Below are 138272 nucleotides of genomic sequence, written 5' to 3'. Positions count from 1 at the left end.
ATTCTTTTGCATACTAATATGGCTATGTCTTTTCCAGACTAATATTCCCATGTCTTTGAATTCTGTTCCCCTGAGATAGAATTCTGGCCAGCTAACCCAGATAAAACCATGCCAAACCATTTGTTAAGACATTGTGTGAGTTCCTCTTTCAGTACTGAGTCCAACATATCCTGGATATATGCCTGCCAGGGACTGAGTCTGCTGTGCTGCTGTAAGGGGCAATAAAGATCTCCAGCCTGCTCCCAGGACTCCTTGTGAGTAGCCAGCAGCCCAGGCCTCCTCCAGTGGGGTGTGACTCAGCAATCTGCAAGGAGGCCTCTACTTCTATAAAGCTGAGCCCACAGGCCTGCCAGGGACTGAGTCTGCTGTGCTGCTGTAAGGGGCAATAAAGATCTCCAGCCTGCTCCCAGGACTCCTTGTGAGTAGCCAGCAGCCCAGGCCTCCTCCAGTGGGGTGTGACTCAGCAATCTGCAAGGAGGCCCCTACTTCTATAAAGCTGAGCCCACAGGCCTGCCAGGGACTGAGTCTGCTGTGCTGCTGTAAGGGGCAATAAAGATCTCCAGCCTGCTCCCAGGACTCCTTGTGAGTAGCCAGCAGCCCAGGCCTCCTCCAGTGGGGTGTGACTCAGCAATCTGCAAGGAGGCCCCTACTTCTATAAAGCTGAGCCCACAGGCCTGCCAGGGACTGAGTCGGCTGTGCTGCTGTAAGGGGCAATAAAGATCTCCAGCCGCTCCCAGGACTCCTTGTGAGTAGCCAGCAGCCCAGGCCTCCTCCAGTGGGGTCTGACTCACCATCTCACCATCTGAGACGCCTGTCATCGCGTCTTCCATCTCCACTGTCATCGCGTCTTCCATCTCCACTCCTGGAAGGACTAGCATTGACCATCCCACCATCTCAACTTGCTGCCATCCGACTGTCCATCTCCATTTCCAGTTAAGACTGGCGATAGAGTTTTCCCCCCTTGGAGCCTGCACTGGTTGAGGACCGGCGACCACCTACTTCAGCCGGCGGGGTTGTCTGCAGCAGCTAGAGGCCAACTGGTCGGGCTGCAATACCTACGACGATTGGTGGTGCTGTACTATTGGGGCTGTGACAGTGTGCTCCATCTGCAGTTAAGAACTTCTTGTGCAGTCCTCCAGGACCCCCTAATGTGCGGTGGCGGCTGCGGGCTTGCTATCCATCCTGGCTTGGTTGTGGTGTAATTGTGAAGCTGCTTTTTTACTGCTTACTGTTTGTTTGAGACCAGTCGCCAGTTGCCAACTGTCATTATAGACACCCTCGGCTTGCCAAGGGTCAGTTGCCCTTCCATCCACCCAACAAACAGGAATATATTCCAACCTCCAGTAGTACAGCCGTACTCCATCCTGGGCAGTGGCTCTAGGGGGGTTATTGTGTGTTTGGTGCTACTGTTCCACCTATGTGCAGAGAAGACTGTCAACAGCTGCAGATTGACTGAAGGCATCAGTAGAGGAACTATACGGCTCCCTCCTGGAGCCCGAGGTCCTGCTGCGAATATCTCTCAAGCTACTGTGATTTGCACCTGGCACTTTTTCCTATGCCCCTACTTAATGTCAATTACACTGCCAATCTGCCAATTTCTTGCCAATAAGAATTGCACTGTGTAGGAATACCTCTGTAGTCTAATCCCTAATTGCACTGTTATGAAAGATGACTTGTTAGCACTCCAGCACTTTAATTAACGGTGAGATCTCTGTTAGTTACTAATGTCAATGGTGCTATTGTGCGGTCACTTTAATTTTGCATTTGCACTTTACATCGTGTATTATATAATCACTCCCAACAATGGTCGAATGGCCGGGGAAAATTGGAGATGGTTTTATAAGACGGAGGAATTGAACTACAACAATGGCGGAAATGATGGTTTAACAACCGCCAGGGCTATTGACATATCATATAATAGCGCACTAGTGAACTACCAGGATATGGAGAATGATAGAGGGGGGAGGGAGGGAGGGAGTTCCGGTGCTTGGGGGGCCCCCATCGAGGTGATGATGGGGAGGGGGAGATACGGGAAAGGGAGAGTTAAAAAACCAATTCGGCCAATTCGTGAGCAAACCTTAAGAAAAATTCCAAAATGTCCTCCCGACATGGTAAACTTGGGTTCCAAGGTAGACGGTCCTCCCGGATTAAAGGTGGTGCTGTTGAACGCCAGGTCTGTCAATGGTAAAACATCAACCATTCAGGATTTAATCCTGGATGAAAAGGCAGACCTGGCGTGCATCACGGAGACCTGGTTGGACGAGGCTGGAGGGGTTAATCTCACCCAGCTTTGCCCACCAGGTTATGCCGTCCAACACCAACCGAGATCCGGGGGGCGGGGAGGCGGAGTTGCAATAGTCTATAAAGATTCCATCTCCTTGGTCAGGGGCCCGGCCTTACAGTCGACCTTGTTTGAATGTGTCCACCTGAGGCTAGGAGACCGGGACAGAATAGGGCTGTTGTTGGTGTACCGACCACCCCGCTGCACCATGGCTGCCCTACCTGAGCTTGCAGAGTTGGTCTCGGGCCTGGCATTGGAGTCCCGGCGGCTTGTAGTGCTGGGGGACTTCAATGTCCATGCAGAGACCACTCTTTCAGGAGCGGCTCAGGACTTCATGGCTTCCATGGCAACTATGGGGCTGTCCCAATTAATATCTGGCCCTACCCACTGTGCTGGACACACACTTGACTTGGTCTTCTGTCAGGGCTGGGAAGAAGGTGGCGGTGTGGAGGAGTTATCAATCTCCCCTTTGCCATGGACTGACCACCACCTGATCAAGTTTAGACTTGCTGCAACTTCTAACCTCCGCAGGGGTGGTGGACCCATTAAGATGGTCCGCCCCAGGAGGCTTATGGATCCAGAAGGACTCCTGATGGCTCTTGGGGATGTTTCCGCTGCCTTGGATGGTGATTCTGTCGATGCCCTGGTCGCTCACTGGAATAGGGAGTTGACTAGGGCAATAGACACGATTGCTCCGGAGCGCCCCCTCTTAAGTCGCCGAGCGAAACCGGCCCCTTGGTTCAACGAGGAGCTGGTGGAGCTAAAGCGAACAAAGAGGTGGCTAGAGAGCGTGTGGAGGAAACAGCCCAGCGAGTCAAACCGAACACGCCTACGCCTCTATCTAAGGGCGTATGGCGCGGCAATACAGGCCGCGCAAAATGCTTTCTACTCGGCCAATATTGCGTCCGCAAGGAACCGTCCGGCAGAGCTGTTCCGAGTAGTCAGAGGGTTGTTGAATCCCACCTTGAGTGGGTCCTCTGACGACTCGACAGCGCGCTGTGAAGCATTTGCTCAGTACTTTGCGGACAAAGTCGCTTTGATCCGCGTGGGCTTTGACACCACATTAACTGCAGTCTCTGAGGATGTAACTCAAGCATCTGCTTGTCCAGTTTTGTTGGATTCGTTTCGATCTGTTCAACTCGACGAGGTCATCAGGGTTCTGGGAGAGGCGAGGCCCACCACATGCATCCTAGACCCCTGCCCTTCCTGGCTGGTAAAAGAAGCCAGAGGGGGTTTGGCAGAGTGGGTAAAGGTGGTGGTTAATGCCTCCCTTCGGGAAGGCAAGATTCCAGCCAGCTTAAAACAAGCTGTCATCAAACCGCTGTTGAAAAAACCATCACTAGACCCCACTCAATTCGTCAACTTTCGGCCAGTCTCCAATCTCCCCTACTTGGGCAAAGTCCTGGAACGTGTGGTGGCCTCGCAACTCCAGGAATTCCTGGTGGACACGGACTATCTAGATCCGTCACAGTCTGGCTTTAGGCCAGGACATGGTACTGAGACAGCCTTGGTCGCCTTAGTTGATGATCTGCGCCGGGAACTGGACAGGGGGAGTGTGTCCCTGTTAGTTCTGCTGGACCTCTCTTCGGCCTTCGATACCGTCGACCACGGTATCCTTCTGGGACGCCTCGCGGGAATGGGTCTCGGGGGTACTGCCTTGCAGTGGCTCCGGTCCTTTCTCGAGGGTCGCTCCCAGAAGGTGTCACTAGGGGACTCCTGCTCGACTCCTCGGCCATTGTACTGTGGAGTCCCGCAGGGCTCAATACTGTCCCCTATGTTGTTTAACATATACATGAAGCCGTTGGGAGAGATCATCCGGAGTTTTGGGGTGCGATGTCATCTGTACGCAGATGATGTCCAACTCTATCACTCATTTCCACCTGCCACTAAGGAGGCTGTTCAGGTCATGAACCGGTGCTTGGCCGCTGTCACGGACTGGATGAGGGACAACAGATTGAAACTAAATCCAGACAAGACAGAGGTACTCCTGGTCAGTCGTAAGACCGAACAGGGTACGGGGTTACAGCCTGTGTTGGACGGGGTCACACTCCCCCTAAAAGCACAGGTACGCAGTCTGGGAGTTCTCCTGGATTCATCGCTGAGCCTGGAACCCCAGGTTTCAGCGGTGGTCAGGGGAGCATTCGCACAATTAAAACTTGTGCGCCAGCTGCGTCCGTACCTTGGGAGGGCTGACTTGGCCACGGTAGTACACGCTTTGGTTACATCCCGCTTAGATTACTGCAACGCTCTCTACGTGGGGTTGCCTCTGAAGACTGCCCGGAAGCTGCAGCAAGTACAACGCGCGGCAGCCAGATTACTAACGGGTGCGGGATACAGGGAGCACACCACTCCGCTGTTACTCGAACTCCACTGGCTGCCGATTAGCTTCCGAGCACAATTCAAAGTGCTGGTGTTAACCTATAAAGCCCTAAACGACTCCGGCCCTGTTTACCTCTCCGAACGTATTCTCCCCTACGAACCATCAAGACCACTAAGATCGTCTGGAGGGGCCCTGCTCTCGGTCCCTCCGCCTGCACAAGCACGGCTGGTGGGGACGAGGGACAGGGCCTTCTCGATGGTGGCCCCTCGACTTTGGAACTCCCTGCCATTAGAGATTAGAACTGCCCCCTCCCTCATGACGTTCAGGAAACTAACAAAGACCTGGTTGTGGAACGCGGCATTTGACAACTGATTTAATTCTTTGCCCACATGAAAGGAGGATGATGAATGTGATTGTGATGGTGTTGGACGATTTGGCTCTTTTAACTAGGATGTTAATATTTTAATGTGTATGGTGCTGATATTTTAATCGTGTAATGAAGTGGCATTGTGTTGTTATTGTATATTTTTTGTATGTTAACACATGTTGTGAACCGGTCCGAATCCCTCTTTGAAGGTGAGAGGGTCGGTATATAAAACCTCGAAATAAATAAATAAATAAATATGTTGAAGCTTCTGGGCTGTTTTCAAGGGCAGCTTCACTGGGTTCTCAATGAAAGGACAACCTCACTTCCAATTGCATATGGGGTATGTTATTGCTGCACATGGAAAACTAACATTAGGGTGAAGAGTTCTGGTCTTTATGTGCATTGATTTGTTTTATTTCTGCATAGACAAGACCTAAAGTCACAAGTGCCACAACCCTGAAACCAGAGTATTTATAACACAACATATGGGGTTGCACCTTACTGATTTTTCCTAGTACGAACAGTTATTCTGCACATTGCTCAAAGCATCTCTTTACAAGAATGCCACACAGAAGACATGCACTGTGCTTCCAAATAGGTTCATAACATTGGATTTATGATGTTCACAATTTGGTCCTAAGCCTTTAGCATAATGGCAGTGATTGTACTTGTCTGATATTTATTCTCAACCTTTCAATACCACCACCACTACTACTACTACTACTTATTATTATTATTATTATTATTATTATTATTATTAGGTGTCATCTGCCTTAGTCAGACCACACCTAGAATCACACTGTGTCCAATCCTGGGCACTGCAACAGAAGGGAGATGTTGACTCTAAGCTGGAATCTAGAGGAGGGTATCTAAAATGATCAAGGGTCTGGAGAACAAGCCCTATGAGGAGCGGCTTAAAGAGCTGGGCATGTTTAGCCAGCAGAAGAGAAGTCTGAGAGGAGACATGATGAGGGCCATGTATAAATATGTGAAGGGAAGTCATAGAGAGGAGAGAGCAAGCTTGTTTTCTGCTGCCCTGGAAACTAGGACACAGAACAATGGCTTCAAATTATACGAAAGAAGATTCCACTTGAACATGAGGAAGAACTTCTTAACTATGAGAGCTGTTCAACAGGGAAACTCTTTCTCTGCCCCAAAGTGTGGTGGAGGCTCCTTCTTTGGAGGCTTTTAAGCAGAGGCTGGATGCCCATCTGTTGGGAGTGTTTTGAATGTGAATTTCCTGCTTTTTGGCAGGGGGTTGGATTGGATGGCCCACGAGTTCTCTTTCAAGTCAATGATTTTATGAGTCTATGATTCTATGATGATAATAATGATAATGATTATTTTTAAAGTATTTTTATTAAGTATACTATATAATAACACAGCCTGTGAATGGTTATTTATACCCCACTTTTTCTCTCCACAAGAAGATTCAAAGCGGCTACTTATGCTAGCATTGGGTGGTCTCAGCAACCAGTCCTTTTTCTCTGGTCTGTGCAGAACTGACCTGGTGGTCACTTGCAAAGCACTTTGGCAATTAGCCCATGAAATCAAGCCAAAGGTTGTGAGTGGTCTTGAGATCACAGGTTGTCCTTCCTTTCTGTAACACCTTCAGCACAATGCGTGGGAAGGTGACTTTCTTAGATTGTAGTTCCCAGATCCACCAGCCAGTATGGCCAAACTCTTTGGGAGATTCTGAGAGCTGTAATGCACAGAAAGTAGCTTTGCCAGGCTCTGAGTGAAGACCAATGCCCCACTTCTTGCTGCAAACTTTTTCAAAGAAAAGGCCTGCGGCTAAACATGAGTGTTTCTGCAGGATTGAATTCTGTCCACTAGGTGGCAATAGTTTAAAGAGAATTTATGTTCACCCCAGCCAGCCATAATGCTATCACCGGCTCTCTCTGCACTCTCTACAGAAGGTGGGGGGCAGGCTGTTGGATTTAACAGATCTATTTGTTTCAGCCTAGAGCCCGATTAAAGTGGAAAGAGCAGACCTTGGGGGAACGTTGGATGAAAGGGCTGCCTTTTCTGCTTCATTTGATGCAGGTGATTTTGAGGAAAGAGAGAGAGAAAGAGAAAGAGAGACAGTTTAATTAGCTGCGAACATACATTGCAATGACAACCTTCAGTTTTATATCCTAAAAGGTGAATGCATCATCAGAGACTCTTTGAAAAAGGCCTAAAAGAGGACATATTGGCTCCAAGTCATTAGGGATTTTGACTAATTAGAACTAGCCTTTTGCAAACATTTCAGCTAAAACTTCAGATTTCTTACTTTGAATATCTTTTGTGCATCCTTGGCTGGCACTGCTTCCACTCAAATGCCACAAGCTTTTCCAGCACTGCCTGGTGGCTCAGTTGGGACTGTAAGAAAGGAGAACAGATGAAGACACGGGACAGAAGCATCACAAATAGTACTTTATCAATATGGATCTATTGCTTTACACCTGCAGAAGCAAGATAATGGTTGTTTCCACTTGAATCTTATGAAACATTCCAAGCAGCTCCCCATCTTTGTCCTTGGTGGCACATAACATATAATGGATTAAAATGTTCACCTTTTGGAAAGTTGTATTTCTAGTCGAGGCTTAAACATGAGATAATGTCTGTTTTCTGTGTGTGGACAGAGATTGTAAGTTAGCAAGTGAACTACAAAATTCCACAAGGAAAACTATGTTTTGAGTCCTCTCTCATCATACCCAAAGCTTGTTTGGTGTGATAGCCCTCATCTTACAGTCATTCAGTAGCTGGGAGAGGGACTGGAGAACAATTACATCAGCTGCCAGAGTCCTTTGGAGGTCTTGAGTGATGATGCAACCATTCTGTGTCTGACTATGGCAGCATTTCTCCACCTGGGGGTTGGGACTCCTGAGGGAGGGGGTCATGAGGGGGTGTCAGAGGTGTCACCAAATACCATCAGAAAACACAGTATTTTCTGTTGGTTATGGGGGTTCTGTGTGAGGAGTTTGGCCCAATTTTATTGTTGGTGGGGTTCAGAATGCTCTTTGATTGTAGGTGAACTATAAATTCCAGCAACTACAACTCCCAAATGTTAAGGTCTATTTTCCCCAAACTCCACCAGTGTTCATATTTGGGCAAATGGAGTATTTGTGCCAAGTTTGGTCCAGATCCATCATTAGAGGAACGGAAGCTGTCATTTCCAGACCAGATGGGATGGCTCGAGAAATATGCTGCCTACCGGGGGCAAAAATACACCATATCACTCAGAGGCTCACCAGGCTCCTCAAGCCCTATCACCGTCCTCACCTCATGTTGATTCATGTAGGAACCAATGATACTGCAAGGCATACGTTTCAAAAGATCACAAATGATTTTCGAGCTCTAGGAGCAATGCTAAAAGAATGTAATGTACAGGTGGTCTTTTCATCCCTCCTCCCTGTTGTAAGACACGGACCCACAAGAGCCAGAAAAATAGTACAGGTCAATGACTGGCTTAGAAAATGGTGTCAGGAGGAACGCTTTGGCTTCCTCGACCATGGCCTGCTATTCCAGGAGGATGGCCTACTGGCAAGGGATGGGGTGCATCTCACACAAGTAGGAAAACACCTTTTTGCTCACAGACTCGCAAACCTCATTAGATGCACTTTAAACTAGGTCCACCGGGGGAGGGGGATAACAGCCTTGCGAACACTACTTTACCCATAATGTCTGGGAATCGCCAGAAGGCTAAACGGAGGGCTGCACAAACACAACAAGGACCAAGTACCAAAAGCACAATAATCCCAATCAAACAGCTCAAGGGAAGATCCCAGGGGCTCACATGTCTTTACACTAATGCATAGAGCATGGGAAATAAACAAGACGAACTCCAACTTCTAGCACAACACCACAAATATGATATCATAGCCATCACTGAAACCTGGTGGGATGACTCCTATCGCTGGAATGTAGATACCGAGGGGTATAACCTCTTTCACAGAAACCGAACAAAGGGGAGAGGAGGCGGAGTAGCCTTATATGTCAAAAACTCTTATGCTGCAGAAGAAATTCAAGACAGCAATCTGGGAAACCAGCTTGAAATCATCTGGATAAGAATCAAGGGAGCTGGGACTCAAAAAGATGTCGTTGTAGGCGTCTACTACAGACCCCCAAGTCAGGAGGAAGATCTTGATGAAGTCTTTTGCCAACAGTTGACCAAACAGGCACAGAAAAGAGATGTAGTAGTCATGGGTGATTTCAACTATCCCGATATTTGCTGGAAAACAAACTCGGCCAAGAGTACAAGGTCCAACAAATTCCTTGCTTGCCTTGCAGACAATTTCATGGTCCAGAAGGTAGAAGAGGCAACAAGGGGATTGGCTTGATCTCATCCTAACAAATGTGGAGGACCTGATCGATGCAGTCGAAGTGGTAGGATCCTTAGGGGCAAGTGACCATGTGCTCCTGCAATTTGAGGTACAAAGGAAGGCCGAAACTAAGACAAGTCAAACCCGCATTTTGGACTTTAGGAGAGCTGATTTCCAAAAAATGAAGGAAACGCTGAGCAGCATTCCGTGGACACAGATACTAAAAGACAAGGGAGCTACGGATGGATGGGAATTTCTCAAGAGTGAAATACTCAAGGCGCAATTGCAAACCGTGCCAACAAAGAGAAAAAATAGGACAAGTACAAAGAAGCCAGAATGGATGTCCAAAGAACTTCTAACTGTGCTAAGACACAAAAGAGACATGCACAAGAAGTGGAAAAAGGGAGAAATCACCAAAGAAGAATTCAAACAAATAGCCAACACCTGTAGGGAAAAGGTCCGCAAAGCTAAAGCAAAAAACGAGCTCAGACTTGCCAGGGACATTAAAAACAATAAAAAGGGCTTCTATTCTTATGTCAGTAGAAAAAGGAAAAACAAGGAGGCGATAGGACCTCTTCGCGGAGAAGATGGGGCAATGCTGACAGGGGATAGGGAAAAGGCAGAACTACTTAATGCCTTCTTTGCCTCGGTCTTCACACAAAAAGAGAGTCTTTAACCTCAGCAAGATGGAGTGGATGAGGGATTGGAGGACATCCAACCCCAAATTGGGAAAGAAGTCGTCCAGGAATACCTGGCCGCTCTTAATGAGTTCAAGTCCCCAGGGCCAGATCAACTACACCCCAGAGTATTGAAGGAACTAGCAGAAGTCATTTCGGAACCATTGGCAACCATCTTTGAGAGTTCTTGGAGAATGGGAGAAGTTCCAGCAGATTGGAGGAGGGCCAATGTGGTCCCAATCTTCAAGAAGGGAAAAAAGGATGACCCAAACCGTCCGGTCAGCCTCACGTCGATACCGGGCAAGATTCTGGAAAAGATTGTTAAGGAAGCGGTCTGCAAACACTTAGAAACAAATGCAGTCATCGCTAATAGTCAACATGGATTTATCAAAAACAAGTCATGCCAGACTAATCTGATCTCTTTCTTCGATAGAGCTACAAGCTGGGTAGATGCGGGGAATGCCGTGGATGTAGCGTACCTGGATTTCAGTAAGGCCTTCGACAAGGTCCCCCATGACCTTCTGGCAAGGAAACTAGTCCAATGTGGGCTAGGCAAAACTACGGTGAGGTGGATCTGTAATTGGTTAAGTGGACGAACACAGAGAGTGCTCACTAATGCTTCCTCTTCATCTTGGAAAGAAGTGACAAGTGGAGTGCCGCAGGGTTCCGTCCTGGGCCCGGTCCTGTTCAACATCTTTATTAACGACTTAGATGAAGGGCTAGAAGGCATGATCATCAAGTTTGCAGACGACACCAAATTGGGAGGGATAGCCAATAGTCCAGAGGACAGGAGCAGAATTCAAAACGATCTTGACAGATTAGAGAGATGGGCCAAAACTAACAAAATGAAGTTCAACAGTGACAAATGCAAGATACTCCACTTTGGCAGAAAAAATGAAATGCAAAGATACATAATGGGGGACGCCTGGCTCGAGAGCAGTACGTGTGAAAAAGATCTTGGAGTCCTCGTGGACAACAAGTTAAACATGAGCCAACAATGTGATGTGGCGGCAAAAAAAGCCAATGGGATTTTGGCCTGCATCAATAGGAGCATAGTGTCTAGATCTAAGGAAGTAATGCTACCCCTCTATTCTGCTTTGGTTAGACCACATCTGGAATATTGTGTCCAATTCTGGGCACCACAATTCAAGAGAGATATAGACAAGCTGGAATGTGTCCAGAGGAGGGCGACTAAAATGATCAAGGGTCTGGAGAACAAGCCCTATGAGGAGCGGCTTAGGGAACTGGGCATGTTTAGCCTGAAGAAGAGAAGGCTGAGAGGAGATATGATAGCCATGTATAAATATGTGAGAGGAAGCCACAGGGAGGAGGGAGCAAGCTTGTTTTCTGCTTCCTTGGAGACTAGGACGCGGAACAATGGCTTCAAACTACAAGAGAGGAGATTCCATCTGAACATTAGGAAGAACTTCCTGACTGTGAGAGCCGTTCAGCAGTGGAACTCTCTGCCCCGGAGTGTGGTGGAGGCTCCTTCTTTGGAAGCTTTTAAGCAGAGGCTGGATGGCCATTTGTCAGGGGTGATTTGAATGCAATATTCCTGCTTCTTGGCAGGGGGTTGGACTGGATGGCCCATGAGGTCTCTTCCAACTCTTTGATTCTATGATTCTATGTTTGAGTCCACAGTGCTCTCTGGATGTAGGTGAACTACAACTCCAAAATTCGCCAGTGCCCGCCAAACCTTTCCAGTATTTTCTGTTGGTCATGGGAGTTCTGTGTGCCAAGTTTGGTTTAATTTCATTGTTGGTGGAGTTCAGAATGCTCTTTGATTGTAGGATGAACTATAAATCCCAGGAACTACAACTCCCAAATGACAAAATCAACCCCTCCCTCCAGCCCCACCAGTATTCAAATTTGGTTGTATCAGGTATTTGTGCCAAATTTCGTCCAGTGAATGGAAATATATCCTGCATATTGGATATTAACATGACAATTCATAACAGTAGCAAAATTGCAGTTATGAAGTAGCAATGAACAGAATGTTATGGTTGGGGGTCACCACAACATGAGGGATAATGGCATTAGGAAGGTTGAGAAACACTGGACTAGTGGAAATGAATATTCCAATATTCCAATTCAAATACTTCGTGGGTAGCTTTACAAAAGAGTACTAGAAATTGAGATGGAATGGTTAGTAACTGTTTTATATCAGCGTAATCACATGTATATTTGGAGGTTATGTGGGTTTGTTGCTGGATAAACCGTCCTGTTGATGGTCTGCAATTTCCAAAATTAACCACTACATTACTGTTTCCCCAATCTGAAAATGAACCATGGGATTTCTCTGTAAATAAAAGAATGAAATCATTAGTGGGAGGCCAACCTGCTTTCCTCTGAGATAAATTTCATTAGCCTTTGAGGGCCGGTGGGGGGCAGGGGGAGAGACAAAGGCTGTACATGAAGACTGATTTAAGTAGATCTTGGCAGTTTCTTGTGTATTCAAACCCAGCTGTGATTATGCGCTCTTAACCAATTCATGTGTGCACACATTTTTGTCCGAACATCTTGTCCAATGGCTTCCTTATGCTATAAGGCAGTGGGAATTAATTGATTTCAAAAGAGGCATTGAGCTTGTCATTCTTCATTGGGGGAAAGATGCTCGGAGTTTTGCCTCTTCCATTAGACTGTTATTTAATTAAAATCTTAACCTCGAAATGTGGTTTCAAATGCCTCATTGTATTTGAATGCACATGCGTAGCAGAGTGTGAATCCGTCTCTACGAACCCACTTGGCAGTCAGCTCTGCCTTCATCATCTTTCATCAGCTAATGAAGAGAGCTCCTGCTTTTGTCACAATATAGCCTAGATCTGGCTTTTAAAGGAATATTTCAGTGACATGGAGAGAATGCAACAGGTTTCGGCTTTTAGCCTCATCAAGCACTTTCAAAAGGAAAGTGGTGGGTGGCTGGAATGAGAGTCACCCGCTAGCAGCCTACTAACACTATATGCAAAGGTTGTCCATAACAAAGGAGAGGGCAGTTTGGCCAAAATTTGTGTGTGTACCTCAGCCTCCAGATTTCAAAACTCCTTTCCCAAGGATATTGGATTAGGCTGCATTTGGAAACTACAACTTCCAAAATCCCAAGGCCACTGCCTGGAGGAATCTATTAAATCAAGTCCAAAACAAAGCTTTTCTGTATTTTGAGATAGCCTAGCTTCTCATAACATGAGCCAAGTTCTGCAGACTGTTCCATTTAGGGTATTGTGTTTGTGTATGCACTTTCATTCTCTCTGAACATGTTAAAACTGCTTTGGTCCATTCTTCAATTGACTGAAGTTGCTTTAATGGTTTTGACTTGTTGGGAAGAGGCAATTTAATAATACAACCACAAAAATATTAAGGGAATTTGTATTGGATATAATGACACCACTGTTTTTTGTGTAGAAGTGCTATTCTGAATAATACCTAGATTTGTGCATCAAAACAAGACAATTTAATTCTTAGATTAGCTTCTTATCAATAAATCAGAGCAGTCCCACTTTTTAAAAATGGCATTGTGGTGATAAAGAAGAGAGTGACAATGCAACTGTCTGTATAGGGAAGGTGTAATTAATTGAAACTTCTACAGGGGACCTCTAAACTGCAAGGCATTGTCCCCAAATTAGGAGCAACCAGAAGCTTAATTCTGCTGTTCATACTTATGGTGTAGGGCAGGCATGTAGCTGGGGGGGGGGGGGTTTGAGGGGCTTCAGCACCACCATCCCCCCCCCCCCCAGGAAATTCTCAGGGTGGTCTGCGAGAAGGCCTTACTGCTATGTGGCACAGTGGCATCCTTGTCTGTGCCTGGGCCCTCAGCGCACTCTCTTTCCTTTTCGGTGCCCCTGGTTTCAGCCTTCGGTGCCAGGAGAGGAAGGGGAGTGTACCGACAGCCTAGGCGCCAAAGAGGATGCCGCTGTATCACAGACCATTCGGAGGCTGCAATAGGCCTTTGCATCCATGCACTCAGCAGGCCTTTGTGCCTGTGCATTGAAGTCTCACCACACTCGTGGCTGGGTGTGCCGTGCGTCGAGCCCGTTGGCTGCCTTCTGGGACTCTCTGGATCCCGGTAAACAACAACTCCCATTTGGAAAAGGGCAATCATTCCCCAATCCCTGCCTCTATGCACAGTTGGGCACATTGGCTCTATGTGCCAAGTTTAGTCCAAGTTTAGTCCAGATCCAGCGTTGGCTTGGTTCAGTGCCCTCTGGATAAGGATGCACTGCAACTCCCAAATCCAAGGTCAATCACCCCCAATACCCGCCTGTCCTGTATGCACAGTTGGCCATGTTTGGTCCAGATTTTATGTTGGCTGCCTTCAATGCTTTCTGGATCCAGGTAAACAACAACTACCATTTGAAAAGGGCAATTAAGAAAGATACTGAGGTACTTTAAGTGTTGGAACTGTGTAACAAAACCTACTATCGGTCAATAAATTTCCTTTTGGCTGTGTTAGCTACTCTACCAATAATGACATGCAGTGTGGAAAGATCATTTTCAACCATGAAGAGAGTGAAAAGTGTATCTAGTAGTTCAATGACAGACCAGAGACTTAGTGGACAAGCAATGATTTTCATCCATCGGGACATCACTATCAAATCAGAAAAAGTAATTGACAAAATGCCCGGGGAGGAGAAAAGAAGACTGAGATAGAACGGTATATAAATAAAGTTTTATATCTTATTATTATTTAGCTTCTCTGCCCATGCACAATTTTACTTTTGTCGTGTACACACTAGGAAATGACCCTATAAAGAAAACAAGAAAAACAAACTGAGTTACTAGGCACTATCTCTTAACATTTTTTCTAAGCTGTAGTAAATAATAATAATAAATATTAACTTTATTTGTGTATCCTGCCACCATCTCCCCAAAGGGACTCGAGGTGGTTTACATGGGGACAAGCCTGATCAAACATAGATCAAAACATAAAAGCATCACACAATAAAAATTATAAAAACAACATCATAAACCACATAAAATAATATCAACAACAGTCGATAGCCTGACATAGTGATCAAATACTAAAAAAAAACCCAGTTTCAAGTCCCCTATAATAAGCCTATGAGGAGAAGGGGGGGTGGGGTCCTTCATTTTATCAATAGGAGGGAAGCAAGTAAAACAGTTTCAAGGAGGAGAAGGTGTCTTGGTTATTGCTCTCAGGTTGAACTCCAGAAACTCCAGAATTCCCTTAGACTGACACTTTCAGGAGACTGTTGTTCCAATGGGTTTGTGTGTGTGTTCTCCAGTCCTACCACTCAGGCATATTCCAGGTGGGTTGTGTTTGGAGACAACTGCTCTTCAAAAAAAGGAGCAGTTATGTTGCATATGCTGTTCAATATCTACATGAAACTGTTGGGAGAGGATCTCCCAAAGGCATGGAGTGGGATGCAATCAGTTTGCTGTTGACACCCAAATATATTTCTGCATATCTTTACCAACAACCTTAGCTAACGATAGTGTGTCTCCACTAAATGAATGCTTGGTGGAGGTAATGAGCTGAATGAAGAAAACAAATTGAAATAGCCCAGACAAGGCAAGCTCCTTACTACATTTTGCTGTGTTGCAATATAGCTCTGGCCATTTGCCTCAGTGCAAGATAGGCTGGGCTCACAAACGGAATGGAAACTCTCTGAGCTACCACTAGCTTGAAAGACTACCTCCTGATCAACAATGGAAGGGGCCACTCAAACCAGGGGTTATAATTCCACTGGGGACAACAGATCCCCAGTTGAATAATAGGGCATGAAAAGTAGTTGTTGATATCTTGCAAGCCACACCATTGCACCACTTTGCAAACCTTTCAATGTCATCTTGGGAAATCTAGCTGTGTTCTAAGCTCAAAGAAGTCACAGCAGATTTAGCTTCAAAGCTTGCCCACCCCTCAACTTCGCCTTCCCCCATTTTTCCTTATTCATAGCTGTAATAGTAAATGCATTACTGATATGGAGGGTCAGAGAAGAACACCCAGCCTGAGAGATAGTTTCATTCAGTGCCATAAGGAAATTTCAAGTGAATTTAGTCTTTGAGTGTCTGATCCCCTGAAAATTTCTGCTCCTGTTCCCCCCATCATCTCACAGTGTGTTTCAACAGTGTGTTGAAATTAGCACAAAAATGGGGGGGGGGGGGGTGCGGGGAGAGAGAAGATTTTGGTAACCCACTCTGGGTTTCACCAGCATTTTGTAAAAAAGACTAATTGCCAAGTACCATATGCACATGGGACCATTAGTAATTCCATAGCTATGCAAATTAAAACAGTGATGTATGATTTATAGCTTTAATAATGTTCTGAAGGCTCTTAAATTTTAATCACTTGCAACATCCTTTTTAATATTCAATTACTTTATTAACTAATTAGGTCACTTGCTGAAAAAGCACATAAGGTTGGTGCTATTTTAATATCAGCTGAGCCTCACAAAATACCTTTGAAATAGCGTGAATGGTTTATTTATTTTAAACAGATCATTAAGATGCTATCATTAATAAACCAATTATAGGGGGAAAAGCTAGGAACTGAATTATGACTGCTGCGGCCAGAAGCTTAGCCACTTGATCGACAGGCAGCCATTCAGGTGCAGGACACTGGGGGCTGCGAGAAAAAAGCGGAAGAGGAGCTCAAGTCATCCTATTAACTGAGGTGGGATTCTGGTAAAAGAAACCTTAAGGCTCCTGATCAGCCTACAAGTGTTCTCGGAAATTGAAGCAAATGGCCATGGCCAGAAGTGCTTTCTATCTTTCATATATCAAGTGTCTTCCTCCTAAAAAACAAGGACTTGGGCAGCTTCATTCATGCTTGAGTGATCTCAAGGGTTGGTTGCTGCAATGTGCTGTACATGAGGCTGCTCTAGAGCAGGGCTTCTTAAACTTGCCCAAGAAATCTTTACATGTTCCCGAGTCTATAAATATCAAACATTTACTGATAATAAACCAGCATTTGCAAGGCTTGCTAAATAGGATGATTTCCTTTTTTTTTTTTTTTTGGTGGTGTACAGCAGACATTTTCTGCAGACTCCACTGTAAACGCTGCATGATGTTGCTAACGGATTTGTGTAAATGGGTGGCATTCAGAAACCTTTTACTATTGCCAATTTTTTCACGACCCCAATATTGAGCTAAGGGGACCTATTTGGGGTCAGAACTCATAGTTTAGGAAGTGATGATCTAGAAGATGGTCTGGAGATAAAAAAATAGTGCCTGATCCATTTAGCATTCATAGCAAGAATACTGGGGTGGGTTGCCATTACCTTCCCCAGGGATTGTATTTAGTCTGACCTCTCTGCCATGACCTTCCTGCCTGGGGTGTCCCTTCACAGATTCGCTCATGGCATCATTATTCCAGCACCGCAACAAGGCAATGATCCTTTGCAGGAGAGGGAGAGAGAAAACGTGGAGGCAGTGACAGACTTTGTATTTCTAGGCATGAAGATTATTGCAGACACAGGTTGCAGCCAGGAAATCAGAAGATGTTTGCTTCTTGGGAGGAGAGCAATGACCAATCTCAATAAAATAATGATGAGTAGAAACTTCACACTGGCAACGAAGATCCGCATAGTTTAAGCAATGGTATTCCTCATAGTAACCTACGGATGCAAGAGCGGGACTATAAAAAAGGCTGAGCAAAGGAAGATAGATGCTTTTGAACTATGGTGTTGGAGGAAAATTCTGAGAGTGCCTTGGACCACAAGAAGATCAAACCAGTCCATATTCCAGAAAATAATGCCCGGCTGCTCACTGGAGAGAAAGATATTCAAGGCAAAGATTAAGTACTTTGGCCACTTAATGAGAAGACAGGAAAGCTCGAAGGAGATAATGATGCTTGGGAAAATAGAAGGAAAAAGGAAGAGGGCAGACCAAGGGCAAGATGGGTGGATGTTATTCTTGAAATGACTGGTTTGACTCTGAAGGAGCTGGGGGTGGTGACGACCAAAAGGGAGCTCTGGTGTGGGCTGGTCCATGAGGTCACAGAGAGTCAGAAGCAACTGAACAAATAAATAACAAACCACACTTTTATGGACCTGACATAAAAGAGGAGTCTACTTACATCAGCTCATGGGCCCCATTTCTAATTTGTGGGCCTACAGCTTACCAAAACACTTTCCCAACAACCATGCTAAGTTTTCTTTCAAATAATTCCCCCTTTCCCAAATATTCTCAGCCTATGGCCTCTTTTGACTGGCTGCAGGTAAGGCCAACCCATTCTGAAATTAAAACCTTGTCTGAATGAGCTTTGTACCTCCAGGACTGTGCTTTCCAAGCTATCAAAAATGGGGGACAAGCAATGTTTTTCCCCAATGTGCCAGGGTATGGCACAAAAGGTGTATCTATTGAGTGCAATTCTTTTTTCCGCCTTCTGTGGAAATTTGCCAAGTCAAGCAGCTAATGGCCCAGGGACTGGCACCAATCCAGAGACCACCATTTTGAGTAGTTCTGCTCTGGGAATCCTACAAGATTACTATTGATTTCTTGTATTAAAGGGCTTGGGAGAGCCTTTCTGATGGAGTACTTTTCTCCATCAGAATTTCCTTCATATGCTGAGGTCCATGGGAGTTGCCTTCCCAGGCTCCATCTGTTTCGGAAGCACTAAGATCTGTTAGGGCGCAGCATGACCCCAAGGAAGATGAGCTGTGATCAATACAAAATATATCATAAACCTGTTGTAAGACATTAATACTATTGTGAGGTTTGAAAGATGTATGTTTACTTGCCTGGAAAATCTGAGGAAAAGCTTTTAAAGCTAGAAGCAACCCGCTATTTGCCGGGTAAAGCTTTTCATATTTCAAGAATATATTGCCAAAAGCACAGCTATTCTGTGATTAAACATATTTATTTATGTATGATAATAGCTTTGTGACATGAGGTGGATTTCAACAAAAATCAGTGGCAGGCAGGAACACACACTGCCTTAGGGCTTATAGAAATATTTATAGTGCATGACATAATTCCTAACATTTTGAATCCAGGGCATGTTGCACATACACATATACATACAGATATATGCATACATTGTTAGCATTAGGCTGGCTTCAAATTGTTTCTATTCTTTTTCAAAAAATCAGCAGTTCATAAATGAAATCCCACTCTTCACCTGAGGTTTGGGGCAGATTAAAATGTCAAAAAGAATTTGTGTTCTTATTAAAAAGATATCTAACTCATCTTTCAGTACATAGCTCTCCTGAGGCGATTTGGGAAGATTTTTTTTAATGAAATTACATTTCAAATATTACATCACTCTCTCTTAATCAATGAAAAACAACTCATAATTAATGAGCAGCAACTGTTTCGAAAACAGCCCATTAAACAAATGTGAGCAGAAATAAAGTTTTCAAACCTGTCTTAAAAGTGAGCATCCAGGGATTGTGCTTCCATCTGAAGATATTATAACCAAGTCTCAAACTTCAAACAAACAAACAAACTAGGGCAATAAAGCATCCACTGAATTAAAGCTGGGGGAACTTATGCCTTTTAGACGTTGTTGAACTCTAGTTCCCATCACTCTAGTCAATGCAATCTATTTCACTGCTGAACTGCTCTTACTGTCAAGAAATATTTCCTAATGTTTAAGAGGAATGTCTTTTTGTTGTTTTCGAATCCATTAATTCATGTCCTGGGGTGTATCTACACTGTAGAATTAATGCAGTTTGACATAACTTTAACTGCCATGGCCCAATGCTATGCAATCCTGGGAATGTTATATGTTTGGTTGGTGAGGCACCAGCATTCTTGGGCAGAGATGGCATATCAGGATAGCTGGTGAGGCAGGATTATTTGCTTTCTTCTTTTCTTTCAGTTGTCCTGTTCATGAATGCTCAGCAAGGAATTTTAGAATCAGCTTTTGTTTACTTTGCCTGTTGTAGGTTGGAATACACACCTATTGCAGAATTGGCTAGCGTAGAATCCCATTCTTGCTCAACTCAAGCTTTATTCCATTATTTATGGTAGACATGCTGTTGCAACTTAACATCACATTTAAAAAAAACCTGAGCAGACCCATCATTATGTTGGGAGGATGACCCAGCCTACCCCCTCCTTCCCCCAGCCCTGGCCGGACACCTCATGGACTGTTCCTCCCTCCCAGCCTGGCCCTCCTGACTGGGTCCACAAGGCAAAAGTTTGCCCATGCCTGATCTAGACTGAAGAGGAGGCCTGATTAGCCTGCCAGCAGCAGTCATTATTTCTAACCAGATGTTATAGAGGAAAATAAGGGTATGTTTAGGCCTCTATCTACAAACAATCTTCTGTGGGATTGCACATGACACAATCATCTTGAATCGAGATGTGTCAAGGATGTGGATTGTTTCGTTGTTTTCTCACTTTCCACTCAGGATTTGTATCTGAAACTGTCAATATTCCTGCACCCACCATGATCTCTTATTGTTGTTATTAACTGCCATCAAGCCAACTTCAATTTATGGGGACTTTATGAATGAGAGGCTTCCATGTCACCTATTATCAAGTCTTGTAGACTTTGTGTTATGAGTTTCTTGATTGAGTCCATCCAATTGTAATGGGGTCTTCCTCTTTTCCTACCTTGCTGAACATCATTATCTTTACTAGGAATTCAAGGCCTATCATATTATATCCAAAGTATGACAGTCTCAGTTTGAGTCCTCTTGGCTTCTAAAGAGAGTTTACTTGCTTTGTTATAGGATCTGTTTATTCCTTTTTTTTTTGGGGGGGGGGGGAATCCACAGAATCGGTAGAACCCTTCAAATGTCAAATGAGTTGATTCATTTCCTGCTATATTTCTTCATTTTCCAGCATTCACAACCATTAGTAGAAATTGGAAATGTAATGGCAAGGACAATCCTGAATTTGGTATTCAACGATATTACCTTTACACTTTATTATCTTATCTAGTTTCCTTATAGCTGCCCTTCCAAGCCCTAGTCTTCTTCTGTTTTCTTGGCTGCAGTCTCCATTTCAATTAATAACTGAGCCAAGATTTTTTCTTTAAAAAAACCCTCTATTAATGTCTTCAACATCTACGTTAACATCAAATAAATCAATGGTGGTCATTATTTTTCTTTTCTTAATATTGAATTGTAAGCCTGCCATTGGACTTTCTTCTTTGACTTCCTTTAGTCATCATTCCACATCCTTGTTAATCATTCCAAGTCTTTGTTAATGTTTCTCCCTCTATGAACCATCAAGGAGTTCAAGATCTTCTGTGGAGGCCCTGCTCTCGGTCCCACCTGCTTTGCAAGTATGGTTGGTGAGGACAAGAGACAGTTCCTCAGCTCTGGAACTCTCTCCCCAGTGAGACTGGATCAGTGCCCTCCCACCTGGCCTTTAGAACGAGAAGAAAGACATGGTTATGGAACCATGCTTTTGATTAGTAAAGTAACGCAGTACAAGAAGCAAATTTATTTATTATTTTATTTATTTGCTGCATTTGTTGACCGCCGTTCTCAGCCCTAGGGAATATGGAATATGTGCAACCAACATTGGAATGCTGATCATGATCATACACACTTTGATCATGTGATTTTAATGTTTTTATTAGTTGTTTTAATTCTTATATTTTATGTTTTAATTGTATTTTTTCTTATGTTATAGTGAATTGTCCTATTGATTTTATGCTTAGTTATATGGTGTTGATTTGTGATTTGGTTTACGTATGTAAAGCACTGAATTTTGTGTAAACCGCTTTGAGTCCTCCCTGAGGTGAGAAAAGTAGTATATAAATACTGTAAATAATAAATAAATAAATTTTGTGAGTAGTATGGTATAATCTGCATATATTAAATTGTCATTCCTTCGTCTTATTTTCATGCCTCCTTCCCCCTGCATCTATATATATAAATCTGTTAGGTTGGTTCAACCGGACAGCAAAACTCACAAACCCCCCAACGAAACTTAACCAAAACCCCCATGCCCATAACACAACCCACAAGGTACAAACATATCTACTCAAAATGAAAAACAACACAACAACACACTCACAAAACGGCAAAACAACAAAACTCATAAAACCCCAACGAAACGTAACCAAAATTCCCATGCCCATAACACAACAAGCAAGGTACAAACATATCTACTCAAAATGAAAAACAACACAACAACACACTCACACAACGGCAAAACAACAAAACTCATAAAACCCCAACGAAACGTAACCAAAATTCCCATGCCCATAACACAACCCACAAGGTACAAACATATCTACTCAAAATGAAAAACAACACAACAACACACTCACAAAACGGCAAAACAACAAAACTCACAAACCCCCCAACGAAATGTAACCAAAATTCCCATGCCCATAACACAACCCACAAGGTACAAACATATCTACTCAAAATGAAAAACAACACAACAACACACTCACAAAACGGCAAAACAACTGAGCATGCGCATTGGTGCCCAGCCGCAAGTTCCCTGGCGCACACACACAGTCTTCCGGCCAACGTTCCCTCTGTGGAAGCCATGCCCACTCCAAGCCCCGCCGCACCGCTTCCCGCACACACACACTCCCTGCCGCACGCACACACACAACCCCACGCTCCATCACTCCCCCCACCGCCGCACACACACACACAACCCCACGCTCCATCACTCCCCCCACCGCCGCACACACACACGCAACCCCATGCTTCATCACTCCCCTGCTGCCGCACACACACATGCAACCCCACTCCCCCCGCCACCGCACACACACACACAACCCCACGCTCCATCACTCCCCCCGCCGCCGCACACACACACGCAACCCCACACTCCTTCACTCCCCCCGCCACCGCACACACACACACAACCCCACTCCCCCCGCCGCCGCACACACACACACGCAACCCATGCTCCATCACTCCCCCCGCCGCCGCACACACACACGCAACCCCATGCTCCATCACTCCCCCCGCCGCCGCACACACACATGCAACCCCACGCTCCATCATTCCCCCCGCCACCGCACACACACACGAAACCCCACGCTCCATCACTCCCCCCGCCGCCGCACACACACACACAACCCCACGCTCCATCACTCCCCTGCCCCAATCTTACCTCCTTTTACTTCACGCCACCTCCAAACCCCATCCCGTCCCTTCCCGCCCTGTCAAAATCTAGGAAAGAAGGGAAGGAAAGAAGGGAAGGAAGGAAAGAAGAAAGAGAAAGGGAGGTAAAGAAAAAGGGGGAAGGAAGGAAAGTTAGAGAAAGAAGGAAGAAGAAAAGGGAAGAAAAGGAAAGATGGAAAGAAAGAAAAGAGAGACAGCAGAAGAGAAAGAAAAAGGGGGAAGGAAGAAAAGAGGTAGAGAAGGAAGAAATGAGAGACAGAGGGAGGGAAAGAAAAAGGGGTAAGGAAGGAAGGAGAGAAGGAAAGGAAAAAGGGAATGAAGGAAGGAAAGAGGGAGTGAAGGAAGGGGGAAGATGTAGAGAAAGAGGGAGGGAAGGAAAGAAGCAAAGAGAGAAGGAAGAAAAGAGACCAGAAGAGAAAGAAAAAGGGGGAAGGAAGGAAGGAGAGAAGGAAAGGAAAAAGGGAATGAAGGAAGGAAAGAGGGAGTGAAGGAAGGGCGAAGATGTAGAGAAAGAGGGAGGGAAGGAAAGAAGGAAAGAAAGAAGGAAGAAAAGAGACCAGAAGAGAAAGAAAAAGGGGGAAGGAAGGAAGGAAGGAGAGAAGAAAAAAGGGAATGAAGGAAGGAAAGAGGGAGTGAAGGAAGGGGGAAGATATAGAGAAAGAGGGGGGGAAGGAAAGTAGGAAAGAGAGAAGGAAGAAAAGAGACTAGAAGAGAAAGAAAAAGGGGGAAGGAAGGAAAGAGATAGAGAAGGAAGAAGAGAAGGAAAGATGGGAGGGAAGGAAGGAGGGAAGGAGTGGAAGAAGGAGAGAAAGAGGGAAGGTTGGCCACAGCAACAGGTGGCGGGTAAAGGTTGTTATTTCTATTATTATGATGATGCTATTATTCCTATGAGACCCTTTTAGGGGGAATGGGAGAGGTGTCAGGTCCCAGAGGCAATGCATTGCATTATTGTTATTGTTATGATGGTGGTGAAATAAAAGGAAATAAGTGAAAGAAGGAAGCAAACAGGGAGGGAAGAAAGGCAAAGGAAGAAAGGGGGAGGGAATGAAGGAAAGAGAGAAGGATGAAACCAAGTAGTGAAAGAAGGAAAGAAAGAAAGAAAGAGGTAGAGAAGGAAGAAAGGAGAGAAAGGGGGAGGAAAAAGGGGAAGGAATAGGTAGGTACCTCTCTTCCATAATAGTCCAGATATCTACCTCAACTTTGATAAGTTTTACTATAAGCCACAGCAACGCGTGGCAGGGCACAGCTAGTTACATATAATATGTTCAGCATACAAATTAAACAAATAGGATGATAAAATGCAGACTTACCTGATTCTCTTGGCAACTGGAAATCATTCTGTTTCCATATTCTGTCCTAACAATAGCATTAGGACAATAAAATGTGATGCTCCCATTTTAAAAGAGTGATCCATAGTTTTTCATACACAAAGGTTTTGCTATAATCCATCAAACAGGCTGTTTTTCTCCTGAAATTCTTTGGTGTGCTCCAGCTCATGATCTCATACTTTAGTTATATTAAGATGGTTTTTTACTTTAGAAAAGTGAATCCCAGTGAGGTTTGTTAATGATGAAAGCTACAACTCCAGTGAAATATTAGATGAATTGCTCTGAAAACACAGTAAATTACTGTTACACCACAGAATTGGATTGCTTAGTACCTGCATTGCCTCCTGCCAATATAACGCTAACATCTTGGGAGGATGAGAGGCTTTGCAACTGCAATGCATGTGCGGACTAAAATCATATATAAACATACTAGATATTCATATTTTCCCCTTAAATTATCTGAGAAAATAGGCTAGCTGGTTGACATGCTATAATACAAATGTAATAGTTTTACAAAGATTTCATGTTAACAGGATAAACTTTCATCTCATTTGTTTTGTCAAATCTCCCCAAGGTATGCCAACTAGGTCCTCATACAAAAGGTTGGTGAATGCAGTCTTCAAATTACAGATGCAGCTTCCCCTAAAGAAACATGTGTGCCCTCCAGCAATTTGTTTTCAAGCACATTCAGAATTCTTTCATATGAGAAACTATACCATGTTATTTGCGATCCGCCTTTAACATAATGGTATCCTATGAATGAGAGATTGCTTGGGCCTTGCAAACTAAGCACTGTGCCTTCTTTGGTTGAATCAACTCATTTGTAATGTGCTCTTCCTCTTTTCCTACTGCCTTCCACTTTATCAAACATTATTGTCTTATGATACATCCAAAGTATGATAGTCTCAGTTTAGTCATTTTAGTTTCTAGGAAGACTTAAGGCACGATGTGCATTTTGATCCATTCATTTATCTTTTTGGTATCTGTTGACCTTTCCTAAACTGCCACATCCCAAATTGGTTGGTTCCCTTCCTTTCAGCTTTTTTCACTGTCCGTCATTCACAGTCAGACTTAGAAATCAGAAACATGGTGTTCTTTGTTGTTTAATCCTAGATTTTACATTTGAGGATATTATCAAGTTCCTTCATAGCTATCTAACAAGTTTTAGCTTTCTACTGATTTTTTTATTCACATTTCCATATCTTTACTATTTCAATTTCTTTACCAACCACTTTAGAATTATGCAAATCATCTGTGGTCATCATCATCATTTTGTTTAATATCAGCCGTAACCTTGATTTTGTAGTTTCCTCCTTAACTTTCAATATATCCTTTTCCTATTGGGGTACTGAAATTGGTGTGCATCTTATGATCAATGGCATCTTAGAATCAAAGAAATACAGTGTGTTGAAGTTTCCTGGAATGCAGAACCATGTTTTAAGCCGCAATCTAATCTCCATTTTACCTGAGAACAGACCTCATTGAACTTAATGCTTCCCTCTGAGCGGACACATATGCAATTGCATTGATGGTTGTGAGAAGGACAAGGGAAGTCACAACTTAAAAGGCAACTCTCTTGCAGCTAAGCACCAGGAAGGAAAGGGGAACAAAACACAGCATATACATTGTGCTGTTACTTGTCGTGTCTCACAACGGAGGGGACACGGAGCTCTGCTTATAGACACAAAGACATGGCTACCAAACAGTTGATTGTTCACCTCGCCAGCTCAATTCAATGTGACAGTGACACTTCACAGCACATTGCATCCAATCTCATTTGAAGCTGACGAAGATTGTTTCTGCTTTATATCTATTGGTTTATTAATGGACTACAGCCTCTTAAGCAGATGCATATTCATTAGGTAGCCAGCTGTTCGGAGGTTCCCAGATGTCGAATGTAGCTTTGTCTTCGAATGTGTGTGTGCATGTGGGCTTTCTTTTTTTCTTTTTTAAAAGCCCCTTATCATGAAACAAAGCAATTGAGAGCCCATTAAAAGAGACCGTTAATTACTAAACTGGTACCTTATGGCACCCAGTCTCTTTTGCCCCTTGCCTATTTATGATATGAGTCATAAAACTCTGGAAACTTCTAAACAAAAGTTATATAGGGGCATTGCTGGATTCTGCCTTGCCATCCGCACCTCCTTTTCAATGCCAGTTAATGGATGTGTTGTGTGTGTGTGGGGGGGGGGGGGGGGGAGGCAGTGATGCTGTAGCAGGTTAAAGGAATTTGGTCACTTCTGCAATAATCAAAACAGCGAGTCATGCAGGCATAAGCTGAACATACACCTTTCTAAGTCACTAACAGGATGCCAACCATAGTCTGATAGAACATTGCACATTTAGGTGTATAGTATATACACGGCAACTAGAGACTCCATGTGGTGTAGTTGTATGAGCATCAGAGAACTGCTGCTAGGCTGTGGAATCCCACTGGGTGACTCCAGGCAAGTTACACTTACTGAGCCTCAGAAAAAGGGAAAGCCAACTCCCACACCGTAACAACTCTTTCAAAGAAAATCCTATGATACGGTTGCTTGAGGGACCCCACAAGTTGGACATGACTTCAAGATATGCAACAACAAATATATAAGTAGAATCCATTAAGGTGGAGAGTTGATAAAACCATTATGGAGCACCTGAGGTCAAAGACTGCATAGATTCTTATAACAATTGTGTGGAAGACTTATTCATAATTACCTGGGGAAATTGGAGCAGGCTAATGGTATTTCTTCCTCACTTTTGCTGTAGAGTGCTCCTGTTGTTTTAAGAAAAAGAAATCCTTGTAGAATTCTCAACATCTAATGAGATTTAGCACTATATGTAGGAGAAATACACTGGATGGGTCATTTCTCTATCCAAAGTAAGAGAGAGATTCATGCTCCCCTCTGAAAACACTTCTGTGATTCATTTATTATATGCTGGGTCACAGAATATTTGGAAAGGTCTGGAAGCCAAGTCCTCTGAGGAACAGCCTAGGGAGCTAGGTATATTTAGCCTAGGGAAGGTTAAGAGGTGACATGATCACCATGTTTAAATATTTGAAAGGATGTCATGCTTGAAGTATGAACTAGGTTGTTTTCTGCTGCCCTGGAGACTAGGACGCGGAACAATGGATTCAAACTACAGGAAAAGAGATTCCACCTAAACATGGAAAAACACTCTGTTGCTTCAGAGTGTGTTGGAATCTCCTTCTTTGAAGGTTTTAAAACAGAGGCTGTATGGTTACATGTCAAGAGTGCTTGGACTGTGTGTTCCTGCAGGGCAGGGTGTTAGATTGAATGACCCTTGGGCTCTCTTCCAACTGTATGATTCTATGTACTTTCTCTACATTCAAGCAGAGATGAGCCTGAGTGATTCCAGTCATGAAAGCCTTCAACAGAGGTGAGCCGCTTAGTGCCTCAGCACGAGACATACCTTCTGTTGAATTGGAAAGGAGTTAACTGAGGAGAGCTATATCAATAAAGTGGTCTCATCCAACACTTGCTTCCTACAGCCCATTAACACTTCCCTTTCTTCTCATGAGCTTACATCAAACTTCATTTGCCTGGGAACTTGGAACCATTCAGATTAAGAGGTAGGCAAACCCCCAAAGGGGACGGGAAAGGGCCTAGTGGTTGAAAACCATGGAAATATCTTGGCATTTCATTGTCTGAAGAGTTATGCAGATTTATGTAAAGTCTTATCAGATGGATGTGGAACCAAGAAAAGAAAGTTCTTTTACTGAAAAAGAGATCCCCCTTTTAATTAAGGAAAATATTCCTTTATATTAATTATTTCCCCCCTGATGTAGTTGCTTTTTGCCTTGCTCCAGTTTAACACTGTTATTGGTTAAGGACAGTTTTAATTAGTTTTTTTTAAATTTTCTGAAGCTGCTATACTCTGATGGGGTTCAAAGACATCATATTCTGTTTTGTATATTCACACTCAGTTTTGTGACCTCTTTAAAATGATTATGTTTGTTAATCATCTCCATATCACCTTTAGTTTCATTTTAATGGCTTTGGGCATATGAATCTGTTTTGCATGGGTTCTTGGCACCACTGTTTGGCAACTCCTTTTGGGAATACATCTCCTGATGAGAATTAGGAGCTCTAGAGTCACAGGAAACTTACAATGGGAAGTAATAAAATAGCACCACACAAACATAAAATTGTTGAATTGGAAGATATCCCAATCGTCAGACAACTTCCTGACAAAATATGAATCCATAGGTAAAAGACCCCTTGTAGATCCAACTGTTTACAAACCTCTGGTAAAGGAGAGTAGACCAGTGATCTGTCACACAGGACTTATCAACAGTACAGCTGCCGATATATCACCTCCAGTTTCATTCTTCTATAGCATTGAGCAGAATGCCTGGGATCCCATGCTCCTGGACATACCATTAGCTTTGTTTTTCAATCTATCTACAGTAGTTCAATTCTGAAATGGTTGTGCCCTTTACCACAGAAATTCAAACTGATTAAGAAGGCGGAACCACCATATCTAGTCATGTTGCTGACTGGTTCTCACAGCTTTGTTGCTATGTGCCTTCAAGGGTTTCCTGACTTAAGGCAATCCTATTACAGGGTTTTCTTGGCAATTGATTTTTCAGAGAAGGGTTGCTTACTTTTGATGCTTAAAGAGTATGATTTACCCAAAATCACTCTGTGGCTTTCCAAGACTCAAACCTCAACATTATGTTGACTCTCCTATGTACATATCTGTTTACAAACAAAATGGAGTCTGAGTTGTTGTAAGTTTTTCAGGCTTTATGGCCATGTTCCAGAAGCATTATTCTGGAGCATGGCCTTACAGTCCAAAAAACTTACAGCAACCCAGTGATTCCGGCCATGAAAGCCTTCAACAATAAAATGGAACCTGCTTCTGGTCTCACATATCTATTAATACATGTAGTGTGGCCCTAATTCCTTATCTCCTTTAGAAACATGAGACTTTGTACTATGTTATCTCAAACTCCTGTTCTCTGCAGGGAAATTCTGTGCTAATTTCATGATTTTATTCTGGCAGACATAGTGTCACTATCTTATTTTTCCCCCTGCACATGCATGCATGTATATACTTTATTTATCTTCTTATTTCTTCTGTGTCAAACCTGCTTTACCAGATAAACTTTCTTTGCATGCAATGAAATGTGTCTTCATTTATTTGAAATTCTACTGATTTTTTTCCACACAAATCATTCTCATGTGCCAGGCTTCATGGCTGCTTAAACTACATTCTGTATCCTCTGGCACGGGGAGAGTAAAGCTAGATGTCTTCTTTTAAATTGGGTTGGCTCGGGTAGCAGCCTCCCATAGACACAAGGGCTACTTCCATCTTCAGGAAACATTCGATCCAGAAGAGAAATTCCTTTGGCAGAACAGAAGCCACAATCTTGACAATTTCTCCTCTTTCCTGCAGTCCCCTAAGACTACTCAAAATCTATTTGAAACAGCAAAAGGATTTTTCAGAACTGCATAAAGTAGGCAGCAAATCAGGAAGGATCAGCTCTTTCTTTCCATTATGGGACCATTCCAAGCAGAACTGGCTAGTACAGCTGATGGAAGCGAAACTGGTTCCAGCTACAGATGTAAACTTTTCCAGAAATGTTGAAGCCCTGGGGGGGGGGGGGGGTCATGTCTCCCTGTTTTTAATGGAAATTTTGGTTTGGTATAATATATGAATATTTGCAGTGTTAAAAGGACAGTGTATTGTCGACGGCTTTGATGGCCAGAATCACTGGGTTGTTGTAAGTTTTTTGGGCTGTATGGCCATGTTCCAGAAGCATTATCTCCTGAAGCTTTGACTCATCTATGGCAGGCATCCTCAGAGTTGTGAGGTCTGTTGGGAACTAGTTTCCATGCTCCAGGAGAGAATACTTTTGGAACATGGCCATGCAGCCCAAAACACTTACAACGACCAATTAAAAGTAAAATTTGTTCAGATAGTAATTACAAATGTAATTTGATTCTTACTTTCAAAATTTCTGGTTACAAATGGAGTTAAAGGCCCTGAACTGTAAAAAAAAAATATCCAAACTCTTCATTTTGCCAATTTATGAGGTAGGGAGAAAAAACAATACTAAAAAGAGGGGAAAAACTATTATCATTAGCAAAATAAATAAAATTTCTCATCCATCATATTGCTAAGCAGATATAAACACTCATTCTCATAAAAAGAACCCAGAAAAGGAAAATAAGATCAGGAACTGGAATGATTTGATCCCTGTACATGATCTGACATGGGAGTCTTCCCGTCAACATAGGTTTTAAGAATAATTTTGGAGGAGTAAATATATGAATATCTTGGAATTTTAAATCATTCAAAAGAAAATATACGACTTCTATTCCTGCTGCTAATTATTTTTAGTTTATCCTTTTCACCAAAGGGCAGAAAGTCAACATATAGGGACAGGACAACAAATTATGACATCATAAATATACATGAAATGTGATCTCCAGCAGCCTACCATGTCACTACCCATCACAGTAACCTTGGGCACAATGCAGCAGTTTAATCTGGCGAATCAGAGGAAGATCTTCAGTCCCTTATGAAAATGGGTGAGACTTCCATCCAGAGGCCCAAAGGAAGACCATTCCACAAATGTGGTCTTGAATGGCTTGCAGATGTGATAAGGCTGTATGTATCAGTGGAAGAAACAATAGTTCTTCACCTATAAATCTTAAACTTCTAGATAATGCACACTGTACTAGCTTCGCTGCCAGGTACTGGGGCAGATTAGAGCACATAATTATTTTATTTTCAATTTTTCAAACAAAAAGCTTCCAAAAAATAGGAAAAACTTTTTCACAATTTTCTGCCTTTCCCCTAAGTTTTTACAGCTAGCTCATTATTTCTACATGTAGAATAGAGCAGGGATCAACACCACCAAGACTTCTTCTAACCAGAAGACTTAGTTATTTATCCAGCACTGGAAGCTTGTTGTGTAATATTTTCTGGAGAAAGTTTACAAAAAAGGAAAACTGCCTGTAAGGAAATATTTCCCCCTACACTCCATCACACATGCACATTTGAAAGCACATTCTCTTCTGACACCAGAATATTGTTAGCACTTGCTGTTGCTTTAAAAATATGATTTCTGACAAGTTTGGGAGAAGGGTTGTTGCGCTATTTAAAAAACCTAGTGGAACATGCTCCATATAATTCTTTCTTCAATGATGCAGACTTACAGTTTCACTAGTGATGCCTTTGATCCATGCTGTTGTCTCACCTTTGAGGGCACTACCTAAAATGCTAAACCCTACTCCTGAAATAGATTCAGCACTTTGGATAGTTTCTGTTCAGTTCACTCTCCAGCCCAATCTGGACTCACTGTTCCTCAATGGAAGCCATCAGCCACTGGTGGAGACATCAGCCCTAGCAAGAGCATGCCTCTCAGTCAGTTGGGTTTACCTACATGTTTACTCACCATTCACCCATTGATTCAAAGGATCTACTCCAAGAAAGACTAAACTGGATTCTAGCTTTTTCATTTGAATTCAGTAACCTTTATATATTGAAGGAAAGTCACCAATTTAAGTTTAAAATGTTAGTCAAAGGGATTATGGCATCAGAAGGAGAAAATCTCTAGTTCCTAGAGATAGGAAACACCTCAAATAGGAGGAGAAACTACATAGGAGCATCAGATCAGATTAATGGCACACTTTGCATATAAAATATATAAGTTAATCTTACATCTATTGACATTTGAAGAAGTAATTCTGAGGCTCTGGATTTAGGGCCCTTCCACAAAGCCATATAATCCAGAGTATCAAGGTAGAAAATCCTGCAATATCTGCTTTGAATTGGGTTACCTGAGTCCACACTGCCATATACTCCAATTCAAAGCAGATAATGTGGGATTTTGTTCAGCTGTGTGGAAGGGGCCTTAGAAAGATCTTCTCAATATTGTACTTATATTCTCTAGGGTACAATTTTTAAAGAAAAAAATGAAATGTAGCCATCTGATTCATTAAAGTGAAACTCATGCACAGACACACTCTTATGTGTTTTACTGACTCTCCCACTGCACCTTGCTACAATGGAAATGGATTTCACTTTTATTAAAACTAGATAAAAGAGAAAAGCAATTTCACAGTGATATTACATGGGCCAAACATGTAGTATATTTAAATCAGAAGTGAGCCAGTCTGGTAGCTTGAAAAATAGTAAGCAAAGTTGAAAGGAGTATTAGGTTCACAAAAGTTGTTAGGATCAAACACATCTGAAATTGTATTGATTCTAAACATCTATGTATTAATCAAAGTCAAGCAAGAACCCAAATGCTGTAGAGTGGCATAACCCTTTTACAGTTCTTTTCAGGATTTAAATAGCCAACAAGGCCCTTTTTGAAGACAGTCCATTTCCCTGTTCTTCCATCATTCCTCCCCCATTCTTTAGTTTGTGAGCATGCTGTCCATGCCTATCTTGTTTGGTCACCCCCCCCCCCATGTCTTTCTCCAACATTTATGAAAATCCTGAGGTCCCTCCCTCTTGTGCTGCCATTTTGCCATGCTCACCTTTAGCTTATAGGATTATTGTTGCATTCATGGCTCAATGTAAATTGCAACACAAACAGCAAGTGTCGCAGAGAATCTAATACCTCAGAGAATGTCCTTTAAGCGTTTGCTCCTGTTATTGTTGATCTCACCTTGAGTGCAGGATGCCTCTTTACATTATGCAAACTCGTCATTGATAAGTCCCTCCTGCCACCCTTCTCTCCACAAGATGTGTCAGGCTCCTCTTTGCTGACGGATAGAGATGAAACAGATGCTGCCATAAATACCCTTGTTTAGTGGTTTCGGATGCCGTTTCTGTTTTGTTGAACACACAGCAGGCCTGGGTTATCAGCAAGCCTGCACCTGTGCCATTTATTCCTTTGCTAAGCTCCTGGTGTTACTGCATTTGTAGATGATTGGCAAGGAGTTCAGTAATTGGGCTTCTTATTTGTCCATACACTTTTTAAAAGTATAAGTTAGCATAATCACAAGTATATGTATTAACCTTAAAGAGCTACATTTAATTATTTCATAGCATCACAGTATGAGTATTACATATTCTAAAAGAAGGCCTTAAGTACAACTGTAAATAGAACTGGAGCTGGTATGAGACTCTCTTGGCCTCAATGTGCTCTCCAAGAACAGGAATCATCTTCTTTCATTTGGGGGGATTAGAGGAGGGGGAACTAAATCCTCTCTGAAACCTGTACTTATCACTGCGGTTTCCAGAAAACCAATCTTTTAGGGTTTATAACCCATACATCTGAGAATTTTCCTTTTTCCAATCTCAGAAATTAAAACACTGGTACCTTGTCTGAAATCTTGGGGGAACTAAGGAAGCAACGTCTGAGCAGTATAGATCTGATGATGTGCATTTGGGGCTATGTCAGATTCTAGCTGAAGGGATGGGAGAACAATTTCTTTTGCTACACATCCTTTCCCCCATCTGTTAGCCATCTAGTTGTAATCTGTACTTTCAGTACAAATTTTAGGGTACCCTTGAACTTAAGTTGAGTAGAACCCGAGTGGATCAAGTCCTCCAGGTCAGTTGTTATGCAAAGCTATTGTGGAGATTTTTTTGCAAGGTTGGTTCAGGGGGAGGGGAGGGGGGTGCCATTGCATTCCTCTGAGGTTCAAAGAGTGCAACTTGCCCAAAATCTTCGAGTTGCCTTCCAGAGCTGTGTGGGAAGCCTGGGTCTTCCAAAGGTCTAGCTCAACATCCCAACACAGGCAGAAAAATGCCCCTTGTGAACTTGTGAGGTCTTGTAATGCAGCCAAGCAATCTCACTTTTCTCTGAGTGTTGGTTGGCTGCTGGATTATTTCTGGCATGTTATTTCCATACTAGGATAGATACCATCACCATTTACTTCAATCAAATAAAGTTTTTTTCTATCTGCTTGTCTGATTGTTAATAAATCATATGGGAATTGATTTTCATTGATTGTATTTTCAGAATAAGTCTGTCTTAAAATGCAGGGTACATAGCTTACACAAAATTCACCTTCTGTTTGAACTTAAGGGGCAACACTGTTATTCCCCCCCCCCTCCCCCCAGACTGCCACCTAATTTAGATTGTATGCTTGGGATAGTCTGATGTTAAATATAGCCTACAAAAATATTTTGTGGTCCCTGGGGAGCAACCCGAATAATTTTTCCTTCATATAAAATAATGCTGTATAGTATTTGAAAGATTTTGATAAGATCAAAAGATGTTTTGGAAATGGTGCTGAACTACTTTCGATTTGTCAATGTGCCTTGCATAAACAGCTACATGTCTTTCTAATGAATTTGGAGAGAATGTTTTAGATGGTCTGACTTAACATACCATCTATGTGGCATATATGATATTGAATTTCGGAGGCTCTCCAACAATATTTCATTCACATACTGTTTGGCAGTCAGTCGGGAGAGCCATGCTTTCTCAAGAGCAAATGAAATTGAGGCTGAATGTCTGAGCATCCAAAGAGACAGGTACTCACCTTTGAGAGCAGCTGAAACTGAATGGCTATTAGCAATGATTGCATCTTCTAACCAATCCTCAGAAGTACAACTAAGCCACACAAAAAGAAGAAACGGAAGTCTCTCCAGGTCCCATATAGATACCTAAATCTGTGAATTCTTAGAATAAAATGGTGTCCCTTATATAAAATGGCAAGATCTAAATTTGCTTTCTGGATTTTTTCCTTGGGGGATGATGGGGTAATCCATGAATAAAGGGGGCTGACTACTCAGTAGCCGAAATAGTATTTCAAAATTTACTGCCTGTGTTGCTGAATGTGTTGCTATCTGTGTCAGCCTTCTTTAGAAAGCAGGAAAATGCAAGTACAATGTGTAGTGGCCGCTAAAATATCAAACATTTTACATCTTCCAAAACTCTTATTGAGTCCAGTTTCAACATTGCTTGGTTCTGGATAACTTTTAAAACAATTATGTTTGAAAAATGCACATTGGTTTTTAATTGTTTATTCCTGGATTTGGGGTCATGGGCACCATAGCACTATTGTGACATTAAAAACCCAGTTTTGACAACCTGTCCTTTATTCCAGGAAAACCAGTTTGCTTCTGCGTCTTGCAATCATACATGGAGGGTTTTTTTTTTGGCTCCTGAACATCTGTCACAAGTTGAAGTTATGAAGCCAATTCCCACAAAAAGTTCAAGGTTTTAAAATTGGAGCTGAAGAGAAGGTGATCCATCCCGCTCAGCCAGTAAAGCTTGTCTTGATTACTTTGATGTAACAACACTTGAAAGCTCCTATTCTTTGAAACTAATTTAAACACATTGAATTGTTGAAAGATTAAAAACCGCAGTCAGCTAATTACACTCACTCTCATCTCTTATTCAGCAAATGAATCACTTTTCATTACCACTTAGCTGAAGTACATGAATTTCTGCCTAATTAGAACTGTTGTAGATGGAGCATTAGCAAGGCTGGAGTGGGTCAAGATATCGTGGCTGCTTCATTTTTAATTCCTAACAGTAAAGTCAGATAGGGAAGGCGGGAGATAAAAAGTCATTAAACAATTTTAAATTATTTATAAAAATTACTTTGCCCAAATTATAATTATTCCCCCCCAACCGCTTTCACAAACGTCAAATGGAATGAAGGGAGAGCAGCCCCAACATTGTTTTTAATGAACAGTTTAATGTTATGTATAACAGAACATTATGAATACAATGGAAATAAAGTTTTATCAATTTAATAATAGTAATAAAAAATATCCAACATAAGAAAAGGGAAGGCAATAAAGTTTCATACCTAGGATATAGTACTTATCCTCAATAGCAGCCCTGGCTTTGTGAATATAAATGGAACCTCTGCATTCCAGACTAAAAATCATGATTTGTGGGTGAATCTAAAGGCTGAATTATATCAGAAGGAGGGAGGGAAAGGCTTTCATTCATTCATTCATTTCCTTTATTTGCATCAATTCATAAAATATGACTGCTACAGGTTTCCTTTAATAATATATATTTATATTTATTTCTTTAACTCCTTTCTATTGGATTCCGCAATTACTAAGGCCATATTTACATATGAGAAATGAAGTCCCCGGATGAATAAAATCTAGACTCCAAAACTTAAGAAAAAGTTTAATGGTGTTTCTTGGTAACACAAAAGAGGCAGGTCTTCTTTCTTTTCTTTTGCAAAGTTGCAAGAAAATAACAATAAATATGTTTGCCTTTTGACTGTTAGGGATGGAAACAGTGGCCCTTAGTGGGCTGGGTGTATGCCAATTGTAATTCAAGCAGGACTGAGGAAAAGCCACCTCAAATCAAACCTCACACGCACACACACGAATATATTATCTAGAGTTCTCTGAAAGGAAACCATACAGCAGCTCCAGATGATGTTACTACTGCTTCTGCATTGGCTCTTATAGGAGAAAGAGACAGGAAATCCCCCACAAACCCTATTCATCTGCAAATTGCTTGAAGAGGTCTACAATAAAAATTTGGATATTATAGGATTGTTGCTGGAAGAGTAGCAAAAGTATATATACATTCCAGGTCCCTCTGAAGAAGCCATAATCACATATGTAAGCCATTTTTGGACAAAAATATATATATTCTTATAAAAAACTGATCAGCATACTTTGACTTCAAATTTGACTCAGTGGTAGGAAAAGGAGTGGATCCAATTATGATAAACATATTCCAGGAGTGTAAAAGAAAAGAAAAATCAAGTATAAAATTAGATTCACACAGATTTAACCAGCCCACAAATGTTGGGCTTTCCAGAAGTTTCAAAGTTAAAATTGGTTCTGCCATTCAGAAAGGCTTTTAATTGTCTTGTTACAAAACAAGGCCTAGTCATTGCAATGTCAAACATCTGACTCACTGGAAGAACCTTTATCCTACCAAACCTTCAACAAAAGGAATTTCCGAGTTTATAAAACGACCTTTGGGTTCTTTCATGTGGATTCCTTAAAAGTAAGCATTAAAAGAAAAAAATAAGAAAGCATTTGATCAGCATTTTCCACCCTTATCCCAGCTTTATTTGTGCAGCTAAAATCCTTCATTCAATCTGACTGGTTTACAATCTTTATTTGCTAAAATTGGCAAAATTTGCAAAGGCATCTTGCTTCGGTTGCACAGTTCCGGGAATCATGGAGGATGCCATAGCTATATTGGGAACACCCATGCCCATCGTGCCTGACAAACCCATTCCAGAAGCTGGCACTGCCATGTTCACATTCATTCCCATCATGCCCTGGTTCATCATAGGGGTGCTTCCCATGGAAGCCATCCCTATTGTCCCAGTCATCACTGTAGGCATCCCCATCCCCACAGAAATGGGCCCTCCCATCAGCGGATTTGCTGGAGGTCGAACGGGCATCATACTGGGAGGCGAGTTGAGGCTCATGGTTGCAAAATTCTGAGACATCACATTCATAGGTTGTTGCATATCTACAAGGGAAGAAATGTGAAATTTATTTTTCTTTCTCTCTTCTCCCCATCTAAAGGACTGAGGATGCACTAGCTAAAATACAGACAGTCCTCAAGTTACAAACAAGATAAGTCATGTAGGTTTGTTCTTAAGCTGAATTTGTAACTCCTGACAAATACATATATTGCATATGGAAAGGTTAATGTCCCTGTGGTGTTTGTTTTGCTGTCTGTGCTCCTGTTCAGAAGATTTCACCTCACTTTCTGTGCCAGGGATAATTCGATTTTGAAAAAAAAAATGGCTTGTTGCGGAAACAAGGATTGGTGAGAAAGCTTCAGTGAAGTCATCTTTTCCCCCGATAACTCTTTCAGGAGTGAATTTCCCCTTCTAGGGGTAGATTTCTTTCACTTCATGTTACTTCACCTCATTCTTAACTATGTGTTGTTTGTAACTCGGGGACTGCCTGTACGGTTTGACTGATGCCCACTCTTTAACATAAGGTTCATACAATTCATAATTCCAACCATTCCCTTTTCACTAGCTCCTCGCTACTCTCTCCTTATCATGTTTCTTTTACATGCTGAGAATTGTAATTATTATGCTTCTTTAGCCCTCTAGATGTTCTGGGCTCCAACTCCCATTATTCCCATACCACATGGATGATAATAAAGGACGGGGGCAGCTATAGAGCAAAACATCTAGAGGACCAGAGGTCATATATCTTCACTCTAGCTATTATCCTCAGGGCTTTACAAAGAGAGTGCATTTCCAAGACAAGTATTCCTAGAAACCACTTCCTTTTCAGTCTGAACTTCCCTTGCTCCTGAATAGAACGTCAGGCAATAAAGAAGAGGCAAAGGAAATTTTCCAATTAAACTTTCCTTTCATTGCCTAGGGAGTTGCACTGAAAGAAGACATTGACCACTCCTTACTTCAGGTCCATAAAACTATGTTATACTACTTGATTATGTCAAACTAAAATGCTGCTCACAGCCATATTTTAGTCAGCTACTTATGACTACATCAAGGAAATCACTTACTGGACCATCACAAAGTGGTGGATCGAATGTAGTGCAGAACCAAATGAAAACCTCCATGGTTTGCTGTTATTTTGAAGCTGAAAGAAGTGTCCCAAGAAGTTGGGTAGCAGCTATTCGTGGTCTTAGACATATGAATTTGATCATTTAATTGGAAAATTAACTGGGGATTTAAGCATGAATCGCTCACAATCTACTGCTAAACTCTGGTATCTCCCTGAAATTTCTTTATCTGCATGACATGCTCTGGTCACAAAAACCAAAATGTATGGAAGCTTAAGTTGTTGTTTTTTTTTATTAAAAGAATACAGCTATGACATAAAAGCAGCAGTGCACTCCACACTACAAACCACACAAAGAAAATATGATAGTATAGGTGATCACTTACTCTGCTGCTGAATCATTGTGTTCAGTGATGGTTGCTGGGGCTTGGAAGGTTGCATACCAGGAGCTAAATTGTCCAAACTGATATTAACACTGGGGTCTGACCAAGTGGATGGCAAGGTTTTGCCTGCATTTTTGGCAACCATCTCTGTGCTCAAGTTATAAAGCTGATTAGATTTCGGCATCATTGGGTTGACACTTTGCAAAGGCTAGGAGAATGAATGAGACAGAAAAAGAGAGATCATGAGAGTTATGCTATTCATTGCTGGCTGTATTCTGCAGTGAATTCATGCAATCTCCATAACAAGAAACAGATGGACTTCGTGCTTACTTAAGAGAAATAAAGAAGCTAGAGAGTTGAGATTCATGCAAATAAAATGATCAATATAATTGTTTGAGTACCATCTATTGGTAGATTGCTTACATTGTGCCAAGGCTAGTTAATTCAAAAGCATCCCATTCCTTCTTTCCACCCACCAACTGTCCTCTTCCCCTGACTCAAAATATATTTTGGAGTTTGTACAATTAGTTGTAGGGCTTAACAAATCAAAAGATCTGGCTTTCAATAGTGAAATATTCCATAAGTGGAAGAAATCCTTTGTGAAAAAGACTGTTAGAAGCACTCCGCAGCTTAGCACTCCGCTGCCAATCAAAGCAAAGATTTGAAGCCTACAATATGTTCTAGAGGTCTTGCATTACTTAAGGTGTTCTCTTTCTTAATTTACTCAAATCTTCAAGAGTGACCACTGAAGCAAAAGAGACAAGAAAGCACCTGAGATCTACAGGAAAAATGTGTTAAGGCAGGAGTTTGTCAAACCTAGTTGGCATTGTCTCTTTCATGGAGAGAATGGTCATTAAGAGATGGCAGAAGAGCATCATACCTGGGACCTTGATGTAGGTAGATTAATGCTGACAGTGTTGGAACCCATCATGGAAAAATTCATGCTCTGGGAAGAGGTCATGGTGGCTTGGGAGGTACCCATCAAATCAAAGAGGTCACCAGCATTTGAAGCAGCTGGAGGCTGGCCAAGGCTCTGTTGAGCAGATCCACCAAAGAGCTCAACAGCTGGCGGAGCAATGCCACTGAAGAGCTCTCCAGATGAGGCAGCCGGGCCTGGAGAGGATCGGTTGAAGGCACTCCAGTCGCCAAACTCTCCATTCCCACTTGGAGCTGTGCCTGGGGAGGGAAAAGGAAGGCAAGAGACTTTATGAAAGGCACAGAACAAATGCCCCAGTCCATGAACTGAAACAAATGAGAGGTGATGTGTGTCCATCCAGATTAACGTCGGCAGGTAGAATCTCCATCTGGACATTACTCTTCCTCATGAATATTCCAACCATTTAGCAGGGCAGCAAAGAAAATGAGAAGCACCATCACCAGACTGCAAACTACCATTTCACCTGGCCCCATTTCAGTGGGGCACAGATGTCCTAACAAGCAGACCTGCAGGTCCAAATAAACTTCCAACAAGAATGTTGTGCATGCAAGAAGTTTAGTAACTGAACAGCGATTTCCAAAAAATCGGAGCCCAAGGCAAAGCATTACTCGTGCTTTCAATGACTGCAAGCAAGCTGGTTTTACAACCATAAAAACAACAATTTGTTCAAACTCATCTGATTACATATAAATTACTTGCTGTACAAAGAGTTATTAAACTAGTATAGCTAAGTGGGCTTTCAACTTCACCTGCCTCTGGGTGTTTATCTCGCCTCTGTTGAGCTTGTTGACAGCCTTGTGTAGTATTTATTTAGCTCTCTGCGGGGGCTTTGATATATATGCATTCACACAGCTCTCAAATCTTTGTACAGCAGGTTCACAGAGAGCTACATATATTGAATTCTTTTTTCTAGTGGACCCAGAAAATCTTTCCATCGCTTTTCTAAGTAAAATATTTTATTTGACTAAAACATGAGACCAAAACTGAAATAAATAAATAGTAAATAAGATTATGACTATGTAGTTTACTCTGTTATTATTTAAGGCCATGTAGCCAGTGGTACAATCAGCTTTTGCTAGCCAGTGATGAACACTGAACTGCTAAGGCATATGTAATGAAAATAATAATGAGTCTATTTTGGAAAGTCTACCATTTTGTAATGGCACATTGGTACGTACGAACACACCCATCATTGTTTACTACCCAGATGAAGATCATATAATTAAAATTCTACAGTTCAATGATGCAGACAGAAAGGAAGAAAAATCAGAATTTTAAATCAATAATTACTGAACACTTGATGAGCTTTTCGTAGCTTAAGTCAGCAATAAAAGACCTGGGAAATATAAGGTCAGAAATATGAGACCCCACTGATTTCAGAATAATCTGGTCTGTACAGCTTGCTAGGAATTAGTCATGTACAAACTAACCTATTACCTGGAATTTAACTTCCCTGATCTTAAAGATGCTGCAATAATTTACACCTCATGTCAATAATACTTAAAGCGACCTGAGCACCTGGGTATAAAAACCTTTATTTTAATTAACTTTACCTCTACCGCTGGATTAAAATTTAAGGAGAAAGAGCACAGAGGGAAAAGAAGATTCACACATATCTGCAACCCACTCTAATGCAAGTAGTGGGCCGAAATTCATTAGCTGAGGGCCATACTGAAATATTTGCTTTGATCTCCCTCACAAAAGGGACGTTATTGGGAGTATTTCAATTAGTACTGCCTATGAAAAATTTAAGCACACTTAAAGTATTCCTGATGGATAAGTAAATGCTGAATATGCTGATTCTTCAGTTATTGGACACTAATATCCAGTAACTGGATGCAAAGGAAGCGGGGAGAGGTGTTTGTTGCCACTCTTTAGGGAACTTTATCAAAGATGATTAATCAACAAAGATTTCTAGGGTGGCTTTATTGGGTCAAGAACGATTAATCATTGCTGGCTGCTTGTATAATAATGATTGGTATAGATTAATCATATTAATACTGATAAAGGAATATTATCAAAGACTGCATTATTTGCATAATAAGATTCAAGTACCCCAAACCTCCACTTTCATTAAATTGTGAAATCAGTGCAGAACAGTTCAACTTAAAAGTATTTAAGAGCACAGGTATTGAATCGGGTCAGACCTTCTTCTCTACAGAATACATGTTATGACAGAGAAAAAAACAACTATACTTTCTGCAAAGCAACACACTTTATTGTAGAAGATTTTTTTCTAGATCAAAGTTTATTTAGATAAGGCAGCAATTATTATAGCACTATGGTAAGAAAAACAACCAAGATGATAATTTAGGGCCAGTCATAACATTTACATAATCTTCTTCACCCCTGCAAGGGGTTCTTAATGTAAATATTTTATGCTTTTACCCCTCTGGGCAATTTCTAATTTTATGGAACTTAAAATAAATGAATACACACAAATTAGCAACCACCCTCCACTATTTCCCTGGACATAAAGCACATGCCTAAAGACATCTATTTTCTTGATTTAATTTTAACGTTTCCCAACACACAATACTTGTAGATATGTGACACCATGGCATGCAATTCTTAATTTGTTGCATAGATGACATATATCTTTTTTTTAAAAAAAAACATTGTTAGAGGCATCATAAAAAAACAGAAGTGAGTCCCTACATTACTGCATATGTGTATGTGCCTTCAAGTGGTTCGTTGACCTATGATGACCTCATGAATTTTATAGTGTTTTCTTAGGCAAGGAATACTCAAGAGGCAATTTTGCAACTTCTTTCCTCTGAAATATAGCCCACAGCATCTAGTATTCATTGGTGGTCTTCCATCCAAGGACTAACCAGGCCTTATCTTTCTTAGTTTTAAAGATCAGGTGGGATCTGGCCCTTTAGGGTATTTAGACAGATGTTACCAATTCCTGTCACTGTTGAAGATACTTCTGGGTGCATTATAAACTACTCTTCCAAAACAGAGTTTATCAGCAATTTCATAGTAGCATTAGATTGGGCTTGCAACCGCTAATCCAGCTTTAAAATATTTCAGGGAAGGTGCTCCAAAGGACAAATACAACTAATGTAGATTTACACACACAACTTACTTTTTGCAATTGGCTTCTCAACTACCCTATTCAACCTTATCATTTACTTGAATCAAAATCTATTTATTTCAACTCAGCTCTGCTTCAATTGATACAAAAAGATTCTTTCTTGAACCAAGCGAACCATAAACACAGAATTAGAAGTACTGGAGTATAAAAATATTCAGCATAGTTCATTCATAGTAGCAACTTGCAAAATTGTTAAAAGACTAGTTAAACTGCACTAGGCTTTTAAGTTCAACAGCTTTGCCTTGGGTATTGCATAATAAGAAAAGAGGGATATAAATCAATCCATCGACTAAATAAATGCCTTCTTTTCTTGCCTCAGGACCATGTTCTAGAAATAATTGTGGTTACACAGAAGAACTTATTTGGGCAACATTCTGGAATTGGTTTTTAAAGAAAGGTCTCCCCTTCCCATTTCAATCAGGAGACACACTCATGCAAATGTGCATGTTTCCTACTGCTATTTCTATACAGTAATTTCCAATGCCATAAGAGAGAGCAAACAGCACATTAAATACCCAATAATCCTGTATCCCCTCAACACAAATACTAACATATTAGGAGGATTTGCAGATATGATCTATAGTGTAATGCAGGGGGTGAATACATACCTGCCAGAAAACACTATCTTGGGGAATAAAATTATTTGCACTGATATGGCATCAACCTAATTAGAGGCAGAGACAAATACTTTTGAGATTTCTCAGTTCAAAATAGCAACTCAAGGCTGAATCTTTCAGAAGATATTAGGACAAAAACAAGAAGTTTGAATTAGCTAGTTGACAGAAACAACTCAAAGTTTATGGTACTGAGAAGTCTGCTTGCACAGGATTGGACATCTATTTTTTACAGCATTGCTACTGCTTCTTTACAGCAGAATAACATGCCTAGTATCACCACAGGTGACTACTGGATAAAGTGTTATATCTATTCTGTAATACAAATTAAAATGCGAAAGAGGAAAATCATTTTTATTCCATTCTCTTACTAAATCACTTTACCTTGTGATGAAGGACATCCCGCAGAGGCAGCAGCAGGAGAGCTGAAATCAGCAAACCCTCCAAACATGTCAGGAGAGCCACCTAAAACCAAAGCAGCTGAAAGTCATGCCCTTGTGGACGGACTTCTTCAAGTACATAATCATTTCAGCAACAGTTTTTGATAACTTTTAAAATGGGCTTTGTAACCATTCAACATTTCATTTCAAATTTAAATCTCTTGTATAAGGAAATCGGCATATATTAAGATATAACCCTTGTCCAAAAAATGCAATGTGTGTACACATCTGTGTGGGTTGAGAAAGAAGGTGCGTACTCCATCCTCCAAAACCCATGGTGATGGGAAAGGCCTTCACATAACTAGGAATGCTGACACAAACAATTCTTACCATGCTTGGCTGAATGTAAATAATTTCATTGCAATTCTGTCGTGCCAACAATAACACCAGCACCAATGAATGCTCTATAATCCCTCCTCTACTTCAGTTCTCGATAGCCTCCATATTAAGATATTATTGGTCTCAAATGATCACTGTGCCTCTTTGTGAAATTGAGGCATGTACAACACGCAACCAATTTGCATTCATGTGCACTGACGGCATCTGGGAATGTGTGGATACAGAAAGGGGGAACACTTATCTGCAACATTTTGCAATGTTACAAAAACCTGGAATCTGTAGAAATCCTGCAGAATGGACTGTAGGAAAGAATTTTTGAACAGATTTTTTTTTTTTGCAATCTTTAGTGCTTTCTAGTGGCCAGGTTTTGTCCCTAGATTTTTGCCTAGTTTTGGCAAACACAACTACATAATGGAGCACTGCAAATGACAATGAGAATTAAGTAAAGACTGATGCAGAAGGGTGACCATCTGCCTAAAGCAAATGTAAGGAAAGAGCAGAGGCATGTTAGATATAGGGAGACACAGCTCAGTGCAGCCAAAAAGAAAGAAAACACTTCAGCATCACCAATCAAAACCACACAACAGGCCTTTGTTTCCCCCTTTTTGTGTGTTTTAAATGAACCCAAAGTGAATTATTCCTCCTTATATAGTTCAGTTGTAACTCACCACTTATACACCAAAGAGAAGCAAGTGGTCTATTTTACTGTTCCCTTAGAATACATCATGACTGTAGAGAATGCCAAGACCAATAAAGGATCACCAAAGTCTTGGCAGAATGATCACAACAGTAATGTTTAAAGTAATTCTAATTCAAGAACTAGATACAACATGCAAATGTTTTAATTGAAGGGAACTCTTTGTTTGCTTATTACGTTGCCTTCCATGAAAAATTAAAGAAGTGTATCTTATATGTTCCACCCTTCTGTGACTTAAAGCATGAATGACTTGCCCAGGATTTCAGATTCAAGATTTTGAGGCATAAAGCCTATTCTGGTATTCTTTTTTAAATTACTGTATGTTTATTTCTTTTCCAGAAGAACATTAACGTCCCAGTTGTAAGCTTCTAATGAATTATTGAGTATAAAATAAAGTATTTTAGCCATTCTTCCCTACAGCATAATTTATACATCAAAATAGAAATCCTCCATAGATTCTATACTGGACATATTTCTAACGTTAAAGAGAGGGGCACTTCAGAGGCAGAACTTTATTCCCATACTACTGGCCTTGTCAAAACAAAATATCTGCACACCTCTTTGCATCACATCTGAGGGTCAAACTGTACATGATGACCATAATGGTGTATGTGTTTGTTAGTGCATGAAAAAGAGAAAGTGTGTGTGTGTGTGTGTGTGTGTGCAGGACTGGCCCACAATGTGATTCTTTGTGAAAAAATTGCCACGGTCCTGTAAGAACCAGTCACATCCTAAGCTGTTGGTTGATAGGATTCGCACCAAGAGAAAAGCCTTAGTTTGTTTTATTATTTTTGGAAAACATGTGCATAGCATACTATTTAGCTTTTGAAGGTTTCTATTTTCTGCATGTATTGGTTTCCACACACAGCAACCTTGAATCTCTCTTTAAGAGATGTGAGCTAGAAGTTTTGGTCAATGTATTAAGCACCACTTTCTTTCCCGAAAGTGTGAAAAGTGAGTTAGTCATTACCGTGTGTCCTTAAAAGATTTCACCTCTGAGCAGTCAGTCTTCCAAGGAGCCGCAGTAGCAACAGCTCAATTATTCTGCTTTTAGTGTTTGCGTACATTATATGGGTTACATCACAGCTGCTTAGCCCGCAGTGCTTCGAAACTAGCCAGGTGGGACTGTAACATCTGTGTTGCACTCAAACACCACCAGGGACAGCTCCCAACATCTGGTGCCATTTCTGAATTGTCTTATCGCTGCAAGACATTCTGCTCCATCTGCTGCTCTCAACTCAGTTAATTAAACTAGAACCATCTCCTTTTTAATAAATGGCTAGCAGTAATAAAAGGAACAATTCTCTTTTCAACTGCATGTGTACTTGTATTTCTTTTTAATGCTATTTCATGTTAGTCGATACTAAGACACAAACAGCTTTCAGATGGGCAGGTGTCTATTTTTGGAGCATAAGTGGATTCTGTTATCAAGGAGGAAATGTTAAGAGTACTGTTACCAGATCCACGACAGGTTTTACAGAAGCTGAAGCATTTTTGTAACACTCATGGAAAACATAGACAGATTGGATATTTACTGGTTTAGATCTTAAATAATGGGGATAAGTTGTGATGGATAACTATGAAAATATAAGCATCAACTCATGTTTGCAAATTGCCTAAGGATGCATCTGGCTAACTAGAAGACAAAAAGAAACGCAGTATCAGTGTTTACACAAGACTGTATTCTTCTACTGACAAGAGGGTTTTTGACTAAAATACCTGGTGAGCTAAAGGTTGCACACTTTTGCTTCAATGCTATTGTTGTGTGCTTTCAATTCATTTTTGACTTAAAGCAACACTATCATGGGTTTGCTGGCAAAATTTGTTCAGCCAGGGTTTGTCTTTGCCCAAAATCATCCAGTTACTTCCATGGCTGATCAGGGATTCAAACCCTGGTCAGCAGAGTCATAGTCCAATGTGCAACCACACTGGGATACCTGCAATTTAAAGGAGATTCTATATACAAAAAAGTTGGTGGGGAAGTGATAAACAATCCAACTTCTCTTACCTACATTCATAATATTGTTCTTATTTGCCTAGTCCTATTAACCTCTTCAATTATTTAAGGTGTTTCTCTCAATCTCCTTCTTGTGGGGAAACCTGCTCCAGATATGATATATCAAACACCTCAACAGACTCTACCATTTTCTCTACAAGAGATTCAAGTCTGTTTTTGACTTTGCTGCTGCCTTGAGCATTACACAAGCTATGGCCCTAAGCTTGTGCTGCAAGTAGCACAATGGTCAGGAAAAGTGACCTCCTTAAGAAGGACAGTGCTAATCTCCACATCATCATCAGCTAGCCTCAGAAACTCCCAAGTGAGAGCTGTCGTTATAAATTAACTCCTTCCATCTGCCTCCTCAGGGCAGAAGAGACATTATTTGTGGTGGCCAGCTGGTACTGTGTCTCATCTCTAGGACATCTCCTAAATGCTGATGTGGAAAGATGGGAAACTTAATTTCTATTACTCCATAGCAGAATAATGTGTACTTGTTAATGGTAAATCTAGAAAAAAATTTCAATAGCAGGAAATTATCTTGCATGAAAGAGATACATGCTATATCCTCCCAGCAACATATCAGGGTCTGTTCTAAGACCGAAGTAAAAGAGTAGTTGAACTCTTTATCCAACCTATGAGGCAGAGCCCTTCCTGGCTTATCTGCAAATGCACAGATAGGGTAAGCCCGTGGGAGGGAGGCAAAGAGGTCAACAGACAGCTGGAGAGTATTCTTAGGGTAAGGTGCCATGTCTAAATCACAGTGAAACTGGAGTCTCAAGGAGAGCATCTCACGAAGATCACAGAACTGAATAATAGAGTTGGAAGCGGTCACTAAGACTATCTAGCCCAGCTCCTACCATGCAGGAATACACAAGTAAAGCAATCCTCAGAGATAGCCATCCAACAATCTGTTTGAAGACAACCCCCCCCCCCCCACCACCAGAAGTAAATTCCGCCACACTCTAAGACAATTATTTCACTTTCAACAGTTTTTACAGTCATTTCATCTTCGTGTTCAGGTGGAATTTCAAATGACAAGAAAACAGATCCTTGAAATTAGTGAGAAAGTTCTTCTAGATAAAGCACATAGTGGTACAGAGATGGGGCAGCAATGTCCAAGAAGAATCTATATTTATATTTGTAGTTGTACCTTTGTAAAAAAGCTGTGTTAATTTCTTATTGTATTTATTTTAATGTAGATCATTCTGGAAAACAGAATAAAAGAATCATAGATTCTATTTTCCAGAATGAGCTACATTCTGGAAATAGAATGTAGATCATAGTTTATTTACATAAGGTAACAAGCATATTTTGTTTTTGAAGATATTTATGAAAGTAGATGATTAAGGAACCAACATTGTCTGTTTCAAAACAGTTCAAGACTCTACTCTTGCATTAAGTATACATTTTAGAAATCAGTACTTAAAGTGGATCCTTTTTATCTTAATTCTTTTTTGGGGGTGGAGCGGGTGAGAGAGCTAGGCATCAATGTGAAGAATGGAAGGCAGTAGAAATGCAGCTTTCTGCTTGGGTCACACCACCCTTCCCCAAGGCTATTATACTAAACTCTTTGCACAAAAATACATATTTTTCTTAATACTGGGAGCTTTCATCCACATTTGCTGCCATTTAAAATACGAATACATGCAAGCATCCAGAATGCCAAATTACACTAAGCAAAAACATTTAATTCTGTTTTTCATTTTCTGGTATATTGGAAACAGAAGAAAAACCCTCATGTTCCAATACAGCTTTCAGGCTGCTACATCAAAGACCGTACGTACACAGATATAAAACATATCTCACACACAAGCATGCCAGGAAAGCTTTCTTCTGTGTTAATTTTTACATTTTTTTAAAAAAAGCAGCAACAGTTATATAGACACCCAGATTATGCCAACATGTTCATGTATGATTCCCTCATGACAAAATAGGGTAAAAGGTCCTAGTAATAGAGTTCTGGTATTGGAGGCAGTGAAAACAAGCAGTACCAGGGAACTGGGGAAGGCATTCATCTTCCGTTGTTTGATCTTCCCATTTTCTTGGAGATCAATAAAACGAGGAAAAGTATACAACAGGAATATTACAAGGTTGTTGAAGAAGGCCAAGTGCTTTATTGGGATACCTTTCTTGATATACTTTCCCCACAAATAAAGTGGGCCAAAAAGTATCTATAGTAGTATCACCTCGCACACTTCTTGGTCTGCTGTGATAACCTGAATCTGAAAAGGCAGTTGGAATCTCAGAGGTTTAGATGGGTTTATGAAATATACTCCATGTTGGGTAAGACTTTTTGATTTGAACAGAAGGTGGAACACATCTGGTCCACCAAAACAAAAGGAATGCAAACTTATCTCCCAGTTTGGTATCAGCATGGGAACTAATCCTACCTTTCTTCTAGTACCTAGCAATAGACAGTTCCCCCTTTTGTTTTACATGTCTGATTTTTAAAATATATCATTGTCTTTAGCAAGAACAGCGCTACTAGCATGTCTAAATTAACTTTTCACTAGCAGAAAAGGGACACTTGTTTGGTTCGTTTTTGAAAGCAATCTACAACCAAGAAACAAAGCTACATAGCATCTCACAACAATAGTGCAGATCAGCAACTGGGCTTTGTGTTAGTAAACTTTCTAATGCAGTGTCATTAAGCAAATAGCATTTCTTGGACCAAAGCATTAAAAAAATCAACACCCGGATATTTATTTTTTTGTAAATCTCTGAAATAGTGCCTGAACTTCATTTTAGGAATAGTTTTAGATTTTGATTTTTTTCCAGTCTTACACATTGGACTGCATTCTGAGAAGAACTTGCACAATATGGCTGCATAAGGCACCCTGAAAAATCCATTGTGTGAATTCAGGTGACGTTGCTAGCCTTGGTTGCCCTTCTTCAATCTTAGATCATATGGATTCCAGGAAGATCCCCTCATGCAAGCATTTATTGTACCTAAGCCATAATTTACATTTGTACAGGAGGTTGCCAGAATCAAGATGGCTCAAAACTACTTTTACTTTTAAATGGAAATGGAGGACGAAACATGAAAAAACACTGCATGCCCGCCTCAATGTTAGGTTAGATCTCTACATAAATTTACCATTCAAGTGAAGGCATTATTTCCATTTTAGTCAGTGTTGAACCGCTTAATCCATTTAGAGATGGTACAGATGAAAAAACCATAGCCATTGGATTTCACTGATATAATCCTGTGATCGCTCCATAAAACAAAAAAGATTTCTGAGTAGAACCATTTTAATATTTCATGTCTAGTGTTATGATCTGTTGTTTCCAAAAGGTACCAAATCCATCTGAACAAACGTTACAGATGGTGTGTGTGCCATCCATTCTTTTGCTATAAACACAATTTCCCAAGCCCTGTACCACAGTTATTTGCTACATTTTCATAGCTTTGATCTGTACTATTCTTATCCAACAATGTGCTGCCGTCTGTAAATCATCTGTCAGTTTATTTTGGATTTGGTACCTTTTGGAAACAAACTCCACATTTATTCTTGCTAGGTTTATTAAAACTATACTCTGGTACAGAAACAGAAGCTCATACTACTCTAGCCACAGCTTTACACAAACCAAGAATGCATTTTAAAGAAACATAATATTTCTGCTTCTAGGCTGAGGTTACCCAGGAGTCACCAGCAATAAAAATCAGTGAGTTCACTTTTGTAGTATACATTTGTGAATGGAAATCACCCAGTTTCACCATTGCCTCTCTATCAGGTTGTGTAACATGAGAAGCCTTGAAATCTAGCTGGATTACACGCTTTTAGAATTAATTATGAATAACATTGCATTCCACCCGCTGCTGTTCCTGACACACTGACTTAGCTGTGAATCTTTCTAAGGTGTTATGGTTATTATTAATCCATATAATATGGCAATTTGCATGCAGTTCCCTGAGTATATGAGTAGCTCTATATTTAAGTGAGTTATATCCCTGTGAAGTCTCGGCCTAGTATTATTTCCCTGTTTGCCTGTTGGACTGTTCCATTTTGCCAAGTTTAGGGGAGAAGCTTAGGTTCCCCCTAGAGGCCGAGCTCAGTTGGTGCAGCCCATTCTAACTCAGAGCCAGAATGGGCTGGCGATAGAACTTCTTATGGCATTCTTTGTTGGTCATAGCTTGAAGTTAGTTAGCCAGATAGTGTCTGGTCTGGCCTAGCAATTTGAACAGGCCATCCTTATCACATATTTGCCAAAGTTTATAGATTATAGATAGATAGTTCATATACATGTAATAGTTAACAGTTATATTTGCCTTAGAGTTTATAGTATTTGTAATAAAGAATAGTTATATTTGCCATAGTTATAGCACACACTTGCCATAGTTTATAGAATACTTACCTCATAGAAATTATAGTTTATTACCTCAGAGTTTATATTTCACTGTTCTAACTCTATCAAATTTGTTACCTCAGATTTACACCTCTGTATACCTTGTTTGATCCATCTTAATTATTTAGTAAACAATTGTTGAATTTAGTCTTGTCTCTAGTGTTTTAATTTGAGGTATTAAAGTAATTTAGGGCATACCGATGGTCACTGGGAAAATAGCCAGACACATTTAATTTCTCATTAGATCTTCCTGGTGTGCCATCATAATTCCTTTATTAGCTTTGTAAGACACATCCCTCAACTTTTTTCAATACGGAAAAATTGTACATTTAGGAACTTCCAGACAGAAAACAAATGCAGTTTACCTCTTGGAAGTGATGTATCAGCACCATCAAACAAAATATCTACCAGGTCATTGGAGGACTTGCTGCCCGGAACCTAAGGACAAGCAAAATTGAACTGTTTTAAGAAATACAGTTATATAGATGTGAAGCAAGTGAGACTCCCATCACAACATTTTTTGAAGGGGGAGAGTTTGTGTCAGGAGAGATTTGGAAAATATGAATAAGGCTTAGTACAAAAAGCAAACAATGAAACATTAACATATCTGGCATTTGAGATATTACATCCAACTTGGACACAGCCCAATGAAAATCAATGTATAACAAGAGCATTAAAACAGAAGAAAAATAATTATTGTATAATTTTAAAATAGGAATCCTAATAAAGCTGTTACTTTTAAAATATCAAAACTGAGCTTAGAATGCTACTTTTCTTTTTGAAAGGGCTAGTTACTAATTTGTTTTGACCTTGTTACTTCAAGTCCAGAAAGGTAATCTGCTGAGTTACATGTTAACATTACTACTTTGCCATGGGGAAATGTGGGAAAATGCTCTCTAGTTTCCCCAAGTATCCAAGTCAGGTGCCACATCATGGACATTCAGAGGAAAACAGAGAAGCCATTATAAAACAATATTTCCTGACTGCAGAACAAGAGACCATTCCTCCCTACTCTTCCTCCCCTGCATTTCTTTTTATTTGATAAAGCTAAAATATAGACGGTCAGATTCCACAATATTGAAACTGAAGTTTTAAACAATGTCTTCTATCAAGAATGAGATATTGTCACAAGGAAAGGACTACATCTGTAGTTTCTTTCCAAAAGATACCACATCTCAAACAATTGCAAAAAAATAAGTTATAGGTGGCATCAACTTGTTGGCTAGGAGAAGAAAATTATGTACAGATCAAAACTATCAAATTACATCAAATCCCTTTAGGAGAGGGCTTGGAAAATTGCATTTTATAGCAAATGAATGCATATCCTCAGCACATTCTTTTTGATTCCTGTAAAATTTGTTCAGATGGATTTGGTAACTTTTGGAAACAAACTCACATTTACTGATACAGGCCATTGCCTCAACTACATAACATTATTGCATATGTCACTTCATGAAGCCATATTATCATGTCTGACTGATGGAATATTAGACTTCTGTACACACAAAGGATGGCAATGGGTGGGAAGTTCCCTTTCCTGAAGCACAATGTCATTTTAATATTCAATGAAGCTTGGCACAAAGCCAAGTGCATCTATGGTAAACTCTATGCACCTGAGGGGCTTCCAGAAAACCCGCTCATTACAACATTATCGATTAAGCCGACAAATGGCTCACTTTAATTTGCTTTTAAGAAGTTCCTTCGAGTACACTCACTGCAGATTGTTATTGTTGGATGGATGGGGAAGATAATTGAAATTTAAACAAAGAGCAAAAATAAAAAAGGATGAGGAGAAAGGTGGAACATCATTAATGAGTGCTGCAACCCTAAACACACTTGCTTGGAAATAAGTATGCAAAGGGATGTTAGCAACTAAGGGAGAGAACGAAGTTTGGAGCATGCGCTTTTATAGATTAAGTCTATTTCCTCAGATGTAAGGAAATAAGTTACAGGGAAGCCAAAAGTAAGGCTTTCAGTAAGGCCTTTGACAAGGTCCCCCATGACCTTCTGGCAAGGAAACTAGTCCAATGTGGGCTAGGCAAAACTACGGTGAGGTGGATCTGTAATTGGTTAAGTGGACGAACACAGAGAGTGCTCACTAATGCTTCCTCTTCATCTTGGAAAGAAGTGACGAGCAGAGTGCCGCAGGGTTCCGTCCTGGGCCCGGTCCTGTTCAACATCTTTATTAATGACTTAAGATGAAGGGCTAGAAGGCATGATCATCAAGTTTGCAGACGACACCAAATTGGGAGGGATAGCCAATACTCCAGAGGACAGGAGCAGAATTCAAAACGATCTTGACAGATTAGAGAGATGGGCCAAAACTAACAAAATGAAGTTCAACAGTGACAAATACAAGATACTCCACTTTGGCAGAAAAAATGAAATGCAAAGATACAGAATTGGGGATGCCTGGCTCGAGAGCAGTACGTGTGAAAAAGATCTTGGAGTCCTCGTGGACAACAAGTTAAACATGAGCCAACAATGTGATGTGGCGGCAAAAAAAGCCAATGGGATTTTGGCCTGCATCAATAGGAGCATAGTGTCTAGATCTAAGGAAGTAATGCTACCCCTCTATTCTGCTTTGGTTAGACCACATCTGGAATATTGTGTCCAATTCTGGGCACCACAATTCAAGAGAGATATTGACAAGCTGGAATGTGTCCAGAGGAGGGCGACTAAAGTGATCAAGGGTCTGGAGAACAAGCCCTATGAGGAGCGGCTTAGGGAACTGGGCATGTTTAGCCTGAAGAAGAGAAGGCTGAGAGGAGATATGATAGCCATGTATAAATATGTGAGAGGAAGCCACAGGGAGGAGGGAGCAAGTTTGTTTTCTGCTTCCTTGGAGACTAGGACGCGGAACAATGGCTTCAAACTACAAGAGAGGAGATTCCATCTGAACATTAGGAAGAACTTCCTGACTGTGAGAGCCGTTCAGCAGTGGAACTCTCTGCCCCGGAGTGTGGTGGAGGCTCCTTCTTTGGAAGCTTTTAAGCAGAGGCTGGATGGCCATTTGTCAGGGGTGATTTGAATGCAATATTCCTGCTTCTTGGCAGGGGGTTGGACTGGATGGCCCATGAGGTCTCTTCCAACTCTTTGATTCTATGATTCTATGAAAAGGACAGATTTTGGAATAACCATGTCTAGGATAATAAACAATGTGTAGGAAAATGTGGAGCTAGTGGAGAACAAGATTTATCTCAGCAAGTTAGTAGGCAAATTCATTTCCACAAGCACTATTATTTAAGCAAATTCGAGGAGGTGATGATGACAACATCCTTTTGTCTGAACATAAGGTAAAGGTCAAGGTTTCCCTTGACATTGTATAGTCATGTCCAACTCTGGGGGGTGGTGCTCATCTCAATTTCTAAACTGAAGAGCCAGCATTGTCCATAGACACCTCCAAGGTCATGTGGCCAGCATGACTTCACGAAGTGCCGTTTCCTTCCTCCAGAAGTGGTACCTATTCATCTACTCACATTTGCATCTTTTCAAACTGTTAGGTTGGCAGAAGCTGGGCCTAGTAGCGGGAGCTCATCCCGCTCCCAGGATTCGAACTGCCAACCTTTCAGTCAGCAAGTTCAGCAGTTCAGCTGCACCACCGGGGGGGGGGGGGGGGCTTGTCTGAACATAGTTAAGAGAAACTAAGCTTCTTGTTCATCAGGCTCCCTCCTCCTCTCATAACCTTTATGAAATATCTTCTCTGATGAAGAACACTCAGAATCTCATATATTTTGGTGCTTACATTAAAGTAGGTTTTGATTTTTTAAAATAAAATTATCAACAGGCCTGTGCTTGTTTTTATTTTAAACAAGACAGTTCCTTCATGCTTGTCTCATGCTACATACATGTCAATGAACTGGGAAGACCCAGAATTAAGCTGGTTGAGAAGGGGGTACAATATCTCTAGACCAGTGGTTCTCAACTTGTGGGTCCCCAGGTTTTTTTTGCCTACAACCTCAAGAAATCCCAGCCAGTTTACCAACTGTTCAGATTTCAGGGAGTTTATGACCAAAACATCTGGGGTCCCACAGGTTGAGAACCACTACTCTAGAATAAGGCATCTTAAGAAATCCCCACAGCAACATCACCTCATGAAATTAGTCTACAGCCTAATAATGCCCGTCTTTTACTTGTTCTATGACACATCCAATTTTAGTCCTGAATACTAATCCTGAAGCCTGAGCATGGGAGTCTTAAACTTTTGAGACTGCTAGACCCTGTATCAATCCACCCAATGTTTGGTACTTTTAATGACCTTGCTCCATGTATACAAACCAAGGAAGCTTTACTGGAATTGCTCCAAGGCTACGAAACAGTCTTTCCAATGAGGAGTCTAATGTTTTATTTTGTATGTAGGTATAGATTGAGAAGGTGAATGAATTCAGCTGTAGCTGTGTATTTTTGCTACTCCTAATAATCATTCTATCTTCCATCATTGGGATCTTGATGAATTGAAGATGAGGATTGGTATTCCCTGACATCTGCAAATTATACATATAATTGTCAGTAATCTTTAAAAATGATCTAGGGATCTCATACCCTTGACTTAGGATAACTACTGTTTGACCCAAATGCAGTTCATCTGTTACTGGTAAAACCACTTTCATGTAGCCATTTAAAACATCACATGTACTACTTTTTGATTAAAACACTTTAAATTTGACTGATGGCAAATTGAAAGGTATCGTTGTATCTTCTATTGCCTCCTACCTTTGCTGTAGACTGTGAAGTATGAGTTGCAGCATTCTGATCTGGGCTTTCTTTGTCCCCTGTGTAATGTGCAGCTGCTCCCAGGTCAATGGTTTTTGATGGATTTGCTGTGCGTTTGTGTCTGGTGGTCGTGGTCTCTGTGGCCTGTGTGATATGGATGTGTTTTGTGGTCACTGTCTCCTCTTCATCTTTGAATTCACCTTTAGGTGATTTAGCTCTTCTAGATTTCTTTTCCTCGTCGCTATCACTAAAAAAGAAAAGAAAAAGACAACAACTACTGTGTTAATATAAATGAGAAAGGAATGAAACTGAACAAGGAATAATCTTCTAAAGGGGGAAGATGGGAAATAATCTACGATTCTTGTTCCAGTGAATAGCCCGCATAAATCAGAATGTAGGTCCTTCTCAGTAATCCAGGAATCTTGTGAGTGGCCATAATAATAGTTGAATCATTATCATCTTATTGGTTTCAATACTCTACTCAACAATATCTTGGAATAATAATGAGAACACATTGAAAGGCAGCTTGAAAGAAAAGTATGTCTTCAAACAGGAATTAACTGTGTAAGATTTCTGCATTGCAGTAATGAAGTAGAGCATGAAACCTGCTGATTTAAGAAAGGCTGTCTTGTCAGCATGGAGGCAACACAAATTGCTATATGCTCTATGGGGTAGCCTTTTCTGACTAACAATTGTTGAAACTTTGGCTATTATTATTATTATTATTATTATTATTATTATTATTCCCCATTACAGCATCTCTGTATATTAACTATTTGCCAGCAAAAGTTGTTTAGTTAATTAAAACCAGTGAACATAAATATCAAACACTTCACTTTTTATTCAAAGAGAGATTATAAACCCTAACAACCCCAATTAAGTGTACTGGAAATAAATCTGCCAAGTGTTGCAGAGCAATATTTATTTTGCTTCAAGAAGGTTTGTACAGAAACCCAACCCCTATAAAATGATATAGCAATACATCCTAGGTTTACTGCTCTCATGACAAGTACTATACTTTGCCAGAGTCCCACATGATTTGATCCCAATTTCAAAACACCACAAAAAAAGGCCCTGTCTCCTATTCCCAATAGCCTAGCCGCAAAGGACAGGAACTCTAGAAGCACTGCTGCTGATCAGTTTTGGGAATATCTATGGGAATATGTTGTATAAAACTATTTGCACTCCTGCTGAAAAGTGCTAAGATCTAAAAGCTTTTTAATCACCACCATCACCAGTGTTCCCACAATCAACGGGGATTTGAGCAGGATGATATTGGCCCATATTGCCAGTCATGTGCTCCTTCTGTCCGACTAACGCTTACACAGAGAATCAAAGGCACATAGGACTCATCCATTTATTGCTACAATTTGATTTGGTGGCACAATACTGTTCATGACCAATGGCACATTAAGGAGCATGTGCATTGGGCTGTTACTGCAGAACCTCAGAAGTGAAAAGGCAATCTGTCTGTTGCACATATCACGATGAAAGTTGGCAGTATCACTTAAAGGAGAGAGTTGGGCAGGGATTTGTACCCAACAATTTACTGCTGATTTTCTGGAGAGCTTTCATATTATGAAGGAAAGGATAACTTGACTGAGTTTTTACTGAGTTACAATGTGGCTAGTGTCCGTCGATTAAACCATTTAAATGTGTGAATGGAGATCAAGGTCCTGAAGGAGATAATTTGGTGCAACTTAAGAGACATCACGATAAGCACAAAATAAGGTTATCAACGGAGAGAATTAAAATCAAAAGGACAATTTCAATACTTCCCTCTACCACACACAAAGATTATGAATAAAATAGCTATCATTTTTATTGGAGATCTGCCAATACTAGAGAAGAGAAGAGAAGAGAAGAGAAGAGAAGAGAAGAGAAGAGAAGAGAAGAGAAAGGAAAGCACTAATGTACTTCAGAATTGGTCTTATAAGTCTTGTGTTATTCCTTCAAGGGTATTTTGTATAGAATTACTTTTTCTCCTTATGAACAGTAAAGTTTTTAATTGCTATTCTGATTGTTCTGCTGGTACTCAATTGTTTCAAAAGATGTATTTTTATTCTGAAGACTGTATCGATATATATCTTTAATTCTGAGACTTGCAAATTCCAAGAGATAGCTGTGTTATAGTCTAGATCAGTATGCAAAGGAACAGTTGGCCTGATAAAGTACACTTAAGACTAGGAAAGCTAATGTTACCAACTTCTTGCTTGCAGTTAGTCTCAACGATGTTACAAGATCTCTTTGCATGCTTGTACATTCCAGTTGCAATACTCATTTTTAAAGAATATGCCTATCTTGTTTTAGTCTGTCAGCACTTATTTGTTTTTAGACAATTTCTGCCCTTGAAAGAATGCACCAATGCTTATGAAACCATTTTGAATACACACAGTTAACATTTCTAAGATTGTGTTGAAACACACATCTGAAGCTGAGTTTTCTTATAGGAGGATGGTGGAAAATCATTTCTCTTCCCATGTTTTTTTTAAAAAAAAACATATATTAATATCTTGGTTTAGAGCAGGCCTGCACATTCTGTGGCCCCTCCAGATGTTTTGGGCTAAAGTTCCAAGAATTCCTGACCATGAGGCAAGCTGGCGAAGGCTTTTGGGAGGTGGAGTCTCAAACACCAGAGGCCACAGGTTGTGCAGGCCTGCTTTAGAAAGTAAAAGGTATGCATCCACGCATCCCTTCAATTTTCATTTTATCTCAAAAATCTTACTTTTTGTTTCAAAAGATAAAAAAATCAATATGAAAATATGAATAGGTTATGTAAAATAGTGCAAATTAGAATGTTATATCTTTCAAATACCATGCAACTTTTGGAGAGATCTAAAATTTACTGAATTCTACATTGTTTCAGATTTAACATGACTTAACCAATTCCACTCCTCAAATCAATAACTCCATGAAAAAAGAGCACCTTTTAGCACCTTAAATGTTTTTCTCCACTTCTTTCAACATTTCACTGGGCAAAGTATTAAATTATATGAGATCTCCTACTGCTTTTAATCTCATCCAGATGATTTTTTGTGGTTTTTCACAGCAATATCAAAATCTATTAAATATATGCTGATGATAAAAGTTCAACCTATTTCTTCAAATAGTTTGGGTTTGGATCTTGCACAGCAGGCAAGACCTCCGAGATGCTTTTCTTTAAACACAGAATTCTTTTAATGATTTTATAAACAAAATGTCTACTGTACTTTAAGAAATGGTTAGCTTAAAGCCCTCTTAACTTTAAGCTAAAGGAGAAAGTAGTAATATGTTCTGGTCTATTCTCAAACTTTGAATATGATGAAAACATATTTTGTCTGATTTCATCCACCCTACTCTTATCAGACTAAAGTAAATGAGGCACCCTTTAAGTATTTTCTATAAGAATTATTAGATTACCACTGCACTTGAGAACACTGTCTGATCTTGGTTTAACACATTCAGCTTCACACAAAAAAGCTGCCTCAGAAATCTTAGTCTTTCTCCTCCAATAGTAGAGTGCTCCAGTCTGGTTGACAGCCAGCAATGAAGCAGATAGTCAGCACTCCTTTGCTGATGTATGTGCACATAAACCATGGAAAGAATAACATGTTAAAAAGAAAGGGGCATACTTGCAAGAAAATCCAAGTTATAGTATATTTTTGTGATGGACAGAAGCTTCTAGATGCCTCTGAAATTAAAGCTGGAATTGCTAAGAAAGCTGAAGGATTCCACAGCAAAATTACTTTGTCCTTCCATACAGTTGCAAAGCTAACAGCTTACACTAAATGGCCTGCAATAAGGAGCTTTTGTTTATATACTAGCTTGGGGACCCGGCGCTGCCTGGGTTATTTGAGAAAGGCATTGTGTGGCAAAGGTGTTCTTATCAGTTAGTGAAGGTACTGCGAATTCCATCGTGCATGGTCCATCCTCCTTCAAACAGCCCCTGAATGTAGAGTGGGTTATGGTGGCTCTGAGTGTCAAGTTTGGGCCTGGTCTGTGATTTGTAGGGGCTGCAATGTTCTGTGGGAAGTGAATCGGGTGAAGGTACTGCAAATACCATCAGTAGTGGCCCCTCCTGCCCTGAACTGCACCAGGTTTTAAAGTGGGCCATTGGGCCTCCGTGTGCCAAGTTTGGTCCTGATCCGTCATTGGTGTGGGACACAGTGCTCTAAGATGAGTTGAAGTACTGCAAGTCCCGTCATCCATGGTCCATCCTCGCTCAAACTGCACCAGGATGTTGAGTGGGTCTTGCTGGGGGGGGGGGGGGAGGTCTGTGTGCCAGGTTTGGTCTTGTTCTGTCATTGTTGGGGACCACAAGGTGTTTTGGACTTCAACTCCAACCATTCCTGACAGCTTCAGGCCCCTTTCCTATTCCCTTTGCTGCCTCGGAATGTTCAGGCTGGCCAATCAGAGACCATATGCAAATTGTTCCTCGGAATGTTGAAGTTGGCTAATCAGTGACCATATGCAGATTGTACCACAGTGGCAGCCAATCGTAATCTTGGAACTTTCTGGCTGGCCAATCAGAGACCATATGCAAATAGCACCATACTGGCAGCCAATCAGAAAGCCGGCACATACACCGCCACACTTCCGCTGTATACAAACTTTGACTTTTATTATATACATAGATAGATAGATTTATGAATTTAAGGCACCCATAAGGAAATACCAGAAAAATGCTGGATATTCGATCAAGGAGGAAGTTTATGAACAAAGCTATTCGGCAGGGAAGTTGGAGCAACAGCACCTCCCTGTGGCCAGAATCGAGCACAAGCCTCCAAGATGCCAAAGATGGGGAAACTGATATCTACCTCTATCTATGTATAGTTGTGTATCTTGTCAGTGTTTAACGGTATTGAATGTTTGCCATATATGTGTTCTGTGATCCACCCTGAGTCCCCTTTGGGGTGAGAAGGGTGGAATATGAATACTGTAAATAAAATAAATAAATATTAATTCATCAGTTTGCTGCTTATAGGGACCCCCAAAGTGATGTACAGTAAGAGAAATGCATGGCCAGCAGACATGTCTAAAAATGGATGTTATAAAATCTCTGTATTTCTGGTCAAACACGTGCATCAATGTAATTAAGAATTATGGCAATGCAGAAAATATGGGTCACTTTTCTAGGACACTAAAGACTCCAGTTTTGCCATAATTTCCCCACAAACAGAAAGTGAGATGATTTTGGTAAATCTTCTACAGTTCCTTGCATGCAAACTTTTTCTGACAATCAATAGCAAAAGGTGTGACAATCAAGATTTCCCAACCTACATGGAAGATGCCACTAGGGAGTGGGGTGTAGAAAGCAGGGATAAAACTAGGCTCCCCGCACTTTCATCAGTAGAAGCCACCCTTTCAACAAAGATCCATGAATGGAAAGAGAATTTTTGTTTACAAAAGGGCAACGCTAAAACTTTATTTTTAGCTGACAACCAATAAAAGATGGTCAAAATACTGAGTGTGTAGAATAAGTTTATACAGCACAGAAAGAGAATTGAATAAGATAAAGGCACAGTGTTGGGCCAAGAAATCGATACCCAGTCCAACAAGAGTCCCTTCACTTTCTCACATGGTTTAAACCCCTAGAAGTCTGCTCATGTTGTCAGGGTTTGTTCTAAAAATATAAGAATTACTAAACAAACAAATAACATTGATCGTAAAATTGCAGATATATATACTCTTTAAAAAACAATTAATTCAACATGCTAGCCTGAAAAAATCTGATATTTGAGATAAACTGCTAAAACCAAAAAAATTGTTGTTAGGGGACTCTAAAAGAACAATGCTGTGAAAAAAAGAGTTGTGTTGAAGTACCTGCATCTTTCTGGAGAATCCTCTCTGTCTTTCCTTCTGAACTTGCTGATGGTGTCATCAATTGTGCTCCCAATTTTATCACTGAGCTCACCTAGTTTATCACTAAATGGAAATCCACCTTTGTTTTTATCCCATTCTTCGTCCCATTTTGACTTGGGCTCAGTATCATATCTTTCACCTACATAACACAAGGAGATAGAAAAAGAAAAAAATGTTCAGTTATAGAAATTCCACTTTTTCTTAACAACAAAAGCATCTCATGAATGAATGGTGATTGTACCATCTCAAAAGGAGAATTGTGAAAACAAATAATAATTCCATTCAGTAATTTAGACCCTCAATTGACATTAATTGTGTGTGTGGTGACCACAGACATAGCCACAAAAATAAGCAAGAGTTAATACCCTGAAGATTTCACTGTAATACCTTTCAAAATCACTAGCATTCCTAAATACAATTTAGTTGTCAACTTTTTTAACTTTAGGGAACAATTGCACTCCATCTAGAGATTAAACATAGACTCAAAATCCTTCACTTTTTGTGCCCAAGATCCCCTTGTCTGAATCACAGTCATAGACAACAACTTGAAAGCAACATTCCTCATGGGATAATCCAACCCCATGACGATAACCACAAACATTAAGAGAACTTCTATCAGAATTGTAGTGGTGTCTACAGCAAGTCGATCATGGTGCTGCAAACCACTTTAGGTTATTCACATGAGCAGGCCACAAGCCAACTCTTTAAAAGCATGAATCAGTGCAGGTGCAAGCACCAACTGCTGCTCTGGGACCAGAGTCAAGAGAGGGGGCCAGGAGGACAGTTCCACCTTGTCTCCTGCACTGTGCTAATAATAATATAATATAATATAATATAATATAATAATATAATATATTGTATATAAATATAATATTGATACTATTATAATACAATATACTACTACTAATACAATATTATAATTATATATTTTATACTACATGTAATATTATTAAGAATCATAGAATCATAGAGTTGGAAGAGACCTCATGGGCCATCCAGTCCAACCCCCTGCCAAGAAGCAAGAATATTACAGAACAATGGTATAGTACAATATAGCAATATTGTACTATGGTAGTAATATAATATATTGTATTTACATATTACATATTACTTGTAAGCCACTTTGTGTCCCCTTTGGGGTGAGAAGGGCGGCATATAAATGTCACAAATAAATAAATAAAGAGTATTCTATTCACTTAAACTGGAAATATCTTTAAGAACATCCTCACTATGTTTTGGGGGGTGGGGTTCATTATTTTTGGGATTTATGAGCTTGTAGTATGCTATTAAACATAGAAGTGCGACTATATAATATTTCTTAAAGACAGAGGACTAATTAGAAAACCAGCAGACAGAGAATGAGAGGTCTGTTAGTCTTGTTTTAGTATCTATGTTAAGTACGTCTATCTATGTATTAGTGTTGGTTTTGTGTGTGAATGTTCTCATGTGTAGATTTTTGAACTAGGTAGGAAGTAGATTAGTAGGGTGTTTTTTAATGTATAATTTATGATGTGGTTTTTCTTTGTATTAATAAAATTAGTAGCATAAATAAATAAATAAATCTTTCACAGTGATACCACAGCTGTAAGGATACTAAAAGTGTCTCATGAGGGAAGGAAAAGTTTTTTCTTTCTGCCCTAAGAACCCAATTGATAGCTAATGTTAATCAGATCAAAGGTAACCACTACTGTTTTAATACAAAAATGGGTTATGAAGTCCAAGAATCTCAATACCAGAAATAGACTAATTGAAAGAAGTTTAACGGGAATTGTGCCTACTATAGATTTACTGTTTACCTGTTCCCACTAAAGTTAAACACATACACACACCACCACCACCGCAGGCAAAGACACAAACCTTCGTTGTGGCTATGTGCCTTCACGTCATTTTATGATTTACGGAATTCCTATCCTGGGAGGTTTCATGGCAACATTTATTCAGAAGAGCCTTTGCCTTCCTATGAGACTGAGAGAGTGTGACATGCCCAAAGACAACCAGAGGGTTTCAATGGCTGAACAAGGATTTGAACCTTGTTCTCCAGAGTCCTAATCGATTGTCCAAATTACTACACCATGTTATCTTATTTATATCAGTAATTAATTATCACTGAACCAATGTGCTAACCTCGAAGAAAGCACTGATACATTACAATGTATTGCAATTCCACTTCCTGTCTTATTTATTTATTTATGACATTTCTACCCTACCCTTCTCAACCCTGGAGGGGGCTCAAGGTGGTTTTACACGTAGACAACTCTTCAATGCCCTAAAACAATGTACAATTAAAATAAACATTTAAAATGTTTGATAGTTATAGCAAGCTTCATGTACTTATGTCGATTTTAAAAATAAATTACTTAGATATATACTTTACAGCAAACAAATCTAAACTAATACTACAATATGCAACTGCTGTGGCCCTTCCACTATATTGGACTTACCATATCTGAACCCTCCAACACTGTCTGAAGAAACACCAACATATTTGTCTTTGTTTTTCTTTGCCTTTTTCCTCTCTTCGCGAAGTCTGTCATCATCCTGGGCAAATTCTACCATTTCTTTTACTTTCTGACGGATATTTATACCTTGATCTTTGCCATTTTCATCTGTTAAAAAATTGAAAAAACAAAAATAATTTAGGGTTTGCCAATTCACCTCCAGCACTCATGAGCTTGGAGAAATGTAAAATAAAGCCCTCCCTCCTTCCCAATGTTAAGTTTGTAACATTTTACAATCACTATGTAAAAAGCAAACACTATGATTTTTTGTACCTCAAAATTAGAGACAGCACTGACCTAAAGGGTAGCATTTGAGAATATTAATAGGTTTCAATCAGTTTTAAAATGTTTTTAATACTGTTAATATTTAATTTTATTTTAATGTTTGTATATTTCTAGGTTTTAAATTGTATTGTACTGGTTTTTACTGTAAGTTGGACTGAGTCTCTTTTTTAGAGAGAAAAAGTGGAGTATATATAATAATAATGATATCAACAACAGCAACAACATCTGAGAGCAATTTCAATTTAGAAAGTTCCCTAACTGGTGGAGATCTGCCAAAAAAAGGTTAATGTTAGGTGGGTTCTCCTCCCTGCTGTTCAAAAGAGCGATTTTACAACATGATGCTTGGAATTATTTTCTGCCAATTTTAACCCATTTAAACCAATCCCTCCCCCTGCATGATTTTTTTTTTAAAAAAGCCATTTCTACCCAAAATGCTAATTGCTAGATTTCTGTCTTGTTTCAAAACTGTATTTTTAAAATGCTGTCAGCTGGAGTGCGCTGCAAACTAAAATTTGCTTCCACTACTCTAAGCCTCTTTCTTATTCCAAACACACACACTGGCCTTGCTGGCTTTGCACTGTAAATATTATTTGGTGGGAGGAAAAGAAATCCCCAGCTTCAAACAGATGTGTATGTTTTGGAGCTCTAACCTTTTCTTCCCATATGATTAAAGCTATTCCTTTACACACACCACAGGGGACCAGTCTCTAGTGCATATTTTAATATAAACCCGAACACTCATGTTGTGTTGGTTCTGTTGTTATTAGCCAGTCTTTTCTGCAAGTTCTTGTCTCCGCTAATTAATACTCTAGGGCCCAACGTCTTGGATTCTGCACTCTTCACACAACCGGCAACAGTCACATTCTAATTAGAGTGGGGAAGCTTCTAAGCTGGTTCAGGTGACTGACAACTCCAACTACTGTTTTAATTTGCTTATAAGATTTTTCTATCGCTCACCTACAAAGTGGTAATTTTCCAGGGATCGCAAGTCATAAATGTGTTCTCTGGCACTTGTAACAACACGCTCTGATCCATTCCTTATGAGGTAAGATAGGAGCAGCAGAGACTATAAAAATACAAAGCACCTTATGATTACGTGAACAAAAGCCATCAGTATTCTTAACGGCAATAAAAAAAGAAAAGCCTAAATGTACAAAAATTAGTAAAGCAAAAAGGAAGGGGTTGTTCTCATTTAAACAAGCCAACTCTCACAATGATCTTCCTTAAAAGCAGAACCATTGGCAACACAGCCTTGCAAAATGTAAAACTGCATTTACTCTCTAAAACAAAACAAAACAAAACAAAAAGTAGGGCACAAAATCGTAAGTTATTTGCCTTCAGAATGATGGTTCTTCAGAAGGGGGGTGATGGTTAAAGGGATTTAAGAAATAAAAAAATGGAACTCTACAGAATGAAACAATTTTCTTTTGTCTCTCACATTTTTGCAATTGCCTTATTCCCCAGTGTTTTTACATTTAAAAGCAATTTTAATGGCAATTTATCTATGTAGCTTTCTACAGGAAATGTGTTGATGTACAAAACTCAGTATTTTCAGGTAAATTTAAAGAAACTTCAAAACAAGATAAGCTGAAAAGTATTTTAATTTTGTGAACTTCCTTGGAAAGCGAGTTTTCTCAAAGATTTTTCAAACACACACAAGCAAATACAACTGAAAAAAAATGTCAGAAGAACCATGTTTCCAAATTATAACAAACTCAAAGGTGGCAGATAAGTCCAAGTATGCTTAAGAAAATTAAGCAGTATGTATGACAGCATTAAAAATTAATTTACATTATGCTTCAGGGAAAACAATTACAATACAACAGAAACATCCCACTACACTAAAGGTGTTTGTAAAAATGGGGATCTTAGGAAAAAATCTACTGAATATGCAGTCTTTTAAATCTGAAGCCCTTTTCCAATGCTAGAAGCCATAGAAAATGAAAATGAGGAAGCTTATATTAAATTATAATAAAAATACAGCAGGTACATAGAAAGAACAAAATCTTCTGATGAGTGCAACAACCAAAAGAAGAAGGTTAGGACTAGAAGACTAACAATTAGTTTTCAGTTAGACATATGAAAAAATATAACTAACAAAATTCAGTATTGGAGGAAGCCAGAACAATACATATGATACTGGGGGTGAAAAGACTAGTCCAAGTTTATTAAAAACACTCAGAACAAATACATTACTTTTAAAAATAAGGCTCTTCCCTACAAGGCCAATAAAGTTATTCACTTTTTTTGAATGATCAAACTATAGAGGATTCACTATTTTATATTTAATGAAGCAATAAAAATTAAAATGGCTAGAAGGCATTTATTTAAGAGGAAGAGGGGGAGAAATCTTGCTTTCCAGCAGAGGCTTCTCCCCTAAAAACATACACAAACACAAATCAACTTGATTAAAATCGGCCTCATACTAATTGCACACAGAGGATCTGGAAACCTGTGAAGTTTAGCATGGATATTATGTAAATGAAAGCGCAAAACTGAGCTAATTACGATAGGACACTGTGGTAAAATTAAAGCATTCAGTTGTGTTTGTTCTTTACTATGTGCAATTTAGAACAAAATTAAAACCCGAAAAAGACCGTTAAAAAGTCATTTATACACCTACCTTATAAACTCTTCTCCAGTTCTTTTTGTTGTCTTTTAGCATTCGTGTCCAAAGCATGTTCATAAGTTCTGGAAACTGTTCATACATAAAAGTGGCCCTGAAAAGAAAAGAAATAGAAATAAAGGAGGAATATTTTTTTACAATACTGTTTTTAGTAAAGGTCTGCAATACTTTATATCTGCCAGCAGATGGCAGACTTGCATTAAATGAAAAATCAATTGTGAAATGTATTGCTACTGGCATTTTTGCACAGAAGTATTTCGCATATAGAATTACTCACTAGATTAGCAATGCTGATAAGTCTCCCCACTGTGGAAATAATGAAAAAAAGTAGAGTGCCCCTTGTTATTCTAATCCCTCATGCTATTCATTTGCCCTCTATATTTACAAAAGAGCCCCAACTTCCTATTTTATACTTTCTGAAAAATATTTTGCAAGATCCTGACCCAAAGGAAGCTCTCTGTGCTTCAAATTGCAACACATCATGAAAATAGTTTATAATAAACAATAGCTTATGGCCATCTTTCACAGCCTAGTACTGTTAATACTTCTTTCTCTTCATCTTGTATTCTTCAGAAGTGATGAAGCAGGAAAAAATGTTTACTCCATACATTTCTGCATAAAGATGCACCTTTCCTCGCTGCTGAGTCAAATTATCACTTACTTGGCAATCTCTCCCATGAGTTGCCCTGAAGGTCCCCATGGATCATCATTGGTTGCTTCTCGAACCTTAGATTCGATTTCTGAATAATTCATAACCACATTGGTGCTGCAAAGAACAGAATTAAATGCACGCACAAAGATTAGCATCAAAACTGAGAAACACATGAAAACTTAATAATGACACTAGTGGGGACCTTAATGAGACACCTCTACAGGGTGGGAGAGAAAACATCTTTAGTGGAAGAGCTACCCTGAGGACCACACAATTCATTTATTTAACTACCTTTAAGAAGATTTCACTCTCCCACTAACCTTCCAGAATGTGTATCGGAGACTACAGGTAATATTAGATTTGGATCCAGGAGAGTTAAAAATTCTTTTTAGTCAAATTAAATGATAAATTGAATTGTCTAAGAGGGGAGTAGCATCCCTAGCCATAGTTAGTTCGCCTTCTTTCAACAACTAAGTGGTAACTATTTGCCAGATTGAGGGTATACTTGTCCAAATTGCCCAGTAAAACAAAAACAATGTATCTTGAAGCACATCAACATAATTGTAAGAACAGGGTAAGAAATGCTTAGCATCACAATGGTTCTTGATTTAAATATGCTGTGAGTATGAGGAAAAAACATTAAATGATTCCCTGTTTTAAGATCAAACTAATATTTAGTATCTTCTATACATTCCAGTCTTATGTGTAAGGATTTATGCAGAAGTACAAGAAAAATCGAAGGTTTTGTATCAGCAATATGAGCTAGTTATGGCTGATGCTCGATCTTTTATCCTTCCTTTTAAAACATGTAAGCATTCGTCCTTACACGAAAGACATGCAATTAATATTGCTTCCCAATTTCCAAACACACATGGGAAGCCAGTTTCAACCACTGCAGAATTCTAATGGTTGAACAGATTGGAAAACTAGATGGATATGGATAAGAAAAAATGCCACATGAGAGTAATTTCAGAACGTTTGTGCTGAAAATAAAGATACATTTGATTTTAGGGGGGAGGGGGATTATTCCTATATGCTAAACATTGCAAGAGTGGCAAGAAGCAGAGAGATATTTCAGACAGCTTTGCTATTGGGTCAATATTTTATTTCCTATTTACATTACACACACACACACAGAGCCAAGCATGCCATGTTGTACTGCATACATTTTTATTTTTATTAGTTCCCTTACAGCCTTTCTGTGAATAATGTGCCCTTATATACATATGTGATGGACAAGGGAAGAGTAATCAATAATATTATACACTTGGTTATCTATTTCATGGTATGGAAAAATATGTTAACGAGGGCTGGCTCTTCCCACCAAAAGACAGAGATGTCCACTGCCTTCTTTGTAAATAATGCCATTTACATTGAATCCAGCTTGGACACCTCCACAAACGTAGAGTAGACATTTATGCTGTTCTTGATAATCTCTTGCAACATTTTACTTGGATCACGTCCAGTTTGCTTCTCTGAGAACACTGACAGGGTAAACTTAGAAAGTTACAAGTGATCCCTTCAGCTTTCCTTGGCCTTTGCCCATCTTGCAGAAGAGACAACCCTCTTTTGTATGATCAGTTAACACATCTTGTGAGAAAAATAAAATGTGCATTAACCTTGAAAAAGTAATACACACTTCGGCTGTGTTTTAAAAACTTCTGTTAACAATTCTAAGATTTGTTTTTCCCTATCTTTTTTGTTTCCTTATCTATCTATCTATCTATCTATCTATCTGACATCTTGGTAATTACGGCTTTTAAAATATTCCATTCTTTGTCCTAGGACAGCGATGAGCAACCTTTTGAGCTTGGTGTGTCAAAATTTGCCAAAAACCTGAGCATAACTTGGGTGGGGTGTCAACTTCGAGAAAAAAACATAATTTTGCAATATTTATAGTTTAAATAAGAAAAATGTATATTCCATGCTGAGTTATGGAGTGAACAATGCTCAAACGTGCAGATGTTAAATTTGTAGAGCCTTTTACAAATTTAAGGATGGAATTAGATTGGCTCTTATAAGGTGTACTTCTCTGTATGCAGCCGCATGTGGCCGCGTGTCATCAAAAATAACCATACGTGTCAGTGCTGACACGCATGTCATAGGTTCACCATCACGGTCCTAGGACATAACCAGGCCGATTTCAACCAGGCTTTAAGTTAGATTTCTTTGACTTGACCTAACCTAAATACTGAAAGGGGATAAATATTCCAGTGGTACTCTCACTCTAATTTTTTAAAAATAGTTTTTGGGATCTGGTCAGAATAATGGTGAGACAGACTGCTTTCCCCTTTGCAAGAGATTCTGGAGGTAGCTGCCATTTGCCGTCCCTGCTTACAACAGGCACTATAGATACAGGAGAATCAAAGGAAGGACAATCACATACTTTCCCAGCTCAAACTTTTATTGCATTGCTTATTGTAAACATACTGTTAAATTCTGATACCAAGTCGCCTTCCTCCCAATGTTGTTATTGCTGAAAAACTTTGGACTAAGAGGAAAGGGGTGAGGCTGGAGAAGTATCACCAGAGGTTTTGGTAACTGAGGCATATCTGTATAGTATAACCATAATAGGCTTGAAAAGCAAAGGCTGAAATATGTTTTTTAAAACTCTATTATTTGTCTAAAGAATATGTCACCTGTATTTCTGAATTGATTACGTGGACAAATGAAAACCATTACATGCACTGTGATATGTCAGAGCAGAGCAGATTTGTATAGCAGCAATCGGAACTCTGTTTATTCATCACCAAAACATACAACTGAAGCTTGAGATTTTGCAATCTCCTTTTACTATAGGCACATGTTAACCTCATGCAATTTTTGATTCCAGTTCATATGGAACTGGTTTTCAAGACAGGCTTCAGAGATTTTGTAGCTTGCAGCACACTAGTTTCCTTGTGCGGTGTAAGGAATACCTGTGGATCAAATGGGAAAGGTTGTGTTTTTACAGCCTTTCCCCAAGTTCTTTTGAAGGGCCGGAGGAAAGACTCTAAAATGAAGTGTTTCCTACATTGCTTCAAGTTAAAATGCTTCAGAATGCAAGTCATGCGGGAAAGAAAAGCCACAAGCGTCTATTAATACACGCTATCAGCTGAATTTGTAGCGATGAAAAGTTCAAAAGTAAAGCGATCTGTGAAGAAGTTAAAGGAAAAGGTTGGAAAGTTAAAACACAGTCCCAAAGTGTAACTTAGGAACAGCACCAAACAGGGCTGCACACTCTCAGGGTTTCTGGATTCATCCTTCTATAAAAATATTGTTCTCTGCAAATGGGAAAAAGTACTCATAAATCCCAAGAAAAGATCTAACATTCCAGAAGGGGCGGAAAAAAACGTTCAGCCACATTTCATTCAGCAACAAATGTAAACTGGGTGGCGGGGGGAGAGAAAGAGAGTTGTGTAGCTTGGCTACGTTCCAGGCCATTTAAAAATAACTATTTCAAAAAAGGTGGAAATCTAGTTTTATTCTTCCTTTCCCATGTTTTCTATGGCCCTCAATCCATGCCCTACCCATGATGCCTGTGACCTCTGAAGCAGAAAATTTTTTTACTTCCAGATGTGAGGGGAAAAAGTGAGTAGTTTGACTGCCAAGACTTCCTGTGACCAATATAAATTTGATATTTGAGGACACTTTCAGACACCAGAGGGGGCTCTTGGGTTAGTTTATGCTGGGTCTCTTCCAAGGATTCAGGTTGGACAGAATTCTTTGCAAATAAAATGGGCTACACAAAAGATGGATTGACAAATGGACTCTGAATGCGTTGTGTGAAAAGTTTCTAATAATCTGAGACATTATCTGGCTTGGACTTGCTAGTTTCTTCAAGATCTGTGCAGTTAGAATCATGAACCTTGGAAAAAACAGTACCCACATGAATAAAATGAAACAAAACTCACTTCCAACCCAATTCCACTTTTAATAAAATGACAGGTTAGACATAAAATCACTACTGAAATAGCTATACATGAAAAAATAAATTTGAGTTAGATGGCATTTTTAATACTTATTTTCAGCAGTGTCTTCATGAAATGGGAACCATAAAACCCCAACCAGCTGGTAAATTAAGATCTACTCAGGCAGTAAAAAATTAACACTTTCATGTGTAAGCAAGTGGGCCCTGAGGGCTGTGCAATGTAAACCCACCCTTAAGCATATAATATACTTCTCTTCCTAGGCATTTGCAAATTCAGTGTCTGCAGAAAAATGCTCTCTTCCTTTGACCAATGTTTTCAATGCATGTACCTACAATGCCAGGGATAAGGACATGAACTGCTTGCATGGATACGGCAAAAATGATTTTTAACCCCCCAAATAGGGCTCAAGTTCACTAGAATTCATGTAGGACTGTTTCACATATTTTGTCTTCTTCAAGGAAACACATGAACAAATGAACTATTGCCAAATGTATGGACAGACCTTTCTGTAAAAGAGAAAACAGACCATTATATACACTTAAAGACAATCCTATGTTGTTGTCAGGAGCTTATTGCCAGGTGAGCAAATGAGTTAAGCTGCCACACCTTCAGTTGGCTTTAGTGGCAATTCCATGGAGAAGGGGAAAGGAAGTGAGTGCCTTTATATGGGAATGGGGGAGGGGGATTCAAGTGTGAGTCAAGTGAGGGCGAGCATACTGCCTCATGCTGGAGAAGTAACCATGGTGGTGGGTAGTGAATGAGTGGGCTGTAAAGTGCAGCTGTGGGTCCTCTTGTCAGAATTTGGCCGCTTCTGGAAGTCATCCAACATCTGCAGTACAACATCTGCAGCCAGGCGCTGCATGTACAGAGACAAGTTTGAGAACCCCTGTGATGATACCCATGTGATGACAGCACACTACCAAAATGTTGAAGGCTATGATATAGTTGGAACCAAAAAAGCTACATCTGTAATATGTTATTTTAAAATAGGTTTGAAAATTATTGGATAGAGCTAAGTTAAAAAGAAACATTCCTCAGGTCTCTGAAATAGTCAGGAAACAAGCAGGAAGTGGGTTAAACAGTCCAACTTTATATTGCTGAAATATATTAAAAACAATCATAGTACGAGGCACAAACCAAATCTCTAAGAAACATGTTTATTAAGACTGTAATAAAATACTATAATTTCCACAAAAAAGTATACCAAGTGAAAAAGATTTAGGTCAACATGTAATATGGATAGAAAGTTTGACTCTCAGTTTATCCAGTCTTGAAGAACACTCCCCAAAACTGATTATGTCAGAACACTATAACTGTCATAAAGCAAGATTGCATCAAATAGAAAAGAAGAAATCGAAGCTGCAGCTTGAAACAGACTTACGTAAAAAACACAAGAGTATACAATTCAGATAATTTTTCAGTAATTCCTCATTTTTCTTATAAAATGAAGTTGTACAGAATAACATACTGTTGTCTGACAAAAACCAAGGACATATATAAAATGCAGCCAAAGTGGCTTCCCCCAGACTGGTTGGATTGCTTTAGTAGGAAAATCCCATCATAGAAACTACAACAGGGGCTAGAATTTTTATGAAGGCGAACTGGCATTTGGGTTTCTGTGTCTTTTAAGTTTGCTTTTCTGGAAATACTGTAGGAGTGGATTTTTCCAAGGTGCAAACTCTCCAAAAACCCCTATTGCTTGCCTAGCAACAAGACAACGTAGTGAGGACTAGCTAGTAAGTAGAGAAACCAGCGCACAGGAATGAAGCTTGCAGACATCTTAATTTTCCCTAGTTCCCATTTCTAGCTGTAGCCCTAGCTGCTCCTCAAGTACAGTCCCTCAAGACTGAGACAACAGCTCATCTTTTACTGCTTAACACAGTGCTCCCAACAGGACCATTTTACAATTAACTACGTATCTTCCTACCAACTGGCATCACACAACAGGCCTACCAGCTTGCAAGACCACTATCACCATCAACTGCTTCAGCCTCATTCTTCCTCCTGTTATCCAATTAGTTGTTACTTTGGTTCAAGAGACTAAACACCCCTTCGCCAGTGATCCTGTGTATCAAACACAGGGCAGCATGTCCACTCAGCAATGGTGCTGCTGCTAACCTAACTTACCAATGATTGCCAAGCAGCCAGACCACTAGCCACAACATTGCTTACTTTCATCCATTTCCCACACAATTGCTCTCCAGTACTACCAACATCCTGCTACACTGAGTTCATTTTCTGCCACCTAAGCATGGGATTATTGCAATTTTCAACTGCATGCTCACTTGACAAGGGAGGTGATTAGATTTGGACTGTTGCCTGCCTACCTGCCTTTTTCCAAGTTTTACTAGTCAGTTGGTTTTTAACACTACTAAGATCCATGTAAAGATAATATAGTAGGACAACATATTGAGCCAGGAGCCATGCTAAGTCAATGTAAGTTTATTTACTTTACTGAAGCCAGGAGTCACATAGTCTACTTCCTCTACTCTCAGACTTGCCTGTTTGCCACCTAGATAATGTGTTGCACACTTAATTTTTGTTTCTATCTTTGATACCTCCGCTTTCTATGTGGCCTTGGGGCTGTAGGGGAAACCACTTCAACCCCAATCCTTCTCTTTTTTTAAATTGTTACTCATTTTCAGAAAACTGTTTTGCAAGAAATCTAGAGTGAAGAAGTATTTTCTGTTGTGGAAAGCTTCCAAATACAAAGGCTGCCTTTTCACAAAAATCCTTGCACCCATCAGCAGTCAAGGCTGCTGAAACTTGGCAACCTTGACTCCTATGGAAAAAAAGGCAACAATATCAAAAAAACTTCTTCCAATCTGCCAAAAAAAGAAAGAAAAAGAAATTATTGTCAGATTTATTTTTTTAAAAGAATGTAGTACAAACCCCATGCTTACTTGCTTTTTTCCGACAGTATTAACTCCTTGCCTGAAAAGGCTACCATGTCTGAAAGTTGTATTCAATTCTGACAAAAATGTATAGACATTATTTGATTTCCAGCGTAGTCAAATGAATAAATTGAACTTTTGGATTTTGAATCTTGCGTTGCCATTTTATAAATCACACCTGGGTTCAAATTGAATTTTGTGATTGCTGCAATGCTGACAGAATGAAACAGCTTCTGTGATAGTTTGCCTGTGACTACATATACAATGGAATGTTGAACCATGTGTGTTTTTATGTATTTTAGTTCCTTTAGATTTTTACTGTTTCTCAATTCTGAACAAAAGCTATAAATCAGAAAGTACTTGAAATAACACAACAACAAAACTATACTACATGGTCACACAAAATGCCCTTTCTATAACATACAGCTCTATGTTTTTTTGTGAGGAAAGCCTTTAATTTCAAGTCCAATTTAATTGTTTAGTTTTCCTTCCTAGGGGGTGGGAAACTATTCCCAAGTTTGGATGGTCAATCCCCATTTTAAATATACTTAAAGAGTATGCTGTATGGTGGTGACTTCCTCCCATCCAATGACATCTGTCAATAACAGACTATTATAAGCAGTTTTCCAGAAATATTTCTCATTCACTATAAAAAGAGCTTATGTAATGCTTCTCTAGCTGAGCCTGAAATGTCTTCAACAGAGCGTTTAATCAGTAACACGAGAAACTCAGGCTCAAGAACCCCAGCACTGTTCATGAGCCACTAGAGGCCAGCAAACCATGTGAGAAATATTAGTCTACAAATAAGGAAGGCTTTATTTTTCAGCCATACTCCGCCTATTATTAAGTATCTCAGAATGAATCAACATTTAATACTTACATCCTCCTTTCTCAAATGCTTAAGATAACTCACATGTAAAGCAACAACAAACACCACAATGCGTGCACAAAGATGGGCAGACTAAAAAACAACAAAAATTGTTAAAAACTATGGGAGGGAATCTATCTTGTTACCTGACAATCACAGTCAGGTAACAGAAGACCCAAAAAGGCAGTGTTTATCTTTATTTCACTTTCAAGGATACAGAGACAAAAGGAAACTTTGCATGAGTAAAACAAACAAAATTGTTACAACTTTATCACCTTTTCATTTGATAGCAACAGCAGGGGCTTCCATCTGCATCAGGGATTTCATATTCATTTTGGGACATACTGGCAAGATGGGTATTCACTGGTGCATTTGTACTGCTTGCACAAACACTATCCCTAAAGGAACAGCACAGGAAAGGGATCTGAGCTTATATCCCTGGATTTGGTCATTCCAGCTACTTCTTTCCCAGTGCCAAGTACGAGAATGGGAAATGGAGACAAGTATATATTCAGTTCGGAAGTTGACATGAACGAGGTGGTTAGAAATACTTTCCTTCATAGATTACTTAATTCATATTGATTTTATTCCTTGTGATCTTGTACAGCAGCTTTCTGCAATCTCTGTTGGTTGCTATTATTTGTCATTGAGTTAACTTTGACTTACGGTGACTTATAAATCAGACATCTCCAAGATTCTCAGTCATCAAATGGCTTGCTCAGATCTCAAAAATTCTGGGCCATGGCTTCCTTGATTGAATCAACCCACTTGTAATGCAGCCTTTCCCTTTCCCTACTGTTTATTACGTTGGCAACAATCATAATCTTTTCAAGTGAGTCATATCATGATATGTCCAAAGTACAACCGCCTTAGTTTAGCCATCTTTGTTTTTAGGGAGAGGACAAGAGCGTTTTATTTTAGGATCCTATTCACTTTGCTTTTTAGCAATCTGTAGTTTTAGTGGTGCATGGTTACCTGTAAACCCTATTCTGCTGCACCAGTGATTAAGGCATGGGGCAATGAATTCAAACTACTGGAAAAGAGATTCCATTAAGCACTTCCTGACAGTAAGAGCTGTTCGACAGTGGAGTATTCTGCCTCGGAGTATGGTGGAGTCGCCTTCTCTTGAGGTTTTTAAACAAAGATTGGATGGCCATCTGCCAGGAGTGCTTTGATTGTGTGTTCCTGAGTGATAGAATGGGGCTGGACTGAATTGTCCTTTTGATTTCTTCCAATTCTATGATTAAAACAGCAGAGGCCCTTTCCCACTGGACAACTATAGCACTAGGATCCAACTTTAATTGAAATAGTTCTATCCTATGGAACCGTGGGACTTGCAGTTTTGAAAAATTTCTCAGCCAAGGAGCTTGAGTGCCTCAACAAAATGCAGGGCCCAAAATCACACAGGATGGAACCATGGCAGTTAATGCTATTAAAAAAACTATGTAAAAGAACAAAAATAAATGAATGCAGCATATGTGAACTGACCCTTCAGTTGTATTTGTGAAGCCTTTAAAGTGGATCTTAAGATATTATTGTTTGCTATATTCATGCTCGGTTTCTTCAAATGCCTATTAGGGAACCTGCTACTATGTGTCTCTACTTAGGTACCACTATTTATTATATAAGACTACAGCATCAAGATGCCACTAGACAAATTTTATTGACAAATGTCATTGAAAGAACTCCTGATTTTTTTGGTTTTCATCTCCATTTTTGGGAAGTAATGGCTCACTAATTTATGTGACAGATGTGCAAGACAAACTGAAGAAAAATGAGATAAGCCAAGAAAAACATCCTGATGTTTGCAACTGAGTTATGGCTTGGGAGAGGAAGGAACTATAAAAGCTATTTCCTGTTCCTCACAACTTATGTGGTTAAACAGCACTAAGAAAACAAAATAGCCCATTATGTAGAAGAACAACCTTACTTAAGCTTCCAGAACAGCTGAACACTGAGAACACTCCAGATTTCATTGTGGTCTCAGCACAACATGCTGGATGCTTTCTGTTGCTTAAAAAGGAGGGTATTCCTTTTCAGTTGAATTTTCACATTACAAATTCAGTATGTCATAGCTTCCATATTTGTCAGAATGTTTTAGACAAGTTTGAAAAAATTATATATTAAGATGAACAATTTAAGTCAATGATGATGATAATGACAACAAGCCAGAGATCTTTAAAGGCTCTAATGGTCACTTTCCATCTATTCAGTACTATGTCTTATTAAACTTTTTTTTTTGCAGAAAATTGTAGCATACATAGGCATTTTTAAAATGTCCACATTCTGCTATCTTCTTTATAGTAGAAACACCAAATAGCTAGCATATCATTTGGTTTCATTATAACCAGGTTCTTTAAAACAAATAACCAAATCAAAAACCAAGAGAGAAGAAACACTAGCTTGAGACATTCCAGGTAGTCAAAAGTGAAGATCCATGTTATGAATACTGAATAGTTCTTAAGATGCAGAGTGATGTTAGTCTGCCACACTTCTATCAACCCTGCAACTAATACAGTTTTGATAACTTGCTTGAGGCATTTCTGCTTTTTTCTTCTGTTTCTCCTTTTAAAGGATATTTTGGGGCACAGATAGTATGGGTAATTGCAAATACAACTTCTACCTTGGGTGTTGATAGTTAATATCATTCCGGTTTATTCAACATATAATTGATTGTACATCTTGCCCCAAAGAGCAGCAATGCAACATTAAAAAAGGCATCCAACAAAAGAATCATAGGATACATCTACACTGCAAAATTAATGCCATTTGACACCACTTTAACTTTTATGACTCAGTGATACAGAATCATGGAAACTGACCTTTTGTAAGGTCTGTAGCTTTCTCTGCTAAATAGTGCTAAATAGTGCTGAATAGACTCATGATTCCATGGCATTACTTCATCACACTACAGAATGAATCCACTTTAAATCTGGTTTCTGCCTCCTGCAGAATTCTGGTGTTTGTAGTTTGGGGAGGACCCTTTAAATCCTCACTAAACTACAAACCCCAGAATTCTGCAGGAGGCAGAAACCAGATATAAAGTGGATTCATTCTGTAGTGTCAGGAACCGGTTTCCTGGCCTTGGACGTTGGCGCAAAAAACCAGAATCCTGACATGGAGAACTGATAAGGATATGCAGCTGGTGGCCTTGGGGGGGAAGCAGTTGGTATTTGGCGGGGAATATTGCACGGGATTCTCGGTTGGCGGGAAAGGGGATTCAATTGTGAGGGAGGGTATATAAGGGCTAACCTGCAGCTGTATGCCAATCCTGGCTTTCTTCGTGTATGAATGTCCAGCAGTAAAAGTTTCCTGATTGATTACGGATTGGCGTCCTGTGTCGTTGTTGGGAGCGGCTGCTGTGAGCTTACACTGTAGTGTCATGAGGTCCTTAGTCATGAGGTCCTTAGTCAAGTGGTGTCAAACTGCATTAATTCTGCAGTGTAAATACATCCATAGAGTTGGATGAGACCCCATGGGCCATCCAGTCGAACTCTTGCAATGTAGGAATACCCAAAGTGCTCCCAACAGATAGCCACCAACCCATGTTTAGAAAACCTAAAGAAATCCAAATAAAAATAGTGGCCCTTTTCAGGCATAATGGGAAAAAACATTCTTTCCCACTATATGAATGTATCTCTAGAGCTCTAGAAATGTTCATGTCTGCTAGGTGTGAGCAGGGAATAGCCTGTTTGTATTATTCAACTTTAAAAAAACAGTTCTCCCTCTCCACAGCATTCAAACATGTCAACTAGAGTTTGTTTAGTTTTTGGTTAGTTTTAACAAGCAAATGCTTAACTATCCATTTGACCTAGCAAGAGCAATACACATTTACATTCTTTTTAGATGATGTGGAATTTAGTGGTCTCACTTTTAGTAACTATAACAAGGCATTATAAATTGATCTCAGTCTTCATATTGCCAACTACTGTATATTTTCCAGGAAGGAAAGACATATTGAGAATCTACAGTGTTTTATAATTATCAATCTACCAGACAGAATGTATGGTAACTTTGAGATTCAAATACTTGACCCCACATGCAACAAATCTGTTCAGTGGGCATTAAGTGGGGAGTATATTGGTCTACTGATGACTGTTAATGGGCTCTTTTGTTATTGTTCCCTTAGAGATTACACCAAGCTTTAAGGAGATCAAGAGCATGTGATTACCTTTCACTGCCAATTTATTATAGCCGGTCAAAGAAATGTTCTTGAAAACACAATTAGGAGAAGAAAACATAAACTGAATAATTAGGATACAGACTTTACAACTAGCAATTGTTGCTATTGGAGGGAGAGGATACGTTTACGTATCTGGTAAAAAAATCTGCAGGATATTGAAGCAATTCAAAAAATTGACTATCACAGGAACTTGCCTTCAATCTCTTCATTCATCAAGGAAGTGCATGAAAGATTTGGGCCTCTTAAAAGCTTCTCAACAGTTTAAAGATTACCACACATTTTCAGTATTTCAGTGTTTAGGAAATCAGCCATGCTCTATTGTAATCCTCCTTATAGAAAGCACTTGTACGGCTCTCCATAGATATGTGGTATATAAATCCCAAACAAATCAAACTATTCCACCATAGTTAACATCTACAGTGTGTAAATATCATCACATCCCCCCCATTCCAATAAGAAACAAAACACTGAGAATTATTTTAAGCTCAAGATCCGATAAGTATGCTGGTGTGTTTTTTCTGATGCTGGATGTGACAGTAGAGGCAGGGCAAGGTAGGGAAACGAAAAATGTGGCGTAAATGAAAAGAGCAGGCTTCTTGAATGTCTTTCTTCTAGGGGCGGCTCAGGGCCAGCAACCATCTTCTCTCATCATACGTCACCTTCTTGTACCAAAATTGAGACAACCTTCATAGGAAAAATCATTATTTGAGTAGTGTGCTGCCATGAGGAAGAGACCTAAAATCTTTATTCATCAGTAATATCCTCTCATGTAATAACAACTTGTATGGATCTTTATAACACTCTTCAACATTAGTTTGCAGGAAAGCTCCGATTCCTGGTATTTCTTAGCTTCATGCACAATTCTACTCTAGTTCTCTTCAGAGTAGCCTGAGTAGACAATCATATATGACGACCTCAGGATATATATTCAATCCCTTTTCTACTGCCTCTTTCTCCTATTACACAAATAGTGAAACAAACTAACAAACTCTTCCCATTGCAGCTAAATGTAACTAGAGAACAAACTACAGCTGCCTATCTGGTTAAATTATCAGCAAGGGGGCAGTGTGTAGGTGCACAAAATCCATGTGCATTCATACTTATTCAACTGGAACTTTATCGTCATAATTGAGCCAGCAATGGCCTGCTGGTACATTTTCAAGTCTAGATGATTCAGTATTCTCTTTCTGCTTTAGATAGTCATCCACACCTATTCTACCCCATGAATATGAATTCTTCTCATTCAAAGGTACCACAGTTTTCAATTCAGTTGTTGTTCATTCGTTCAGTCATTTCTGACTCTTCGTGACCTCATGGACCAGCCCATGCCAGAGCTCCCTGTTGGCCGTCACCACCCCCAGTTCCTTCAAGGTCAATCCAGTCACTTCAAGAATGCCATCCATCCATCTTGCCCTTGCTTGGCCCCTCTTCCTTTTTCAATTCTATTTTACTGTAATTTCTTTGTGAACATGATTGCTTCGGGTCCAACCTATCTTTGAGACCGCATCTCTTTCTATGAACTAGTCCGGGCTCTGAGATCGACAGAGGAGGCCCTTCTCTTGATCCCACCATCATCTCAAGTGCGGTTGGTGGAGCGAGAGGGAGAGCCTTCTCTGTGGTGCCGCCCGGCTCTAGAATACCCTCCCAAAAGAGATTAGATTAGCTTCCACCCTTCAATCCTTTTGTTCCAACCTAAAAACATGGATGTTCAGACAAGCATTTGACACTGAGTAGGCTGAATGGGTCCATATGAAGCACTTGTGAATTGACAGCAGTTAGTTTTATCTTCAGTTGTTTTAAAATTGTATTGTTTTGATTTTATGCTAACGTGTTGATGGGGGTTGTTGTTATAATTTTATGTGACTTGTTTTATACTTTTGTACTGTTTTTACCGGTTGTATGTTATATGTGCACCCTGGAGTGCTTTGTAAGCCACCCTCAGTTCCTTTTGGGAGCTGGTGGTGAGAGATATATACATTATTATTATTATTATTATTATTATTAAATGAAAGACAAAGGAGGCTTTAAGGAATTTCTTCTAATAGTCTCAAATATGAATTTGCTACTAAGAAAAGTGTATTAAAATTCACTAACTTGTACAATAGTTTGGATATAATTTTTTCTTATGTATAAGCATTCTCTTTAACTTAATTGTTGACTTCATTAGATGAAAAGAATTATTTCTCATCACTGTCAACAATCAGTTGACTGACAACAAAAGCCACAAACAAGAACAAGAGAAATCAAGGTTAAAACATGTGAAACAATATAACAAATCAGGAATGCAGTAGTTGAGCCCTTGTCCTTAGTGCAACATAAAAGAACTCTGAAACTGATTAAGAGAAGAAACTATGTCAGATAAACAATAGGATACATAAAATTTGCTTTCTTGGCTCGAAATTTAGAAATGGGAGCAATTAATTCCCATCTGACATCATGAGAAAAATACCCATAAAGCAAGAGTCTCAAGATACCCAGACCTTTGGGGACAAAGATTCTTAATACTGGAGTGCCAACAGAATTGTCTCACTAGGAGTGCAGAAGGCAGCACACTCAATTGAGCAACGGGAAAATGAAGCTCTGCACTTAATACATTTTGAGATTTTAAAAATAACGTGTTTCTGACTTTTCCAGATGTAGAAAAATGTTTAATAATAATAATACAGCAGGATTCTGATGGCAAAGCGACTAAATCCTGATGGTTGATATCACAAAATCTTTGAAAAAGCAATTTTTGAACTTCTCCTTCATCCAAAGACTCTCTCTGTGGCTTAAGTGTGATATGGACACCCTTGAACCAGGTATTTCAATACGAATGAAAGCACAGTAACTGAAAATCTGATTGCTGTAAGAAAATTCAATCCACCCCAAAAAGGTCAAAGCTTGAGCCATGCAATATAGCTCTCTGGCTGGTTTCCAAACACATACTTAAGACACTTCAAGGACCAATCAAAGAAAAAGTACCTGGATTTTTATCAAAGTTGATGTTAATACACTTTATCCAAATGGCTACACTGAAAAAAGAAGTCGAGTTTTTTTTTGGGGGGGGGGGGGGTTGCACAGAACACCTTAAATGCCCAATTAACAGAATGGTCATCCTAGGTAATTAATGGAAAGTGGCTAAATTATTACATGCAGCTAGAAGTACAGAGGCTCTGTAAAAGATTTTGTTTACTTTATGCAGGAAAATGATATATAAGAATTTTTAAGTAACAATTTCTTTAGTAACATGGTTAAATACCAAAATACCTAGCATTTAGATTTACCATTGCTGATGGTTACAGTTATGCAAAAGCTAGCATTAAGCAATTAAAACTATCTGCCAGATTTGGGCAAAAGGTGGAGTTTAAAGAATTTCGTAATCTAGATTAAGATTATGAAGTTGTTAGCACAGAGGAGAGTACAAAATTATTTGCAGGAGTCAAATTATTCACAAATCTGCCCTGTAGCACGGATGCAGTTTCACGCCACTTTATGGCTCAATACTATGGAATTATGGGAGTTTGGGCCACATAATGAGAAGACAAGAAAGCTTAGAGAAGACAATGATGCTGGGGAAAATGTAATGGAAAAGGAAGAGGGGCTGACCAAGGGCAAGATGGATGGATGGTATTCTTGAAATGACTGGCTTGACCTTGAAGGAGCTGGGAGTGGTGACGGCCGACAGGGAGCTCTGGCGTGGGCAGGTCCATTAGGTCATGAAAGGTTGGATACGACTGAACAAATGAACAACAACATGGGAGTTGTAGTTTGGTGAGGTACCAGCACTTTCTATGAGATGAATGCATTCTGCTCCAGATCTTCACTTTTCCCACTTTGTTTAAACATTAAAGTTGTATGATTTCAACATCTTGCATTAAAGCACCATGTAATGAACAAAGAGCTTGTACATATATAGCCGTGTAAAAACTTTGCCATGGTGTTTTTTTTTTTTTACATTTCATAGAATCATAGAATCATAGAATCAAAGAGTTGGAAGAGACCTCATGGGCCATCCAGTCCAACCCCCTGCCAAGAAGCAGGAATATTGCATTCAAATCACCCCTGACAGATGGCCATCCAGCCTCTGTTTCGAAGCTTCCAAAGACGGAGCCTCCACCACACTCCCTCCGGGGCAGAGAGTTCCACTGCTGAACGGCTCTCACAGTCATAGAATCAAAGAGTTGGAGGAGACCTCCTGGGCCATCCTCCAGTCCAACCCTCTTCTGCCAAGAAGCAGGAATATTGCATTCAAATCACCCCTGACAGATGGCCATCCAGCCTCTGCTTAAAAGCTTCCAAATTTAATGCAAGCCATCACTTCTTTCTTGTATCTAATCAGCCCTCTTAATGCAAATCGGTCATAATCTAGAGATCTGACCACTATATTATGCAGTGATATATGTGGCAGAAAGGCCTTAACGGATATGGCAGTTAAGGCTTGCCATGACTATCCCATGCATATTTCATTCCTCCTTGCATCAACAGCTGATGGGGAAAACTTATGTGGCACACAGTGTGAAGTGTATACGTGTGTAGGAACCTCCAAATGAACATTCGGCCCCTGGAGTCCTCTCAATCCTAAAAAGGGTTTGGTTTGATGATGCTACTTGTAACACTACTCATCAGCTTACAGATGACAGAGAGGCTCCACTAGCACACCCTTATGCTAACTTAACTCTTCCTGGATCAGGGCCAGTTTCAGCACCAGTTCCCTCTTCCTTTGTTCTGAAATGTTGCAGACAGCGATATCATCTCCATCCTAGCAATGGGATACCAGTTTCCGTTTATTAGTCTATGACAGATTCTAGTTTGGATATTTTAAATGATTATTTCCTATTTAAAATTTCTGAAGTACTAATTTATATTTAAATAAAATAAATCAACATGTTAACTGCCCTGTTTCTTGCTCAGTGGAAATCGCCATAGTTATTAAGAGGGTAACTATGTACTGTCAGCCCTCCATATCCATGGATTGAATTATCCATGGTTTGAAAATCACACACAAACACACTGACTTTAACTAATGAGAGAGCTGGGCCAAAACTAACATGGAGAAATGTAAGATACTACACTTTGGCAGAAAAATAGAAGTACACAGATATAGGATGGGTGATACCTGCCTTGAAAAGAGCACATGTGAATGCGATTTAGGAGTCTCAGTAGACCACAAATGGAACACAAGTTAACAGTGTGATGTAGCAGCTAAAAAACAAACGCCAATCTGGGCTGCATCAATAGAAAGAAAATGCTTAGCTCAAGGGAATTAATTTTCCCCATTCTACTCTGCTTTGGTCAGACCTCAACTGGAATACTGTGTCCACTTCTGGGCACCACAATTCAATAATAATAATAATAATAATAATAATAATAATAATAATACTCTTTATTTCTATACTGCCCTATCTCCCCGAAGGGACTCAAAGCGGTTTACAACAGAAAACTGGCAAACATTCAATGCCAGCATAACATAACAACAAATCAAATCATAAACAATAAAATAAACATCAGGTGTACTTATAGAACAACTCAAAAATAACAAACTTAGACATTTAAATATATAAATCAAACATTTAGAACATTGTATTGTCGAAGGCTTTCATGGCTGGAATCACTAGGTTCTTGTGGGTTTTTTCGGGCTATAGAGCCATGTTCTAGTGGCATTTCTCCTGACGTTTCGCCTGCATCTATGGCAAGCTTCCTCAGAGGATTTTAAAGCCTGGGTGGATGGGCTTCTGATTTACATAGCTGTTGTCGTATGGCAAGCTTCCTCACAACCTCTGAGGAAGCTTGCCATAGATGCAGGCGAAACGTCAGGAGAAATGCCTCTAGAACATGGCTCTATAGCCCGAAAAAACCCACAAGAACCTACATTTAGAACATGTTTACTACTAGATCTAATAATAGCAAACACTCAAAACATTAAAAGTAAAAAGGCATTTACGAGTCAACAGGGCTGAAGTGGGGTCCAAGTCAGAGTGATTAAGCTGCTGGCCGAAGAAAATTATTATAGGACCTATAGGGGTCTAGTTACCATCCCCCTCCCACACCCGCCTCCTCATAATATCCACCCCCATTCTTTATGCCCTCCCAGAGATTCCCAGATCCTCACAATTAAGGAGTTCTCTGAATACTGCTTCAGGACAGGAATGCAACCCAGCTCTTCATGGGGGGTGGGGTGGGGGGTTATAAACTGTGGTATGAGGTCCTTTGGGAGGGAGATGGGGGGGGGGTGTTTTTTCTCGTGATGGTAAGGTGTCTCTATCCATGTTGGTAAAAGTCCTATAGTGCCAAGATCTTATTGATTGGCTTAAGATAGTTGGATTGCAAAGCAGGCTCTGGGTCTAGTGCTGGCTGTTTTATCTGCTGCTGGCGTCAGGTGAGATGGCACAGCTGTGGGGGCCACACCCAGTATGTTTGGAAAGGCTGGCCCCAGGCAGGAGTTCTAAGGTAGAGTTCTCATTCTCTGGCTGTTTCTGCTGCTCAGCAAAGCAGCCATGCCCTATTAGGAGCAGCTTAGGGAGAAGGCTAACTTTAGACTGGGGTATAAAAGGTGAAGAGGTGGCATGATTGCCATGTTTCAATATTTGAAAAGATGTCACATTGAAGATGGAGAAAACTTTTCTGCTGTTCCAGAGACTAGAATATAGAAAAATACATTCAAAGTACAGAAAGAGAGATTCCGCTTCAGAGTAAGTTGCATGGGCACATTTGTTGCTGAAGTAACTACAATGGTTTCTGTTATTTTCAGAAGGGAGAGGGCTTCACTCCAAATCCTTTTATTATTTCAGCCAGCTATGAACACAAATACAAATACAGTGGCATCTACTAAACAGCTAGCCTCCTTTCAAAGTTCGTGAGGAGCTATATTTCTTTACACAGTTGTTTCCTTTGAGAGGCTACACCCTGCTGATCTCAGGTACTGTGACAAGAGATAGCATCTATAAAACTGGTTGTACTACTTGATCAAATAACCACAGAGCCTTAGAAACGCAAAAACTTTTCATGTTGTTAACCTGGACTTCTGCAGGAGCCCTTTCCCTCCAAAACCCTTCTCTACCCAACACACTTCTACACCACCTCCATATGAAATCTGGTGGCTCTCTTTACAGCAGATTATGAGGATGTTCTGGGGAATGACACCCTATCCCTCCAGTTTCTTCTGGTGTAACTGTTCCATCAGTGAAATTACAAGATTGGATTCAGCCCTACATTATTTATGACTTTTGCAGATTTTTAAAAGTATTGTGATCCACAGTACCAAATATATCTTTGAATATGAAATGACAGAGCACTAATGTATACAAAACTGGTTTATCCACCAATTCAATAGCAAAGGCAGCTTTAAGCTCCGAAAGTTGCCACCTATAGATCTAACCTTCATAACTGAAATAAAAGGAGAGCAGGCACTAAATTCATACTTTGTCATGGAAATACTACTGGGTGACCTTGGGCAAGTTATACTTTCTCAGTCTCAGACGAAGGCAAAGGCACCCATTCCTGAAAAAATATTGCCAAGAAAACCTGGACCTTCAAGACACCCTAAATCAGAAATGACTTGAAGGCACACAACAACAGCAACAATAGCAAACACTTGCAGACAATGAAATTCACAAGGAGAACATGTAAAGACATTTATTATCTAATGAATTCCTTCTACCTATTATTTATATTGCCTAAATATGCCTAAAGGAACAGAACCTACCTACTGTAATCTTGAAAGCTAAGCATGGCTAGACATAGTTAGTACCTCTCTGGAAGACCAGTAATGAATCTCGGGTCCTGTACTGGCTAAACCACCTCTGAATATTCCTTGGCCAAGAAATCTCTATGAAATTAATAGAGTCTGCATAAGTTGGCATGTCTTGAAGGCGTACACACACAATCACACACACAAATGAGATAACCTGAAGATATCAGTCATACAAGGGGTCCCCAAACCGTTAAAGCAGAGGGCCAGTTCACAGACCCACAGACTGTTGGGGAACTGGACTATATCTTTAAAAAATATGAACGAATTCCTATGCACACTGTATATCTTATTTGTAGTGCAAAAAAAAAAAAAAACCCATGAAAGAACAATACAATATTTAAAATGAAGAACAATTTTAATCAACACAAGCTTACCAGTATTTCAATGGGAAGTGTGGGCCTACTTTGGGCTGATGAGATAGTCAAGTTAATTAGCACTGTTGTTGTGTGCCTTTAAGTTGGTTCAGACTTAGGGCAATCCTAAGTCTAAAGTTTAGGGCAGAAGCTAGGTCAATGACCTTTGAAGGCTGCATCTGGCCTGCAGGCCATAGTTTACGGATCCCATTTATATTTCCAGAACAGAAATACACTGATGGAACAGTCTCCAAGATGTTGTACCCATGCAACTAATCAACCAAAGACAATTCCTAACAAAGAGGTAAGAGGCTATGAGCAACTATACATAGCAAAAGATGAACAAACACCAAACATTTCAACTATGCATTCCTCAAAAAACTCGAAATGCATTTGCACATTCTGTAAGTACAACAAAGAAAAAGTGATTCTAAATCCTTAAAACAATGTTACTTACAACTTCAGATCAAAATTTATTTTTGTTTTATTTAATAAATAAATCAGATACAACAAATTGTCTTGAAAATATGAATACTATTTCTTATTAATACTTCTCCAAACTTAAGTGTGCATTCTTTCAAAAAGAAACCCCTGTAAAAGACCAACACTTACCTAAAAATATAAAAGGATTCTGTAATCAACTTTTAGATCTGAAAGCAGAAGTGTGTTTAAAAAGGCACTCTTTCAAGGACAGCTTTAAGTGTGAGCTCTTTTCATAAATTTAGCCCATTTCATAAACCCAGTCCTCAGACAATTAAAATAAAAAAGCCTTCAATTTATTCAATCTTTGAAAAAAGGTTTGAAAAATGAAGCACAGGGCAGGAAATACTGCATACATTATATAAGCGAAAAGTTTAAATTCATAGTTTAAACATCCCGACTGTGCCTTTCAGACACAATGAGGAGGGTATTTCATGTCATGATACTGGGTTGGACATACCTACATACTCTGTAAATGGGAAACTTTATGTCATGCAGATGAATAGCTCAGACAGTAAAACTATACAAACTCTATTAAGCCTCACTGAATACCATGAAATATATATAGATCTGCAGTGTTAAGCTATTTAGAAACACCTTTAATTATATTACTTAAATTCAGGAGATAATGTATTTAGCTCAAAATAGATCTTAAAAAGGTTGATCAAGATACATATACATTATGTAAATCTAAAGACATTAGAAACTTGACTTCCAATAGGGAGAAGGATGGGTGAGTACTGTATATTCCGGGGTACAAGACGACTTTCTAAGCCAGGAAAATCATCTCAAAAGTGGGGAGTCGTCTTGTACCCCGGTATAAATTTTTTGGGATCATTTTTCCCTTGTCTTCCTCGCCCTGGGCATCCCCGCGTGGTGGAGCCTGCGGAGGAGGGAGGGAAGGGGTGAGGAGGAGGAGCGGCAGGCTTCGCTGCCAAGCTGGCAGCGTGGTAGCCTACTGGGCTGTCTTCACCCTCGCCGGCATGGAGTTGGCTCCGCCTCCGCCCTCCATCCCAGCTGCCGCAGGAGCCAAAGCCAGAACGGCGGGGCCAGGGCTGGGAGAGCTCGCCTCTGGCTGCGGAGGCCCCGCCCCCGTGGAGGACCCCGCCCTTCCCACCCCGGCTTCAGCTCCTGCTGCTTTACCAGGCCGGCGGGGGTGTTTGCATGCTGTGCTGTCCCCTCTGCCACTGGTCTGCTGCTAGCTCTGCCTCTGGCCTCAAAGCCAGAGCAACTGCCAAGGGATCCTCTTCTCCCACTGCCTTCCCGCTCCGGTTTTGGTTCCCTCGGCACTTGCTCTGGCTTTGAGGCCAGAGGCCTAGCAGCAGACCAGTGGCGGAGGGGACAGCACAGCATGCAAACAACCCCGCCGGCCTGGTAAAGCAGCAGGAGCTGAAGCCGGGGCGGGGGGCGGAACCGGGGGGGGGCGGAACCGGGGGGGCCCTCTGCGGGGGCAGGGCGGAGCAGCCAGAGGCCCCGCCCCCACCCCTCTGGCTTTGGCTCCCTCCTGCAGCAGCTGTTCTGAGATGGAGGGCGGAGGCGGAGCCAACTCCATGCTGGCGAGGGTGAAGACAGCCCAGTTGGCTACCACTCTGCCTGCTGTTCCTCCTCCCAGCCCCCTCCCTCCCTATGACTTCTTCTCACATATTTATACATGGCTCTCATCATGTCTCCTCTCAGCCTTCTCTTCTTCAGACTACACATACCCAGCTCTTTAAGCCACTCCTCATAGGGCTTGTTCTCCAGACGCTTGATCTGCTTTCTCCTCCCTATGACTTCCTCTCACATATTTATACATGGCTCTCATCATCTCTCCTCTCAGCCCTCTCTTCTTCAGACTAAACATACCCAGCTCTTTAAGCCACTCCTCATAGGGCTTGTTCTCCAGACCCTTGATCTGCTCTCTCCTCCCTATGACTTCTTCTCACATATTTATACATGGCTCTCATCATGTCTCCTCTCAGCCTTCTCTTCTTCAGACTAAACATACCCAGCTCTTTAAGCCACTCCTCATAGGGCTTGTTCTCCAGACCCTTGATCTGCTCTCTCCTCCCTATGACTTCTTCTCACATATTTATACATGGCTCTCATCATCTCTCAGCCCTCTCTTCTTCAGACTAAACATACCCAGCTCTTTAAGCCACTCCTCATAGGGCTTGTTCTCCAGACCCTTGATCTGCTCTCTCCTCCCTATGACTTCTTCTCACATATTTATACATGGCTCTCATCATGTCTCCTCTCAGCCTTCTCTTCTTCAGACTACACATACCCAGCTCTTTAAGCCACTCCTCATAGGGCTTGTTCTCCAGACGCTTGATCTGCTTTCTCCTCCCTATGACTTCCTCTCACATATTTATACATGGCTCTCATCATCTCTCCTCTCAGCCCTCTCTTCTTCAGACTAAACATACCCAGCTCTTTAAGCCACTCCTCATAGGGCTTGTTCTCCAGACCCTTGATCTGCTCTCTCCTCCCTATGACTTCTTCTCACATATTTATACATGGCTCTCATCATGTCTCCTCTCAGCCTTCTCTTCTTCAGACTAAACATACCCAGCTCTTTAAGCCACTCCTCATAGGGCTTGTTCTCCAGACCCTTGATCTGCTCTCTCCTCCCTATGACTTCTTCTCACATATTTATACATGGCTCTCATCATGTCTCCTCTCAGCCTTCTCTTCTTCAGACTAAACATACCCAGCTCTTTAAGCCACTCCTCATAGGGCTTGTTCTCCAGACCCTTGATCTGCTCTCTCCTCCCTATGAATTCCTCTCACATATTTATACATGGCTCTCATCATCTCTCCTCTCAGCCTTCTCTTCTTCAGACTAAACATACCCAGCTCTTTAAGCCACTCCTCATAGGGCTTGTTCTCCAGACCCTTGATCTGCTCTCTCCTCCCTATGACTTCCTCTCACATATTTATACATGGCTCTCATCATCTCTCCTCTCAGCCTTCTCTTCTTCAGACTAAACATACCCAGCTCTTTAAGCCACTCCTCATAGGGCTTGTTCTCCAGAACCTTGATCATTTTAGTCACCCTCTTCCTCTGGACACATTCCAGCTTGTCAACATCTCCCTTCAGTTGTGGTGCCCAGAATTGGACACAATGTAATTCCAGGTTTGGTCTAACCAAGGCATAATAGAGCAGTGGGAGCATGACTTCCCTGGATCTAGATGCTATGCTCCTACGATGAGTTCCTGGAAAACAGCACAAGTTCCAGCAGATTGGAGGAGGGTAAATGTGGTCTCTATCTTCAAGAAGGGAAAAAAGGATGACCCAAACAATTACCGTCCGGTCAGGCTCACATCGATACCAGACAAGATTCTGGAAAAGATTGTTGAGGAAGTGGTCTGCAAACACTTAGAAATGAATGCAGTCACCGCTAATAGTCAACATGGATTTATCAAAAACAAGTCATGCCAGACTAATCCGATCTCTGTTTTCAATAGAGTTACAAGCTGGGTAGAGGCAGAGAATGCCGTAGATGTAGCGTATCTGGATTTCAGTAGTCTTTGACAAGGTCCCCCATGACCTTCTGGCAAACAAACTAGTCAAATGTGGCCTAGGCAAAACCATAGTTAGATGGATCTGTAATTGGTTATGCGAACAAACCGAGAGGGTGCTCACCAATGCTTCTTATTCATCCTGGAAAGAAGTGATAAGTAGAGTCCCACAGGGTTCCATCCCGGGCCCAGTTCTGTTCAACATCTTTATTAATGACTGAGATGAAGGGTTAGAAAGCATGATCATCAAGTTTGCAAATGACACCAAATTGGGAGGGATAGCCAATACTCCAGAAGACAGGAGCAGAATTCAAAACGATCTTAACAGATTAGAGAGATGGGCCAAAACTAACAAAATGAATTTCAACAGAGAGAAATGCAAGATATTCCACTTAGGCAGAAAAAATGAAATGCAAAGATACAGAATGGGGGATGCCTGGCTTGACAGCAGTATGTGTGAATAATAATAATAATAATAATAATAATAATAATAATCTTTAGTTATACTCCGCCATCATCTTCCCAAAGGGGACTCGGGGTGATTTACGTGAGGCCATGCCCAATAGTACATTATAACAGAATAAAACCAAAACACAATATAAACATCGCAATAAAATAAATAAAATATAAGAATACAATAAAACAGTGCAAAAATACAGTGAGAGATAAATCACAATCACAATGGGCAGGCCACATGTACAAGATAAAATGATAAAAACTCAGGATGAAATATTTGTGAGGGAGAAACTCATTGGAAACAGAGTAGTGGAAATATTGGAGTCCTCATGGACAATAAGTTAAACATGAGCCAAGAACGTTATGTGGCAGCTTAAAAAGCCAATGGGATTATGGTCAGTATAAATAATATTTATTTATTTACTTCATTTCTACCCTATCTTTCTCACCCGAAGGGACTCATGGCAGCTTACAATTCTGGCAAAAATTCGAAGTCCGTATAGAGTATAGTGTCTAGATCCAGGGAAGTCATGCTACCCCTCTATTCTGCCTTGGTCAGACTACACCTGGAATCACACTGTGTCCAGTTATAATCCCCTGCAGACCTTGGTATTACATATGGTCTTCAGAAATAGCCCCACATGTTTGGGATATTTGCATAAGCTTTCATAAACTACAAACTATTTCCTTCAGCTATCTTCTGCTCAAAGGCTGCAGAAATTGGTTGTAGTCTGTGAAAGCTCGAGCTGAAATAAACTTTAAGACACCCCTTTCCTTCTTTGGTTTTATATTAAATACAAAGTTGTGTTATTGGGCAAGATATGGGTTCTGCTAGTAAAAAATTAGAAGTATTACATTACAGAATCTCCTGATCTTCATGGCAATGGTTGCTGTGAGAGGTATAGGATCATAAAATAATGTCATGAAGCTCTTCATCTAGTTATCAAATATTCTGCCTCCAAAAGCCATCCAGATATATCTGGAATGCTTGTAAGTAAATAATATTAAAAAGCATCTTGCTTAATCAGACCAAAGGCCATCTTAGCAGATATTGAGATGCCCCTAGAATCAAAAAGACAAGTGCATGAAGGCAGATACAAATTTATCCCCAGGTCCTTGTGTGGACTACACTCCTGCCACATTAAACCCAAATCATTTTTTTCTGCAGCCACTCTCAAAATGTTGCTTTTTTGAGAGGGACTACAGAGAAAAACAAACTGGGAATAGTAGACTCCTGGACTGAGAGGCTTTCATGTGTTTTCATACATTTGAGCCATTTTCTGTGCAGTTTTCAAGCACAAAATGCTCAAATCCATACTGAAAATAAATAAGTGGTGGTTAGTTGGTCTTTTGAGACTGGTCAAGGACTTCAGGGGCTAGAAAAGTGGGATACACACACCCATCTGCCCTTCCCACTGCAGGACCTCCTCACAGATGAAGCATGAAAGCAGAAGCCTTCTCTTTCTTCCCAGAGGTGAATACAGATTTGCCATCTATCTGTCATGACTAATAGCAATGATTGCCATATCTAATCCTTTATAAAGCATTACATGCTTATGGCTAATCATCATATTTTGCAGGAAACTGAATTTTGTAACTTAATTATGTACAGGTACTTTCAAGTGTCAGTCTGAAATGTACTGCTAATTAGTTTCATTTGAGGATGCCCATGTTCCAAAACTGGAAGAGACAAAATAATATTCTATTTTTATTCAGTACATAACACTCAAAATTTCACATAGTTCTTATGCTCATCAGAAAACAGTGTCATATGGTTTTGGTAGCTACTAAAGTGTGTGATTGCTATCTTGCATGGCAGAGGGTTCGACTGGAAACCAAGTCCTATGAGGAACATTTGAGGGAGCTAGATATGATTAGCTTGGAAAAAAGAAGGCTGAGGGGGGACATGATAGGATGTCATATTGATGAAGCAGCAAACTTGTTTTCTACTGCTCTGGGAACTAGGAAACAAAGCAATGGATTGAAATTGCATGAAAAAAGAATCCACCTTAACATTAGGAAGAACTTCCTGATGGTAAGTGCTGTACAGCAATGGAATATTCTGCCTTATAGCATGGTAGAGTCTCCTTCTCTGGAGGTATTTAAGCAGAGGCAGGATGGCCCTCTGTTGGAGATGCTTTGATTGTATACTCCTACATGGGAGGGGGTTAGACTGGATTGCCCTTGTAGTCTCTTCCAACTCTATGATTCTACCCACCATGAGATGGTTACAGCACAGTTCGCTCCAATACATTCTGAGACTCAGCATCCTGCTTACATTTCTAGCTATAATTGGGTTGGATTTATAATTGTAGCACTGAGTCTTATTGTTTCCGAGTTTCTCTGAATTTTATGAAGCATCTGGGAATTCCCCTGTGACGTACTGGTCTCAGGAGAAGGTCAGAACTATCTCCTAGCCCTCACAAACAGCCTCCAGAAAACAGTAAGGTCACTGTGAGAAAGACCTCCAGAAAACAGTAAGGTCACTGTGAGAAAGACCAGCAGGGCTACTTGCCCAGAGTGAATCAATTGTGCTGCCAACCCCTAACACATAGTGAAAAATTCCAGCCAGGTCTCACATTGTAAGACTAATGTTCATGCTTCCTCTCACCCATTTTGAGCAAGACTGGTGTCCTGTTTCTGAATTCTGGGCTGGATGTTTCCAACACAAGAGATTATTGCACAAACTATATTGTGAAATACTGATACCTGAGTTATCTAGTTTTCTTCCTCCTTCCCCATCTTTTCCTTTTATATATTACTACAGATAATAAACTCGAAGAATGGGACTGCCTCATTTTTTTCTTGAGCTATAAATCAGTGAGAGTGCCTCTCAGGTAAAGAGCAGAGTATAAATGTTTTCGATAAAGTAAATGAAAAAAAGGCAGCAGTGATCTTCAAGGAGTGGATATAATACATAAGTCTCGGAATTTGAGTCAAAAAATTAACCCAAAAAAACTGGGCTGACTTATCTACAGGTCAACCTGATTACTGTACCTTAACTCTTTTTTTTAAACCTATCTCCTTCTCTGAGTAGAGTGTTTAGGCAAGAGCTTAGTCCATCCTGGGAGAACCTAAAAGACGCACCTACCCCCTCTACTCTCTGGCACGGTGCCACTTCTGGCCCTTTGAAATGCCTAGTCAGAGAAATCGTAGTAATTGGGGTGGCTGGTTCTGAAGCCACATTGGTGCTTTCCCTCTCTGTGGAATAGCCCTTGTCCTATCCCTGGGTCATATTAAAATCCAGAATTTTGGCCCCAAAACCTGCCCCCAACTTATACATGTAGTTGATGTATACATGAGCATATATGGTACATGTCAACAGGAAGCATTTGTGGACCTTTTACATGTGGGAGATGTTTGATAGCCACAATTACTAGCATAATATACAGCCAACATTTCAACTCCAAAATGCCTAGGGAGCATTACTACATCTTCCTCCTTACCCAGCTGTTATTTCAACTTACACTGAACTTGTTGAAATGTTTACTTTTAACTGCTCCAATGTATTCATTAGTCAAATACAGAAATACATTGACTAATTAATCTCTCCCATGGCTACAATATGAAATATATTTTTATACTGTAAGATGGAACCTAAGAACAGGGCTATAAGGTTGTAACACTCTCTAGTGTGCAATAAGATTTAAGGTCTGCTCTTTTTTAAAAAACAAACAAACAAAACAATGGAAGTCCCAACGTTCAGAGGTTTCATGAAGCAACATAAGAATTTACCAGTACCTCATGTTAATCCAACCAAAAAAAGAACTCTGATTGATTTAAGTATGGTAACAAGGCCCATAATCTGGGGGTGGAGAGCGAATTTGAAATTCAAGTACAATGTAAACTTTCATGATACTGTAAAAAAGAAAGTGAATAAGAGTTTCACATGGAAATGAAGTTAGTGTATCCATATATTCAGTAAGAACATGCCAAAGTGTTTTTACAAATTCAGAACTTAAAACCAGCTAGATTTAAACTATCAATTTCAAACTGATGCAGCATATTAAAGGCATATTGCTAAACTCCCTTTAGTTCAATGATTACTTCTAGCAGATGGCCTTTAATGTCACCTCACACACACTACCATGGCGATTTTATGTGGTCCTGCAAAGCCATTACTATCTGCGTCCTCACTATTTTTATTCTCATCTGTCAAATTAAATGCGTGAAGTCCAAAGGCTTGGAACAGATGACTGGTTTCTTAAATAGCCCCTAAGCAAGAAGTGGGGGGATTTATTTTCCCCTTGATGTACGTAAGGAAAGTTAAGGCAGGACAAAGCAATTCAGAGGCATTAACTGTTGGCTATGTGAAATCATGACTGTGTAGTTACGAAAAAACTGCGGGGGAAGCAGACCATGAACATTCTTCTCTCCACCCTCCATAATGGAACTCATTCTCCAATAAAGGGGCAGAGAGAATTAATGCTCCCCTTTAACATCTTCACTTAAAGTGAACAAAGCAGCTCATGCTGCCACATACCAATTAATCTACACTTAACAGTCCATGCTTTTCACTAACTCCACAACCCATACTGCCCTTTAATTTCAGCTAACAGCCATCAAGTGGCATTTAGCTCAAAGCTAAACAACTCAACAGTTTGCACCAAAGATATCTCCTGAAATAAAAAAGCATCTCTGATTAGAAATCAGAAGATTTGTTGTAAAGGTAGTCTAGTAATTAGTTACGGCTAACTGCCTTACTCATATGCACATTGCATTCCTTACAATGTGCAACATAATATCATATAGTTTGGAAGAATTAACAGGTTTTTTTTAAATTCAGGAGGGTTTAACCATGAATGAGCAACAGATTTTGAGCCATGCAACAACAGTAGGTGATTTTTCTTAATGTCAACTCCACAATGTTTTCAGTAGGCCTAAATTATGACCATCAAAAACTGCGGGTTTTTTTTGTGCCTGGGACTAAAACAGCAGCCAGATACCTGCCAATCTGCACTGCATGGTGGGTGGGACAGTATCCAGATTAATGTTTCTGAAGGTGCAGAAACTAGGTTTATAATAAATGTTACACATAGGTCTATAACCTTCTGTCATTTAAACCAACTACAATTCTATGATGTTACTAAGACAGATACTTGAGGATCCCATATTCAGACCTAAAATCCAGTAATTTCTTTAAAACAATCCTGTCCCCCTCCCAATATTATAGTGTAACATATAACAAAGAATGTCTGTGGTTTATACAATGCTTATGAAAATACTTTTTCTTCTATGCTCCTCACAGACACTGTACTCCTCTTTAATCTGCATCAGAGGCTCCTTAGATCTCAAAAAAATGAATTGGGTAAAAGGCTACCAGGGGTAAGGGGAGAAATTGCCAACAGAAAGCTTCTATTTTACCTGCTATCCTAAACCCAATCATGTCCACTCAAACTATAATATTAATGCACATGAGACGTGCTGTTTGTCACTTCTCTGCTCATGGAGGAAAGCAACTATGGGTTGCTTTCCTCCATGAATAGAGATAACATATTCCACTTCCTCTTTACTACATACTTATCTCATCAATGTCCTACTTCTTCTTCCTGTCCTTGTAAGCAAGAACAGCCAACAGTTCCACACCTTTAACAATCCAAATATTTTTGAAAGTTAAGAGATGATGCAAGAATATAGACATAATACTACTTTTTATATGGCATTTTAAGACAAGGATGGATAAAAGCAACTGTGCCATTTCCACTTCTACACAGGGATCAAGAAAGAAGCAAAACTTGTGTTTAGGGATGAGATACAGTGGCAAGTTGACAGTAATTATTATCCTTGAAGAATTTGACTAGCTTTATGTTTTAAATATTATTTTGTTCAACTCTATAGTTCATATAAGGTTTCCAAGGTGGTCAATAACACAGAACTGGATATTATGGGGAGTCATTCCATCAGCCATCTTCTATACTGCAGTGGTCATAATTGTACATATATTCAACAGTTTGAAGATTTTAGATCAGTTGCTTGCTTTGCAGTGGCTCCGCTGGGGCTGCTTGTGATTTCACAAAGGTAAGATACAACATCTTCACTTGAAGGTGTTGTGCTTGTTTCTCTTTTCATCCACTTCTGGCCTTGGCATGATGAAGATGAACCCAATTCATGAATCTATGGATAAAATTCCATCACTGAAAGAAGGACAACTCAAATTAAGCTCTCTACATTCACAAGCAACATCAGATGAACACAACAAAAGTCAATCTAGTCATCTGCTGCCATAGAAACAGCTATGATGGAAACTTGAAGGAGTTCAATTGTGATTATTGGCTTAACAGAAGCTTATGAAGAACGCAGGAAATCTAGCTACAAGTAACTATTTGACAGGTCTCCTTTTAGTTCCCCGAGGGAGATACAAAATTGGCAATAAAAGGTTGCACATTTCACATACAAGAGGGACTAAAAAGAGTAGAATCTGAAGGACTGCTAAAGATACAGCAGACATCTGACAGACACTCAAAGAGATGTCTACATAGCAGGAGAAGATATAGATCCATAACACACTCATGCAAAGATACACTTGCACAAAAGATAGACTCCAACCATATTTCCAGGTCTTTAGCTGTACATATATATGCTTATTTCTTGTACAGTCAGGAAAAAAAAACACACATTCAAGTGTAAAAGCTTTTGAATTATCTCCCACTGCTTTTTTGAATAGGCACGTAATCACTAGTATGAAACAATTAAATTACAATTTCCTACATGTCATTTACATCCACATTCATTTTAGTAATTCAGTCAGCCCTCCACATTCACTGGAATTGGGGTACAGGATCCCTGTGAAAATTAAAAACCATGAATAAAGAAATAAAAGAACTCCCTGAAATAACCACTTCTCTAGAAATTTCTATGTTTTTCAGCATAACTCTATAAACATAGGGCCAGGGAAGTGGATAAAGTGCAGAACTGGGCCTTAACTAATGGTAGTGCCTGGGGTTACTCATTTCCAGGGCTGGCTTGAATAGCTATAATAGAGCTAGGCAAGATCAAGGGAAATGAGGTAGAAGGAGGCCAGGGAAGTGGGTAGAGTGCAGAGTGGGGACCTAACTGTTGGACAGGGTAGCACCTGGGTAATCATTATCAAAAGCCTCCTGGAACCACCAGGTCTTCAGGTCCTTTTGAAAGGATGCTAGTGATGGATTCTTTCTTCTTACCTTGACATTCTTGGTATCCCGCGATTTTCCATTCATGTATCAAATTGGCATAACTCTGGTTAGCTTTCCAAATTAGCTGAGATGATGTGGAGATACCCGTTTTGGTTATTTGAACAATTCTACATTTACATGAAAAGGGGTTGGCTGCTGGGGTTTCCAACTGTTTTCAACTGGTCAATGAAATCAGTAGTACCTTTGTAAAGGTGTCTATAACAAACCTACATGATAATACAAACTCCCTAAGTTTGTTTCCCATATTGTTAACTATTTTTCCATTCACCTTGTGTTTGGAAGGAGACTTTCCTCCAAATTTGTGGCTTTACTTTTGCAGATTTATAGAGAGATCATCTCTCTTAGAACCTCTAGGTCCCCCAGTGCAATTCTGTAGTCAGCTTCTAGTGGATACTGATTCCCATTAGCCCAGCCCTTTCATATCTGTGCCTTGGGCCTTGGAAATAAATAGCTCCAGGTCCCGCCCTGACCATCATGTAGGATCATGCTTGCACTTTATCCACTCCTCTGGCCTTAGTTTACCTGGTTATATTAGCCCAGCCCTCCCACAGTTATAAAGACCCACTCTCGACTCTAATAATAATAATAATAATAATAATAATAATAATAATAATAATAATAATAATAAAACTGTATTTATATACTGCTCTATGTCCCCTGGGGGACTCATGGCAGTTCCAGTCAATACTGTTGTTTAACTGTGATGAAATATTGCTTATAGTTTAAACTCTGTGGCCAAATAATTGACAGTTTCCAAATTGTAAAAACACAAAACCATACAGGAAAAGAAAAAAAAAGAAAAAAGAAGGAAAAAACAGAACAATACATAAGCATAAAATAGTCAAACAACACATGTACAATAAAACCAGTCGACATTATTCTTCATGCCAGGATTAACTATTAGGGCCGGATTTTCAGAAAGGACCTGGGCAGTTTGGGATGGCCAGGCCAGAGGTAGTGCAATTATTTATTATTATTATTTACTATACTTGTATACTGCCTTTCTCAGCCTTATCGGCGACTCAAGGCGGTTTTGCAAGGCAATAGTGCAAAGTAAGCCATAGGGGGCCAAGGAAATGGGTAAAGTGCAGTAACCAGATTCAATAGTAGTAGCAATTGGGCCTGTAGATTCTCATTTCCTGAGACAATTGAGGAACTGACCAGGGTAATAGGTAGGGAAAAAGGGCCTGATTCTAACTAGTAGCCAGGGAGGCTGGAGCTCATGCTAATGATACTCGAAGGCCTGGTGAAACCAGCAAGTCTTCAAACTCTTACAAAAAGAGGAGAGAGATGAGGCCTGTCTTATTTCCCTGGGGAGGGTGTTCCAGAGGCAGGGGGCCACAACTGAGAAGGCCCTTTCCCTTGTCCCCACTAACCGCACTGATGATGGTAGTCGGAGCGAGGAGGGCCTCCCCATAGAGGGAGATGTGATCACGAAGATAGGTGGGGCCTGAACCGTTTAGGGCTTTATAAGTCATTACCTGCACCTTGAATTTGGCTCAGCAACTTATTAGCAGCCAATGAAGTTGTTTTAATAGGGGAGTTGCATGGTTCCTATAATTTGCTCCAGTTAGGAGCCTGGCTGCCACCCGTTGTACCAGTTGGGATTTCTGGGCCATCTTCAAGGTCAGCCCCATGTAGAGTGCGTTGCAGTAGTCTGATCTGGATATAAACAAGGCATGGACCACCCTGGCCAAGTCAGACGAGGTATGGTCTCAGCTGGCGCACAAGTTTAAGCTGTGCAAAGGCCCTCCTGGCCACTACTCACACCAGAGCATCAAGCGACAGCGTTGAGTCCACGAAGACCCCCAAGCGGATCTGCACCCTCATGGGGAGTGTTACCCTGTCAAGCACAGATTGCCACCCAATACCCCAGTCGGCCCCACGACTGACCAGGAGGACCTCTGTCTTTTGTGGATTAAGCTTCAACTTGTTAGCCCTCATCCAGTCCATCACAGTTGCCAGACACTGGTTCAAGGTTTGGGTGGCTTTCTTGAAATTTGGTGGAAAGGAGTAGTAGAGTTGAGTGTCATCTGTGTACAGATGGCACCAAACTCCAAAACTCCGGATGCCCTCACCCAGCGGTTTCATGTAGATATTAAAAAGGATGGGGGAGAGAATGGAACCTTGCGGGACCCCACAGGTCAAAGGCCATGGTCCAAGCAGGTGTCCCCCAGCGGAGCCACGGCAAAGCAGTGCCCCTGAGACCCATTCCGGAGAGTTGCCCCAGAAGGATACCATGTTCAATGGTATCGAAAGCCGCTGAGATGTCCAGGAGAACCAACAGGGACACATTCCCCCTGTCTAGCTCCCTTTGGAGGTCATCCACCAAGGCAACCAAGGCCATCTCCATACCGTGGCCAGGCCTAAAACCAGACTGCAATGGATCCAGATAATGGGTGTCGTCCAAGAATCCCTGGAGTTGGGAAGTGACCACCCGCTCTAGAAACTTGCCAAGAAAGGGGAGGTTTGATACTGGCCGGTGGTTATTCAACACCGAGGAGACCAAGGATGTCTTTTTAAGTATTGGTTTTAAAATTGTCTTTTTGAGACTTGGTGGAATGTGATCCTGCTCCAATGAGGCATTTATGACCTTCGTAAACCACTCGGCCAATCCTCTACTGGCCAGCTTGCTAAACAAGGAAGGGCAAGGATCCAGAGCACAGGTGGTCATTCTCACTGCTCCAAGAATCTTGTCCATGTCATCAGGCTGAACAGTTCGAAATGAATCCAACAAAACTGGACAGACAGGTACCTCCATTATATCCTTGGCTACTACATTAAAACTGGCATCTAAGTCAGACCGCAGCCAAGTGACTTTATTTGCAAAATGATATGCGAACTCGCTACATCAAGTTGCCAGGAGATCAGAGCACTTCCCTCCCTGGTGAGGGTGGAGGAGCTCCCTGACCACCCGGAACAACTCTGCTGGTCTATTGGAGGCAGACACAATGCAGTCAGTCAAGAAGGTCTTTCTGGCTGCTCTCATTGTCACCGAGTAGGTCTTAAGTAAGACTCTAGCCTGTGTTCAGTCAGCTGCATTTTGAGTCTTCCAGCATTGGCACTCTAGCTTCCATCTCATCCGCTTCATTGCTGCCAGCTTCCCAGTGAACTAGGGAGCTGGGTTGACTTTACGCAGCGAGAGGGGACGTCCAGGGGCGTTAGTGTCAACCGCCCCGGTCACCTCCTGAGTAGAGGTCAACCAAGGCATTGACAGGACCATCAGCCACCATGACAGGAAAATCCCCAAGAGACATCAGGAATCCTTCCAGATCCATAAGTCTCCTGGGGCAGACCTCCACCCCTGCAGAGGTTCAAGGCCATGGTAAGGTTAAAACTTATCAGGTGATGGTCAGTACATGACAATGGAAGATTTTTTAGCTCCTCCACACCAACATTTACCCCATCCGCAATGAAGACCAGGTCCTGAGTGTGCCCACCTACATGAGTGAGTCCAGATATCAATTGGGACAGCCCTATAGTTGTCATGGCAGCCATGAAGTCCTGAGCCGCTCCAGATAAAGCGGACTCCACATGGGCATTCAAGTCCCCCAGCACTATAAGCCGTTGGGACTCCAACGCCAGGTAGGAGACCACTCCCGCCAGCTCTGGCAGAAAGACTGCTGTGTAGCAGAGTGGACAGTACACTAGCAGAATCCCCATACTGTCCTGGTTTCCCACCCAGAACACTGCGCCACGGGGCACCTGACCAGGGAGATGGACTCACAATAGACCACCACTACCCCTCCTCCCCACCCCCCGGGTCTGGCCTGCTGATGTACCCCGAAGCCTGGTGGACAGAGCATCTTGGCCATAGGAAACTGAAATTGCCCGATGGAATTAGCACTGAAGTGGTTTTTAATTTTAAATATGTACGACTGTTTTATAGTATTATGTCATTGTTTATGATTATTACTTGTATATTTTTATGTCTGTAATTGCAACGTTTGATCTATGCGGGAAACTGCCCTGAGTCCCCTAGGGAAGATAGAACAGTATCAAATTAAAAGATTTATTATTATTATTATTATTATTAATCTTGTCTAAATTTCTTACAACCATCCCTGGCAAACAGAATTGACAATGCTGGACTAGATGGAATGATGATTTGATTTGGTATAGTGTTTTCCTGCTCTGTCATGTAATTGTTCTATGCATTTTCAATACAGAGCAGGTGAATTTACACAGCCAAGGACTAAATATCCCTTTAACTACCATGATCAAACTGGGCCTTGCTTTAAGATTGATTGCTTATGCTGACTAAAATAAATCTTCAAAACAAAGTAAAATTAAATGACTCTGTAAAAAATTGTTTTCAGGAAGGTCAAATAGCAGGAGATAAATATAAGGGTGTAATGTTACTGTCAGCCGAATATGGTAATCTGAAAGATCACTCATCATAACTTAATATATAGTGTGTTTAGGCCAAGAAGCACAACTGAGTCATTGAATGGCTCATGCCACATGGACAACTCCATGAGACAACCCTGCTACTGAAAATGACACACAAAGAATACATTTCAAAGCAGGAGATGCCATTTTATTTCCCTCTCAAGTGAAGAATACAGTTTGTAATTTAGTGACATTGCAGGCTCAAGGAATTCAGTAATGCTGTAGCAAACTGCCTACTAGCAGTGAATTTCTTTTTTACTAAGACATGAAATTGAGATTGGTAGGGCCACAGAAAAATGTGTTTCCTGATATAAGAGCTAATGCTAAAAAAGGTATTGGCTCTCCTCACAGCTGCAGTCATCAAAGTGTGCGCCATGAGGGAACATCAACTACAGACAAAAATATAAAGGAAACAAAAGAAAAATAACGAGCATACATGGCCCATAAAATGTAACCCTTTTTGAAATGTATGAGATTATTATTATTATTATTATTATTATTATTATTATTACCCTGCTTTATCTCCCCAAAGAAGACTAATGCTTGACATAAAAGCATTAGTATACAATTAATATATCTATGTATATCCCTATCTATCTATCTATCTATCTATCTATCTATCTATCCACACAAAATTATTAAAACAGAATTAAACACAAACAGCACTTTAAAAATCACAGTTAAAATCCATCAAAATAAATACAAAGTTAAAAACCACGGCACCTCTAGACTAGATCTGAAACACCTTTATCTTTAATAGCCTCTCTGAATAAAAAGGTTTTAGTTTGATGCGAGGAGGACAGCATGGAGAGGACCATTCTGACTTCCCTGGGCAAGGAGTTCCAGAAGTTGCGGGTCAGCCACCAATAAGGCCCTCTCTCTTGTTCCCACCAACCAGGCTTGAGATGGAGGTTGAACAGAGAGAAGGTCCTCTCCTGAAGATCTCAAGGTCCGGGCAGGTTCGTACAAGGGGATGTGGTTGGCCAAATAGCTTGGAACTGAACCGTCTAGGGTTTTAAAGGTCATAACCAGCACTTTGAATTGTGCCGGAAATAGACTGGCAGCCAGTGGAGCTGCTGCAACTGCGGGGCTGTCCGTTCCCTGCAGCCAGCCGGAGTGAGCAACCTACCTGCAGCTCTAGGGACCAGCTGAAGTTTTCAAGCACTCTTCAGAGGCAGACCCACGTAGAGCGTGTTACAGTAATCCAGGCGGGATGTAACTAAGACATGTACCACCATGGCCAAATCTGGCTTCTCAAGGAACAGGTGCAGTTGGTGCACAAGTTTTGATTGTGCAAAGGCCCTCCTGGCCACCGCAGATACCCGGGCCTCCAGATTCAGTGCCAAGTCCCTAAAACAAACCTTGGAGTATTTGCCAGGATTACTGGTTGAGACACAAACCAGAAAGCAGCTCCTTTGGTCTATGGTTTGTTTAGCTGTTACTGGTACAAGTAGAAACACAGCAGCTGACTAATTCCTCTTCAGAAAACTATTTTTCCCTTAAATTCTAGCTTGATGTTGTACATGATTACACATATCACAAGCCAACAAAATCAAACTTTTTGTAATAATCAGAAATGAGAATAGCACAGTTTAAATCAATTTTTATGCAGATTTTAAATATGTCTTCATTTTCCCGATCACATCAACTTTTTAAAATATGACAAATGGTACTATATATACTCAAGTATAAGCAGAGTTTTTCAGCCCTTTTTAATGGCTGAAAAAGCACCCCTTGGCTTATACTTGAGTCCCTCCCGGCCGGCTCTGGGCCTGGTTGATGAGGGCCTGGCTTGGTGCTCAACTGCGCTCCATGTGCCGGCCTCCGCATTGCTGCCACCTTTCTTCTCCTCCTGGGCCAGGCGCCATCACCACCGTCAAGGTGCATGCGGCGAGAAGACAGAGGGAGGCTCGTGTGTGCCTCCCTCCTCCTCTCGCAGCTGTGAGAAGCGTGAAGGAGGCCCGTGTCAGCCTCTGAATCGCTGCTGCCTTCCTCCTTCTGGGGCCGAAGAGCCATTGTTGCCGCCTTCTTCCTCCTGCTGGGTTGCCCTCACTCTTCTTACTGTGGTGAGAGGAGGAGGGGAGAGAGGCGTACACAAGTCTCCCTCACTGTTTTTGCCATGCACGCATGCCTCCCTTGTGATGGCAGCGCCTGGTTCCGGGAGGAGGAGGAGGAGGTAGGGGGCAACGATGCAGAGGCCTGCATAGGCATCCCTTCTTTTTTCTGCTGCATGCATCTCCCTCTGTCCTCTTCTCACTGCGGCAAGAAGAGTGAGGGAGGCCTGCGTATGTGGCAAAAAGAGTGAGGGTGGCCCACATGCACCTTTCTCCCCTCCTCCTCTTGCCATGGGGTCACAGTGAGTTGCCTGTGCCTCAGACTGTTCCTGGACAACTCTGGGCCTGGTTGGTGGGGGATTGGAACATATTTAATATTTGTATGCTATGTAATCACAGGAAATAGATCGCCAAAAATACTAAGTGAATTTATACTAATTCTAATGCTCATTAGTAGAACAAATGCCTGTGCAGAGTGGCAAAAGGAGAGAGAATAGTCCATCTTGGGAGAATATAAAAGAAGCACTAACCCCCTCTACTCTCTCTCTTGTGCAAGGAAATTGTGGAGGTTGCCGAGGTGGTTGCGTCTCTGAGGCGGCATTGGTGCTTTCCCCTTTCTGTGGAATGATCCTCGGCTTATCTACGGGTCACATCAAAAGCTATACTTTTGGCCTCAAAACTTGTCCTTGACTTGAACATGAGAACAATTTCTATATGAGTATATACAAGACTTAGTCTAACCACAGTTTGTAGTATCATCCAAAACTGATTTAACAACATTTCATCTTAATTACAGTCAGTAAAGATAAGCCAACACTGAACTAGTACGGTTGGAAGTTGGCTTGTTTCCATTAACCATAGTTAAGATTATACACAATTTAACATTTAGGTGACACATTAAGTAGTGATTAATCCACAGGAGAAGCTGTCAATCATTTCATCTTGGTCACAGCAGAGCAGTATGTAAGTTCATTGTTGCTCTGATTGATATTTGCAATTGATACTCTGCCAATTTAGGCTACCTCTCAACAAATCTAATATGAACATTCAGGTTGAGCTTTATGGACTATAGAAAGTTGCAGCTTGTTTATACTTTTAATATGTTGGTTTACTCCATGAGTAATGTGTGCTTTGATTCAAATAGTCATCAGCTGATAGAGAAGCTAAGCAAGAGGAAAAGTTATACTGAACAAAAAGGCTTATCACTGTGTTTCAAAGAAACAGGTGGCACAAACTCCCATATAGCACCTCAAGTTAGCATATATGAAAATGTTCTATATTGTATTTGAAAAAAACTAACTGTAGTGGAAATATATCAAGACCTTTCAGTGGGAAACTCTTAAGCAATGTTTTAAAATTGCCTTCATTTACACTGAGTATGATAGTTAAAGAGTCAGTGTAATATAGTGGTTTGAGCTAAAGCTCTGGAGACCAGAGTTTGAATATCTGCTTGGCCATGGAAACACACTGGATGGCCTTCTCACTCAACCTTAGAGGAAGGCAAAGCCTCTTTGGATAAAACTTTGGATAGTCTTGCAACATGACATTTGCATGTCTAATTGTAGTGGCTCTCAATCTGGGGGTCCCCAGATGTTTTGGCCAATGTAACGGAATAGTGAATTATAATTGAGGTTTTGCTTATGTTTATATTATGACAAGGACAAGCAGAGGTGGATGCATATAACTGGTTGATGCATTGCCATGGTTGCAAAGCCACTGCAGTAGAAATGTATCCATTTTAGAGTGGCTAGCAGGCAAAAGGGGCAGAGCTAACAGAGAAGAAAAGTGGAGACATTTTAAAAATGAGCCAGTCTCTAGCCAGGGGAGCTAGAGGGAAGAGGTTTCTAATTTAAGTTTGAGTCTTCAGCTGCGATATTAAGGGGCCATTTTGAATTAATCTCTAGTCTGTGAGCTAGAGAGAAGAAATCCTTGTATAGGATTACACCTTCAGTTGTGGTACTTAAGTAATAAGAGTAAAAAATTGTATCTAAGTCCTCAGACAGGCAGAACTGAGAAATGAAGAGTTCTTTAAGAATAAGTTTCAGTCAGAATATTGGTGGAAAGAAGTGTTTATAAGATATAATCTAACCAGTCAGAAGGCTGAGAAAGAATTACATTTAAGAGAGAAAAAACTTACCTGATCAAGTTGATATCAGTTATACTGTTCTGAAAGTTATATAGTAACAGTTTGATGTATTCACAAGAGTAAAATATAGTTGTAACAGTTTTCAAGTGTAACTGAAGAAAAGTACTGTGTAACCAATATGCTTTATGTGCACAAGAATACATAAATAAACATCTTTGTTTCATGCTGAGTTTCGGAGAGGTTTATTCTTCTTTTCCCCCTTTACCAGTAGCACTGCCTTGGCACCTACGCACACATATAATTTTACTGGTGGCAGAAGAAAAATAAAATAAGATATAAAAGAAGTTCCCTTCCTGCCACAAAGAAACTGTGTTACACACGCGCGCACACATATCACCACAGCCTACAACTCACAGAAATCCCAGCCAGTTTACCAGCTGTTAGGAGTTCTGGGAGTTGATGGTCAAAAACATCTGGGGACCCCAGGTTGAGAACCACTGTCTTATTGACAAAGTATCTCCTTTTGCTACAACAGGCCTTTACATCACTCCAGACAAAACCACATCGAATAGTGTTTCAAACTTAGAGCCGTCGCAAACTCTGTTCCTGCGGGAGCAAACCTTGCTAGCATGTCCCTGACGTCATGAGACTCCGCCTCTCGCCCCGCCCCTTTCTCCGCCTCTTTCTCCTTGCGAGAGTGGTTTTTCCTTTGCTAGGGCAGCATTGCCAGCATACTCTCTCAGTTGGCAGAATTCAACTGAGAGAAAATGCGGGCAATGCTGCTCTAGCAAAGGAAAAACCATGCTGGCAAAGAGAAAGGGGCGGAGAAAGGGGCGGGGAGAGAGGCGCAGGCTCATGACGTCAGGGACGTGCTAGCAAGGTTTTCTCCCGCAGGAACAGAGTTTGCGACGGGTCTTAGAAAGGACAGAGTTTCTGTCCTCTTGCAGTTTGCTTGGTATCAGGAGAATGGAATACTCTATTTTTCTCAAATCCACATGTATCAGCATAAGATTCTTTCTGCTATGATAAATGCTTATATAAAATCACAGTTCATCACAGGCCACATTCCAGCACCTAACATTGTAATTCATTATTCTGTCAGAAGCACATATGTAACAGAGAACAACGCTCTGTTAAAAATTAAGCAAAGTTATACCACTAGTTCTAAACTAATCTGTGACATAACCCAGAAAATTGCTCAATTTGCAAGGACACTTTCCTTGACCTAATTCACCAAAAGTGAATGCTTTAAAGTAAACATTTGTAGGTTGGCATTCACCACCTGATTAATATTGTCAATCTTTAAAGAGCAAATGCTTGACGAAGCAGGGTCTTTGTTAAAACTACACATGGATGAATAATACTATCAAACTGATATGAACCTTATTTCTTAAACTTTAGCAGTTGTCCATGTTCCTGCCTAGGTATAATCTATACACTGAAGCTAAGAGGGGAAATTAAAAGTATTTCTGCAAAGTGAATTTTGAACGGTCATCCTATTACATTATTAATGTCACTACAGAGACTGGATTCTGGCTGTTAAACACACCAGGTGTGTAAAAATAACTGAAAAGGAACTAGCAAAGAAAGTGGAATAATAATTATTTTAATTCTGTATAATCAATTACAGGATCTCATTTTAAAAGATGAAAATACTAACTGGATCTTTTCCCTTTTCTAAGATTGTTTGCACAATGATTTAATTTCAGAAAAACAGCAATATACTAAGTCTTACACAACAAAACTGAAAAGAATGAAATGTGAAATATACTTGTTGCAAAATACAAACTGTAACTATGCAAACAGAAATAGACTGGATAGGAAACACCTTGCTCTAAATAGATATCTTCTGAAACAGAGACATGCCAATCTGCTAAGATTCTGAGTGAAGTAGTTTATTCAAATTTAAAGTCAATCAGTCTCGCAGCATCTGAATACTTCTTGATAAAGCAGAAGAGAAAAGTTTAAGCAACCAGTTTCACTGCACCTACACTAAAAACATGATTTTCTCAATCTTATAGTCATGCTGTTAGCTGGTGCTTTGAAACAACACATATTTCAGAAAACCTATTATAGGCAGACAAAAAGCTAAGGTTATGTCTGTTCAAATGTTAAAGTTTAAAATTAACTTGAATGATAGTAGAGAAGGCTTCAAGTGGCAATTACATCTCCAGACAGACATTGCTTCATAGGAAAACTCACATACAAAAGCAATTCTTGTTCAGTGCTTGTGGAATCTGGTGATGAATGATTCCTGAACTCCCCTCTATAGGAGCTACTCCATTAGGATTAGAAAGGATAAAATGAAACATACCAAATCCTCCTGACTATATATTGCAGCTACGTAAGCTGGTTGGTTGGAGCCCCAAACTGATCCTATATCATAGCAAGCAACACAGTAGCTTTTCTTTCTCCCTTACTGCCTCTCCCCATCCTCCAAAACTCTACTCTACTAAAACTGCCTTAGTGGAGCCCAGTTCTACAGCTCTACTTTCATTTTACTGAGTTCAACTGGAGTTTCAACCAAGTAAATATGAAATTTCAGTCAACAAAATTGGCACAGAGATTATTAATGAAAGTGGCATTTTATAAGATGATGGACACGAGCTGGGACATCAATTCCAAAAGTAAGATTTGATAATGAAAACTAAGTGGTAAGCCCACAAATAAATGCTTTCTATGTCACCTTGAACTCAAACAATGCCAAATCCCATATAAGAATTTTCCAGATTACCAATCAATTGCGGAAATTACTGAAGCAGCAGCTAACAACTGATGTACCTTGCCTGATCCTTATGTAACACAATTTTTGTTCCTGGGTTATAACTGGCATTTCCTAAGTGGTTCTATCATAAAAACATGGAAAATATTTATTAAACTTCAAAAGCATGGTTGCAGTCTGCACATTGAAATGTTAAGAACCACATATTTTCATTAGGAAAAAGTACAAACAAAATGCCTAGACTGAAGGAAATAATAGTACTACACTCAGCCACAAAAACCAAGTTTCTGGAGTGTAACAACTACTTTCAAAGTAAGTACCGCACAATTAAACAGGAAATAACACTTTGAAACCAGGAACAGAATTTTTTTCAAAATGTGTTACATATTGTTATAGGACTACACAATCAATTTTGAACTATGAATTTTAAACTGACATTTTATTGGTATAAATAATTTTAATGTTTTTTAATTTTAGGTCTCTGTCTCTTATTGTAAGTGTTTTAACCGTCTTATGTTTTTATCTATGTAGTTTAAATATGTTGTACCCCGCCTTGAGGAGAAGAAGGTAAAAAATAAAACTTATTATTGTTATTACTACTACTACTACTACTACTACTACTACTCAGCAGTCTTCTCCTACCAAGTTAACAGTTTCATTGGGAGCCCCCGGTGGTGCAATGGGTTCAACCCCTGTGCCGGCAGGGCTGAAGACTGACAGGTCGCAGGTTCGAATCCTGGGAGAGCGCAGATGAGATCCGTCTGTCAGCTCCGGCTCTCTATGTGGGGACATGAAAGAAGCCTCCCACAAGGATGTTAAACCATCAAAAACATCTGGGTGTCCCTTGGGCAACGTCCTCGCAGACGGCCAATTCTCTGACACCAGAAGCAACTTGCAGTTTCTCAAGTTGCTCCTGATATGACAACCCCCCCCCCCCCCCCCCCCGTTTCATTAGCCAGGAAGGTTTTGTTATGTATGTGAACAAGTGGATACTAAACAGGTTTGAAAACAAAGAATACTGATAATCTTGGAGAACCAAAACAAATTTTGGGTTCACAATACACTGTCTAGATAGAACATCTAATTACTTGTAGAACTAGCTTAGCTCAAGTTGCCAGCCTAGTGATGTTTTTTCTGCACACAAAACACCTTAAAAAACCTATTTTCCAATAATGTTGAATTAGCTGAACAAATGCAGCATATCTCAATTAATTTGTAATCAATTGGTTTATTTGGGGGTTTGGGTGGGTCTGTCAATGTATTTGTATTTGTAATTTTTATTGTATAGGCATTGAATGTTTGCCTTCTGTTGCTGCAATCTGCCCCGAGTCCCCTCAGGAAGATTGGGTGGGATATAAATAAAGCTATTTCTTTTATTTATTTATCCAGTCTCACAGTAGACAGATACATTTATGTTATCAGTCTAGTAATGTACAACATCAAGTACAATGCCAAATGCTTAGTGGTCTCAATGTCAAAGTCAATCTAAAAATAAGCCAGGCTTCAAAGCCAAGACTGATGTATGTAGTTTTATACATTAAGAACACAATTCACTTTTAAAATAAACACTAAATTTGTCTAGTATTAATACTGCATAAAGTATTTCTACAGGTTGAAATGTTTTGAATTTTTCTTTTTTATTTTAGAATATTTATTTAAATTTGCATGCACAGAATCATACAGTTAGAAGAGGCCACAATAGACATCCAGTCCAACCCCATTCTGTCATGCAGGAATGAGATGCCTTGGAGCTAAAATCCAAGTGTTAATATGAAACTCATGGACTCTGCTTTCTAACCACAAATCCAGTCACATGTCTTCTACAAACCTTCTTATGAAGCACTGGCACAAATTTTGATTTTGATTTTAGTGTTTTGAAGAAAGCTTTCTCAATGTGATTTAATTTTTCTGAGTGCACCTTCATTTACGAAATATATGAACCTATGAGCCGCCGCAAACTAGCCTCCTGCAGGAGCAAACCTTGCCAGCACGTCCCTGACGTCATGAGACTGCACCTCTCTCCCTGCCCCTTTCTCCGTGCCAGAGTGGTTTTTCCTTTGCTAGGGCAGCATTGCCAGCGTACTCTCGTTGTTGAATTCTGCCAACAACGAGAGTATGCTGGCAATGCTGCCCTAGCAAAGGAAAAACCACTCTGGCACGGAGAAAGAGGCTGAGAATGGGGTGGGGCGATAGGCGGAGTCTCATGACGTCAGGGACGTGCTGGCAAGGTTTGCTCCCGCAGGAGGCTAGTTTGCGACGGGTCTATGATTACACATCTTTACCTCATATTACCATTTGTATTAAACCAAACTGAGAATTCTGTCAATAATATTTTTCCACAAGTAACTAGAAAACAAGATTATACTCTGCAATGCCTGTCCACCAGAATAATAGACACTACTTGCATAAAAGATTTGTCCCTCTCCTCTGCTACCCTCATGGACCCAACTTCATAGAGTCACTGAGAACTCCCATAATGCCACTTTCAATGCAACCTATATATATGCTTTGTTTATTGTTTCTCACATTCCACCTCTCAAGGGCACCTAATAGAAATGTTTGGTTTCTATATTTCATGTTCTAGTACAACAATGGTTTTGAACTGTTTTCAGTGTGGAGTACATAAAACCCTCAATCACAGAGGTATTTCAAGACATCAAAACACAATATTGCCTCTTAAACTTTGATATTCACAATGAATACTTTAACCACTAAAGGCATCAACATACAACAGTAAATGCTTTACAATTGTTCTCCAAACATTTGTCTTTTTAAAACTTAAGAGTTCCGCTTTCAAAGTAAAATATAAATAGGTTTATTCAGGAGGAAAACAGCACACTTATTCACAGAGGTTTAAATGTCAAGTTTGCTTATTCTATTGAAGCTTCAGCTGGATTCCATGAGACACAGCGGAAGGTGATGAAAGTTAAAAAGAAATTTTGAGAACACAGTTAATGTTTTCCAGAAAAACACTGCCATGAAAGTGTTCTGGGAAGCAGTTCAGGGTTATGCAAGATCTTTAGTTTCAGGTAAAGGGTGTATGCGTAAAGACTTCCTTCTACTCCTTGCCCACAAGCAAGGGTGGTACAAGACTGTGCTTTTTGCCCAACCCACATTTCTGACTGGAAAATCCTACCATTAAGGTAGCAACAATGACGGTGCTACAAACAGAAAGGTTAATCCACAAGAATTAAATCCGCTCAAAGTGTATCTGTTACAGACAGGTACTGCACCTCCTCCACTGGATGATATCAAGTTTTTGTACTTCCTGTATTAAGTTACCTTTCCTCAACCAGAGGCTTAACAGAACAGCAGCAATGAAAAGGGAGTGTTGGATATACAAGCACAAGGCCAGGGTTGAATTTCTCAGTGTCTCAAGGATTTCTAGCCATAATATACAAGAAAACCATCCAACATGCCAAGAGACAGCCAAAGATTGTCTGAAACCAAAAAAACACCACCAAGAGATTCAGGAAGTTGTGCACTTCCAAAAAGCATTGCGTATAGGTATAGCCACAAAATTACACACATTCAAAGCCAGGGTTTTTGAAGTATCTACTATTGCTTTTTCAAATGAGAATAGTGACTAGCAAGATCTGCAATAGAATTCAAAGACAGTCTGGAATATTGGTATGAAAAGTGATCTTGTGACATCTTACAGACTGACAAAATATAGAAGTTGGTAGCATAAGCTGTCTTAGTTTGGCCTGAAGAAGTAGACTTGTCTTCTGTTACCATGGGCACACCTACACTGTAGAATGAATGCAGTTTGACACCACTTTAAACTGCCACGACTCAATGCTATGGAATCCTGGGAGTTGTGGTTGTGGCACCACTGCTCTTTAGCAAAGAAGTCTAAAGAGTTTGTAAAATGACAACTCTGATAATTTCACAGCATTGAGCTGTGTAAGTTCAAGGGATGTCAAACTACATTAATTGTACAGCATAGATACATCCCAACTTTGTTCTCTCATTTCAGGCTCTAAAGGGCCCTTCCAGACAGGCCCTATATCCCAGGATCTGATTGCTTTGTTTGTTTGTTTGTTTTGCATTAAACTGGCATCTGCATTGCCATATAATCTGGGATAAACAGAAAACCTGGGATCAGATCCTGGGATATAGGGCCTGTCTGGAAGAGTCCTAAGATCTTTATTGGTTGTGTAAAAAAGAGGGAGGTACTGAGGGGGAAATACAAAGATCAGCCTTAGAAAGCCCTTAGGAAAAAAACGGAGGCCCTAATTTATAAACTTCAACTGCATCAGAATCCAAGGGCCTAGAACCCTAACAGATGCAGTGACTAAGGGCCCTTCCACACAGCCCTATATCAAGGCAGGAAGTCCCACAATACCTGCTTTGAGCTGGGTTATCTGAGTCCACACTGCCTTATATCCCAGTTCAAAGCAGATAATGTGGGATTTTATTTAGTTGTGTGAAAGGGACCCAAGAGAGCATAGGAAACATGGGGAGTTCAGGGACACCAAAATAGTGTGATATATTTGAATGATCATGGGTGCCTCTACACTGAAGAATTAATGCAATTTGACACCACTAACAGCTCAATGCTATGGAATCCTGGGAGTTGACGTTTACACGGCCTTTGGCCTTTTTGTGCCTCACAAGACCACAACTCCCAGGATGCAATGTCACTGAGCCAAGGCAGCAGAAGTGGTGTCAAACTGCATCAATTTGACAGCGTAGACCCGGCCTTGATCAAAAACTAGACAGCGATCCGTTACAGCAGGCAGGTTGAAGTGTAGGAAGTTTCAGCAAGGTCTACCAACAGCGGAAGGAGTTAAGCCCTAGGGTTGGCTTGGGAGCCATGGTTGCAAGTCCTCACCCCTCACCCTTGCCTCCATCCAGAGGGAGGAAAAAAGGAGGAAGGCGACCCCACCGCCTTGGGGTGAAGATGGAGAAGGGAAGAAAGGGGCGACTGAGGCGGCAAAGGGGCTGCGGGGGAGGCTGTGGGAAGAGTTGCCCCCCTCCCCCCCCTCCACGAGCACCCCATAATACTCACGCCTTGTCCACCAGCTCCCGGACCTTCCACATGTTGAGCATCGTGTCCACGGCGGCGCCGAAAGCGTCCCTTCCGCCTAGGCCCACTGCGCCTCCCGTCCGGCCGCCGCCGCCGCCTCAGTTTCGCCAACGGTGGACGGAGAGCGAGGGAACCGTTCTTCTTCCGGAAGCCGGCCGCTCGTGGCCGCAAAGGCCGCTGGGGCTTGAAGTCCGTCGGGCGTCCAATCAAGGCGCCTGTCTCGGTGTTCCACCGTAGAGAAAGGGCTGCACGGCGCAAGGCGTGCCGGGTAACGTAGTCCGCCCGGGCTCTGTCTCCGTGGCAAAGGCCCGCCCCGCCCCGAAACTTTCCCGCAAAGCATGCTGGGGGTTTCATGTTTAAATAAGCGTCGCTTGTTGGAAGTTCCATTTACTGGGCGGGGAGGCTGTGAGGGCGGAAGGGCTTCGGAGCTCTGCTTGCCTCCGATTGAGGACAGGAAGCCGCTCCCCCCCCTCTCTCTGGAAAGTGGTTTGGCCTCATTGGCCTGCAGGCAAAGGAAAGGGAGCCTTGGCTGTGGGGGGAGCCTTGGCGCAAGGAGAGCTGGAATACGTTGCGACCAGGCCTAAATACTTGTGGATACGGAACATACAGTAGACTACTGTATTTATATACAGTAGAGCAGGGGTCCTCAAACTGTTTAAACAGAGGGCCAGGTCACAGTTCCTCAAACTGTTGGAGGGCCGGATTATAATTTGGAGAAAAAAATGAATGAATCCCTATGCACCCTGGACATATCTTATTTGTAGTGCCAAAAAACACCTTAAAACAATTCAATAATTAAAATGAAGAACAATTTTGGGTTGTTGTAGGTTTTTTCGGGCTATATGGCCATGTTCTAGAGGCATTCTCTCCTGACATTTCGCCTGCATCTATGGCAAGCATCCTCAGAGGTAGTGAGGTCTGTTGGACGTAGGAAAATGGGTTTATATACCTGTGGAATGACCAGGGTGGGACAAAGGACTCTCACCTCTCAACAAAAGATTCCCCCCAGGCACTTCCAAGCCATTAAATGCTAATCAAGGTGGTCAGTTGAAACATTCACACCTAGCTCCAGCAGACAAAAATCCTTTGTAAGCTTTTCCTTAATCCTTCCTTATTATCCAACATTTTTGTTTATCCAACGTTCTGCCAGCCTGTTTACATTGGATAAATGGGACTCTACTGTATATACATGTGCACATATAAATACACACACATATGCTTACAAAATAACACATCTATGTGGAGCTTGTTTCCCAAAGGAATAATTTTTTTAAAAAAAAACATGCCGAGGAGATATTCTTTTTTGCTATAAAAGGCAAATTTTATACATTTCCAGCAGTTTTGATCTGTACATTATATTTTACTCCTAGCCAACAATGTCCTGACGCATATTACTCGGATTTTCAAAATTGTACTTGATACCTTTTGAACATAAATGCCACAAATACATATTTATTTATGACATTTATATGCTGCTTTTCTCACCCCGAAGGGGACTCAGAGCGGCTTACAAGATGTATATATACATACAATATATTATATTATTAGCATAGCGCAATAGCAGTATGATATATTATTATATTGTACTATATAATTATATTGTAATATTATTAGTAATATTACATGTAATATAAAATATATAATTATAATACTGTATTATTAGTATTACGAGGGTTGGAACTTTAATAAGATGCCATGCAACAAAACCAAAGAATGTCACATATACCACACGTTAGTTACATACCAACCTTACCTCTGAGCAAAAAGACTCACCCTTCCTATGTCACGCACATGCAGAGTGACACGAAGAACTGAGCCTCGTATTAGCTTGTGGTCTAAAGTAAGTGTTGTCACTTACTTTTGAAGGAAGGTCTGGGCATGAAAATTGCTTCCCGATGGGTTCCATATCATTTGATAGAAATGCAGAAATGGCTACGATACGATGCTTCTCATACCCACTTGAAGCACTATGAGTGCAAAGGAGAGGCTCTTTTGCCATATCATTACGCTGGATAAGACTTGGGCCAGATTGTACCAGCCAGAACTGAAACGCCAATCGAACGAATGGTGTCATTACGGGTCACCACAAAGTTTGAAATTTTGTCAGAACCCCAGCAATGTGAAAGTTATGGAGATTCTCATGTACCACTGTGATGGTGTCATCCCAACACATACCATTCCCCCACATCAGATCATCAATGCGTAGAATTACTGCTCATTTTTGGAACACCATCTCAGACCAGCTTTGAAAAAAAAGGGGTGACACTTTCTCCAGAACGCCCCTACCATTTTGCATGACAGTGCTTGGCCACATGCAGCACAAGCTGTGGCTGATTTGCTTGATCAATGGGGCTGGGAAGTTCTGTACCATCCACCATACTCCCCAGACTTAAGCCCTTATGGCTTTGACTTAATTCCTAAGATGAAGGAACCATTTCATGGCATTCACTTCAGAACTGATCAGAAATTCTTGTGGCAGTAGACCACTCCATTCGAACTATCAACAGAACAGGCGCTGCAACAGGTGTCCTACGACTTCCACATCGTTGGAAACGGATTGTACACAATGCTGGTAACTGTACTGCAGGACTGTAAAGCTTGTTGACATGTATCACTTTGTATTAAATGTAAACAAATAGTTGCCACTATTAAAGTTCCAACCCTCGTATACTGTATTACATTATAATATAAATATTATATGTCTATACAATATATTATATTATTAGTATAGTGGGTTAATTGACTACTTCTAACAATGGGAAGGTAGAAGACACAATGGCATTTCTACAGCATTGTGCAATAGGAACCATCACCTTTGGTTTGCCTCTGTCATGTGATAAACTCCACAGTATAGATTTGGGAAACTAAGGGTGCATCTACACTGTAGAAGTAATGCAGTTTGACACCACTTTCACTGCCAAGACTCAATGCTATGCAATCATGGAAGTTGTAGTTTAACGAGACACCAGAACACTTATAAAACTACAACTCCCATGATTCCATGACATTGAGCCACAGCAGTTAAAGTGTCAAACTATTCTACAGTTAAATGCACCCTAGGTCAGTAGTAATAAATTATGTTTCTTTTGTTTATTCTGTATTTTTTCATCCTATGCTTACTGAGAATCATAGAGTTGAAAGAGACTTTGTGGTCCATCCAGTCCAAACCCCTGCCAAGATCAGGCAAATCGCATTCAAAGCACCCCCAACAGATGGCCACACAGCCTCTGTTTAAAAGCCTCCAAAGAAGGAGCCTCCACCACTTCATATGCTATGCTTTTGTATTATGTCTGAATGTAGTTTTTCAGAAGAACCGATGGCCATATGGAGATCTCTCTATCTCTGTCTTTCTTGCTTGCTTGCTCTCTGTGTGTGTCTTTGTCTCTCTCTCTCACACACACAATATTCTATTTCTGGGGCATAAACTTGTTTTATGCCTGAGGCAACTTGGTAGAGTTGCATGGGAGTGTGTTCATATAGTTTATTTTGAGAGAGATATTTTCCCATGCCCTGCTACACTGAGGTTAATTGGAGATCTGATAAAATTGACACCATGCCTTCATTACCACACCCCATGTAACAGCCCTCTGATATCCATTCCAGTTCATGGGAGGCTCAGTAGCATCTTGCAACATCACTGACTGTTCAAGTTTTGGCTTGTACGTCGGGTCTCTAAAGCTTTGTCAATAAAGATTGGTGATTTGGGAAACAGGTTTTGCTGTGTTGGAAGTTCTTCTCTGCCCTTTTGTCACGTTAGGTACATATTTATCTATAACCTGTTCCACCTGAAAGTAATGATGAACTAAGTAATTATAAGGGGGAAACCCCATAACTTCATATTAACATAACATTATTATCCAGTTTAATTAAAATGCAGTTGAATCTGTTAACTTAGGCCCATCTATACAGCCATATACAGCTGTTTGAAATGGCATTGAACTGCATTATTTATTTATTTATTTATTTATTTACTGTATTTGTATACTGCCTTTCTCAGCCCGTAGGTGACTTAAGGCGGTTAACAGGGCAAAATTCAATGCTTACAATGTCATAAATAAAATTAAAAACATAACATATAATAAAAATTAAACAAATCAATACAATATAAATTCATAGTGTCTCCTTGTTAAAAACGTTGTCTGGACTCATTGTTTAGTCGTTCCATTTTCCTATGTCAGTTACTCTGCATTTGCAAATGCTTGTTCAAAAAGCCACATCTTGACTTTTTTTCTGGAATGTTAGAAGGGAGGTGGTCGATCTAATATCTATAGGGAGGGCACTGAGGGGCCACCACAGAGAAGGCCCTTTCTCTTGTCTCTTCCAAACGTACTGGTGATGAAGGTGGTAACAAGAGCAGAGCCTCTCCAGACGATCTTAAGATCTTAAGGAGAGATGCGTTTGGACATGTAAGTTGGGCCAGAACAATTTAGGGCTTTATAGGTTAAAGCCAGCACTTTGAATTGTGCCTGGTAGCAAACTGGCAGCCAGTGGAGCTGGCGCAACAGAGGAGTTATACGCTCCCTGAATACTGCTCTTGTTAGCAATCTGGCTGCCGTTCATCGGACCATTTGAAGCTTTCGGACAGTCTTCAAAGGCAACCCCATGTACAGCACGTTGCAGTAGTCTATACGGGATGTAACCAGAGTGTGGACTACCATGGCCAAGTAAGACTTCCCAAGGTACGGGCGCAGTTGGCTCACAAGTTTTAACTGTGCAAATGTCCCTTCATTACCGCTGAAAACTTAACTATGAGTCCAGTATCACATCCAAGCTGTGAACCTGCGTCTTCAGAAGGAGTGTAACCTTCTGAAGACGCGGGGTGTAACCCCATCCAACACAGGGTGTAACCCTATGCCCTGTTCGGCCTTGCGACTGACCAGGAGTACCTCTGTCTTGCCTGGATTCAATTTCAGTTTGTTTGCCCTCATCCAGATCGTCACAGCGGACAAGCACCAGTTCAGGACCTGAACAGCCTCCTTAATAGCAGGTGGAAAGGAGTGATAGAGTTGGACATCATCTGTGTAAAGGTGACATTGCACCCAAAAAATCTGGATGGTCTCTCCCAGTGGCTTCATGTAGATGTTAAACAACATGGGAGACAATATTGAACCCTGTGTTAAAGCCTCGATGTGATGAATGTGGTCTCTGCTTGTCTCTCTCTGGGCTGGCCATATGCCAAGCCCAGAGAACTATCCAGCCAGCTATCCTTCCCATCCACCTGCCCTCCCCAGGTCCTCCTTGCTACCCCCTTTGGGAAAAGAGTGGGAATTCTCCCCCCCCCCCCCCACCACCACCACCATCCTCCTCGGTGTCCTCTGAGCCCTTTTGGGGGAGAAGTGGCACCCAAGCCAGAGACCTGGAGCCATTTACAAGATTTACATAACTCTTCTGAAAGGTCATAGGTCCGTGATTTAAATCTTAATTTTTTTGTGTGGGTGGGCCCTGCATTTCTTAATATTGCGTCATATGTATGAATCTTACAAAATAGATCCAACATACGATGCATAAACTACTTTTTGGTACAGTCCTAATATTTAAAAGAATAGATTTACTCAATAGATTAACACAGAACTCCTCCAGACAATAGAAAAAACATATGGAAGTCCCAGGTTTTATTGCAATAATAAATAAAGGGTATTGTGAATATCCCCACAACATCTCCATCCCCAAGTATTTCCCGGGAACTCCTGCCAAGGAGTTTTATTACTTATTTTCCAGATCAATTTTAATTAACTCAGTATTTTCCAACATCAAATGTCTCTCTATTTGGCTAGCTGTTGGTATTCTCCCAGACATAATCAACAAAGATCAAGTGAGGGAAAGAGGAATGTTTGCATGAAAACAAAATTATCTTAGTGTTTAACTAGTATAATATTGCTAACCATGTTTAGCATTTTGATTATACTAACAATTCTGAATAATAATAGATTCATCAGGAAAGGGTGATAACCAAATTCTGAAAGGTTGCATGAGTCTTATTATGACACATGGGCAGTCAGAGGAGAAAGAGCCCATGGGAATGAGGAGTGAGGGAAATCCAGGATATTTCAAGAAGAACGTGACTGCAAACCTGGCAGTATGCCTAAGTAAAAGCAAAGGAACCTACATATTTCCCAAGTCTCTCCCACCCCCACCCACCCTTTTCCAGATGAGTCTATATTCCTTCTTTTTAATCATGTGCAAAACTGGTGACTTTTGCATATAAATGTGGCAAAAGAAAGGATTTCGTATTTGGAAGAAGGTAAAAATTGACCTCATTGTCCATCTAGATTTTCCAGAGCTATGAAACTTGCTATCATTTAGAACATGTTTACCACTGTTGACCCATCAAGTTTCAGAATGTTTCACTCATCCATGGATTTTTGGGGAATTTCCAAAGTTTTTACAAACATTTTGTTTTAAAAAATTACAAGCACTATCTCTTTGAATTTTCTATACAATGAAACAAGACAAGAGCGGATCAACCCCCCCCCCCCAGTTTTAGAAATATTAATATATCTACTGATTTGGGGGAATTTAAAAAAGTTTTAACAAAAACGGTTGATTTAAAAAAAAAAAGCCGCAATAGCTGTCTCATTGAATGTCTTTAACCAACAGAACTTTAATTTGGGAATTTCTTCCCAACCCATCCCAGATTTACTTACTAGTATTGAAGTATCAGTCAATTCTCTTTGCAGAATTTTAAACTGTGTGGCTGATTGGCTGTTTTTACGGAGGGAAAATAGCTCTCCCCTATCCTAATTGGGGCTTTCTGATACTGAGCAGAATTCTGGCAAAAGTAATTTAGAACAGGGACTTTTGAATTCTCTGGCATAGGGCTCCTTGCTTTCCCAAGCTACATTTCCCACAATTCTGTGCTCTCTCAGTCTCTTTTGCAGCTCACTCAGCTTGTCCCACTCTGCTGTTTTACTTTCCTCATGGCGAGAGGCAGACTATCTCTTCTTAATTTAAAGAGGAATGGCAGTCTTTTTGGCTACACCTCATTTGCACTGAAAATGAAACTGACTTCCGAGCATTACAGAATTCAAAGAAAAAAGTATTGGATAAGTTCTGATTCTTAAGTTTTTGTGTGGGCGCCTCCCTTGTTTCATGATATCTGTTTGTATATACAAAACTTACAAATTAGATACAACTTACGATTTAAAAACAAAGATTTACACACCCCTATTAGTTATACCCCACTTATTATCTCTACAAGGAGACTCAAAGTGGCGTACATTAAAAGTATTTCAATACAATTTAAAATCTACAAATATAAACATTAAAACAGAATTAAACATCAACGGTATTCAAAAAAATCTTAGTTAAAATTCATTAAAAATTATTCAAAGCTAAAAACCACGGCACTACATGACTTGATCTTAAAACCTTCTTTTTTAAGAATAATAAAAAGGTTTTAGCCTGCTGCTGGAAAGACAAGGAGGGGGCCATTCTGGCTTTCCTGGGAAGAAGGGAGTTCTAGAGTCAAGGAGTAGCCACTGAGAGAGAAGGCCCTGTCTCTCGTTCCCACCAACTAAGCTTGTGATGGAGGTGGGACCAAGAGAAGGGCCTCTCCTGAAGATCTCACAGCTTGGGCAGGCTTGTACAAGAAGATGCGGTCAGACAAATATTGTGGACCTGAGTTATTAGTAAAGCATATTTAGACAATAGTGGAAATAGGATGGCATATAAGAGGTTTCAAAAAGATGCAAATCATGCACCGTGCCCTAAATTTTCAAAGGGTTAGGAAAAGTGGTACAGTTTTCCCCCCAGATTTTTGCAATCAGAAGTTAGTGTTGATATGTGAAAGCAATAATTTTGGTCCCTTATCCAGCTATTTGTTGGATCTGCAACATGCTGATTTCCCCAGGGGAGCTTAGTGTGTCTCCAATAGTGACTGTAAGCTAGTGTTCCATATACTATGATGTTTCCATCATCTGAAGACCAGCAGACTATTTTATATATTTTAGATTAATGTATGGTTGAGGGAGGCATATTTAAAATGAGTTACTGTTTACAAAATAGCATGGAAGGTGGCTTTTATTCAATGCAGTTAAATGTATGTGAATCAGTCTATAACAGATGCTATAGTAGATTGACTGTGTTTCACTCGGTTTGTTACAGTGTTTTGTTCTAATGGTGCTAAGGATGCCGTAGCACCATTAGAACAAATAATTTCACATTTGAGTGCAACTTGCCAGAAGATACGTCCAGTAAAAGTCATGTGGGATGAAGATCTCCCAAAGGTTTCTTTTTCATGAGGTAGCAACAGCCCCCCATGGTTTTGTAATGGGTTTAATTCCCTGGATCCTCAAATGACATGGGTTTTTTCTCCTGCTCACTTTGGCATGAAGTTAATGCAAGCCTTCAGCCTCTGAGATTTGAGATCTCTGGAGAAAAATGTTAATCTCTTAAACTGCTTGGATCTTGTTTGCCAGAGTTTTCCAATGGGGGAACTATTTGCTGCACATCACTTTTCATGCACAAGGGCATGGGGGGAGGCAAAGAATATGATAAATGGTGCCACCTGGAATAAAAAGATTTGTTATTGAGATGGAGGAATGAAAGAAGGAAAGGATCAGCAAGGTAAGAGCTCTAGAGAGGCGGGAGTTGTCAAAAACCTTTCCCCATCAAACAGGCTTCAGAGAACCATCGTAGACAGATTTTTAGTAACAGTCAAACGTAAGAGTGTAGGAAGCTGACGTCTTGTCCCTTGGAGAGTGGAGGCGTTGACAAAAGACATGCAAACTTGAAAAATGTACATTTGTGGAAAAATCCATCATGACAAGAGACTGCACTTAAGTCACCAAATGGCCCTCACCCCTGGGACAGAACTCACTTACGGTTGCACATCCAGTGAAGCCATCCACAGATGAAGCACATGGCGAATTAAAGGGAAGCATTTGGCAATCAGGTCTTTCAGAAACTATCTGACTTTTTAGACTGAGTGCTTGCTCTCAGTGACATGCACTTGTCTCCCAAACCTTGATGAAATCACCTGAAGTGCTGAGCCATTCAGAGTCCATCCAAAGTAAAGGGGCATCTTTCAAGTGTCACTTAGAGAAATCCCTTAAAACAGTTTTGATAGAAACCTTGACTAAGCCTTTCAGCCAGTGTTTGCATTAACTGCTCTTGAAAGGAAAATTGAAGTTCTTTTAGGGTGCACAAACATGCTTTATTTCATCAAGAAATCTCATCATGCAATTCAATGGATTAAATCTCGAACTACACATTATGTAGAATTGCTATGATTTTTTTCCTATGTTGGTATATGTATGTGTTTTGAATCAATTTTTACAGATTTTGAATATGTTTTAAATCAGTTTTGAATATGTTTTTATGGATTTTAACTTCTTTAATACCATTGATACTTAATTTTGTTTTAATGTTCGTATATCTGTATATTTAAAATTGTATTGAAACGCTTTTAATGTAAGCCACTTTGAGTCTCCTTTGTAGAGAGAAAAGTGGGGTATAAATAAACATAATAATAATAATAATAATAATAATAATAATAATACATTTTAAATGCACATCTACTTGTGTACACAGAAGATGTTGATAACTCTGGATGGGGGTCACACTCCCCCTGAAGATGCAGGTTCGCAGCTTGGGTATGATCTTGGATTCATCGCTGAGCCTGGAACCCCAGGTTTCAGCGGTGACCAGGGGAGCATTCGCACAGTTAAAACTAGTGCGCCAGCTGCGCCCGTACCTTGGGAAGCCTGACTTGGCCACGGTAGTCCATGCTCTAGTCACATCCCGTTTAGACTACCACAACGCTCTCTATGTGGGGTTGCCTCTGAAGACTGCTCAGAAGCTTCAAATCGGCAGCCAGGATGTTAACAGGAGCGGCACTCAGGGAGCATACCACTCCACTGTTGCGCCAGCTCCACTGGCTGCCAATTTGCTACCAGGCACAATTCAAAGTGCTGGCTTTAGCCTTTAAAGCCCTAAACGGTTCTGGCCCGACCTACCTGTCTGAATGCGTCTCCTCCTATGAACCAATTAGGACATTAAGATCGTCTGGGGAGGCCCTGCTCTCCATCCTGCCGGCTTCACAAGCACGCCTGGCGGGGATGAGAGACAGGGCCTTCTCAGTGGTGGCCCCTCGGCTGTGGAACGCCCTTCCTGCAGATATTAGATCAACCCCCTCCTTGCTGGCATTCCGGAGGAAAGTAAAGACCTGGCTGTTTGAACAGGCATTCGACTAAGCAGTGTGATTGATTGACTGACTATCGGAACACGGAATATCGGATAACGAGTTTGGATTCTGATTTCATTGATGAGACCTGATGGATTTGTTATATTGATGTAGTGATGTATTGATATTGATGTTTAATGATTTGTGATGCTATTGCTTTTAAATGCTTAATGATTTTGTATTGTGTATACCTAAATTGTTGTAAACCGCTCTGAGTCACCTAAGGGCTGAGAAGAGCCGTATACAAATAAAGTAAATAAATAAAGAAATAATAAAGAAATAATAAACTTTCTCCTCTTGTTTCCAGATTAGCCTTAGCATCTGTAAACTGTTTGGACTCATCTACAAATTCAAGAAAAAATCAGAGGTTTTAATATAAGAAACTCTTGAACTCTTGGTGTTATCCCCATGCCCCTGACACATTATTGCCTAACCACCAAATTTATTATTTTTATTTTCCTTGGTTGTGTTTACACAGAGGAATTTCTCTCATTAACGTACAGTAAACGGCTCTTAATGCAGAAATCTATCTGGGAGTTTACATATTAATTACATATTTTAAGGATAGGTTTGCTTTGGAACTGGGGCATGCCTGTGGTGTTACGGTCTTTGCTCAGATCATCTTAGTAATTTTCTCTGAAATAGGAATCTCTGATGAATGCCAGAGAGCCTGCAGATGAGACTCATAATTTTTTTTAAATATGCAACATGATGGATCTTAAAATTAATTCACAGCAACAGAACTCCTGAAGAAACTGCCCGTCTGCCTGGGCTCCATGTGGGTAGAAGTGAGAAAGCCCATGCCCAAGAACCTGTTCCTCAAAGAGCCAATGGAAAGGTAATACTAACCAAAAAACATTGGCCATACAATGTTTGCTGGCTGGGGGATTCTTGGACTTGTAGTCTAAAAGAATAATTCCCAAGTTTATTTTGAGAGAGGCAATGGTCCAAATACTTACTTTAATTGGCTGTGTTTGTAGTTAGGATAATTTGATATATAATTGCAGAGTTGGAAGAGAACCTCAAGAACATCCAGCCCGACCTCAATATGTCACACAGGAATACACAATCAAAGCACCCCAAACAGATGACCATTCAGTCTGTTTAAAAACCTTCAAAGAAAGAGCCTCCACCACAATCCAGGGCAGCATCTTCCACTGTTGAACTGCTCTTAATGTCATAGACAAGATAGTCATGATGAGATAACTGTACAACTCCAAAAGGCCAAAGTGTATTCTGAAATTCAGCCTCTGAATCACCTCTATCTGTAGTACTATTCATATTTTTATATTAATTGTTTTCTTAAACATTTTTGAAAGATTCTGGGCACTTTCACTAAACCTATTTAAACCAAGAATGGAATCATATTGAAAGGGAAGAGATTCACCAAGACATTTACAAAATTAATTATCCTCTTCTAATTCTTTTCTCCCATTTAGCAAATGAAACAGATATGCTAACAGCAACACAGACTGTCTGATTTAATATACATTGTGCATATATCTTTATTTGCTAACAAAAAATAATCTCTGTGAAACTGATGTACACATTGGAATAGCAACAAGAAAAAGTACTCTTGGTAGGTTTCCCTCTGTAGTTGCAAATAATAACACAGTGTGGTGCAAAGTCAGATTTCAAGTGAGTTATGCTCAAATTTTCCTTCCCACATCAAATTTTCCTAATGTCCTATAACACTACCATTTTATTTTCCTGCTCTACTTCACATGGTTAGTGTAAAAAGTAAGGAAATGGAAGATATCTTGTCTGCCATCTTAGCTCCTCAGAAAAAGAGCAGGATAAGGTAAAGGTTTCCCCTTGACATTAAGTCTAGTTGTGTCCAACTCTGGGGTGTGCTGCTCATCTCCATTTCTACGCCAAAGAGCCGGCATTGTCCATAGATGCCCTCAATGTCATGTGGCCAGAATGGCTGCATGGAGCACTGTTACCTTCCAACCAGAGGGGTACCTATTGATCTACTCACATTTGCATTTTTAACTGCTAGGTTGGCAGAAGCTGTGGCTAACAGTGGGAGCTCACCCCGTCTCCTGGATTCGAATGGCTGACCTTCTGGTCAGCAAGTTCTGCAGCTCAGTGGGTTAACCCACTGCGCCACCAGGGGCTCCCTAGCAGGATACAAATGAAAACAAACAGATCTTAAAAATTCAATTCAAGATAGCAATGATTTACTTAACTGATACAAATTATATTTTAAAATATCTGACAGCAAACCTCAGATGATATCCAATTATGCATTAAAGACAATGTGTGCATATATACCGTTCTCCTAATGCAGTTAGGCAACTTTAATACTATGATGAAATGTAGCACATGCCTTAATGTTTCCATGTGGTTTAACTTGAAACTTTATTTAAAAGAATCAAGTCATTTAAAAAAAAATAACATTCTTTTTGTATTGTCGAAGGGTTTCGTGGCCAGAATCACTGAGTTGCTATGAGATTTTCAGGCTGCATGGCCATGTTCCAGCAGCATTTTCGGGATATAAATGTAATTTTTTCCTTCATATGTAACTTTAGGAAACAGAAATGAGGCATCTTGTTTGACTTTTCATGTAATTACAATGCTAGCTAATCACCAGTAGAAAATCATTCATTCTGTGTGCCCATCAATGCAGAAAAGCTGTTTGTTTTTGTTGGTTTTTTGTAATTCCAGGAACCACAAAACCCCTCTCACTTGGGATCATGATGAAAATTTGGTGAGAAGTGATGGGGATGTATTTATTATTTATTATCTATTCAAGTTATTTGTATACCGCCCTTCTCAACCCTGAAAGGGACTCAGAGCGGTTCACAGTGTTGGCAACAATTCAATGCCATTGATAAAAAAACAGTATAAAACATCAAAATTGACTCTCCCCTGATAAATCATTAAACATTATTGAACACATCACATAAAATAACATCACATATCTTAAGACCAGATTGTGAAGAATATTAAAATCATTGTGTAGTTATATTTCATATCCACCGCACTGGTCCATAATGAACCAAGACCATCATGCAGTGAATAAGACTGACTGGAATGTTAAAGAAAAATATACTCTCAGCAATGGAGCAAAGCTCAAAGGTACAACTAGCTATAGGCACTCGTTGAGATATGCCTTTCTCATACCTCAAGGCTTTTGAGTTTTTCATTTGCCTCAGTAAAAGGGATACCTTGCCAGAGGCAATGGCATTCCACTGCAAGGGGAATATATTATTACAGAAGAGATACAGAAGCAGAACAACTGTCTGACAGAGGCTCTTTTTTTTTGGAGTGTCACTGAACCACATGGAAATGTCAATAAATTGTGCAAACTTCTCCATGCCCCAGTTCCATGTCAGCTTGTCACAGCTGTGATATAAATATATACATTCTTGATGATGTAGGCCAGTTCTGAAATACCAGTCCAGTGATTTTTTGCATTCAAGAGCTGTGGTGATCTTAGGGACATCCTATATCTCTGTTTCTTTAGGATTTAGGATAATTTTGTAAGAGTATTTGTGCTGAAATGAATTTTTACAAAAACAATTGATCATCGTTCAATATAAAAATTCATGTCGATATTCTCATCTGAGCAGCTTTGAACAATCTGGTCTTAGGAGGTGACTAAATTTATAAATCTGTCAAATTCAGTATTTTTAAATAGTGCTTTCTCCTAAACTTTCTGCATCAATTTTCTTTCATAATTTTGTATGCTGAATCTGTGACAACCTCTTGTTTCAAACATATTCTTTGACTATATCTCACATGCATAAGCTTTAGGATCTTTAGTAGTATTCTTCCTTTCCCAACCTTGCAATTACAATTAAAATGGAAAGCATTGGGAAGATATGGAAATTAGTCGGCTGCTGGAGAATCTGTATAGAAAGGGTTATTAAAGTATTCTTATATAGAAGCTTATTTTTCAGTCCAGTCACATCCTGTGTGTATATGTGTTTGAAAAAAGACTGAGCAGTTTCTCTGAGAGTTGGATCAACTCTACTGTTTGAACTGCACATCACAGTCCAGTGACTGACAACTGCAAAGATATTAGCTACTGTCCATGAAAAAGGCAATGGGGGAGGGGGAGCAGAGAAAGGGAAGAGCTCACATTGATTTGATATGATCAATACCTTTAAAAGTTGTTTACTTGTACCTGTAAAGAATAGTTTGTGCAGGAGTTTCTTGGCGAAAGTAGTGCTGGAGAGAATCTCACTTCAATATTTATTTATGTGTATGTATGTATGCATGCTTCCACAGAGAAGCTTGTAGCCTTTTATAACCTTATGCAGATATGCTTGTGTTCTGTTAAAGGAGATGCTATTTATCAAAATAGCTCTATTCTACCCCATATGCAAAGATTTCAGGGCAATATACGATGAAATCCTTTAAAACAATTTAACATGTAAAAAATAATTTACAGCCTAAGGATGTACTATAGCAGGGGTCCTCAAACTTTTTGAACAGGGGGCCAGTTCACTGTCCCTCAGACGGTTGGAGGACCGGACTATAGTTTACACGGGAATATTGTGAAACATTTATTTCTAATTACAAATAAACGAAATTTTGACTTCAAGCATGTTGTAGCATGGGTAACAGGCTTACTATAACAGCAGGGAACACATGAATATGTTTAACTGATCAGCCTATTGGCCAAACTCCCATAACCTCTTGTCATTATAGTTTGTGGCAGCCACACAACGTTTCTGGATGAGAACTACCACTTTCAAAATAAGGGCCACACAATTAAAAAGAAAATAACACTTTCAAACCAGGAACAGATTTCTCTTCTACAATTTTATCATTATGTTTATTTATACACCACTTTTTGTCTCCACAAGGGGACTGTGGGCCCTTCCAGACAGGCCCTATATCCCAGGATCTGATCCCAGGTTTTCTGCTTTAAACTGGATTATGTGAGTCTGCACTGCCAGATAATCTGGGATAAACAGAAAACCTAGGATCGGATCGTGGGATATAGGGCCTGTCTGAAAGGGCCCTTCAAACAGCCATATAACCCAGAATATCAAGGCAGATAATTCACAGTATCTGCTTTGAACTGCATTATCAGAGTCCACACTGCCATATAAGCCAGTTAAGTGGATTTTATACAGCTGTGTGGAAGGGGCCAAAGCAGTTTACATTTCAATACAATTTTAAATCTACAAATATATGAAACACTACAATAGAACTAAATATCATTGCTATACTTTAAAGCGGGGGGGGGGGGGGGGAGAGACCCTGACATTTGGGGACTGTAGTTGTGAGGATTTATAGTTCACCAGCCATCAAAGAGCATTCTGAGCTCCTCCAAAAATGGAACTGAACCAAATTTGGCATACAGAACTCCCATGACCAACAGAACATACTGGAGGGGTTTGAGGTAGGATCTACAACAGATTATGGGATTTGCAGTACCTTCAAATGCTTCAGGCGACACCAAATTGGGAGGGATAGCCAATAGTCCAGAGGACAGGAGCAGAATTCAAAATGATCTTGACAGATTAGAGAGATGGGCCAAAACTAACAAAATGAAGTTCAACAGTGACAAATGCAAGATACTCCACTTTGGCAGAAAAAATGAAATGCAAAGATACAGAATGGGGGACGCCTGGCTCGAGAGCAGTACGTGTGAAAAAGATCTTGGAGTCCTCGTGGACAACAAGTTAAACATGAGCCAACAATGTGATGTGGCGGCAAAAAAAGCCAATGGGATTTTGGCCTGCATCAATAGGAGCATAGTGTCTAGATCTAAGGAAGTAATGCTACCCCTCTATTCTGCTTTGGTTAGACCACATCTGGAATATTGTGTCCAAATCTGGGCACCACAATTCAAGAGAGATATTGACAAGCTGGAATGTGTCCAGAGGAGGGCGACTAAAATGATCAAGGGTCTGGAGAACAAGCCCTATGAGGGAGCGGCTTAGGGAACTGGGCATGTTTAGCCTGAAGAAGAGAAGGCTGAGAGGAGATATGATAGCCATGTATAAATATGTGAGAGGAAGCCACAGGGAGGAGGGAGCAAGCTTGTTTTCTGCTTCCTTGGAGACTAGGACGCGGAACAATGGCTTCAAACTACAAGAGAGGAGATTCCATCTGAACATTAGGAAGAACTTCCTGACTGTGAGAGCCGTTCAGCAGTGGGACTCTCTGCCCCGGAGTGTGGTGGAGGCTCCTTCTTTGGAAGCTTTTAAGCAGAGGCTGGATGGCCATTTGTCTGTCAGGGGTGATTTGAATGCAATATTCCTGCTTCTTGGCAGGGGGTTGGACTGGATGGCCCATGAGGTCTCTTCCAACTCTTTGATTCTATGATTCAGCTCTGTCATTAAAAAAACCACAGGGCTCTCTCCCACTGCCTGGAGGGACAGCTGCTGGGAGAAGCCTCTGCTGTTCCGTAGAGGAGTGCTGGCACAGTCCCCAGGAGAGGCGCACCATTGCCATGGCATCAGAGCCACCGGGATGCCCCTCGAGGCAGGGAGCACCCCGGTGGTCACCTCCCCCCCCCCCGGTCTGCTTGTGTTGGCTCTCTTCCCCCGCTCTCTTCCCCCACGCATTTGCCAATGCTGGGAGAGGGATGGTGCAGGGAGTGCGTGCCCGGGGGCCAGTGGAGGGAACGCACTCCCTGCACTGACCCTCTTCCCCGCGCACTTGCCAACGCTAGGTAGCATCCTTCTCCCGGTGTCTGCAATTGTGCAGGGAAAAGGGGCGATGCGTGTTCCTGGCACCAGTGCAGGAAGCGCCCGCCCAGGGGACGTTGACAAGTGTGTGGGGAAAGAGGGCCGGTGCAGGGAGAACCCTCCCTCCACCGTCCCCTGGGCATGCGCTTCCTGCACCAACCCAACACCGGGAGAAGACCAAGGGGTTTGGCAGCCTAACAAACCCCGCGGGCCAGATAAATGCCCCAGGGGGCCAGGTTTGGCCCGCCGGCCTTAGTTTGAGGACCCCTGTACTATAGAATGCAAAACAAAGGATCTTATCATTTAACTCAGCATTTCTCAACCTGGGGTTTGGGACTCCTGGATGGCCAGGAGGGGATGTCAGAGACAATCAGAAAACATGGTATTTTTTGTTGTTCATGGGGGTTCTGTGTGGGAAGTTTGGCTCAATTCTATCATTGGTGGGGTTCAGAATGCTCTTTGATTGTAGGTAAACAATTACAACAACCAAATGTAATTGTAGGTAAACAATTACAACTCCCAAATGTCAAGGTCTATTTTCTCCAAACTCCACCAGTGTACACATTTGGGCATATTGAGTATTCATTACAAGTTTGGTCCAGATCTATCATTGTTTTTGAGTCCACAGTGCTCTCTGGATGTAGGTGAACTACAACTCCAGAACTCAAGGTCAATTCCCCACCAAACCCTTCCAGTATTTTCTGTTGATCATGGGAGCTCTGTCTTCCAAGTTTGGTTCAATTCCATCATTGGTGGAGTTCAGAATGCTCTTTGATTGTAGATGAACTATAAATCCCAGGAACTACAACTCACAAATGACAAAATCAATCTCCCCCAATCCCACCAGTATTCAAACTTGGGCGTATCAGGTATTTGTGCCAAATTTAGTCCAGTGAATTAAAATACATCCTGCATATTTACATTATGATTCATAACAGTAGCAAAATTACAGTTATGAAGTAGAAAAAAATAATAATTTTATGGTTGGAGGTCACCACAACATGAGGTACTGTATTAAGGAGTTGTGGCATTAGTAAGGTTGAGAATCACTGATTTAACTGGTTAGTCCTGCAAGATGTTCAGTGGATGTGTTGTGTCTTTTATTAGGAGTTGAATGTTTTATACCAAAGATGTCCATTCAACCTTAGGTTTCCCTGGGCTACATTGAAAGAAGGAGAATTATCTTGAGCGACAGGTAAAATACACTAACACTAACAATAGCTGATGATCAAAAGAAAAAAAATCCAAATTATGTGCCACCCCAGTTAAGAGGGTCTTTTCAAATTGTCTTCTGGCTGAACTGTTATAATGCGAACAATGGGTAATACTCCAATATTTGTCGACGTAACATACTCTGTTCCATTCCATTCCATTGTCACCTACAAAGTTCGCACTCGAGAACTGCATAATCAAGCTACCAAAAAGCAAAATCAAATTTCCTCATAACATTTTAAGTAGGTGTATGATTTTGTTTTGGACTACATTAATAGGCGTCCTGGGCTGTAGGTTGGACAAGCCTGTTTTAGACCAATGTTTTAATTGCTTTGGTTGCTTAATTGTTTTTTGAGAAGTTTTATACTCTGCATTGTGATTTTATTTTTATATTGCTGGCTACTTTAGGTCTCATCTTGGGAGGAAGTCAGGGCACAAATTAAATAAATACATACATACATACATAAATACAAATTAATAGAAGCTAAATGGTTTAAATATGTACAAACTGGATAAAACTCTTAGCTTTTAAACATTGGATAAAAGGCCATCCCGACTGCCACTGCCCTGGTGACCCAGCCTACACTTTGTTCACCCTCAAGCAAGGCATCACACTGATATTCCATTAACTTGATGTTTATTTGTGCTGTTGCTAATGGAGTGGTATTCTTAAAATGAATAAAAGGACTCTAATGTTTGAGAGTCTTTATTGACCTTGATGTGAATAGAATAGTCTTGAGAGCCAGCCTGTGTAGATGTACTGAGCTCTGTAGAACACGTAGAATAGATCAGGGTTTTAATCTCCCTTGGCCATGGAAAGCCACTACGTGTCACACACTCTCAACCTCAGAGAAAAGCAAGGCAACCCCCCTCTGAACAAATCTTGCCAAGAAAGCTCCATAATATAATCTTGCAAATTTAATTTAGATAAATTTGTGGCTTTACGGTGGTCATAAGTTGGAAAGGGCTTGAAAGCTACAACAGCAGCAGCAACAAGAAGGATTCTTTTACAAAATCTTTTGGCTTTGAACACATAGAATAAGTTGTCCCCCTGTTTACATTGGAAAGGCAATTCTTGAGGGACCTTTCATACTCTATCCATATTAACAGCCAACATACTATGGAGGCACTAAATGAGCTCTTTAAAGAACTGTAAAAATACTTTTCTAAATGATAAGACTCCAGGATTGCATAGAATTCACCCTTTGCAGTTAAAGTGAAATCAAAGTGCTATAACTTATAGTGTGAAAGGGCCTTGAGGCCTTTCACCTTCTCCTTGTGTCTCGCACTCCAACTTTTCCATAATTCCTGAGATATCTGCAATGCACAGAAACAAATTATGCAGGATACAGGGAGGCTATGGAAGGAAAGGCTGTGTAGGAAAGCTCCACTGGACATCCCACAACACAAGAAAAACAGTGAAATATGGTGCACAACACACTCCTCCAAATGGTGCAAATGTGGTGTGAGGTTGCAGTATTTGTTGCTGTAGTTCTTGGGGTGATTTTTTTTTTTTAGAAATAATCCAAATACTTCCTTTCCTCTTTAACTTTTTATTTTTTTGGTGATTCCTGGTGTCAGTGAAATATTTTATTCCCAACCTCTAGCGTGCTTCTTTTTAGTTCTTTTTAATCCTCAGCAAACTATGGATTCTAGGATTTTGTAAGATGGAGACATAATAGAGTGTCATTAAACTGCTATAGCACTGTAATGGAAATACACTCTTATTTGGGCAACATAAACTAAACTCATAGGTTTCTTATGAAGATAAAATGAAGTTGCGAGGGAAAGCAGAGAGACGTATTTACCTTGACTTGACATCCATAGAGGAAAGATAGGATCAAAATATAATTAACTAAATGAACTATTCCAGAACTGCAACCAAATTCTACTGAGAGTAAACCTCGGAGGTGAACTTAGATATTGATGCCTGGAGAAAACTCCTGAGGAAATCAGAACATTGTCTGGATTCCTCAATTTATCAACAAGGCAACCTTTGGGATTTATACTTATTTTGTATAATGGTAGAATACCAATTTTCATTTCATTTTTTGCATCTCCTTCCCACAATAAAACACTCTTAATTTCTCCTCCTTTGTTTCTGAAGCTTGATTTTTAGCATGTTATTCTTTTCAACAACAAAGATATTTTAAAGTGAAAGTTGACTGTATTCATACATCTTTTCCCACCTGAGGAGAGTTATGTCTAAATTGATTTACATATTTATTGAATATATGTTCCTAAGATGGCAACAATGAGATGCCATATCCCATTTACAGTATGTTCCTGCTGGCTCAAAGGAATATTAATGGCAGGGGGAACTTTTTTTAAAGAAAAAAAATCAAGAGTACATTACATGTGGACCATAAGTATAAGAGATAGATTGGCAGCCTGAAGCCATAATAAACCATCAAGCATTTTACAAGAGGCTTACCACAGCTTGCTGTGTTTGTTGCTCAATCAGGGATGAAGAATGACTGTATTTATGATTTGGAGCTCTCTACGACATTTGTATTTGCGAAACTTTCAACATCCGAATGCAAAATCAATGGAACAACCATGGAATTGCAGCTACCCCTGCCTATCTGGCATGTTACTTGGTTTCAAAGAACAATAATTTGAAAGAAATGTGGAAATTGTCCCCATGCTGCATGCAGTTTTGCTGAATATGCCAGAACCCCAGGCTTCATGTGTGGTGGCTCAAAGGATAGCAGTTTTCATACAGTTTCTGTAACAGCTACAAGCCTGCATTTGATAGCTAAAAGAAGGTGCTAAGGAGACCAGTCTGAGCTATTCTGAGTGAAGAGCAGCAAAGAGTAAATCTTTCCTCCACGTCAGGATGCATTGTACCCAGTGGCTCCTAACCTTTTTTTTGGCCATGCCCCACCTAAGCATCTCTAAAATCCACCCCCGACCCATTCTTATTATTCAAAAAGTCAACTCCTGTTAACACAGAGGATGTTTACAAGGCCATTAGCTTGGTTTAATTAAGTTTCCAAGGAACATGGCATCAATGAAAAAGAAAAAGAAAAGAACGAAAGAACAGTTGAAGTACTGAGGAAGAAATTTCAAAGGAATTGTTAAAAAAGTCTTAGTACTCCTGCCCTCCCTAGTTAACTTTATGTTCTCACCACTCCTTCCACTCTATGAACAGATTTCCCCCTTCTCCATTGCCACCAGCTGACTGCCATGCACATTCTGATTTTAATTTTTAAAGTGTGTATATCACAATATATATTTATATACTGTATATGAGGCCCTAAGAAATGCCAAAAATTCACTGTAAATAACTCATTCTCAAATTGTGTCCCTTAAAAAGCATAATGTCCTCCTGTGGGACATGTGCCCCATGTTCTACAGCCTTTTCATTGTACTCGAACAGCTCATTGAGGAAACTGCCTTGCCTCTTAGAAGATTTTTTCTCTGCCCTTACAAGAAAGTACACTCCCCCTGATCTGCTCCAGGCCATTGCACACAGAGATGGCAAGAGTAATCCTTCTCCCCTCACTTCCCTCCCAATAGTCTTCCACCACAAATTTGAGTGTTGAGTAGATGGGAGCACCAAAGTTTTACTTGTTGCCAAATGATACAACATGTTTTGTTTGTTCTTCTGCATTGTTCTCAGCAATGTCTGGTTTCTTAAGGCAGGAAGGGGAGAAAAGAAATCGAGGCAATGGCAAATCACATGATGTTGTGTGAGTTCTGGTGGAAGTCCTTCCCCCAACCAGGGTGAAAGCGTCCACTCAACACAGAAGGCTTCCCATGTTGTGCTGGCTTCAGTGGAGCCAGCATGGGGCCTCTCTGCCAGGGTGACACTTTCCCTCAAAGAGACCAATTTGCCCCGCTGATCCCTCTTTCCTTCTGGATGCTTGGTGAAGTGGGATGCTTCGCCTGGCCTTTATGATGAGGCTGTCTGTGAACTCTTTAAAGACTGTTAAGCACATTTAAAAGATGTAAACAGCCATATGCCATTAGGATATTATTATGTTAGTAGATAATGACAGGGTGCATCTTTTCCAGGTAGGAATTTCCTTACTAAAGATATTCAGAATTACACCCTTAAAATGCAAACCTATGCACATTAACTAATAATGATTGAAAGGTCTCACTGTAGACCAGTGCTTCTTAAACTATGGGTTGTGACACCAAATTGGGTTTCCTTAACTCAATGTTGGGATCACAAAAATTTGGCAACAGTAAAACGCTTCTGAA

At 40.5% G+C, this 138272-nt stretch overlaps 1 protein-coding gene across 1 annotated transcript; it reads right to left on the bottom strand.

Annotated features, from left to right (window-relative positions):
- Positions 1-35894: 35894 nt before the first annotated feature.
- Positions 35895-116222, bottom strand: CLINT1 (clathrin interactor 1). Its single transcript, XM_060765559.2, has 12 exons — positions 115992-116222; positions 68180-68284; positions 67516-67612; positions 65850-65958; positions 64551-64715; positions 62071-62248; positions 56269-56515; positions 51921-51993; positions 44118-44198; positions 39963-40258; positions 39086-39290; positions 35895-37680 (listed from the first exon to the last, which is right to left on the bottom strand). Exons 1-12 carry the CDS (start codon positions 116030-116032, stop codon positions 37316-37318), a joined length of 1962 nt encoding a protein of 653 aa, XP_060621542.2. The 5' UTR covers positions 116033-116222; the 3' UTR covers positions 35895-37315.
- Positions 116223-138272: the final 22050 nt, after the last annotated feature.

This window comes from Anolis sagrei, chromosome 2 (assembly GCF_037176765.1).
Source record: "Anolis sagrei isolate rAnoSag1 chromosome 2, rAnoSag1.mat, whole genome shotgun sequence".
NCBI lineage: Eukaryota > Metazoa > Chordata > Lepidosauria > Squamata > Dactyloidae > Anolis > Anolis sagrei.
The sequence above is the reverse complement of the archived record's forward strand: the minus strand, read 5'-3'. Positions and strand labels throughout refer to the sequence as shown.

What these genes read in the sequence shown, in the direction of transcription:
- CLINT1 (XM_060765559.2), bottom strand. Translation starts at nt 116,032, where the DNA reads ATGCTCAACATGTGGAAGGTCCGGGAGCTGGTGGACAAGGC. An exon ending in TGATACATCACTTCCAAGAG is followed by an intron (nt 44,199 to 51,920) that starts GTAAACTGCATT and finishes CTTTGGTTTTAG; the next exon opens with GTGGCTCTCCTGACATGTTT. An exon ending in CACAATGATTCAGCAGCAGA is followed by an intron (nt 37,681 to 39,085) that starts GTAAGTGATCAC and finishes CTTCCCTTGTAG; the next exon opens with ATATGCAACAACCTATGAAT.